The sequence below is a fragment of the Mchenga conophoros genome, linkage group LG7 (genome assembly GCF_057382185.1).
Source record: "Mchenga conophoros isolate Kocher_MC1m ecotype Shallow Benthic linkage group LG7, M_conophoros_male_GT1.1, whole genome shotgun sequence".
NCBI lineage: Eukaryota > Metazoa > Chordata > Actinopteri > Cichliformes > Cichlidae > Mchenga > Mchenga conophoros.
Window position 1 is genome coordinate 53,093,751 of NC_140532.1, and position 144,179 is coordinate 53,237,929.

General features: G+C 39.9%; 5 protein-coding genes, 1 long non-coding RNA gene and 2 pseudogenes across 7 annotated transcripts in view; 4 read left to right on the forward strand and 4 right to left on the reverse strand.

Annotated features, from left to right (window-relative positions):
• The window catches only part of LOC146571115 (uncharacterized), an 879-nt gene extending 13 nt beyond the window's left edge, over positions 1-866 (forward strand). Inside the window, exons 1-3 of the long non-coding RNA XR_014893226.1 lie at positions 1-119; positions 249-414; positions 565-866. The exon at positions 1-119 is cut by the window's left edge and continues 13 nt beyond it. This is a non-coding gene — a long non-coding RNA (uncharacterized LOC146571115). The remainder of the gene's footprint in view (positions 120-248; positions 415-564) is intronic.
• Positions 867-6,373: 5,507 nt separating this feature from the next.
• LOC146571116 (uncharacterized) lies at positions 6,374-7,642 on the reverse strand (annotated as a pseudogene).
• A 3,021-nt stretch (positions 7,643-10,663) lies between these two features.
• LOC146571117 (uncharacterized) lies at positions 10,664-15,706 on the reverse strand (annotated as a pseudogene).
• A 3,957-nt stretch (positions 15,707-19,663) lies between these two features.
• Positions 19,664-21,793, forward strand: LOC146571118 (uncharacterized). Its single transcript, XM_085279561.1, has 4 exons — positions 19,664-19,755; positions 20,102-20,162; positions 20,273-20,370; positions 20,815-21,793. Exons 1-4 carry the CDS (start codon positions 19,664-19,666, stop codon positions 21,791-21,793), a joined length of 1,230 nt encoding a protein of 409 aa, XP_085135687.1.
• Positions 21,794-37,517: 15,724 nt separating this feature from the next.
• arhgef28a (Rho guanine nucleotide exchange factor (GEF) 28a) lies at positions 37,518-89,269 on the reverse strand. The gene is made up of 36 exons (XM_085280116.1): positions 88,923-89,269; positions 86,478-86,532; positions 79,004-79,148; positions 78,550-78,915; positions 74,802-74,991; positions 74,313-74,502; positions 72,368-72,437; positions 70,055-70,101; positions 69,851-69,923; positions 63,601-63,707; positions 63,217-63,488; positions 62,958-63,141; positions 62,747-62,855; positions 61,706-61,792; positions 59,565-59,607; positions 58,537-58,638; positions 57,002-57,125; positions 56,165-56,300; positions 56,022-56,077; positions 55,880-55,940; positions 55,624-55,753; positions 55,415-55,530; positions 52,615-52,755; positions 52,178-52,428; positions 51,968-52,093; positions 51,745-51,862; positions 51,339-51,593; positions 51,176-51,252; positions 50,896-51,074; positions 50,494-50,585; positions 49,629-49,814; positions 47,274-47,509; positions 46,594-46,641; positions 45,460-45,978; positions 43,438-43,702; positions 37,518-37,922 (listed from the first exon to the last, which is right to left on the reverse strand). Exons 2-36 carry the CDS (start codon positions 86,508-86,510, stop codon positions 37,771-37,773), a joined length of 5,286 nt encoding a protein of 1,761 aa, XP_085136242.1. The 5' UTR covers positions 86,511-86,532; positions 88,923-89,269; the 3' UTR covers positions 37,518-37,770.
• Positions 89,270-94,967: 5,698 nt separating this feature from the next.
• Positions 94,968-100,485, forward strand: ankra2 (ankyrin repeat, family A (RFXANK-like), 2). Its single transcript, XM_085280119.1, has 8 exons — positions 94,968-95,731; positions 95,826-95,984; positions 96,086-96,151; positions 97,231-97,328; positions 97,439-97,564; positions 97,656-97,722; positions 97,856-97,936; positions 98,875-100,485. The coding sequence occupies exons 1-8, from the start codon at positions 95,431-95,433 to the stop codon at positions 98,928-98,930; spliced, it is 954 nt and encodes a 317-aa protein (XP_085136245.1). The 5' UTR covers positions 94,968-95,430; the 3' UTR covers positions 98,931-100,485.
• A 1,555-nt stretch (positions 100,486-102,040) lies between these two features.
• btf3 (basic transcription factor 3) lies at positions 102,041-107,614 on the reverse strand. 2 transcript variants are annotated; one of them, XM_085280120.1, is made up of 6 exons: positions 107,530-107,614; positions 105,810-105,878; positions 105,362-105,475; positions 105,045-105,246; positions 103,471-103,524; positions 102,041-102,556 (listed from the first exon to the last, which is right to left on the reverse strand). In XM_085280120.1, the coding sequence occupies exons 2-6, from the start codon at positions 105,876-105,878 to the stop codon at positions 102,510-102,512; spliced, it is 486 nt and encodes a 161-aa protein (XP_085136246.1). In that variant the 5' UTR covers positions 107,530-107,614; the 3' UTR covers positions 102,041-102,509. The 2 variants fall into 2 exon arrangements, with proteins under 2 accessions (XP_085136246.1, XP_085136247.1); XM_085280121.1 differs by having other exon boundaries at positions 107,467-107,553.
• An 8,087-nt stretch (positions 107,615-115,701) lies between these two features.
• foxd1 (forkhead box D1) lies at positions 115,702-117,676 on the forward strand. Its single transcript, XM_085280122.1, has one exon. It carries the CDS (start codon positions 115,969-115,971, stop codon positions 117,022-117,024), a length of 1,056 nt encoding a protein of 351 aa, XP_085136248.1. The 5' UTR covers positions 115,702-115,968; the 3' UTR covers positions 117,025-117,676.
• Positions 117,677-144,179: the final 26,503 nt, after the last annotated feature.

The window sequence follows — 144,179 nt, forward strand, 5'->3', positions numbered from 1 at the left end:
TATGAGCCTGAGCAGATGCATGACTTTGCCAGCACCCTTGCTGTCTTCTTTGCGTCATACTACGTTTTCAACCTTGAGTATCAGGAGTCAGCGTCCATCACACTGGAGATGATACAGAGGTAAATACTTTACACCATTTAAGAATGAAATATATGTGATAGCTTGACTACAGTTGCAGAAACATATAGGTGATTGCTGTAACGTATGTTTTAATTTTGAAATTAAAGCAGCCTTTTTTCCGTTAAAAGGTTCTTTGTGAGGATCAATCCAGACATGGGAACAAAATGCCCTGCAAAACTTGGTACAAGCCGCAAGACAGGTCGTGTCGTAAAGAGGAAGGTTACAAGCATCAGCCCTCGGATCACCACCTTCCTCCAGCGGCTCTCTGAGTTTGAATGGAGGACTTCCAACTAGGTAAGAACAGAGATGATAATATCTTTTACATAGCTGATAATTATATACATACTGTACACACATCCATACAACAGTATGAATGATCTCAGACAGATGTGAACAAGTGAATAACCTGAGCAAACATGAATATTGATGATGTGTCTTTGACAGGTGGTGATGAAGACTACGCTGAACCCGACCATCCTGGTAACGGAAATCTAAATCCCATGTCACATTCTATTTCCTGGGACCCACTGATAATTATTACATTTTGTAAATGATTTTTGTTTTACAATTGTAATAGTTTATTTAATGTTCATGCTGGTGGGTTTGTCCTGTTTTTAGTGGAATGAAAAACTGTTTTCCTTAAAAAAATCAGACAGAAAGGTGAAGGACTGTGTAGTTTTCATGTACGCTTCTATTTATTTTGGTTATTGGCATTGTTTTTATTCAGTTGAAAAATGTTTTTCTTGTTAAAAAAATATCAACAATAAATGTTGGTTTAATTCACTATTCTGAGACTACTTTATTGAATTATATTGTTTTTTGTAAATGTTCTAATATTGAATATGAATGTTAATATTATTTTATATGCTGTAAAACACAATTACAGTCTAAACAAATTATACTGTACACAATTACAGTGTTATACCATAAACCACATTTGCAGTACAGTGATACTATAAAACTTAATCACGGTAAGTCTTTCTAACTGTAAACCACGTTTACAGTAAAGCTGTTATACTGTAATATATGTTTACAGTAAAGTGGTTGAACTGTAAAACATCACAACAGTAAAGATACTGTAGATCAGTAATTACAGTAACTTACTGGCAATAGTGTTGCCAGTAAGTTAATGTAAAAATACAATAAAATGTCTAACAGTGTAGCCATACCATTAATATGTGAGTTGGACAGTCCAGTATTTCAGTCTGTATTAAATATTTCAAATAGTATTGAACAGCCTGCCACAAAACTTTCCTCCAGCACCACTTTGAGGTTGACATGTGGTTCAGAGTACAAAATACTTAAAAGTTTGAAATAGTTTAAATCATGAGGTGTATTTAAAACTATTTTTACATAACTAAACCTCTCAACGTCCTTTAGAATACCACAAAGTTGTGTTTAAATACTCATTTATCCAAGAGTTGTGTGACCTCCATAAATTCATCATCTTGTTTTAATGAAATATCTTGCTGAATCGTACAGATAGTGTCAAATCAGACTCCTACATGCAATAACAAGTTCTTATAAGTTATCATTCAGTCTTCAAGCATTCCTTCACAATCATATGATCTGTGAATGAGTATTTCATGGGAGAGTGAGAGAGAGGTGAGATAAAATGCCATTTCCTAAGAGAATAACATAATAACATATTCCAATTGCTCTGTAACACAAACAATATGCAAGCTGTGTACCATTGTAATTAAGAATATAGCTTTTAATTCAACTAGGATTGTTTTGAATACCATTTTTTGGGCTCCAGAGATTCACTGGTAATTAGCAGCGAATGTTCAAATGTTCATCCAGCAGAGCCAATGGGGTTTGTTCATGTTAATGGAGAGTCCTCTTCACGCACTAAGGTTAATTATGGAGTTCCACAGGATTCCCTGCTAGGACCAATTCTGTTTACATTATGGATGCTTTACCTTGGCAGTATAATTAAAAGCATAGCATGCAGTTTCTCTGCTAAGCAGATTATGCCCAACTTTATCTATCCATCAAGATAGATTACACACACCAATTAGTTAAACTGCAGGAATGTCTTAAAGATATAAAAATGTGGATGACCTCTAATGACCTCCTGCTTCTACATATTACAGTGAATATGTAGATCTGCTACCCTCCATTTGCGCAATATCTCTAAAATGAGAAACATCCTGTCTCAGAGTGATGCTGAAAACTAGTTCATTAGTTTACCTTACAATATAAAGCACCTTGAGGCAACTGTTGTATGATTTGGCGCTATATAAATAAAAATCAATTGAAATGAATTAAATTAAAAATTGAAACAATCAGTTTGCAAAATTTGTACCCATGTTAATGACCACAAAATCACTTCAATTTTTAATTTTACAATTAGTTAAAACAACAAAATGGACCTTTCAGCTTTTCATATACTTTGAAAGTGTTTTTTTTGGAGACCCTTTGAATGTGCCTGTCTCTAAATCACTTTGGGTCAACTTTTTTTTTTTTTTTTCATTTTTAATGTGCTATAGCTATAAAATGAAGACGTTATAGTCAACGCCAGGAGGTTCAGACATTTTTTATAGATTATGTTTGAGCTATATTTTTTTTTATTTCCCAAAAAATAAATTCTTTGTGATGACCGACAGCCACCAGTGATGGATGACCCAAACATTTGACCAACAAATTCAGCCTTCTCTCAGGCAGCTGTGTCTGCAACTAGTGGTAAATGACCCCTCATAGCTATAATTGCCAGTTCCCCATAGTGAACAGGCAGATGGAAGTGACTGACCTTTTTTTCACCTAGTTTAATGACCAAGGAGGGCCAACTCACTATCTGTTACCTGCTGCCTCTGCTAATGCCAAGGAGAATGTTATCAAAGGAATGAGCCTGTCAGACTGTGGCAGGAAGTTCATGGTCCAGTGGAAAAAAGGGATAGATGAAACTGAAAATATGCATGTGAATTCAAATTAACCATGTTAAAGGATAGAAGATGGAGAACCAGCTTCAACAAAACAACGTTGGTGAAGTCTGGAGAGGCCTCAGAACCATCTCGGGCCACAAACAGCAGAACTCTCTGCCTGGGAGGGATGTGAGATGGGCAAATGAACTGAATCATTTCTTCAACAGATTTGACTCAGCCATGAGGCAGTCTGCAACATCGGCTGCAGACTCACCCACCCCCACTGCTGCTGTTCCACCTCAGACACTTCACACCTCCTCTATTCACCCTGCTCACTCCTCACCACCCCCAACAACAGCATCCAATACACACTCAACACAAGGCTCCAGCCTGTCTCTCTCAACCACCCAGGTTAGGAGGGAACTGAGGAGGATTAATGGCAAGAAGGCAGCGGGTCCAGATGGCATCAGCTCGAGGGTCGTCAGGTCCTGCGCGGACCAACTGTGTGGGGTGATGGAGCACCTCTTCAACCTGAGCCTGAGGTTGGGAAGAGTCCCACAGCTCTGGAAAACCTCCTGTGTTGTACCAGTGCCAAAGACTTCACGCCCCAAGGACCTCAACAGCTACAGGCCGGTGGCTCTGACATCCCACCTGATGAAGACCCTGGAGCGGTTGGTCCTGGCTCAGCTTCGGCGCCTAATAAGCTCATCACTGGACCCACTTCAGTTTGCCTACCAGCCTGGCATTGGAGCGGATGATGCCGTCATTCACCTCCTACATCGTTCCCTCGCTCACCTGGAGACCGCTGGAAGCACTGTGAGAATCATGTTCTTTGATTTCTCCAGTGCCTTCAACACCATTCTTCCCTCGGTTCTAAAGGACAAGCTGGTGAACTCTGGAGTGGACCATCACCTCACTACCTGGATCCTGGACTACCTCACCGACCGACCACAGTATGTGAGGACTCAGGGCTGTGTGTCGGACAGGGTCGTCTGCAGTACGGGGGCCCCACAGGGAACGGTTCTGGCTCCGTTCCTCTTCACCATCTACACTGCAGACTTCTCCCACAATTCCACCCAGTGCTTCCTGCAGAAGTTCTCTGATGACTCTGCAATAGTCGGCCTCATCACTGATGGGGACGACAAGGAGTACAGAGGTCTGACCCAAGACTTTGTGGACTGGTGCCAGCTGAACTACCTCCAGATCAACGCCAGTAAAACCAAGGAACTGGTGGTAGACTTCCGCAGGCACAAGCATTCTCCACTGCAACCACTGAACATCCAGGGTATGGACATTGAGGCTGTGGACAGCTACAGGTACCTTGGTGTTCATCTGAACAATAGACTGGACTGGACTCATAACTCAGACGCCCTCTACAGGAAAGGGCAGAGCAGGCTGTACCTGCTGCGGAGACTCAGGTCGTTTGGAGTGGAGGGCCCACTCCTGAAGAAATTCTATGACTCTGTTGTGGCTTCTGCTATCTTTTATGGCGTGGTCTGCTGGGGCGGCAGCATCTCTGCTGGGGACAGGAAGAGACTGAACAGGGTGATCCGAAGGGCCAGCTCTGTTCTAGGATGCCCTCTGGACCCAGTGGAGGTGGTGAGTGACAGGAGAACGGCGGCTAAGCTGTCATCCCTGTTGGACAACGTCTCCCACCCCATGCAGCAGACTGTGACAGCACTGAGCAGCTCCTTCAGTGGGAGACTGCGGCACCCACGGTGTGGGACGGAGAGATTTCGCAGGTCTTTCCTCCCCACTGCTGTCAGACTCCATAATAAAGACTTTAACTGATCAAGCACACACATCCATACATATGCAATATACTAAGTGCAATAATCCTTTCTGTCATCGTTGTATTTTTACTCAGTTGTATATAGTATTTGTATTTGTATTCTATTTTTATCTTATTGTATATTTATTTTATTTTATTCTACTGTATATAGTATTTTATTTTATTCTATTCTGTACAGTTGTGTACTGTATTTATTCTTATTGTATTCTAATTTTTGCCTCATAACTTTTGCACTGTCCACTTCCTGCTGTGACAAAACAAATTTCCCACGTGTGGGACTAATAAAGGTTATCTTATCTTATCTTATCTTATTTCCAGTTAGTTTTAACTTGGGTCTAATTTTGTCATTTGGCTATCATTCTTCCTACTTATAAAGATGTTGCACCAGTATGGTTGATCGCATTTGCAAATGATTAAAACAAGATTCCCCATTTGGTTTTATAATATTTTTCCTGTAAGACTACAGCAAACCAATAGCACCCGTATGCCATCGTGAAATTGTTATTTAACAGTATACTGATGGTAAATTTCATACTATGAGAACTTTTGCCATAATGTGCTGTACAGAATATAAACATGACACTGTTATAGACTGGTTCTTGTATTTTCTACTGTACTTAAGCACTCAAAGTACTTCATACCACATGTCTCATTCATACAAAAATTCATACAGCTATTTTTTCCTACTAATATTCTAGCTAATATTCACATGATTGACACATTGGGAGCAGCTTTTGCCCTTATCTGATTGCCATTACATCATTATTTTAGTTTTTCTATTGTAATGTCTTTGAAGCATTTATCAGTGTCAAATATATTAAAGTGTTCTAGAGTTATAGCAATAAAATGATTTATACTGCTCAGTTCTCAACTTGCATATCCTCTTTCATATAACTCAAATTGATGTTCTGTTATGTTTTGTTCTTTTCTGGACTATGGAAAGATATCAATCAGTTGCCCCCTACAAAAAAGCACTAGGCATCAGTGGGAAGAAAAAAACTCCCCTTTAACAGGAAGAAACATACTTATTATCTGCTACTACTACTGTAATATGAAAATGTTTGCTTGCTGTTAATATTTGGTCCTTAAGGACATCAGCATATAGTAAGCAATATTCCAGGGGGTCTTATCTTTAGCTGGGATAGGCTCCAACCACTGGATGGATGGATGACAACTTGTTATGTTTTTATGTTTCTGTTAAGTCAACACTTTATAATAACTGCACACTATCAAGCATTAGTTAATCATCTGTTAAGCATTAGTTAATGGTTACTTAATTATCTCTACAGCATCTACAAAGTATTTCACATCATCAATTAATAGTTTACAATCACTGCTTTAAACTCTTTGTTCATGATGAATAAGCTAATGTATAACACTTTTTATTAATCATGTTGTCATGTTTTAATGTCATGATTAATCATTTATAAACACTACTCTGCATCAGTTACAAACCAGTCATTTCAGGATGTTCAGTGGTATACAAAATCATTGGTAAAAGGTAAGTAGATGGTTAACATACCCTATATAATACTATAAACTCTGCATGTACTACACATACTAGTTTCATACGTTTTATAAACACTGAATATCAGGGTTACACGAGCCACTCAATAACTATAAGGTGTTCTGACAGTAGTATATCATTTCTGTTACCCCCGAGTCTCCAGATTTGCTCCTTGTAAGACCTCCAGGCTCTCTCCAGATGTTGGGTATGGGCACCTGTATGAGGGTCAACATACCACCTGGTGTGGTTAACAGTATGGTGTTCATACCCTAAATTTGGGAGTACACGATAGGCCCGCCATTCATCACTTATCACTGAGGAACCAATCCAGACATGAAGGGTAATCACAGGAACAAGATGTCTTCGAGATCTTTTCTCCACAAGTCGCAAGATAGGCCTTGTGTCTGACGGAGGTTTGTTTGACTTGTCCACCATGTGCTGCTCCACGACAGATCCTATTTTCAAAATAGTAACATGAAACATGTATGTTTAAATATATGTAATAAGTATTTGTTTAAACTAAACTTAATGTGCACTTGCATACAAATTTTGTCATTCCTTGTTTTGTTATAAATTTATCCTTCAATTTACCATTGAGTCTTTTTATCAAATAAGAAAATATTTGTTATGTTAGATAATAAGAAAATAAGAAATATAAAAATAATAGGAAAATGTGATAAAAGGGACTCTGTGTAGTTGTAATGTTAATGACAAGTCTTTAAGGTGATAATCTAACTGACTTCACTTACTTTAATTTGCCAGACAATTACATGTTATGTTAATTGACTTTAATATACTTAAAATGGGCTACTGATTTTTCTTTATTTTATGACAGAAGTATGTATGTACAAGTCATTGTAAATGAGACCACACACAGGGGCTTAGTGCCCTGTTACTGCTGCTTTTATCCCCCTTGTCCAAGGTGCTCCATGCACCTCTGCATGGACAGAGGAGCGAAGACACGCACTAACATGACAGGAGGGTAAGGTCAGGTTTAGCAGGGATAGAACATGTTAAAGAGGTTCCCTGTTAGCTCGTTTTAAGGAGAATTTTTGTGTGAAAACAAATAATAATAATAATAATAATAATAATAATGAATTTTACACGAAGTGTGTCACTTTGTATGGAGTTGAGTCTAAAAACATAATATGAAAATTAAAATAGATATCTTACCAAGCATATTGGTCTCCGTTGTTCATCCTTTTCTTCAGTTCCATTCCATCCAGTCTGCTAGCAGACTTTGCATTTTATTTTTCTTTTAAGTAGCTTTTTTCTTTGAAGATATTTTATAAGATTCAGTGCGCCTCTTTTCGACATCTCCTCGTTAATTAGATTTTTCAGTTGCGTGAGATTTCGTATTTTTTAGCCAGTTTGTTGTTAAGCCCACAGAGGAAGCCGCGCTTTTGCTACTTCCTGCTTCCTACATGACCAATAGGAGACCGCGATGCTGTGCCCTCTCACCTCTAGGTCATAATCAAGCTGGATTAATGGCTTCTCTATGAATACGAAAGCCCAAACCGATCCGGCATGCAAACCTGGGCAAAAAGGGGGAATAGGGCTTTGGAGCGTGATGTCACGGGAGCTGGGCCACGCCCCCTCCCGCCATGACAGTAGGCCAAAGAAAGTACACGGAAGCGTCAGCTATGGTTCGTACATGCTGTGTTGTCGGTTGCAACGTTAGATCACACGATAGGGAAGGCAAGAAGCTGGAAAATGGGCTCACTTTTAATCGTTTCCCCTCCTGGAGGCAACGGGAGGGATTTCATGTATCCGATATGAGCGGATATCGAGTTCTCTGCCATCCCCAATTTTTTGTTGGTTTGTTCGCAGCATTTTCTTTCCAGTGAGTTCTAAATAAATTCATATCTCTCTTAATAGGCTTTTAGTGTATTTCGAATGCGCTGAGGTCATAGATAATTAGATAAAACATCGTAATGTGTGATGCTATAGAATCACGTCATGTTGACTGAGTAGCTTATTATTTGGCATTATTGCAGGCAAACCAGCATATGAAATATGAAACAGAAAAGAAAAGTATGGGTTTTTTTTTATTCAAGATCTGTTCACCTGTACTTAGCAAGTACATACACATGAAATGCAAACTATTTACATGGCAACGCACAGCTGGCAACCTGTCTGTATCTTGGTCATATGGTCAACGTACTCAAAACGTGGAGGCTTAAAAACGGCCAAATCTTGTACCCAACCGTTTGTGAACTAGATGTGTGTCTCCAGGAATTTATAATTCCGAAAATGATTCGCCGTGTATGCGCTGACTCCACAGACAGGGTAAGCGAAGATATCGGGATAGGACAACGGCGGTAGGCTGTCTGGGTTTCCACTCCACTGCCTTATTTCATACGGGTCCACATTACCGATGCATGCTATTTTTTCCAAGTACCATCTCTTGGCGTCTGGGTGCAATCGGTCGCGATACAGCCCTTTGTCTTTTGCGTTGATTTTAAGCAAGGTTCTGGCAGTCTCGCTTCCAACACAGTGTGTTTGTTTTGATTTGTGGCCTTCTGACATGGCGCCGCGATCCCACAATGCACTGCGGCGTGACGTCAACTCCAAAGCCCTATAATAACGTGGACAAGATGGATGTTGGTGTTACCAGTGGTGAGTATTTTTTTTACCTCATTGTATTAGCTTATTTCATTGCTAACACCCACCGCCTATTAGCAGGTAGCTTTTCGCTAGCTGCTATTAGGCAATTAGCTTAGCTTAGAGCTACATTTAAGCTTTAGATATCGGCAAAAACACTGTTCTGTCACGGTTTGCCGGGGCAAGCCGTGTGGAATTATTTAGGACCAGGACGCGGCAGCTCTGGTGCAGGTGAGTATTTATTAACGAAGGAAATACAAACAACAAAGGCACTGGGAACATGAACTGGAACCTAAACTGGGTAAAACTAACAAAACAAACCAGAAACGAAGATGCAGGGAGGTCCGGGGAAATACGCATGGAGAGATGCAGGGAGACCGAGGGGAAACAACACAGACGAACCAGCAACTACTAGGACAGAAGACACAACTTAAATACACTCAGAGAACACAGGGAGATTACACACAGGTGGGGAACACAGCTGGGAGTGATTAACGTGACGAGACTAGGGAGGCAAACTGAAAACACATAAGACGCAGACCTTCACAATAAAACAGGAACTCACACATGAAAGGACACAAACTAAGAAACGCGGACTAGATACAGGAACACACGAGCAGAACAGAGTAAACACTAAACAGAAGAACAGAACCAAAATCGCAAGAAGAGAAAACACAAAACGCTGGGTCAAAAGGACCCAGGATCATGACACTGTTCAGTTTATTTTATTAGTCGTTTCTTGTGGCTTGGCTCAAGGATTAAATGAGGATTATCGCCTTTGGTGTTACTCTGGGCTGTAACTTATAATTGTGCTTTTTGTAATTTAGTTTGTCAGTCCTTCTCTAGCTATTTTGCTGCATGCAATATGAATTCACAATAAATGCTCTACATTGTACAATTCTAATGCACTATGTTTGAAATACGTTAATATATAATTATAGTCAAATTGGCCAGTTTTTAAATACATAACTAAATATAGTTTGTAATGTTACCATTGTAGGCTATTTATCAATCACTGTAATGCTTTTACTGTTATTTAAAGTCTACAAAGTGTACATTATTATTATTATTATTATTGTATTTGTTTTATTAATTTTATTTGTAGCCAAGTCTCATTTTGTTTTTAATTTTCTCTAGGTGTGACTGTTGCCCCAACTGCACAGCTAGCAGACAGAAGAAAATCACAAGAGTTGTCTGTGTTGTCTTTTTAACTGTTATACTAGCTCTCTCAAAGGAACCCACAAGTTCTGTCCAGGATTCCAGTAAGGTATTGAGCATATCTTCACTTTCCTCTGATGGGTCTTTTAGTGAGAGTTCTGACTCCTCCATGAGCACAACTTTATCACACTGAAAAAAAATTGGAGTGACATTTACTTAAAAAAAGCTAGGCAACTTTTTCCACACAGAAAGTGCTTGTAATCTTTACTCGGGCTATTTCTAAGTAATATTTACTTACTAGAACCATCTATTTTTTATGTGAAATACACAAGTAAATTGCACTGGCAATACTCATCTACAGGTTGTAACTTTTACTCAGAATACCATTGCATCCAATTACAAAACCCAAGTGAACATTGCTGATATTTCTTTGTGTTTCTTACTCATCTTTTCTTTGTTATATTCTATGTAATTATTAAGTAATATTTATTATGAATGTACTAGTTAATATTAATCAAATTGAATAAATATTATTCTATTAAATAATAAATCAATATTTTCTAAAACAAATATTTGCAGCTTAAGAGACACTTTTATTTCACAGTTGAAATGGCATAGATATATTTAAAATATCTACATAACATTATAACCACAAAAAACATGGCCATAGAACTTCTTGATCGCAAATTTCAAAACAGAGCATATACACATATACAAAAAAACAACAACATGCTATTCAAAAACTCAGTGTGCACTGTCCCCTTTCTTCTAATCAACTTTCAGAACACATACATCAACTCTGTCCATTAACAGTTGCAATCACTACCTTTGCAGACATTCTCAGAACGTTCAGGACAGAAAGAACTTGTATAAAACTGAGCAACATTTGAAATTACTGTCAGAAAACAGACAAAATGCAAACAAATTAATTGTGCTGGACAAAAGCACAAATAACACTGGAACACTCACACTAAAAGTTTCTTGTGGAGAGACTGGACCTTTGGTGACATTTTAAGGATGTCAAGCTCAAGAAACAGCTTCTGAAATACCTCAAACGTATATTTCAGTTTCAGTGGGTAACTTAAGTTGACAGCATAGATGACACCCATGAGCAGGAGGCAATCGTTTGTCACACTTCCGCAGTCCTCCAGAATTTCTGTCCCCTCAATGATGACCGACACGTTCACAGGATCTTGGTTTTCCTGTGCCACATTGGGATGGATTACGATGATCTTCATCATGTGATTACTGCAGTCCTCTTTCAATGCTTCTTGGCTGACGTCCTCCTGTGAAAACAAACAAACCACAATTAGAAATAACTAGAATAGATTCCAAGTAAAAGAAAAGGTTAAGAGAAAAAAAAATGTAAAAATAAAAAAGAGGTATACCCAATTTAGTATACTCAAATCAAACAATATTCATATGGCACTTTTCATACGTAAAGTTACAGAACGTGCTTCACAGAGGCTGACCCTGAGACAAAGAAAATCACTTTTGGGGGCCATCCAGCCTGGAGCTGTCCATGGGAAAACCCATGCATGTTGGTAGACCAGAACCATTAAATCATTCAAATAGGTTATAAAGGTATAATCAAATTAAATACTCTTTTGCTCATAAAATAAAGTTAATAAGTGATCGTTAAATAGTCAGAAAAAAACCAGACAAAAGGCAAGTTAAAGTTTAAGGCAGATAAGATAAAGATTAAATATGATTTAAAAAATAAAGGGTAAGAGCATAAAGATTTAAGAAATTAGTTAAAAGCCTGATTGAAAATATTAATCTTGAGTCTTTTTTAAAAAACATCACGAGTGTAGAGAATCTTTGACCTTCAATATATCATCACAAGTGAAGACCAGATTATAAGGTTAGACAATTTTAATACAGTCATTATGATCATCAGATACCTGATGGTCTTTGATCAGCTCCTCTCCACTCTCTCCAAGATACTCAACTAAGCAACGAATGATAATGTCCCTTCTGCCATCGACATGATGCTATTAAACCCAAAAAGAAAATTTATTGCAGAAAATACACAACATAACATATGTAACATACATACATAACAGCACATACAGATGTAAACAGAAAGTTACCCATGGAGAATGTAAGCCTGCAGCTACATTCTAACGTTGTGAAGTGTACAACTTAACATGAATTTCTCAATGATGTGTGTTAAGACAAGAGTCCAGTGCATGTCATAATCTGTGGGTCCAGAAACTGTCTCTGCCCAGTGAGGAAAGTTTTCTGCCTCATCACTGGACATGCAAATGAATTTTTTGCAACATATCAGTACCTCATATCACAATATTAACCAGTCAAGGACAGGAATTCCCACACACAAGAGTAATATTTTGGGAAATAAATATATTGGAGTCTATGGGCAGCAGGAAGGGATCTCGCTGCACTCAGAGGGTCACTTTGAAAATTCTGTAAATTTCTCTGCTTTTGAGTGCATATTAAGGGAGAGATGACAGGTTTGTATACACTTGTAGAGACAATCATGTGCATAAACTGTTAATTGTGGCCACAGTGTCAGGATCAGGAGAACAGTTTCAGCCAACACAGACACTGATCAGATTAAAGGACAAGTTCAGTATTTTACACTTAAAGCCCTGTTTTCAGTTTATGATGAAATCGAACGATTTTGATTGAAATTTGGACACATGCTGCTGGCCCGAGCTTTTTTGGTTTCTGTGGTAGCACACCCCCACCTCCACAATGGCTTCATAGGTGCACTGGAACAATCCTTCCTAAAACGCATAAAACTGTCGTTTACAAAGACGTGAAACTCACCGAGTGGTCAGAAGTGTTCACTGATATGTTCACACAAAAATCGCTGCAAAAGATACTTTCCAACTGGTTTTTATTGTAGTTTTTGTCCAACTCCATTGACTTGTATTAGATGTGCTGTGATGTACGGTATTAGTCCGCCGCTATTCTATTCTATTATTCAAGCTCTCGGCGGAAGAATGTACAGGTGTAAGGCGTTTGAAAAAATAGGTCCAGTTTTACAACAAATGGTAAAACACCTGTTGGAAAGCATTTTTGCAACGATTTGTGTGTGAACATATCAGTGAACACCCCTGACCACTCGGTGAGTTTCACGTCTTTGTATGAAGCCATTGTGGAGGTGGGGGTGTGCTACCACCAGTGTTGGGTAAGTTACTTTAAAATAGTAACTTAGTTACATTACTAGTTACTTCTCTCAAAAGTAACTCAGTTACTTCAAGTTACTCGTTACTTTCAAAGTAACTAGTTACTAGGGAAAGTAACTTTGGTTTTACTCAGAATTCTCTTGTTAATGTGTTGCTTCCATAACTTTGCCAGTCTTCTAGCTTGTTTACTTGCCACAAGTGCACTGTGCCACCTACCAATAGACAAGAAAAGATAATGTGCATATTTCCACGAGAGAAATCCCACGCCTGGACCGTCATTGACTGCTGCCATGATTCTAGCCTACGTCACAGCGTCATGTGCGCCTTTTACATCCAACACAAAAACTGCAGTCGTGGTGCTTTCGATTGTACTCAGAACTCGGAAATTCTGCCTTCTGAATAGGAAGATGTAGGCAACACCAGACTGCAGATGAGCTGCATACAGGGCTGGACTGGGACAGAAAATTGGCCCGGACATTTTGACTAGGAAAAATTATAGGAAAAATTATAAAGCATTTGAATGAAAACAAACGCTGTTGTGACAGTGATGTACACTGTTTTGATGGTATATATGCATCAATCTATCAATCGTTTGTTGTAAGATTCAGATAATTATTTTTTAAAAGCTAGACATTTTAAATGAGAATAAGATAGAAAAGTATTTCTTTGTGCCCACCTCTCCCTGTTAATGCCCTACATGGCCCCCTGGCAACACTTTGCTAGATCCGCACCTGCACAGTTACCAGCTGTCAGCTACCTAAAAAAGGATCCTGGTGTTATTTGTCTCTCAGAAACAGTTCATAACTTCCCTTCAACTCATTCATGTCACCTAAAAGGTAAACCTGTTTCTCCATCACCTGTTCAGCTCTGATGATTCAGTAAGGACATCTCCTGGTTTCATCTTCATGTTTCCCTCTCACCAGATAACCAAACCATATCATGACCAGCAGCTTTTTTGCAGCTGTGGCTCCAGCAAACATCAGCTGATACTAGAAATTAATATTAAATTCTAACAACAGCTGATCAAGCTTAAATGTGCTGCTGTTGTTTAGCGCGACATCCGCTGGTTTCCTCTTTCGGCGCAAAGTGGGCGATAAACAAACAAGAGAGCCGATCAGCTGATCACTGATCAGTTTTCATGATTGAAGTAGAAACGGGAGAGGGAGGGGGGAGAATGAGAGAAGAAGAGGCAGCTGTGCAGCAAAGACACAGAATAACTCCAGCTTTGTGTCTTTTTCATTGTACATGAATTACGGGACAAACTGTTCCTTTTCACCTCAATAAGAAACGCGTAATATTTTCTCTGAATACCAGACGGGACGGTTGACAACTCTAATAACTTATGAACAAAATAAAGTTCAACATCATTAACTTCATAGCACCCACCCAGCTGTATAGAAACTGCGTCATGCTAGCTAGCACGCAGTACGGAAAAAGTCAGCACAACGAAAATAAACTCCACCTAAACTTGGTTTATATCTGACCCAGAGAGACTGCAGGTCATAACTTCTTACCTGAAGTTCAGTTCACACTTGGACCGGTGGCCGCCTCGGGTCTCTTTTCCTTCTGCGTCCTCTTTCTCCAGCCCGAGAACGTGTTGCTTTCTCTCATCCACCTGCTGGCCTCCACCACTTGCTAATGTTACTGAATCTGTGGAAGCTCCGCGATAGCCACCACACCAAGTAACGAGTAACGACCCTATCTAAATCCCAGTAACGACTATCGCGTTCCTGATTTTGGCATAATAACTAGTTACCGTGCTCGTTACCAAAATAATAACGTAGTTACTGTAACGCGTTACTTAATAACGCGTTAGTCCCAACACTGGCTACCACAGAAACCAAAAAAGCTTGGGCCAGCAGCATGTGTCCAAATTTCAATCAAAATCGTTCGATTTCATCATAAACAATCTGAAAACAAAGCTTTAAGTTTAAAATAACAAACTTGTCCTTTAAATAAGAGTGATACATTCTCAGTGTGTATGACCTCATCTTTTCCATCAGATTATGTAATTAAAATAATTTAAAATTTTACCTTATTCAGTGAGTCCAACATTGGTTTTATTTTGGTCCCTGCAGTCCCGCCCTTCCTTCGAAATATCTCCAGGAGTTTGGTGGTGTACCCGTCCAATCTGGACAAAAACGTTCGCTCCAGATGAATTGTGGTTATTCACTTAAACTCCTCTTTGATCTGAAATGAGAGATAAAACACAAAATCATGTCAAAGATGACTCATGAGATCTCACATACACTTAGTTGCTGCATGAACAAGAACTGGATTTACCTGATTTTCACAGAACAGAGAAGGCCACCTCTCTAAGAGGTCTTGGATTGCGGGGCAATCCTTGACAACCTCTTTTCTTCTCATAGCGAAAGACTTCTCCATTTTCTCATTAATTGCCCTCTCATTGTTCTTCTTCTTCATTTCCTTCAGCAAATCTAGTCTCTCCATCTCTAAGGTTTCCTCAGTCTCACCGAATGGCAGTGGTGGCAGATAGTTGACTTCAGCTTTTTTGGCCCTTTTAAAGCCTTTAAGTGAACCCTCTTCACTGGAGCATCGTCTCTTCAGTGTGTTCACCTTGAGCTCTGGAATGGCTAATTGGCGACCTCTTAACTTTGCCCTGTAGTTGCCCATTTTATACTTTATCCTCTGTTGCCAACCATATAGGCCATTAAAAGACCCTGGCTATTTTGAGGCATGGGTATTTTGCTACCAAGGCTTCAGCAACAGCTAAAATCTGGACACCAGTTGGATATGCTGTGAAGCCAAATATAGTCTCTGCAAGCTTCTCAAGAATGCTACTAGTTACGCTTGGGTTGTTCAAAAGTGTGCCATCATTTTCATAAGCTTGCTTTCCTGCTTCCAGTGCAAGGTCTGTATCATAAGAGAAGTCTGGTATTTCAAACTTAAATGGCCATGGCTTAGACCTGTAGGATGGTCCACTCTCATCTGGGGAGGACAACAGGATTGTGTCGCATACAGATGAGCAGGAGCTTGCTTCTGTAGATAGTGGAACTGGAGATTCGACTTCTGACATGTCCACAGTAGTGAGACTTAAGATTACTGGTTCAGTTTTTACTACTTTGAGGTTAGCTTTATCTTGTACTTCCTCAATCGAGGTCAAAGTGAAGAACTGACCATCGAAATCCATGTCCTGGTACATAACAGTGAATGGTCCTGTAATATCAAATGTCTCTCGAAGAACATCATTGAGGTCCTGAAGTGTGCTTGGGATGCCTGCAGGTAAAAGTAGTTTGTGGACATCATCCTCCCCAAAAATTATCCGCAGTTTCGCTAAGGGTGCCATATCTGCAACAACAGAAGAGAAATACAGACATTTATTCACAAGCTTCTCTCCTCACATTTCAAAAGGATTGGCAAATGTGGTGCTTTAAAGTTGTCAGGCGTCTTCCTGCAAGGGTGTATGAAGCCAAAGGATAAAAATCTTTAAGCTCTCTTTGCTCAAGTAACTGCACACTCCCTGTGTTCTCCAGCTCATAACTCCTCAGATGTTCATTGTACCATGTATTTTGTTGTCTCACGAAAAAAGTCAGTTTGTTACAAATCACCATTATCTGTAACACTTTAGAAAAGTCAGGCAGTCCTGCAGTGGAACCACAACACAACAACATTCCCATTGCATAGTTGGTGCCTAAACTGCACACATTATTGGCAACATGCACAGCTGTAACAGCAGGGAATCTGCATTTCACCAGGTCTTTTAGATCATCCTTAAGCACATCTAAAGAGACCTCTGTTGTTTTTGTGACTGCAAGTGATGGTTTGACAGAATGTGATTGATGATATGGAACCATGAACTGGTGCTTATTTGCAAGAGACAGCAAAATATTCCTGAAACAACCAGTGTGTCTTACCACCTTCTTGAAAAAGCTGTGTTTGGCCTCGAATCTCATTGTCCAGAGGGCAGCTAGGGGGCCAAATTCCCGAATGAGCTGAGGATAGTGCTCAAGGAAATGGTGCTTGGGAATGAGCTTATGTTGGGGGAAAACATCAAGGAATCTGCTTCGGTGTTCTGAAATGATGCTGTCAAGATAGCAAATGCTTTCTTCAGTATGGGCTCGAGACATGACAAGGTCCACAATGTCTTTCAGTGTCATCAGCATCTGCCATACAGGCTCTTGTTGGGGTACTTTTAAACCTATAATCAGAGGCAAAAGACGTAATAAGCACCAATTTTCATGTGCGTTGCCCCCTACTGATTTTCGAGTTGAAAAGTTAGCAGGAATGAGATTAGGGCGATTTGTTTTATCACTCCACTTGTATGGGAAATTGGAAATGGCATCATTCAGTTCCATGAGAGAAAAATATTTTTTCTTGATCAAGTTATCAAATGCCAAAGCCAGTTCCACTGGAACAATGCCCTCCAGCAGATCATGTAAAACATCTGGAGGGTAACCAGATGTAACATGAAAATGCTCAAGTTTTTCTGACAATGCACACTGTTTTTTTACACCATAACAATGAGGGTGATCTGGACTAGACACAGCTGTCTGTACATGCAGTGTATGTTGATCTTTGGTTCTTTGATGAAAAGACCCAAATCTCACTTCATTGGACTGAAACTTGGATCGCTCCCCAACACAAAACCGGCAGATGTATGACCCTGCAAAGCTTTTGACAAATCCTGCCACAGAGTGCGCCCCCAAATTATCTGCCACCACACTGACCACAGTCCCTTTAATGGCTTTCCCTAACGCTGGAACAAAAAGACCATCTTTCTCCAAGCTTTGGATATCTGTTAACAGTGGCTCTAAAACTCGCTGGAATCCAAACTGCTTGGTGTCTTCAGCCTTACACAGAATTGCAAGGTAGATTAATGTCAATGTGGAACGTAACTGCACCGGAATGTTTCCCAACACCCAATAGACAGCTGTGACTTTGTGCTTTTTTCGAGATGTCCCAAGAGGATTACATACCTCAAAGTCATCAACGTACAGGATGAGACTCACTCTGTTCTCCTCTACAGAGAAAAACTTGTTGTTTTGATAGTGAGATCCATCACGAAATGTCTGGTACTTAAAGTCATTTTCAGTTTTTTTTTCACCTTCAAATGTGTTTTCTTGAAAAGACTTACTTAGGAGGGCAATCAGTGTGAAGACAAGGGACTGACTGGCTGCGACCACCATTTCCATGCTTTAGTCTGTAGTGTTTTAACAATCCCAACCTCTTCTCTGACTCAAAGCTACATATCTTACACATCCATCTCATGTTGTGGCACCTTAAACAGACAAATTATGTGACAAGTTAAACCTAATCGTTACTAATTTGATCTTACCTTGTGGAGTTCAAATTAGCAGTCAGAAGGTCCTATGTTCTGTAAAAAAAAAGAAAGAAAAAAAAAGAAAATAGGTTATCTATATGCTTTTCAACTAATTTCTACTAACTCAAGGATGCACACTGATATTAATTTTTTTTTTTTATTATTATTATTTTTTACATATGTTAGTTCGGTGGCAAATTTAAAACAGGTCAATATGAAGACTTGAGTGAAATCGAGTGCGTATATCGTTTTTTGTTTTGTTATTTTTCAAAATACACCTCATGGCAGCTGTGCAGCAATTATTTTAAACTGGACCGTGGTCGTTTTATTCACAAAGACATTAGTTAAGGCAGCAGGCGTGTGTTGTTTAGGTGGCCATCTAAGCTGTAAAGTGCTGTGGGAAATTCTGGACATACCTCCTGCCAGGAAAGTTAGTCAGCAAGTCTAGCAGGAAAATACACTATTTGCTAGCGCAGCTTCTTTCAGTGCGGAGAAACTGACTTAAGTAGGTGAGCCAACAGGAACGTACAAAGTTTGTTCCGCTTAAAACTTACATTCATGGTTCTACTTCTTCCCGTTTCCGTCAAGTCTGCCAACCGTCGAAATGTGGACCATGGTATGTCTGAAGAAAGACCGCTCAAATGTGGGGAGGGGCTTTGACGTCATGCTCCGAATGCAGAGAAGGTGGCCATATTCACTGATGTCACTCCATTACATTTTACTTGGAAATATCAACTAATTAAGCCAATGAATTGGTTTAGTGAATATTACTTGGATCGAATGATTCAATTTACATACAAAACTGAGGACACATAATTACAAACAATCCTCAAGTAATGCACTACAAGAAAAACTGCTATTTTAAAGTAATAGCACTGAATTTGTAATTTTTTGTAAAATTTATATAGCTAATTGAAATAATAATTACAGGGCCAAAAAAACATTTTTTTCAGTGCAGATAAAGACAGGAAGAAGAGGAAGAAGGGCAAAGAAACATGACCAAAAACAAAGAACAAGAGGTAAAGTGATTAACTCAACAGTTTGATTTTTCATGCGGTGTGGTACGTTACTACACTATTACATTACATTAATGATTATGTTCTCTCAATTGCAGTCCACAATCCTAAGCAAGTGGTCACCCAGTATAACAAGATTTTGAGGCTGTTCAAACAAGGAGGCACCATGTCTGCTGCCTTTAAACATCCGGGAGTGGACTGGAACACGATTGTGGCAACTGCTCCAATTGCTGAGCTATTCTTTGTTGCACCTGAGAGGTATAAAGAAACAGAAAAAAACAAGCAGGGACAGAAACTTTCATTGTTTGCTACACAGTGTGCTACAGCAATCAGTGCAGATCCAGAAATAGGGGAAAAATTCAAAGCGTATAAAATATTAAAACAAAGAAGGATTAGATTTTTGGGGGGTTTTTTTACATGGTGAAATGTGGTGAGAGTCCACCATTGTTAACAGCTTAAAAAAACTTTTAAAAAAAAGTTATATATTCCAGTTGATTGGTCAGTTGTTTGTAAAAAAAAAAAAAAAAATGACACACTTGATTTTTGGTTTGTATGTTTTTTATTATTATTTTACTGTTATAAATTCTGTAGTTTTATTTTGAAGGCTATGGGAGTTTGAATTAGAGGAATCTGAAGAAGAGGAAGCCAAACCTCTTCTAAGGCTGGTAAGACTAGAAAACTCACAAGACTTGTATTCATTTGGAAATTTCTTTTTTTCATTATGTTCACATAACCTTTAAACATAACTGCACTGTAAATGTGTTTTCTGTTTCAGGTATGGGCGGTGAACGTCATCAATAAAATGAGGGACGTTGAATTTCAAGCTAGAATGCTTCTTCAGTTCCCAGAGGCCATAAATTTCAGTAATATACAGTTATTAACCCATCAAAAAAATAACCAGAAAATTCTGATTTTTTGGAACTGAGATGTTTATTAACCCTTTAAACAAAATCCACAAATTTGTTTTTTTGCTATGTCATGTTGTGTATGATATACTTTTATTATGTATTTATTATATTTTTTTATATAGCATTTGATACATTGGGTGTTTTTGGCAACTTCCTGTTAACAACAATGTTAACTTTAGACAAAAAAAAGAGTTTTGTCCCTAACATTTTGAAATTATGGCAAGTATTGATCATGTTGATGAGATTGAGGTCTCAGAAACTCATGTATATATGATACAAAGTATGATACAAGTGATGTAAGTATGATACAAAGGGCATTATAGGGTTAACAGTCCAGCTACAGTGTTTCAATATTTAAGTGATGCTTTGAATATGTTTAAAAGATCATTCTTATAATGTTTTTCTACAGAACACCTAAACTCCTCAGCATGGTGAAGGACTACATTAAAGTCCTGAAAAAGACGCAGCAAGAACAGCGTAACACCAAAATGCTCACCGTGCAGGAGGTAGTGATCGAGGTAGTTCTCCAGGGCTTCTGGGAGCTTCCTCCTCGTCCGCTCCTAAACATGGCCTCCCAGACTCTAAGCATCCTATCCACAAGTGTCATCAAGGCCACTTTGGATCATGTCTCCAAGAGCCTCACGGCGATTGAAACACAGGCCATCTTCACCCGCTCCATCCGAGACAATATGGTCGACAGCATCCTGACGGAGATCAGACACAAATTTCCTCAAGAAATTCTGTCGATCAAAATTGCAAACTTTGCACCAGTGTTGCTTAAGACCATTGCTGATGTAGCAATGATCCGGATATCTGAAATGTTTGAGCCCCCTTCAACTCTTCCTGATGTGAAGAACACAAATGAAGAACGCTCCTCTGACGGTCTTTCAATGGCAGATGTTCCACTAGCCGAAGGATCTTTTTCAGAAAGTGTTCCAGCGCCTGACGTTCTCTGTGAGGAAGTTCTTGCTGAAAGGGCATCCAGTCGGAGTTATCAAGACCTTAAGAGCGAAGGACCTCTTTCAGAAAGTGTGCCAGAGCCTGATGTTCCCGGTAAGGAACTTCTTGCTGAAAGTTTATCTAGTCTGAGGGCTGAAGACCTTACGATCAAAGGGCCTATTTCAGAAAGTGTTGCAGTGGCTGACGTTCCCTGTGAGGAACCCTTTGCAGAGTCCAAATCCAGTCTTAACGGCGAAGATCTTGAGATCAAAGGATCTCTTTCGGAAATTGGGTCAGTTCCTGATGTTCCCTGTGAGGAACCTTTTCCTGAACCCAGTATGAAGTCCAAAGACCTTCAGCTCAATAAGAAGAAGAAAAATGGCTTCTTCAAAAGACTTAAAACTCTGTTCTGCTGTTGTTGCAGACCAAAAGACACTGACTTACACTGAAACTGTCACTGTACTGGGTCTGCGACCCAGTATTGGTGTTCCAGTAACTGTAAATATGTAAATATAAATGGTAAATGGCCTGTATTTGTATAGCGCTTTACTAGTCCCTAAGGACCCCAAAGCGCTTTACACATCCAGTCATCCACCCATTCACACACACATTCACACACAGGTGATGGCAAGCTACATTGTAGCCACAGCCACCCTGGGGCGCACTGACAGAGGCGAGGCTGCCGGACACTGGCACTAGGGCTGGGTATCGTCACTGATTTCTAGAATCGATTCAATTCCGATTCGATTTAATTCGATTCTATTCAATTTGAATCTGGGAAATTTTGACAGAAATATTATAATTCAGATCAGTACATTTACATATTTTTGTATCTATAAAAAGGAAGCTGACACACGCAAGACTTATCAAAGGTGTGAGCATCACAGCAGATGCCTTTGTGTCAAAGTAGCTGAAGATAAAACACAGAAAAACATGAAGGTGATTTTCCTGGCCTGGGATTTTATAAAAATATTCTGCAGTACATCAAAAACGAAAGAAAACCATTAATCAACACACGATTGTAATCTGAAGTTACAGCGGTTTTATTAGAGACACAGCTAAGCATTTTGCATAATTTTAAAAAGTTTAAATTTGGTCAGTATTGAACGGCAGAAATTAGGTTTTCTTTTCGGAAGTATATAAAACGAAAAGAAAAAAAAAAAAGTCGGCCGACAGCGCTGTAAACAACGGTAGACTTGTGCATAACAAGTAAGCGAATAATGAAGAAAACAGATTTTTAGACGGGAAACTGTTCTTGAAGTACAGAGAGAGAGAGAGAGAGAGAGAGCTGTGCATCGTGGTCGAAGCAAAACAGTAAAAGTCAGAGTGAATACATGACAATGTTTATGTGAAGCAGTTTGGATCTTCTTTTGCTGCTGGTTCGGTCAATATTGTTTGGAGAGACATCAAACTAACAGCTTTAGAATCAGCGCATAAAGGGCGTAAACACAAAGCGCGGACCCGCCGACAGATCAGAATCAGCAAGCTGTCGGCTTTCAGCCCCGACCGTGAGAAAGCCGACAGCTAACTGATTCTAATCCGCGGGTCGCACTGTGTGTTTAAGTCTTTGTGCAGAATCCGTGTTCCTGCTCTCATTTACTGTCTTAGCTGTTTGGTGGTGGTTGAAATTTTGTGAGATTTCACCTGAGATTCTGGCATTTCGGGCAAAATAAATTTATATTAAAAAATCAATTCAGGATTTTAATGAATCGATTTTACGTTATCCAAGCCAGAATTGATTTTAATCGATAAATCGATTATAAAAACCCACCCCTAACTGGCACCACCGGGCCCTCTGGCCACCACCAGTAGGCAACGGGTGAAGTATCTTGTCCAAGGACACAACAACCGAGACTGTCCAAATATGTTGCTTGATGATTGTTGTTCATGTTTTTAGGGTTTCTTTAGTTTTCAGTGGGCTGGGTGTGTTTTTTTCCCCTTAGTGTTCTTTACTTAATTCTTGTTCATAGTTCCTGATTTGTTTTCCTAGTTCTTGTTTCTTAGTTTTTAGTTTCTTGAGTCTTGAGGTTTTGGTTTGTTTTTTGTGACGTTTATCTCTAATGAAAATGTTTTCCAGCAATAAAAGCTGCCGATTTAAGTTTCATTCCACGTAAGAGTCCTGTGTTTGGGTCCTACAACCTGCCTGTCACAGCACACCATGACAGAAATCAAATTTTATAAACTCATTCATATTTCTACACGAGTCTCCCATCTATATTAAATAATTTTTTTTCTTTCAAACATTTGTAAGAGTCTTATGGTTCTCAAAATGCTTCCACAAGTCCAGTAAGTGTAGTGCAGTAACATAACATATTGATTGTATTATTTTTTAATACAGTTTGAACTTATTCTGTTAACATATGAACAACAGTAACTGAAACTGGTATATAAAATGCATTTCCTGTAGAAAATGCAGTGTGAAAGCTAATAGCTGAATAGTTTGAGTTGAATTTTTATAATTGCTGAAATCTCTGGTGAAAAACATGTTTAATGGGCTGAAATACAACGAAATATTCACCTGACAGCCAATGCGCAGAACTGAAATTCACACAGAAGAACTTGGAAACTAGCTGAACAGCTTGAAAATGTACATAAGAAAAAGTGTCTAATGGCAAAAGAAAATTTAGAGCTAAAACACATCTGAATGAATATTAGTAGCTCATATTCTTTAAACCACTGGGAGAGAGGAATTATGTATTTTAAATGTCTAAACTCAAGAATCTCAAATGAAAAAAAATGGAACATTTTCTTAATATCTGCTGTTTTTTGCCTTACCCTTGTGCAGTGGTTCCCAAACTTTTTTTGCTAGGCCCCCCTTTGTTTTACAAGAAAAATGTTCGCGCCCCCCCTTCTCACGCATGCACGTTCAAAACAACACTAAAAGCCTATTAAGAGAGATATGAATTTATTTAGAACTCACCGGAAAGAAAATGCCGCGAGCAAACCAACAAAAAATTGGGGATGGCAGGGAACTTGATATCCGCTCATCTGACCGCTGCAATCCAAGGTCTTCGTTTAGTAATATCGGATACATGAGATCCCTCCCGTTGCCTCCAGGAGGGGAAACAATGAAAAGAGAGCCCATTTTCCAGCTTCTTGCCTTCTCTATCGTGTGATCTAACGTTGCAACCGACGTACAACCATAGCTGATGCTTCTGCGTGCTTTGTTTGGCCTACTGTCATGGTGGGAGGTGTCGTGCCCCTCCAAAGCCCTATATGTGGAGGGATAGTAATTGTGCGTGTATATGTAAGCATTTAAACACTGCAGAGAGTAGTAACCGTATTTTGTCCCCCATTGCAGAAATCCATTTCACCGAAACAATAATGTGGCGCACAGTGTGACGTCAAAAAAGGCGCACACCTTTCACGCTGCGTTTTCCCCGTTTTCCTCGTCCACACGTAAATGCAAAAACGGAGTTTTTGAAAATATCCACCCTGGCAGGCGTTTTTAAAAATCAATTCAGTGACCGAAAACGTTGTTTATGTGTGGACGAAAGGTGCAAACATATAGAAAAATCTCATTTTTCAAAAATACCGGGGTACGTGTGGATGTAGCCTTTGTCTGTGTGAGTGTAACGGCTGCCGCAGGTGCAGCTGTTTGGGCGGGAAAAAGTACACAGCCTCTCTGATTGGTGGATTCAAATTGAGTTCAGACTCACTGACTGGCATAGATCCACACAGGCCCCTCCGTGCTCCATGTCTGTGTGTTTGTGTGAGTCTCTGTGTGCATGTGTGTGTTCATATGTGTCCATATTTGTAATTTTGTGTATCTGCTGGCTGTTCTTCCTTTTCTAAGGTTTCTGCCAATTTTTCACAGTTGAAAAGCAAGTAGTTTTGAGAAAACTTCAGCTTTTTTCAGATGGCCATTTTGCTTTTCCAATATTCTGCTTAAGTTATTACTTTTCTACTAAATTATACTATTTCTGCTACTATTATACTACTGTATATTAAGTTATACTGTTACACCACTTCTTTCAAACTGTTATGTTTGTGCTAAATATTAACATTTATGCTGAATTACAATACTTATGCTGTGTTTTACCATTTCTGCCAAGTTATTACATTTTTGCCAAGTTGAGCAAAATGATTACAAGTTCAACTACTTTTAAAATACTGACTTCAGCTTCTTCAGCTATTTTCAGCAGACAGCTTCAGCTTTACAGCATTCACACAGCATTTTTGCAGGAAATGCTAATTTTTCTAGTATTATGTTAATAACAGATTTGAGAAAAATCATATCTACATTATATCTTACTGTTATTATATTATTATGATCTGCTGCAAGCTGGTTAGAATCATATATGAAAACTAAAAAAAAGTAATTCCAAAATTTTGTCCTAACATTCAAACATTGAAACTACAAAAAGTGATGGCAAGAAGAAGAAGGTAATGTGATATCAATATAGTACCTGATAAAAGAAAAAAAAATGTTCTTTTCTGATTTGTTCATTGTAAGTTTGATCATATATCACTCGTACATCAGTTTTACAATTCCAAAAGAAAAATAAAGGTCAGACGATACAAAGTTGGGAATGCTTTGTGGTAAATGCTTTAGGATTACACTACATCTGTTAGCATTCCGTGACAGTAACCTATTCTATAGGTTGCACAACACCCTAGTAATACATTATTATCTAGTAATTACGCCACCTCTTGTTAAACGTCATGACACATGGCTACCTGACAGTCCTCTATAATTTAAAAGGACAAAGAAGCAAAATGAGGGTCCCATTGAAAACCTGGTGGTTGGGTTGATCAAATGAGTGAACCTATTGTGAGGGATTACCTCAGTGTCACGGTGCAGGATCACAGTGAACAGCTCATCCACACGGTCTCACGAACAGCATCACATGAGTGTCCGACACTCCTCAAGTGCTGACAGATATGAACCTTTGATGTGTATTAGTATGCCTAAGAGATGATTCACCTCCACCCTGTGCATAAACACCAAGACTGCAATTAAAAGGATCACTAACAATATGGGCCGTAGATCGCCGACGACCGCAGCGCGTACACATCCAGTTAAAACGATTTTCATCCCTTGCATACAAACACATGCGTGCATGCACACGCCTTACTAATACTGTTGTGCCAACAATATTGCAGGAACGACTGATGACACTGATGACAGAAAGATGAGAGCGCTGACAGGGCGACAGGCGGTGAATACACTTTCATGGAAATAGCTCACGATGAAAAATGATACACTATTCATAGCAGAAAAGTACCCAATTGGTGGCAGATGTTAGATGCAGTATTTTTATGTTATTCCTCTCCTCTCGATTTGAAAAAAGCAATATACAGTATAGCTGGAAACTATTATACAAGTGGACATTTTACCAAATCAATGTAGAAAAAAACTGCCATGAAATGCACATAGACGCACGTAGATCATACTTGTATTGATTTGTGCTCGCCCTCTGGCAGTGTGAGGTATTTGAACACTACTAGAAGGCCATGGTTATCAATTCAGATGCTTTTTTGATACATGATAGCCATTAATAGAAAGTATTTCTTTGCCTTTAGCAAATAAGAAAATCATTTAGTCGTGCCTTTTCTGCTATGAGGACATATGAGTTTCTGTTTTGTCCCTCTCCTCTGTTTTAATTTATTTTAACTTTATCTGTTGTGATGCCTTCAACCATAAGTCTGGGAAACTAGATTCAGATGTACTGTACAGGGATGGGCTTGGATAGACACGAAAAAGAATAGAAACTGATTTTAAAAAATAATAAAAAACAAAAGAGGTTTCAGTTACCCTTATTGAATTCCCTTCCTGTCCTCTCCCAATATTCTGATAAAATATAAATGTCTTTTAAAACAGTTTTTGTCGCCCAGAATGCAGGAATGAGCACAGACTTCTGTCAAATGAGGTAACGCGTGCTCATTTTCTCTACTGTGCACAGCATTTATGTTTCCAGCTGCGCATATTCGACCCCCCCAAAGGCCTTTTCCGAGCCAGGAAAAACTCTGATGTAGGCCCCAAAGCACTTTGCAAAGCAGTCCCGTGATAACAGTCCTGGAGAGCCTGTTAATGCTGCATTTACGTCAAAGGGAAACAACATATTTGTATTTTTTCCAGCTTATAAAACAAACATAGAAGTCCTGGAAGGTAACTCTTACGAGCTGTTTGATGTTTTTTTCCCCCCTAAACCTCTGATTTATCCACCTGTGTTTCACACAAAATTGTAAGGACTGAAAAGCAGCTCAATGCAGTCATGCACATATCCCTACTTAAGTTCAAACTGAGCATCAAAATGGGGAAGAAAGGTGATGTACGTGACTTTGAATATGAAATGGTTGCTCATGCCAGAAGGGTATGGCGTTATTTTTGTGCCACTATTCTGAGCGCACGTTAAAAAAAATTTGCTCTCAAGGTTCTTTCTGTGAAGTTCTAGCTGTTTAGCAGTGAACAGGACTCCTGCATGACTAAGAAGTCCTTCACAAGCTCCAGATGCAGGAAGAGCTGTACTGATTTTGATCGACAGCTTCCTGATGTGAGAAACGCTATGCAATGGTAAGTTTTCTCTAAATCTCTTTTTAGTTGTAATGGGATTTCCAGCTCTTTTTAGAGAACCGGCTCTTTCGGTTCAGCTCACTAAAAAGAGCTGGCTCTTTCGGCTCCGAACTGGCTCTTCAGGTTGTTTTGTTGCTTTAATTAATTTATTATTAACAATAATACAAAATTATGCACAAAAGGAATTACTAATGTAAAAAAAAGTGGTTTTATTTATATATTTATATATGTTTATATATGTTTATATATAAATATATGCGGTGGCCCCTAGAGACATGTGTTGCTTGGGATGAATTGGTTTCTTCTAAACCCAATTCATCCCTCCCACCTACTTCCCTCTCAAACTGTCTTATTGAGATTAGATCCTGGTTCTCCTCCAATTTTCTCAAACTTAACAAAGTTTTACTTGTTGGTACACCATCTATCTTAACCAAATCCCACAGTTTTTCCATTAACATTGAAAATTCTCCCACCCTTCCCTCCCCTCAGGTTAAGAGTTTGGGTGTCATGTTGGATAATACTCTTTCATTCCAGTCTCACATTAATTACATAACCCGGTCTGCTTACTTCCACTTACGTAATATTAACCGACTCTGTCCCTTCCTTACCCCCCATGCTGCTGCCATCTTTGTCCATAGTCTTATTACTGCAATTCCCTCCTATTTGGTCTCCCTAAAAGGTCCCTTCATAAACTCCAACTTCTTCAAAATTCTGCAGCTCGGGTCATAACTTGCACTCCGTCAAGAGCTCATATTACCCCAGTTCTTCAGCAGCTTCACTGGTTGCCCGTAGAAGACAGGATAAATTTTAAAATCGTACTTCTTACATACAAGTGTATCCATAAATCTGCTCCTTCATATTTGTGTGACCTGCTCCATATCACCACTGTTTCCTGCCTTTTCAGATCATCATCTGCTATTCATCTTACTGTTCCATCCTCACACCTTATCACTATGGGGAACAGAGCTTTCAGTCGCTCTGCTCCTCGGCTCTGGAACTCTCTTCCTCCTGCACTAAGAAATATTGACTCCCTTTCCGTATTTAAGACACAGCTCAAAACACATCTGTTTAAACTGGCTTATTCGCTTTAATGCCGATTTTATCTGTTGTCAAGCTCTGTTTTGTAATTTTAACTTATTTTATGTATTTTATGACTACTGTTTCTTTTATTAATTAAATTTTTTGTAAGGTGACCTTGGGTTTCTGAAAGGCACTCTCAAATAAAATGCATTATTATTATTATTATTATTCATTATTATTATTATTTCCTCAGGCTGAGTTTTTTCACGCTGAAAAGTTGATTTGTTTTGGGTCACACTGAAGACACCGACGCTGAAGACATAGCTGTTCTTTTGTACTGCTTTTAAGCGAAACATTCTTTGTATATGAGGCCAAGGGTGTTCATCCTCTTCAGCTCTAGCGTAGACAATTGGCTCTGCCATGTTTTCATGTGTTTCTTCTTTCCGTGTGTCCGCCACTTTGAAATGCTTGGGCGGCTCTGCCCGCCACAGTTTCAGACTGGTCATGTGACTGCATGGTCACATCTGATTGCTAAAAAAGTTACCGGAAACCCCACTGGCGGCATGTTATCTAATGTGTTAAACTAATTATTTTTTTAAAAAAGTAACGAGTAGAATTTTGCAAATGTAACGGAGTAAAAGTACCGTTTCTTCTTCACAAATGTACTCAAGTAAAAGTAAAAAGTACATTTTTTTCAAAAACGTACTTAAATAAATGTAACGGAGTAAATGTAACTTGTTACTACCCACCTCTGTTATCCACACACACACACAATAGCAGCCCCTCCTGCTCAGTTTTTGCATTTGCGCTCGCTCGCAATGTGTTGCTCGTGCTCTCAACATTTCTGCCCGTGCGTGTTCAACTCTTTCTGTACACCGTTATATTTGTACCTCAAAATCACACATTGCGAGCGAGCACAAATGCAAAAACTGAGCGAGAGGGGCTATTGTGTGTGTGTGTGGATAATAGCAAACACTGAAATACATTTTTTGCACGCAGCAATGAATTTTGTTCACTCAAATTGAGCTTTTCTTCGCTCAAAATAAATTTTTCCTCAAAATGCAACACTTGCACCTGCAAACCTTTTTTACGTGCGCTCAGAATAGTGGCACAAAAATATCGCCATAGAAGGGCTGGTCTGAGTATTTAAGAAACTGTTGATCTGCTAGGATTTTGCCACACAATCATCCCCACAGTTTACAGAACATGTCCAGTGAGCATCAGTTCTCTCTCGCTTTGCTGATGTCAAAGGTCAGATGATAATGGACAGACTAACAACGAAAGATTAACAGGCATTTAAGTAATCACTTGTTATAACTGAGGTATCCTGAAGAGCGCAAATCACTGAACACCGAACCGAGTGCCACTCCTGTCAGCTAAGAACAGAAAACGGTGGTTAAAACTTGCACAGGCTTATCAAAGTTGGTCAACCGAAAACTGGAAAAACATCTGGCCTGATGACTCTCGATCGCTGCTACAGCATTCAAATGGTAGGGTCAGAATTGGTGTAAACATGAAAGCATGGATCCTTCCTGCCTGGTATCAATGGTTCACGCTTGTGTTACCGATGTAATATTGCAGAGAATCATTTCTTAGCATGAAATGAGCATCTTTTAACTGCCGCAGCCTACCTGAATACTGACGCTGACCATGTCTATCTTTTTATGGCCACGGTGTGCCCATCTGCTGATGGCTGCCTCCATGAGGATAGTGCTCTATTTTACAAAGCTTAGATCATCTCACATTGGTTTCTTTAACATTACAATGAGTTCACCTTACTCCATATGATTGTGCAGCTGACAAATCTGCAGCAACTGTGTGATCATGTCTGTATGAACCAAACTCTCTGAGGAATGTTTCTGGCAGGCTTTTGAAAACATGTCAAAAAGAATTAAGTTAAAGAGTGGTTCAACCCAGCACTAGAAAGTGTCTGATAATTGTACTGTATGTTATTAACAGTGATAATCTTAGCTAGAAAAGAACATTTTGTAAAAGAGTGCCGTACCTGACCTGCCTTTGCTTTGAAGCTCAGACCCGTGGCAATGACACTGAAGCTGCACAGTGTGTAAGTGTTGTAATTAGCACTTATTTTGGATTAAACAGCATCACACTTGGCTTTGACACAGCTGGAGGAGATGATCATGATTTTAAAGGGACGTGATGAGTGAGACCAATTAAAACGGGGGTCAGACATAAAGATCAGAGGATGTGTCAGTTAAAAATGTCTCTTCAAAAGAAGCAACTTTTTGCAAATGCTGCAAAGGTGTGTCATAAGCAAATCTGAATGGAAATGTTTGCTTGCACCAAATACAGTAAAAAAGAGAGAGCAGAAAACACTGAAAAGTACTGAAAGTCAAACAAACATGAATCACGTTGTTATGGTCATTATAGCTGTAGATTTCCCTCTCTGGGTATGGTTTTGAACAGTCTGTATATATACTGAGTCTATCCTGTAACTATAATTCACCCCTAAGAGAAATCTAATAACCTGTATATGTGTTGTATATTGTGCAGGTTTCTCATAAAAGCATCACTCACTGGGATAAGCTTTAATAGCTGTTATTTATATTTGGACTGAGCAGGTTTATTCTGTGTGCCTACAGAAATCATTACACCTCCTCTTGGGAGAGCCTGTAGCAACGTGTGGTTCGACCTGCCAGATGACTCAGCGATAATATGTTTCCCCTTTATCGGTTTTTCCGTCGGTGTTATTGGTCACCTTCCACAGAGGTCATTAAAAAACAACTAGGGAAGAAGGGACAGAAGCCTCGTGCCGTAATAAGGAACAAGCTTTAATTATTGATCCCAGACAAAGAAAAGCTAAACGGATGAAATGCTAAAGAGCTATTACTTTCAGCTGGAGTGTGTTTATGCTTTAAATTATGACACTTTTTGCTCCACTCCTCAGGTAGCCGCAAATGAAAAGTGTTTGTGATGATATCGGGGAACTTTCAGCTGAACTGGAAAAATCTAGATGGTTGATTGACATCCTACTGCTATAGCTCGAGTTAGAGCGTATTTCTCTGTCAAGCGCCTCCCGATTCCGCAGTTCCAAACATGCACCACACCGTAGATCCTCTGCATGGCCACATCACAGCAAGAACATTCCAGTTTTTGACCTCGCTGAGCCGGGAATTTCTGTGGCAAGTTTAAGGGCGAAAACACAACTTTACACTCAGTTACTTTTCTAATAGTTCAGAACCGTTTAACTCTTTGTGATGTACATTGAACAACGTGCTGGAAACATTCCGAATTCCTGATCCATGTTGAAATCTACAACAGTGCAGATGATTTCAGTGTATTCATAGTTTTCACAGGACTTCAAATCATTATGGAAAGGACCACCTGAAGAGCTTGACAATTATTTATAAGCATGTAAAAAATTGGGCAGTCTGCCTCACACCTTAGTGGAGCTTAGAAGAAGATAAATGATACCACCCTTCACTTGCATCTAGTTTAAAGGAGCCAAAAGTTCAAACGGAACAGAAGAAAAATAAAGCAGAAGAGCAGGAGGAAAATTAACATCAAGAAGAATGAAAGAGAAGAGGTAAAACAATAAAAAGGTGGAGTTCACACAAGGCGTTAACGGGAAGAAATGAAGGAGAATATGAGTTAGCTCCACAAGGCCATCATTTCTCTTAAAACTTACAACGCCACCCCCGAACTTATTCACTGCCTCTTACTTCAAACCTTTACACCAACACACCCCCTAACTCATGCACCTGCCTATTTAACCCTTATAACATACACATTTACCCCAACCCATGTTTCCCAAAAGGAGATAGACAGATATAGCCCAATAAAATCAAAGGAAATAGCTCAGAACAACAGCACAAAAATTGCTCAGAATGTGTAACAAAGAACAAAGACGACCAACAAACCAGGTCTGTTGAAGTGAACTGACCCTGTCTGTAAGGTCCTTTTTAACTAAAGCTCTTAAGCACTGTATTCTAGTGCTTGTTTATATAACAGTAAAAACACATGTGGCTGTGCGAACAATGACACCTGTCACATATACACGCACACACACAGGCACCTCTATGACATGCATACAAAAGCTTGCAATATCATAAAAGGCTGTTTCTTTCTCTTCCCACACCTTTGTCCTAGACAAAAACACAAAAGATTCCTTTTCAAACAGCTGTTTGGTTTTCCTTCAAAACTGATGAGGTAAGGTACACCCTATTCCACTGAAAGCTCCAGAAGGCCTGAGGGAAATGGGCGTAATCTCAATTTTAAAGCAAAGGTAATACATACAATGGATCCTTGATAAGGTCTGACTAAAATGAATTCTTTTTAAATGATTTTTAAAAAAATGCTAATAGTGTTTTACCCAAAAGGCACAAAGTTATCGTACAGTCTCAGTGTCAAAGTAGCCCCTAATTTAATAAAGCAGTGGTAAATAGAAAACCATCAATTTTGCAGCAGTTAACATTTGAAAAAGCTCAGATCTCTCAGCAGCTTGTTTCAGATCTGTACCACAGAGAAGCTAAAGGCGTCATCACTATATTTTATTTCAAAAGTTGAAGGAGAAGCAGTTCCCAGATGACCTGAAAGGCCTCGAGGGTTTATAAGAGCGCAGATCAGAGTATTCAGAATGTCAGAACTGTTTTGGTCTTAAAACATTTAGTGTTTTATAGGACTGAAGTATATATATATTCACACACAAAGGAAAAAATAAACAATCAAGCTCTATGATCAATGACATTACTAGCAGAAAAATTACTTTCTGCTAAATATACTTAAATATATATATATATAGACTCTATATATCATTGCCATAATGATTGTGAAGTATGTGCAGTATGCATGTTTGCTCCTTAACTCCTTTCTGTGCATTTACACATAAAAACTGCACGATCGAGGAAAGGGTCATGAATGTACGCCATATTTATGCACATAAATCCAACGTCACATTTGCACATTCATATACACGCATTTATATTTAACACTCACTGCAGGGGTTCAATTTTAAGAATTTTAATAATGGTTCTACACCATTAATAGAGGGTTAAAGATAATCATAGAAGATGGCAGACAGAGGGGAATCTTTGCTAGCTATGTCCAAAACACCATGATCAGCGTACAGGCCACAGGTAATGGCTGTTTATTCCTTTAAGGTCAAGTACTGATTTCCAAATTTCTACATTTCCAATTAAAAGCTCTTATTATTAATATAATGTGACAGCTAAAGTGTCTGTCCTGCAGCAATATGTTGAAAAGGTGACACTTTATAATACTTTTATGCTATTAAGCATTAATAAAGTATTAGTGGGCGCTTAATTCATCATTTGTATATCATTACTCCTCCTTTGTCATTTTTAAATACAGATATTTTTATACAGCTGTTACTTTTTACACCATGTACAGCTACCACTGTGCAGTCACAGCTATCACTGCTAATACAGCACTGCTAGTAATAATCATAATAGTTGTAAAAATCTTAATAATATTAATCATAATATTAATAATTCTTTTACTAAGCCCAGTTTGATCACCTAGGCTACCACATGCAACCCTAACTCTGAGTCCAAAAAGTGATGAATTACACTGCAGGTCTTTAAACAAACAAACAAAAAATCATACTTATTAAATGCAAAATGTACTAAGCCAGAAAAAAGACCGGGGCGTGCAGCTGACATGGAATGAAGTGGGCGTTTACAAAATATGCAATAGTCTGTGAAATAATAAGATGCAAATTGGGGGCAGAGCTGGGACCCTGTTGCTATCACAGACATCTGCTCTTCTTAAACCGCGACAGACGCAGAGACACAGGTGGAGCACATGAAATACATTACTTTTATTGTCAGGAAAAAAACCTGGAAGCTCTGTTTTTGTTTTTGGCCTCTCGTGAAAAGATCGATTTTGGTTCGCAGGAATCCGTATTTGAAAATAGCAAATAATGAAATGCCCAAGAAACGTATGGTTTGTTGCAAAACAACATATTGCATTCATCTGATACTGGAGCGGATTTTATGATTGCAATTCAGCAGTGCGCTCACATAGGAAATCATTGACTTTCACGCACCTGGTCTGCCACCTGTCACTGCTGGCAGCTGAACGGGAAGCTCAATCACACATCTGTTTACACTGTTGGAGACACTGCACAAGGAGACCAAGGACATAAAAACTGAAGTGTTATTGTCACCTATGCTGAGCTCTCTGTTTATGATTCAGCTATTTTGCTGTTTCAGTGTAATAAACCCCATCATGTAGCCCCATCAAACAAACCTCAAGAAAAACAAAGCACCGCGGGAAATTCTTTTTAAATGCAATTTTATCAGTAAAGTCAAGAATGTACAAAACATGAGCTCAAAACAAGAAAATAGACCTGGTTACACACGTTCACGTCTTTGTGCAATAGAACCCTTCACACCGCACAGTAAAACATGACTTTTTTTTAATAAATAAATAAAAGCACATAAGTTATGTACATGGTATTAAGTCAAAACTTCAAAATACTCCACTGCCTTGTGGTCTGATTACACTACAACAGAAACCAAACAAGATTCATGTTATAGTGCCTGTACAAACACTAGGAGACACCTAAAGCATTGGCACATTTGATACAAAAAAAAATAAAAAATCGTCAGGAGAAGCAATATGTAAATGCTAGCTGCATTGTAATAGTTCAGCACAGAGCACAAGAGCATCAATAAGGCAACTTCTTATTGTTCTGGGCACTTGGGAGGATATTTATATTAGGACATTTTTCACCCTATGAAGCAAGCAAAGAAAGACAGCTAAACTGAGCAAACATATTTATGATGCTGAGCTTTAAGCACTGTAGTTCAATGGTTCCTCAGTCTTAGTTTAGGGTCTTAGCACACTAATATTACTAAATCAGCACTAAGTACAAAGAGAGACCCGTTAGGTCATTTTGTTTACAGGAACTGTTCAAAACTGTAGCATTTGCAAAATTAAAGGGACATTTGGTTTTATGAAAGAAGCACATTGTAATGGCTATGAAATGACAGTGTTTAGGCTTGCTGCCAAAAAATATCACTGTAACTATGCAGTTCTTCCTGCTACTGGTACTAAATCTGGACTAAAAAGCAGTAAGCACTTTCCCCATTACAATGCACTAATCAGGCAAGGAATAACTGTGGTCGGACATAGTTGCATGACTGAAATTATTCGAATATGTGCAATGAACATTAGCTACTTACATTCAGAGTGCAGCCATAGATTTAAAACAGGAATGTAGTAGTTACTACATGACAGCAATTTCACTGAAAAGGACACAGGCACTTAAAATCAACCTTGCTTTTATGTAGACGAATAACTAGACTACAACCAGTTGGCAACCAGTTCGAGTACATATTGCAAAAGACAAGACGAATTTCACTTATTGGCACAGACTGACTCGGACTGATTCCAATTTGTTGGCAACTTGTCTGTGTTTATAAATTAGGTGCCAGTTATTTGCAACCCTTGACAAATGTGTCTGAGTGATTTCAATCCAAGCTTGTGACTGTTTGGAGACAGGTATGCCTTACCAGGTGACCTGTGCAATCTTCTTGCAATAAAAAGTCGTCACCCAGAGGTTGAAGGTGTTGCACCAGTTGGTCAAGCTAACTACTTCCAATTAGTCGCTGAATGCACACAAAAAAAAGGAAAGAAATCAATCCAATTATCACTTTAGTCACAAGTAGGATGCAATTTTATTTTTACTAGAGCAGTTTCTTTACTCTAGTGTGACTGAGCCATTAGTGAGTGGTTCCTCTCCCCAGTTAGATGATGTGATGGGTGTGACAGCGGGTGCTGAAGTCTGTTGCCACTTTTAAATGTTTGACCTGAACATGACACTAGACGAAATGCTAAAGGCTCAATTACGGTGACATTTTTTCCTGTGGAGATCATTAACGTTTGTACCAAAGGTCATGACAATCCCATCAATATATGTCAAGACGTTCCAGCCAAGTGTCAAGCAGGATCACAAATGTCTTTAGAAAATGTTATGGAAATATATCCAACAGCTTTTAGGACATTTCATTTCATTTCTGATGGACAGTTGGACAATCCAAAGAGCCAGGCTAAATTTTGACTTCAGGACTTAAGGCGGTTTGAGCGAGTGTGCTTTTGTGTATTGCAGGAAATAATACTCAAGTGCTCGAAAGCTTATTTCTCATTTCTACTCCCTGATAAAACTGACAGATTAGCCCAGCTGCAACATCCCCACTAAGACCATAACTGGGCTTATTTTTTAAACAAGAAAAACATGCTTCAGATAAAAGGAAATAAATGAGACGGCAAGACTGCAAAACGTGGGACTGATGTTGTCGGCTCTCATCGCTCATTTCTAATGATCTGTGCTCCCCATTGCTCTTTAGCTGGTAAATAAACAGGACCTGTCTGATGAATGAAACAGGGACAGTTTACTCCAAGGGAAAACAATCGCCCACCTGAGAGATCCAGGCTGATGTTTCACTGATATGGAGTATATGCTTTTCTCTCACTCAATGGGAACAATAATAAATATAGCGCTGGAGGGGTGAGATATGCAGGACCTGAGAAAAGGGAGAGACGGTAAAAAGCAGAGAAGGGGAAAAAGGCTGCAGGGGATTTGACAGTCAATATATGGCCAGATATATACACAGACACACAGACACAGAAGAAGAAGACAGAAAACAAGGAACACTGAACACTCAGTGGTGTTTTGAGCTAAGGTGCATGACAAGTGAGACAGAGTCTGTTTCTCTCTCAATGTTGCCAGAAACTGTTTACAAAAAAAGACCAAAATAACCTTTCAATGGTAGAAAACAAGCATGCCGAAAAACAAATGTAAAAAAACAGAAATGCTTTCTTAAGGCGGCACAGTCCAGTACTGATGCTGATCGTGAATGTCTTTCACCGGGTGTTTTTTTAGAGTTTGAAATGCACCAACGTTCATAGGTACACAATAGTTTCCTCCCTGCCCTCCTCCCCTCCACTGTCGGTCTCCAGGGAAACCAGCTGAGGGTCACCGGGATGCCGGCGCACCGGATACGGGTCAGTTCCACTTGCTGTTAGTGACCAGGTCTCCCCATTGTAGCTGTGATCTGAGTGGGCACAAAAAAACACACCATTTGTAGGAGAAATACAATTACTGAAATTGAACAATGAGACATTATTTATTCACCACTGATCAAGTATCCGACAGTATGGGACACGTAGCCACGTGTTTAATGAGCTCGGTCTAATTGCTTAGCCCCCTTATGTAATCACTAACAGCATACAGACTAGGCGCTGCTGAACCTGCTGCTCCCTCCTGCACCGTGTCTGAAAATGGGGAAAGAAGAGAATTTCAAGCTATGCATCACACCCCCTCAGCTCAGGCGTGTCACTTTTATCAGCAGCTTTCTCAACACGATCAATTGTCAGGCTTCGATGACATCAGCCTCCTCGCAAGCGATGGCGGACAAAAAGAGAGGAGGAGACAAGGGACCAGAAATGACAAATGAAACTGCTAACACCTACGAGTTGGCAAGCATATGGTTATGCTGAAGTACTCTCACAGCAAAATACTATAACCCTGACCAGCCTGTAGTTGCTGTTCTCATAATCTTTTTCAAGGATTAGTATCATTATTATTCAGATGCAATTAGCTCTTAAAGAGGCTATGCTTTTGTAGGTGGTAACTATCACTTGTCTCTGCTACGCTTGCATTCTTTTTTCCCTCCATGTGCTGTCTAGCATTAGGGCAGGTGTGCTGTCATGGTAACAGATGGCGTGAACTATAAATTGCCTCATTGTGTCCCTGTAGGAAAGTGTCTGTTTGATTAATTATATAAGAGTCTGTCAGAGTAGCTCTGTTAGCCAACACACAGGCCAGGCCTCCACTAGATGAGATGTAAAGATAAAAATACCAAATCTCTTTCTTTGAGTTTCATCCATGAAATATTAAGATTGAGTGATAATGTGACATGCATGCTGTTAAATATTTAAATTGCAATAAACACAAGGCTGTTAAAGCGTGGCACAGGGTTGTTTTATTTTCTGTCTACAGCAGTGAAAGGTAAATACTACACTACTGCTGTGTGTCATACTTAAACTCACTATTTTGAGTGCAGAAGTGTGTTCACATTATCAACTATGGATACATGAAGTACTTTAAGAGTTGGTGTACTCGTAATGGTCAGAAAGCCCAAAATTCCTGATGTTTGACTCGTCAAAAATCAAACACTACAGAAACAAGTGCTCGCTCTGCAGAAAGTAGTGTACAAAAGAGAAGTATCCACTTTAACAACTTAGCATCGCATTTTAGTTCACAGCATGAAATAAAATGCAGCACAACAAGAGATGAATCTATTTTTGAAGTGTATGTATTTTTTTGATTTGCATACATAAACCAAATGCAAAATTGGTGCTGACAGTTTAACCAGATGATTTACAATCAGGGAAGAGCTCGCACTCTCCCAAGTTCCTGATCAAATTCAAATCAGCAATGATTTTCTAACACCAGCCACCCGGTGATTGTCACCGTTTTATTTTTAATTTAACGATGCTCCCAATGTCTGGCATAATTATTGTTTGGAAGCAGCCACGACCAAGAGAGTATGTGCTGTAATAAATCCTTTATTGACCAATTATGGCTCAGTCACACTAGAGTAAAAACAGCACGCTGACCTCCTTGTGTCTACGAAAAGTCGATGGTTGACTGAGAATTGCAACGAACTTTGTTGCTTTCAGAAACTGATTGCGGGTACTTGCATCCCAAACAATCACCATCCAACTCAGACTGACTGCAGACAGGTTGCTGAAGGTTGCCGTTCAAATCATAAATGCAGGCAGACTGCCAACACAATAGTGGACTTGACTTGATTACTAACAGGTTGTATTCTGGTTACATTCGTATATAAAATCAAGTATGTCTGATTTTACAGTTTAATCAATGTCCTGCAGCAAATACGTCGTTATTGGTGGAGGCAATTCTGAATTCCTGATTGAAATCTACGAGGTTCTGGTTGGACTCTGAATTTTGCTGAATGCTTTTCGGTTGTCTGTTGTATTAAGAGTGTGCATGTGAGGATGGATGACTGACGTCTGCAGATCAAATCTACCTACAAATACAAATAAAGTAACCTCAAAGTGACCAGTTGTTAATATGATTTTTTGTGCAGAAGACAACAGATAAACTGCAGTTTTCAAGAAATTGTTCACACATAATCGACATATTATCACAAAGAGATTTCATTTAATTGCCAACCTGACCCAATTCGGTTGCACACTCATAGCAGACTAACTGCAGACTGACTCCATCAAGCATAGCTTGTTGTTCTATTGCCGTATTGTTGCAGTTGCTTTAAATATATGTCTCCAACTACTGTTTTCCCCGTGTGACTGAAGCATTTACAGATTTCTAGCTTTCTGTAGGGGATATCATGTTCTATGTATAAAAAACGAGCAAAAAAACAAAAACAATAGAATGTTACTTTTTCATTTAAATTCTGACAATAAATAAAAGCAAACTTAAAGAGAATTAGGGCTCAGATTAACTTTAGCTGGCCTCAGCACAATGAAATAAAAGGAAGTGAACGGGCTCTCTGTAGATGGGCTCGATGGGTTTGATTGAAGAAGTGGCTGCGTTAAGCTAGTTAAATCTAACCAGCCTGGAGCTGCTGGCCTTAAGCAGAGACAACTCAATTCATTCTTTTTATTTCAGTCTTTTAGTTTTGTGAGCACTTGGACTGACAACAACACGCTGGTGTCAAAAAAACGATACCGTTTATTAGGGAACTAATGATGAATGAATAATGTGCCGTGATCGTTGTGTTATATAGGCTCACAGTGTACAAAGAAGCTTTTTTATTGAATGCCAAGGAATTTTTAATGATACACAACACTTGGACACCTTTCCACAAATAAATTGTACACAACCAGTGTTATAAAGGAAGCAGTAAAATGTCTTGATGAAGGGAGGTTTTATTAAGTTTGCACCTTTGCAAGAAAAAAAAACATTCCTAAGTTATGTGTTGCATTATTATTTGTATTGTGTTATGTCCACTGTTTTCTAAGTGTGTGGCAGATTCACAGAAAAATGATCTATTCAAAAGCTACTGTCCACTGCGATGCTTGAGCACAAAGTCACAAAGCAGGTTTTTTGCCTCCTGCAGCACTTTGCGCAGGGTTTGAATTCGTCAGCGTGCCGTAAAGTGAAGCGGCTTCACCTTTCTTTTCTTCCTCAACCTCCTCACAGAGCTCTCGTCTTTTGTGTAAAAAGGTGAACAACAAAAACCTGATACGACTCATCAGATGAAGCGTCAGCGTAAAAAATTCCATCCAACTGGTTCTCCAAGATTACACTGAACCAGAACGAATTATTGAAATCCACTGAATTAAAAAAGGTGTGTGTGTGTGTGTGTGTGTGTGTGTGTGTGTGTGTGTGTGTGTGTGTGTGTGTGTCGTATGCACAAGAAGAAATAGTCACATGCACAGGTGAGGATGAGAAGAGAGATCATATTTTGATCCCTGTGACTGACAGCACAATGGATCATTTGCATCTGAAAGAGATTCCTTTTCTTTTCACACGAAAAAAAGAAGAATGGAGATACCAGGTTCCTCCACATACCAGGCAGCTTGTGACCCAGAATGAGATCGCACGAGAGCTCTTAAAATATAAGACTGCACCTAAGACACAAAAACATGTGTGGCGATTTGGTCTTTTATTAACTGTTGAGAAGACCCTCAAGGGACCCACTGAAGAGCCTTGTGGTTACACATCAGCTGGAGCACACCCTGCACTGTAGACTGCAGGCAGACATCCACCCCGGGCTTGTTAACAAGTGACTCAGGTTTCACTGGGGCATTGCGTGTGCTCAATAATGAGGAAAGGTTAATAAGCTGATCAATGGCAAAGAGATTGTGCTGCCTGCTGTAAGCTGGTAAACAATAGCGGGAACACCACATTAGGCTGCGCTGACCCGGTTTTTACGAGGGCTCAGGGAGACAGGCCGAATGTAAACTGTAATTTTCCCCGCCTGCTGAGAGCATCGGGGCGAGCACGCTGATGAATGGATTAGAAATGGAGACGGGCAAACATGGGATTGTAGCCGACACCTCCAGAGCGCAACCTGATTAATCTGTGACTGCATCTCTCATTCCTCCCCACCCCCCGCACGCTCACGCCGCCCCCTTTTCACCTGATGCGATGACAAGCCATGCTGTAATGAGTTTTGCAAAGATTTCTTTCAGATCGATGCCCCAATCAGTCAGCCATCGCCTGCAGACTGTGATTCACACGCTGTTGTCTCCCCGGCCACTCGATAGATAGAGAAAGCATTGATTTTCTTTTTCCTTTGGCAGGCTCGAGCATTGTGGGGTGGGGTGGAGTTTGGGGGACTCAATACTGCTGCAGGTGGAGGTGGTGGGAGGACAGGCAAGGCCTCACCGTGGATACGGCCTTGAGAGCGCGGCGTGTTTGTGTGTACAGTAGGCTCTCGCATGCATGGGTGAAACCAGTGCAAGCAGAAGGTTTGTTGACATTCTCACAGGGCGCAGATTTCTAATTTATGTTGACAGGGTGATAACACAGTACGCTACTGTTCAAATACATGAGGTAAATGCAATGTGTAGCACTGTGCTAAAATGCATGTTCTTATTACATGTAGTAGAAATGGAAATAAGAAATTGAGCTATTTGGTGCTATAAAAAATACGATCCTCTTTTGAGAGAATTGTCAAAATATATCCCAGCCTCAACTTTGAGAGGTCTGTTTGAGCAAAACAAAAGCTCTGAAACCAGCACTGTTACAAGTGTACCAGAGACTCAGATGGAGGCCAGCTGAGGGCTCAGTATCATTAGGTCTTCCTCAAAGAGGAAGGTCCCATCTTATCTTAAAGGCTTCATAGTACCATATCCCCTTTGCTCTCAGACTAAAGGCTTACTTGTGGTTCCTAGGATATTTAAGAAGTAGAATGGGAGGGAGAGCCTTCAGCTTTCAGGCCCTTTTTCTGTGGAAGCAGCTCCCAGTTTGGATTCAGGTGATAGGCAACCTGTCTAATTTTAAGACAAGCCTTTAAACTTTCCTTTCTAAAAAGCTTATAGCTAAGGTTGGTTGACCCTGCACTTTCCATTTGTTGTGCTGCAATAGGTCTAGGCTGCTGGGGGCTTCCTGTGAGGCACCGAGTGTTTTTCCTTCCCACTGTTGCAAACTATTTGCTCATAGAAGGTTGTCTGAATCGTGTGGTTTTCTCCCCACTATTGTAGTATCTTTAGCTTTGAATATAACAGTGACTGTTGTGATTTTTTTTGCTAAATAAATGAAATTGAATTGAACGGACAGAGGAGAGTAAGTACACCAGTGTACAGAAAAGAGACGCAATCCCATGAAACTAAAACCAAATCGAGACCATCAGTATATCTCAATTAGAACCACTGAAAGCCAAAATGTGAATGCAAATAACATTCAGTGTATCATACAGTCCAATTACTTCATTAGTTTTTGATCTGTTTGGAAATTAATATAGTAGCAAGTAAGTGACTGGAAAAGTTTAAAAAACATATGAGGCCCAAGCTGGATTTGCATTTGTGTCTTCTCTTTCTAACTTTGAAACTGAACTTTGTGGTAATTCCTACCATGCCTTCCTGCAGGGCTGTAGAGGTATCCAGTCCCCATCATCCATCCCTGGGAGTCTGAGTGTTGGCCGTGGGGAGTCTTAGCTCCAGAAGGCTGTCTGCCGTTGGATTGGGCCAGCAAGGAGTTGAGACAATTGTGTGTGCTAGCATCATTTCTTCTGTGGTGCACATGGCGGTTGTTGACGCTGGTACTGGCTAACGCGGCCTCGTTCACAAACACAGAGCCATTACCGGTATGGGCTCTGGACGGACTTGATGCCGAGTCCTGAGGGAGAGGGAGGAAATGTCAGGGCTCGATCCAGACTAGCAAGATCATCTTCGAGAACCGTGAGAACAGAAAGAGGAAACCCATTTTCGTTCCAGGATAAGGTCATTAACAAATCATGAATGCTGACAGCTGGATGGCATTCACACCTGTGAAATCTGTCAACAATCCACCTTTGAAATACACTCACGCATTTACATAAAAAGACCAGGAAACACATTTGACATACCTGCCAACAACTAGAAAAGCCTCCATTTCAAGATCTCTACTTTCCTCAAGCTTTAATTACAAAAAGACAAAAAGTGAGTCACTCGAAATGACATTTTCTCACTTCATGCAATAAACGGATCTCTTTCTCTGTCTCTCTCTCCAATACAAAGAAAGCGAATGAAATTTTATTTTTTGATGCTCGCAGTACTGAAACATTTCTTTCTGTGGATAATATAAAGACTTCACTGTGAAGTTTCTGCAGAGGCAATTTCTTCCAGAGAAAGCCATTTCCAAGAAAAGTGCTCACAGTATGTTCTGTGGATTTATGTGAATAATGGAGAAGCTGTTTCTGGAAAGACACTCTCGCTGACATTTTTTTCTCCCTCACAAATGATTCACTTATTGTTGCAAAGGCAAAAACTCTTAAGAGAAAATGAAAATAAAAGTATATCAACTAAAGGTAAGTGAGGGAACATGTTGTCATTTGGGTGAAGCGACCCTTTAATGTTTGGCTAAGGGCAGATTAGGACTCATCTTCACATAAACATGGCCTTTCCCTCTGCTGAGTGCAGGCAGCACAGCTAATTAGATGCAACCAGAGAGTCAAAGTGTGTGTGTGTGTCATTTGATCTGTCTCTGACCCTATGAACCATTGCCTCTGGCTGAAGCATTAGTGTGTGTGGGGGGGAAACATTAGGACCTGCACTGTCTCGGCACGCTTTTGTTGGACCGACTAAAATAGATGAATGGAAATAAATAAAGACTGCAAAAAGCCAGGAGAGCCTCATCACGTCTAGCCTGGAAAAGACCAAGGTGGGGGTGGCGGTTGTGTGTAAATTAATGAGGGACAGAGGGAATATCGAAACCCGAGCCTGCTCATTTGTCCGTCCATTCTGTGCTCTCTGTGTGTCTTCTGAACAAGTCACACCTGCTGCCGAACAGAGCGACACAAGCCCCATAAGCCAGCGGAGGTTCAGATAGATGTATGTGCTAAATTAGTTTCACCACTGCTGCAGTTCCACGTGAGGTATATTGGGACTTAAAGGGCAGGGGGAACAGCACACCCTTTATCCTCCATGCCTTCCAGCTGTGTGGGACATTTTGCTGGAGTGCTTTTCAAACAAAGTGTCGATAATCTAAGCCCCTTTGGGTCACAATTGATTGGTTTCTTAGGCCGTGTGCCTTTGGTTTTAATTATTTTTGTCAGAGCTTTTATTTGCAGTGGTTTAATTATCATCAATCATTAAGATGTTTACTGGTGAGCAGAGCTGCCGGAGCACTAAGACAAATGGTGCTGAAATTGCTCTCATTATCGCGGGTCATATGTCAAGAGGGGATTGGACTGCTAGGTGTGAATGTGTGAGCCAGCGTAACCCTGGCTGATGGCTGTATGAGAAAAGCTTCTTATTAATGATTTTAGCACAAGAAATACTCCATAGATGCTGTATATCTGCTCCCACTGAGGTCACGAGCATCAGTGAGGGGCATTACTGGCTCATAGATTCACTGGTAAAAGAAAGGGCTATCACTTCTGGTTCCCCCAATACCTGCTGTCCATCAAGAGGGATGAACATGTGAGGATTCGCAGTTGGAGGGCTGTCCTGCGGCCCGTGCTTCCAGCACTGCAGCAGCTTTTGCTGCTCATCCAGGCGCTCTCGTTCCCTCTCCACGCTCCTCTGGCCCTCCCTGAGTCTCTCCAGGTTCTGCTGGTACTCCTCGAGCTGCTCGTCCAGCTCTACACGTTCACGTCTCAACCTCTCCGCTGCCACCTGGCACTGCCTCTCCCTCTCTTCCAGCATGCTCTCCTGCGCCCCCTGCTGACTCTTCCTAGCCTGGCACTCTCGCTCCCAGCGTTCCTTCTCCTGGCGCAGGCGGTCATGGAGCCGCTGGGCCACCGCCGCCTCCTCCTTCTGCTTCTCCAGGTTACGTTGCTTCTCCTGATCCTGGAGGGCGCTGCCCCGGACACTTGGGAGATGCAGCCGTTGGGCACGAGGGGAAGGGCGGCCGCTCTCTTGGAGAAGGAGCCTCTGGACCTCATAGCAGCTGTCCTGGATGGTCACCGCAGCCTAGCACAGAGAGGGGAAAGTCAAAAGCGACATGGTTCATCAAAATGCAAATGATCAACTGCCATTTTTACCACCGTGTTGCCTCCTCGCAACGTATTTGAATGGCAAAATGTGACGGAGATCATGATCAAGGCTAAAGTGATGACTTTGAATTTTTATGCATTAAGGTCACAGCAACTAGTGACAGGAAGCCACAGCTGCTCATACCCAAAATGAAACTTTGTATATGGAAATCACATCGTGATCAAATCCTCGAGCCTAAGTAGATAGGCAAGAGCGCGCAAACACGTCATTTGCAAATACACCCACATTCTCGTCCTCACACAAATTTTAATTTTACACCAAAGAAGGAGCGTGTGTACAGTGAAACAAAAGATCCTGCTACGTCTCCTGACTGAAAAAACAAAACAAAAAACAGATCAGTGAGATGAGCTCCTGGAGCTCCAGCAGAGTGATGCTTCTGTTTAAAGTGCGCAGGCGAATGAGAGCCTGCTTATGATACAGAACGTATCTGTTCATACTGAGATCACAGGAGGTGTGTTTCTTTTTCTTTTAATTTCTTTGTTGGCCTAATATAGATGAGGGCTGTGAGGAGGGTAAATAAAAATAGCTCACCTGCAGACTGTACAGCAACTGAGTCAGGTTTTGGACACTCTGAGCCACCTGTTAATAGACAGAGTCAGATACAAAATGCAGATTAATGGGTCTTCCGCAGTTTTCATGTGTGAACATCAAGATTTCACTTCCTATTAGTTAGCTACACAAGTAACTACAAGCTGCATTCCTCTTTAAGCTTGAAGTTGCATTGACAGAACACCTGTGCCCCCTGGAGGCCACGCGTGAAATGTCACCACATTGTTTAGGGTTAAATTATCACTCTCTCTTATCAGAGTAATTTACCTCACAGGCCACAGAAAGCTGCAAAGAGCAGCAAGGCTGTTGCATGGTTTTTGGAATAAGTCCCTATATCAATATTTAATGCTGCAATACCTCAGGAAACTAAATGGACTTCCTTTATTATGAACTTATCAATGATTCATTAGATTAAGGCCAAAATGTAATTCTAATAGACTGCACTGAATTATTAAAGCAACAATCTTGAGCCACACATCTGTAAAGACGTCGAAAGAAGCCGTGCTCAGATGCAGGGAACACGTTACCTCTGCAGTACAGCAGCGAGGGAGGCATTGCCTCCTGATATCTGCATCAATATTTAACTCAAAAAGCAATTTAATTTATCTTCTCTGTTTATATGGTGAAGTCACAGCACACATTTTAAACAGCAGGTTGCGTACCTTCAAGTCAACGTCGCCTCGATTGTCTTTTTGAAAGTCAGTTGTGGACTGAAATACAAAGGTCTCAGGCCAGCTCCCCTCGCTGCCCCGAGGGTCTTCAGGCGAGACCTCCAAAGAGTCTGAGGGCTCGACGGGTACGGCAGGGCTGACAGGAAACACGGAGTCTGTGTCAGAGTTCTGGCTGTGACTCGACGGTGAACGAGCCTTGGACGATAACATGGCCTTTAGGTTCTCAGCTGGAAAAAAAACAGACGGGACAAGTGTAAAACTCAAACTAGTAAGATCAGTAACAACATTACTGAATCAACTGAAGCCATCAACAGTTCAATTTTGTTGTAAGAACATAATCCAAGTTTTCTCGCCGGAGCCATTGGCCTTTTAAAAATCATGTAACTCTGTTAAATTAAAGCGCCAGCATCTCATACTTTATGAATTTTCCTAAAATGGTGTTACGTTTCGGTGTTGTCAGTGTTTTGTTTTTGCGTGACTGTCATGTGTTTCCTGTTTTACTTTGAAGGTCTGTTGTTATCTTAGTGTGTTCAGTTTACGTTTCCTTGTCTCGTCAGGTCTAATTTGCCCCAGCTGTGTTTCCCTCCTGTGGTCTATTCCCTGATTGCTCCTTCTATGTATTTAAGCCCTGTGTGTCAGTTGGTCATGGTCGCGATCTCCCCCGTGTTGTAAATAGTTTGGTGTTTTGTTGTAAATAAATAGTTTGTTGTAAATAGATTTGTCGATACTTTCGTTTCGGGATTTTGGTGGTGAGCTTTAGTGGGGGGTTTTTGTGTGTTTTTTTTTTTTTTTTTCCTTTATTTTTACTTTTTTCGTGTTGCACTCCGGTTGCCTAGGCCGGGGTGTCCTGCTGGAGGAATTCAAAACGTGTCTTCCAGAGAATGTTGTTGTATATATCAATGAGCAAAAGGTGGATTCGTTGTCTAAAGCTGCTGTTCTCGCAGATGAGTTTGTGTTGACCCATCGCGTTGCGTTTTCAGCTGTGCGCCGTGAATGTGCCCCGTTGTCGAAACCTGCGAGAGATCCCGGACGAGCCCCCATATGTTACACCCCGGCCTAGGCAACCGGCGTGCAACGTATGAAAATAAAAATAAGAAAAAAAAACACACGAGAAACAAACTAAAGCTCTCCACCAAAATCCCAAAACGAAGGTGTCTCAAACGAAAATATTAACAAACCCATTCACAGCTATTTACAACAGACTATTTATTTACATCAAAACACCAAACTATTTACAACACGGGGGAGATCGCGACCATGACCAACTGACACACAGGGCTTAAATACATAGAAGGAGCAATCAGGGAATGGACCACAGGAGGGAAACACAGCTGGGGCAAATTAGACCTGACGAGACAAGGAAACGTAAACTGAACACACTAAGATAACAACAGACCTTCAAAGTAAAACAGGAAACACATGACAGTCACGCAAAAACAAAACACTGACAACACCGAAACGTAACAAATGGGTTTATTCATCATGTAGTGCAGCGGTCCCCAACCTTTTTTGCACCATGGCCCGACAATATTTTCATGGACTGGCCTTTAAGGTGTCGCGGATCAATACAACAAAATAAAACTAGCACCGGTACTGAAAAAAAGAAGATTTATTCATAACACACGTGAAAAGACCCAGGAAAACCGAGTTAACGATAAAAACGATAACAAAATAACGCTGAAAACCGATAAAAACCCTGAAAACCATACATTTCACACCTGAGCCTCAACTCCCGCGGCCTGGTACCAAATGACTCACGGCCCGGTACCGGTCTGAGGCCCGGGGGTTGGGGACCGCTGATGTAGTGGATTACAGGGTGTGTGGAACAAAAAGAAAAAAAATCCCTTTCAACCTAGCACCAAAGACGTTACTTTGATCCCATGGAAATTAAGCTAAAACAACAGATGCTGCCTGCCATGCTGTTTAGCATCATGCATTTTTTGCACCCCTTTAAATATATATACCAAGAGCTAGAGCTAGCTTGCTAAGATTATTTATATCTCTTACTTATATTTGTGATTTTTTGATTTATTCTTACAGTGTAAATATGTTTCTTCTTTTTGCATGTATTGCTCTTTATGTTTATAAAACACAAAAATAAAGGAATTAGGAACATATGTTTTTGGATATTTTTCCTCTGTACTGTATTGCTACAGTAGATTTTTTAATTAAATGATCAAGATATGATCAAGTGCAAACTCTCAGCTTCAATTTAAGGGGTTTTACAAAAGCTTTTCAATAACTGTTTAGGATTTTTACAAGTATTATAAGGAGTACTGTAAGTTGAGAACACTGTGGATATGAAAATATGTTTGCTGAAGTGTGCAGTGCATGTGAAGGTTTCACCTTCTTGCAGCGCAGCGGTCAGCAGCGCAGCAGCCTGGAGAAGCTCCTCTGAGTGTGGCTGCACCAGCAGTCGCGGTTCAGCTAGCGAAGCCTCCATCCTCCCACTCAGAACAGAGAGCTGTGTGTAGATCTGCAGCTTCTCCGCCAGGCTAGAGCAGATCTGCTGGTCCTGGCTCGTCAGGCTCTCTGGTACAAGAGTTCATGTAGTTCAAAGAGCGGAAAATGTTAACAGCTACTATGTTTACAGTTTTTCTCAGTTGCTTTGGCTCATTTCTTAAATGAAAGCTGAACGTAGCCAAATCATGTGTGAAACTCTTCAGAACAGTCTGTTACTTTAGCACTTCAGAACAAGCTTTAATTGTTATTAGTGTTTGCAAATATTTTAGAACATTTAGGCAAGAGACGACACTCAGTGTGGTGTAATTGAAACCATTCAGAGATGCTTCAGTCTTTAATAATGCTTCTATACGCTCAATATTTTTACTCTTGATAATATGTGAGCATCAGTTCATTTGCAGCTCAATGAACAGTGAATAGTCCATCTAACAGTCACAAATATGCTGAGCCAACATGTGCAAGTCATCAGACTCTAAAGCATCTTTTAGAGCTTCAGTGCAACAAAGTTACAACAATGTAACATTTTTCCATTACAATAGATGCAAAACATCATTTTGACAAATGCATAAAAGCGGGCAAGTTAAGAACCTTTGGCAGTTCATCTGCAGTGTTTTAACATTTTAAGAGAAATGCATCTGCAGAGCCAAAACAACAGCACTGAAAAAAAAACCCAACCCTGTAATAAATCTACATTTAAAATAATTACGGTCAATAGGAAAAACACCCCAAACAAAATGGTTAAAAATACCTTGTAGCTTTTGGATCTTCTGAAAACGAGCCTCGGCAGCTCGCTTCTCCTCGTCTGATTCACTTGTGTATTCCTCTTCGTCCTCCGGACAGCTGAACAGAAGCGACAGTTAAATCAGGTCAGGCAGGCAAATGTGTACACATCATAAAATCTGTGTATTCAGTTCTCAAAATCCTCCTTTTCCCCACAATTTAAACTGTAATTTAATTCAGTTTAGTTTTATTTATATAGCACCAAATTACAACAACAGACACCTCAAGGTGCTTTATATTGTAAGGTAGAGACCCTACAATAATACAGAGAAAACCCCAACAATCAAACAAACCCGAATGAGCAAGAATCTGGTGACGGTGGGAAGGAAAAACTGGCAGAACCAGGTTCAGGCAAGGGCCTCATACACACCTCTCTACGGCCTCTCTAATGAGCCTCATCCATGTGTTTCGCTCCTCTTTGGACGACGTGTGGACCTCATACATTTCTGGTCCAGCCGCTGAGGCGCTGATCAGAAACATCCCTCTCTCTTCGTTCGCTACTTCCCGAACTATTAACTTCTGTAGTGGAATCACTGGAGGCTTCTGGTCCTTTAACACATTTAAAGCATGGAGAAAAAAAAACAAAACAAAACATCAATCATCCTTACACGGTGCAGTGTTTATTACTGATTTCTTTACTGAATGCGTACCACAGTTGCAAATGTGTACTTCTGGTCTTTTTCTTGGAGGAAGATGAGGGTGTCTGTGAGTAGCAGCGCCAGGACGTCTGGGCAAAATAACGACGGGTGGAAAAACAGTTAGATCAGATAGGATGCAAAAATGACACATGAACTTCTGAGTATCATGTATCACCTTTGAGTCGCCCGGTGGCAGTCTTCCACAGGAGCACCCCCTGGTGTTTGAGCACTTGTCCGGGCCCCATCATATCCTGCTTGCGGAAGGTGTGTCCGCTCTTCAGCTTAGCTGCGCTGCGGTTCTCCATGCGATTAAAGACTTCCTGTAACCTCTGGTGCCGTTCGTATTCGCTGACCCTCATGTCCACGGCTGCTATCGCCTCTCGAATGTGAGCCAGGGCTTTCGAAAGGTCTGCGTGCTCCTCTGTTTCCTCTGATGGTCAGAGCAAAGGAAAAACAAAAAGAAAAAAAGAGGGTTTTCTTGTTTTTTTTAACTAAAGTAAGGTTTTATTTTTTGTCCCCCCAACACGTAGGTTTAGCAATCATAAGAGCCTGTAGCCAGCAGAGGGCAGTAGATGACTGACCTTGAGTATAGCGTAGGATCCTCTCTAGCAGCACTGGGTACTTTGTAATCCTTTGGGTTACCAGCAAGATGCACTCTGGGATTTCCCTCCGTCGCACCAAAGAATTATTCCCTTGTTGCTTTAAAAATGAAGTATAGCAATTATGAAAGATCTAGTGAGGTGAAAGGGAGTGAGTCTATTTTAATTTAATGATTTTTGAAAGCATGACACAAACGTTAAATACCCTGATGAAGGTCTGAAATCTTTTGTTATGTTGTTGGAGCTCTTTGAAAAAGCTGACAGCTTCATTATGGCGGCTGCAGAATTCCCCGTATACCTGCTTCATCTTCTCCCCGTTCTCATCCGTGAACTGCAAAAAGTAGAACCAGGCGACTCAAACATGACCGGTCTAACCACACCTGAGACAAAGGTATACCCATGAACACCAGCTAACCTGCTGGAGCAAGATGTCTCCTATTCTCTGGATGAGGTAGTTCCTGTGGCCCTGAGGCTGGGTCGAGCTGTGTCGCCGTTCCTTCATGGCGGCAAAGAAGGCGTGGTGAAAGAGGAGCAGCTGGTCCAGACAGGGGAAGACTCGCTCCACCGCTTCGGTGTCCAGCTGCACTTCTTGTCTCATGCCTCGCCGGAAAATCTCGGCCATGATGTGCAGAGTTTGCAGGTGATGAAGCTCGGTCTGCATCAACTCTGGATCAGGGTGGGGGAGGTGTTAGATTTGGGACATGTGCTAAATTATGCCAATAAAAAGCTGAATCTCTTACTCAGTCTTAAAACGGTTTTCTGTGGTTTGACACTTTTACATATGAAATCCTGACACATGCAGAAAGTAAAGCATTCCAGGAGACGCCTTTCACAACAGCAACATCTGCTTACCATAGATTACATCCTGCCTCTTGACAGCTCGTTTGTCTTGCTTCTTGCAGAACTTGTGCTCAACCGTCAGGCTCCATGATTCAGCTTCATATTCCACAGAATCAGCTGATATGTCACTGTGGATGTATGAGTCTGTGCAGTCTGCAGATGGAAAGAGGCATACGAATCACTTTAATTTCTTTCAGTCAGTTTTGTTTATTTTCTGTAACATTTTATTTAGTAAAAAGAGACTCCCTAGCTTCTTTCCCCACAAGTTTGACAAAATGACACCTGCAAGCTCTAACAAGGTGTTCAACTTTTTAACTGTTCAGCATTTTAATTGAGTGATAAAAGAAAGTTTGGACGCTTCTTATCTCACATAATGTTTCTGTACGATTTAATAGCGTAACCTTGAACTACAAAATGTTATGAGAATGTCAACAAAGTGCAGGTTATAATGTTCTCACTACAAGATGATAACAGTGAAAAAAAGCTTCACAGTACAGTGTTCTGAAACCACTTGCAGGATATCAGTGAGGCCTGAGATTTAGAGGGAATCACAGAGAAGTTGTTGGAGACAGATTATACAACAATCCACACTTAAAGTCTTCACATGCGAAAGTCTGGGATCACATTTTTGATCTTCAGTTGATCCTAGCAGCACTGGGTACCTCGTGATCCTTCGTGTAAACGATCCTTAGATGCCATCAGACCAAAACAAGTCAAGTTTAGTGACTATATGTTACTTTCGGCTGCTCTGGACACACACACACACACACACACACACTGATACACACTCATCCCCCCTCCCTTTCCAAACGCCTTCGATGCTTGTCCCCTCCCGGGGAAGATGGCGGTCGACTGGACCAGCGCAGACATGCTGCAGGACCAGATGCGCTGTCTACACCGGCTCTCTCTCACCCTTTTACCCGCTCCTGTTGCTTGTCTTGTGTTTCTGTGGTGTATTGATAGTCATGTGCTTTTTGTGCCGGGGTGTTTTTTTCTGTTATCAAACTGTTCTCCCATTAGGAGCTCAGTCTGAGTGGAGGTTTTTTTCCTCCTCTCACTTCATGTTATGTATTTTTGTTGTCTTTTCCTGTCAGCCTACCTCTCTGACATGTCTTCCCAATGTGTTGTTTGTGTAAAGTTTGGTCAGAAGGTTCCTTTATAAGTGCGCATGCGCCATTAGCGTGCTGCCTGCTGTAACCCATAATTTCCTTCGGGATTAATATTAGTATTAGTATTCTGATTCTGATTCTAACTTGTTACAAAGGATCAGCAGGTACTTAAATGTTTAAGCAAGAAAAATCCTCTAAAGTCAGATGTTGGAACTCTGAGCTTAGTGCATTTCATTAGCAAAGACAGAAAATTAAGGGCTGCTCGCTCTAACTTTACAAATCCAAGTTGAGGGGGGCATTACAGATTAAAATCCTCACTTAAATATTAGTTTAACTGGTGTGCATAAATTGGCTAGCTGTCTGTCCCTCTGTGTTAGCCCTTTGATGGACTGGCACACCCTCCAGGGTGTCACTAGTCCCTCTGTGACCCTGCACTAGTTAAGTGGTTAAAAAAAAGGATAGATGCATTTCAAATACTGGACAAATTGCTATGATATTCTGCAAAACAGAAAAAATAGTGCAACCACCATTTCCACTAATGGTTTGGCTGAAAGTTGGAATGCACAAAAGATTTTACAAATGCTTCGATAAACACTGAACGTTAAACATAAATAACACAAAAAAATCTGGCACAAAATCTTGCCCCTATCATATAGTCTCCATGAAATAATAATTCAAAAGATTAAAACTAACACTGAAACTAATAGAAACGAAATTAAAACTCAACATTTTTAAACAATAAAGACTGAAATTTAACAAGAAATTCCATTCTGGACTAAAGTGGATTCAAAACAAAAAGTCAAAATGGAAAAAAAACATCAACTAATACAAAACTATAATACTTCTGGTTAGGCAATAACATTTTAAAATATTATTTGTATTGTTACAAGGTTATAAAAAACTAGGAATAGTTTTGGAGAATGTTTTCCCAAGTTTAAGAAGAAAGTTTTGGGAAAAAATTAAACGCGCCACTCAAATCATAATCATTGGGGGTCCTACGCTATAAGTGTGTCTCAGAGTTGGTAAGGATAACTGCCCTGTGAATATAAAAGTCTAAAAACAGTGGAAGACCCCTGATTTATTTACAGACTGTGGAATGCATGTTAATGGTTCACTAAAGCTGTGTAAATCTGAGACTTGTCTGACACACGCTACATTTCAGTACATTTTCTTCCCCAAAGCATCTTCTCTCGGATGGTTTAAAAAAAAAACCCTTAAAAAACCTTAAAGTTAGTATTTAAATATGCATTTCACTGTTACATACAATTTTTTTGTATTTGGGGATCCTGAACGCGCCTTTATCACACCTTTCCTACAACTATTCTATTTGAATAGAATTTCTATTCATTGTTTCTATTTAAAAGTCAAATATAATGATCAAAAATGGGTGGAAAGCTACTTTTTACAGTAATATTATAATATAATACTTTAGAAAATAGGAATGTTTTGCAATTATTCTTTGAACACCCATCTGCTTCCAAACATTTCCTGTTTTAATCTACAGTAATGGGAGGAACTGTGATGCCTACTTATATGCCTTTGTCCCCCATAAAAAAAATACTTTCAGTTTCTGAAAAATATTCTTACAGTTTGACCTTTTAAACTGCACTGATCAGCTTTTTCTTGCAGCAGCAAACAATGAAACAGAAACTGATCTGTTTCTTTTTGGGTCTTTTAAACAACAAGCCCTATTCATACCTTACCCTCTCCAAAGGACGACTCGGTGGAGGTGGAAGACACTGGAGTTGGCAGGAGCTCTTCGGATTGGCTGCTCAGCTTCAGGGTATCCGACTCTGTCTCTGAACTCTCAATGAGTTGGCTGTACCAAGAGGAAAAACACAAACAATCGCTACTTCTCGCTATTTATTTCTTTTTAACACAACAAATTGTGTAAACGATAAAGATTAATAACCTTTCCACGTTGGGGAAACTTCGTGAGAGAGACTGCGACACGGCGTCCTTCTTCTCCTTGGGAGTCATGACGGGTAGAGAGGTAGAAGTGGGGATCACTGAGTGAGGAGGGCTGTCTCTCACTGTGAAGTCTGAGGGGGGTGACGGGATAGCAAAGCAAATTAGCCTAGATAACAATAATCATCCCAAGTTTTATAAACAGGAAACTCTTGCATGACATGGTTAAAATCACTGGCGACCAAGTGTTGTAAACTCACTCTGTGGAAGGGATGCTGTCCTGTTCTTCACCATGGACACGGCATATTTTTCCTGATGTTTCTAAGTAATACAAATGAGGGAGTCTGCTTACAGCACATAAACAACCGACAAAGGGACGATCTGCTTTAGGCTAAGACTCACCTTTAAACACGGGGGGACAGATTCCTTACAGCCCTTATGGACAATCGCAGTGCAAGCTGTGATGGAAAAAAACACAATTTTAACGTTTTTATACATGAAGAGAAATTAATATAAATGCTGGTTGGAATTTAAGTTTTACCAACTTGAGCAATGTAGTAGGTCCTTTCCAGAAGCTGGTTTGTCACACACCACACACACCGTGGGGCCTAAACAGGACCCTGTCGCAAAGCGATGTCCATTCGGCTGCCTGTCCTTGCCTTCTCTGTCCTTCCCTTTCCCCTTTGAAAGCCACGCCAGAGACATTGGAGTCAACAAAGAGGCCATACATACGCGAGGCGAAACGTGACTGACTGTTACACCTATAAACTCAAGCCCATGCAGGACTTAATACAAAAGACGATAAACATCTTTGTGAAAGTTTCTATTTGCAGGGTAAACTCTCCAGCATGCGAGCGGATAAACGAGGCCACCAGGAGGACCCGCCTTTTTCCAAACCGTAAGAAAGTCCACTGACACGGAAACGAAGCGTGGTGTAAACAACAGACACAAGCAGGGAGGGCTTCCACTCTCTGTGCTGACTCAACAACAGGGGATTAATCATTAAAAAGGAAAGAAGCTGGACATGTTTGGTCTGTCCCTCTGACCTTGAGTGCTTCCCAGAAACATTTCCTGGTTCGTGTCTCTCAGAAAGCAAAGACTTGAGTCTAGACGTGGGAATCACCCAATGACAGAAATAGGCTCACAAGAACAAAACACGAATGATCCTTTAATCTACGGATTTCATCACACCAAGGTCTACAGAGCAAACACCTGAAAATACTGCATGCCCTTTTAAGGTATTAGACTGAGAGTTTCATGTTGTAGCTAAAGCCAGCTTTAATCTACAACAAGGTGAAGTTATGCGAGTTATTCTTTACATTGTTGTTGTAAGTAAAACGTTTATAGGTGTAACAGCAGGACTCTTTGTGGCTGGGGTTTACCTTGCTTTTGTTACGTGTACTGGACATCCTGCTCTTGAGAAAACTGAATGTGCGGATGACTTTGTACTTCTCCGACTCCGTTTTGGCTGGAATGTTGTATTTATCCAACTCCTCCTCTTCAATTCTGTAGACAGGTTGATGTAAGTAATGCAGTTATTATTATTTTTTTGTGTGTGTTTGTGTGTGTGTTCTGCTTACTAACTGGATTGAAGACATAAATTAGTCACCGTGATCTGATTTCCTTATTCCTGAGTCAACAAAAGTAAACCAAGCATGACAGGTTTGTTGAGGTGCACACACTCTTACATGCAAAAAGTCTGCAAACCTAACGGATACATGACGTGACAAAATAGCGTTTCAGCTGATACTGTGCAGCATGTTGTTTCTGTTAGGGACAGGAACTGAAATAAAAGGCTGTACAAACATTTCTGTTATCTACAGTGGGGGAAATAATTATTTGATCCCTTGTTGAATTTGTCAAATAAACATTCTCTAACTTTTACGGTGGTTTCCTTTTAAAGCAAAGAGACAGAATATTGAACACAAATTTAGGAAATATGTCAAGAGTTATACACTGATCTGGATGTTATTGGGTGAAATAAGTATTTGATCTCCCTATAGCCAGAATTCTCTCTGTGAATTACAATCACTCAGTCAATTACACATTTTTTTTGTTGTCAACCAGTTTTTTCATTCTAACTTCTCCACCACCATGGGCCTGGCCAGTGAGCTGTCAAAGGACGTCATGGAGAAGATTGTAGACCTGCACAAGACTGAAATGGGTCATCAAGAACACCACACACTACAATGCAATGACTGCAACGATCTCCTGCTTAAAAAGTCACATTTAAAACCCTCTCCTAAGTTTGCCAATGACCTTATAAATGAAGGCTTGGTAGAAAGTGCTGTGATCAGATGAAACTAAAATCGAGCTCCTTGGCATCAGCTTGACAGAGAAATGCTGGGTATGATCCAAGTAACACCATCTCCACAGTAAAGCATGGAGGTGGAAACATTATGCTTTGGGGCTATTTTTCTGCTAAGGTTACAGGACACAAGTGCACTAAGAAACCAATGAATGAATCTATATTGTACCAAGCCATGTTTTGCTTGGGGATCAAATACTTATGACAAGCAAATCATTTTTTTGGTTGATATTCAAAAAAATGATTGAGACTGTTGCCAGTTAGAAAACTTCAAATTCAGTAAGAGATTAAATAATTACTTCCCCCACTCTACAAGCACAGACCAAATAACAAGTTCTCCATTTCTGCAACACTTTGCTGTGAAAGCAGGTAAAAAAAAAAACAACTAAGAACTGTTAGAAGTTAGAGACATGCATGACAAAGAAAGACATTCGGTGCATATTGTTAAAAGATCCTAATTCTGTTCCTGTTCTGCTGTTAGAGGAAATGTGGTTTGTTGACAGGAGGTACACGTGCTGTAGGTTTTGTTACGTTTTTTAACGGTTAGTCTTTTATGTCAGATGGTTAATGACGCGGAACCAGGCAAACAGAGGTGGATCCCCCACATACTCTTTGAGAAACTCAGACAGGGTGAGATGTTGTAGGGACTCTGCCAGCTCCATGCTGCCTTCATCATCAGCAGACTGGGCACGCTTACGAAACTTGATCTCCCTGTAAAGAACAGCGCCATAACACACCATGTTTATAAATTCTCTGCCACTAGAGTAGCTTTGTATGAGTCACAGTTCAAAATAATCCTTATTTATCCAACACCGGGCTTTGGTAAAACAAAAAAACAAAAAAACCCAAGAGTTTTCTTCTGTAAACAGGAGAGCTGAACATCAGATTGGCCCTCTCTGCTCCTGAGATGATCACATTAAGGATATCTACTCTCTTTGACATCATAGAGATCCTAGAGTAAGGAAAGCTGTGCGAGTGAGTGTTTAGGGCAGTCAGAATCCCAGGAATTTGTCTCACAGGGATTACTTTTGCATAGTTTGTCATCATTATACAAAACTATGAGCATCTGCCATTGTTATAAAACATCCACATAACCAGAAAGTTGAAGCGCAAAGTAGGTCCACTTAAAAGTGATTGATAAGTAATATCAATTGGCTTTTCTTCTTTAATGGAAGAACTGGAAACTGTGCTTTCATATTTAAATCATAAACATTTCAACTCAGTGATGAAAAACACAGAGCAGCCTTGTGACACTGACAAAAAAATCAGGTTGGGTGTAGAGCAGGGTCACATTGATATCTCTGCGTCACTACCGCTTTTGTCCCTAGAAAAAAAAATAGATCAAACACCAGTAATGCCAAAGAAAAGGCTCTGAGTCATCAGGACAAAAGAGCTTCACAAAAACCAGCAGCCAAGTTCACAGAGCGCCTGCTGTCACCAAGCAACCTGGTCATGATAGTTACCTACATATGCTGCGCTTGGGATTGCAAATTTATTGACGCATACGGCACTTTCAATTAAGAGCTCCAAAAGGTCACATCAGTTAGTGCTAGGAATCAAAAGGAGACAGAAAAGAGACCCTGGAACACAAAATGATCCTAATAACGTTGAGTAAATTAAATGCAAAGTATAAATACCTTTTCTCATGAGACTGATCTGATATACTGGAGGCTCTTGGCTCTGTGAACACAAAAAAGGGGAAGATGTTACTAAAGTTGAAAACAATAAAAAATAGATTATTGATAACCCAAAGAAAAACAGCAGGTAAAGTAATATTTAGACTAGGCAACAAGTTTTGTTGTCAGATTTATCAGATTTTATTTCCATTCTAGAGAAGCTGTTCAGTTTCATATGACAACATTTGAATACAGACACAATTGTTATGCAAAGCAACAAAGATGGTCCTCAGGTATCAAATCAGGACAGGATGATAATATGAAAAGCAGTAGCACAGACAGACAATCACAAGTGCTGACCCGCCAGAGACCCACAAGCAGTCATCGCTGCTGCGAAGCGAAGCTGTGTCGTGATTACGAAAGCCATACACAGACACAAAGACAAGCCAAGGTTATTACAGTTTGGTGATTCTAATTGAATTCTCTTTTTTAACTTTCTTTCTAATTTCTTGTTTCATGTGTTTTGATTGAAGAGCATTCGAGTATATTTTTACATTTTGCTGGTTTTTTAGGTTAATATGTGTTTTTTCTAAAGTCCGTATAAAACAAGAATAAATGTTTTCTGAATTTGTCACATCGCATAAAGTTGTGTTATTAAGTGTTTAATGTATATGATTAAAATATGATGAACAAATGAAGAAACTCAAGCGTTGAGGGCATTTGCAAAGACGACAAAACTACGCCCATCTGTGGGAAAGGTGCAGCCTCTCAAAAGTTGAAATACCAGTTGTGATTTGGTGAATGCATAACAGAAAATAAATGCATCCTAGCGGCAGTTTTAGAGTTTAAGCCAAAAAAGAAATTCCAGGCAACAATGCCCTACCCAAGAATCAACTTTTCCAGCAGACTGGTGTGTGGCCAAGTAGAGTAAGGCTGTCAGTAACAAAGACCCAAACATTATTTGGTAGTATTTCTTTGTCTCTCTAGAGTTAGATTAAATTGACAGATATGCTCCAAGCCATCTAAGTTGAAGTGGCAGTCATTGTGTAAACTATTCTCAAATTTCAGGTTCATGTTTCTTTTGTAGTAGTTTATATTTGCACACGAATAAAGACTGTACTTTTGTGCTTCGTGGGGGAAAAAAGAATTTAAATATGATACGCATCCAGCAGGCAATGTAATATTACTATAGGTTACTGTTACTAATTGGTTTTCCCTCATTGACAATTTGCATTTTTTGCTCAATATCAGCCCTAATTACCCCATTATATAGATTTTAGGCTAACATTGAACCTTAGTTGATAGTAAATAGCAAGCTATCATAGTACCGTATCATCCCAATGGAGCACTTTGCTCCCAGACTTCTAGTGTACTTGTGGTAGAATGGGAGGCAGAGCCTTCAGCTTTCAGGCCCCTCTTCTGAGCTCCCAGTTGAATTTAAGAGACAGACACCCGCTTTACTTCAAGATTAGGATTAAAAGTTAAGAGCTGGGTCAGGTGTCCCTGAATCCTTGCTTAGTTACGCTGCAATAGGCCAGGCTGCTGGGGGCTTCCAGTGATGTATTGAGTGTTTTTCCTTCACACTTGTTTTTATACACCAATCTGAATTTAATCATTAATTATTATGGACCTCTTTCACAGTGTGTCTTTTGTGCTGTCTCCCTCCACTCACAGGCTCAGAGAGGGGCAGCCGTCTGCTGCCATCTGGTTCCACAGGAAGTTTCTTCCATGCAAATGGGACTATTTCCCTTCCCACTGTCGCAAAGTGCTTACGGATAGTGGGTCAACCGATTGTTGGGGTTGTCTCTGTATTATTGTAGGGTCTTTACCTTACAATATAAAGTGACTTGAAGCAACTATTGTTGTGATTTGGCTCTATATAAATAAAATTGAATTTAAAATTAAATTGAATTATATGACTATTACTGCTTTTTCTCCACATTATTACCAAACTATTACCATGTTGTCATCAAGTTTCAATATAAAATTCTATCAAATTATGACTCAAGCCATTTTTCTTTTTTTTTTAAGAGTTGAATCAGTTTACAATAATAACCTTGACTCGCCCCTCCCACACATATGCAAGCATTAACAGTGACAGTGGCATGCAGGCTTTGCTGGGCCTTAGCACAATGTGACGGCTGCAGGTGTCCAGTACTTACTACCAGGGTGGAGCAAAGACAGAGATTTAGACAGAGAGAGGGCCTGAAGAAGAGATCGGCTGTGGCTGACACTGTGGTGCACGGCATCTACAGGGCACAGTGGATAGAGGAGTGCTCATAGATCAACTAAAGACACTTGAGACTATCAGCATGTACAGTCAACTCTAAGCTAAAAGCTGTTAAACAGTACTTAAACTTTAATTTCATTCAGTTTCGTAAACTTGTTTTGAATAAAAACTACTAATAACAACTATGTAAAGAAAAACCTTAAACTTTGATTGACATTTGGGGAAAAAAGTGTTTGCTTGTTTTTGTTTTTTAAATGGTTGCCACTGTTATGTCTACGCATTTCATATGAAGCTGGAGGCAGTAGCCAGTTACCAGCTGGCTCACCATTTTAACAGGAAACAGCTAGCCTGGCTCTGCTGGAAGCTAGCAAAATCCATCTAATTTGTTTAGTCCGCACAAAGAACACTGTTTAAAAATGATAAATTGTGTTTTTCCAGGAGAAGTTTTCTGCCAGACTATTTCTTGTCTAGGTCTGGTACACTCATTGTGATGTCAGGACTCCAGAAATAACTGACTCCAGCCAAGAATTTGTCTGTCACATATAAGCACCCCTTTTATTAAATGCATAACGTACTAATTTGTGAACTATAACTGTTGCAGGTAGATTAGCTTACACCCGCTGTTTCCACCTTTAGATAAAGATAGATATTTTTTCTCTGTACATTTATTTACTATACAGACAAGAGGCTGAATGTTCTCAAATGCAGGAACGTGAACAAGCATATTTCCCATTCAAACCACTAATTTACTTAGAGTTGACTGTACATTATATTAGTTGTAAGGCTATCTAGTTCAGCTGATCTGTCACTTGAAAGCTAATTTAAAATTAGCTAAATAGAATTCTCACCAACCAACGATGTGAGACTACCCCATCAGTGACAGACAAAAAAAGCAAAATAAAAAGGTTAATTGGAAATGTTATTAGTCATGTGTTAAACTTTTATCATGCTCAACGATCTGAGCGTTACTAACCGGGGCTGATATCTGAGGCTTGGTTATCTCGAGTAAAACGAGCCGGACGTAAGCTGATTTTGGAGGAGTAGGAATATGATCGCAATCGAAGGCCCTCGTCAACCAGTTCCTACATGAGAAACAAGTAATGTTTGAAAGCATGAGTATAAAACTTGTAGAGCACTTCATGTACGGATAAGCCGAAGTACTTAATGAGAGGATGGTATATTACTTGTGAAGTGGGTTCATATGCTGATGCAGACTGGCTGCGGGTGCAAGTGAGATCAGGAGAGGGAAGAGGGAAAGTTTCCTCTTTGTCTTCACTTCTCTCCACATCGGATGAGAGTGGGGAAAGCGGAGACTTTGGCCCGACGCTTTCTTCTTCACTGTCCACTTCCAGAGCCACCAGACTGGGACTGGAGTTATAAATGACAAATTAGTTAGACACTATCGGTACACACAACGCACCGGAGAAGACATCTGATTAATACCTGAGGTCACAGGTCTCCATTGGTGGACTGCCTCTCTGATCGGCCTGCTCGGAGGAGGCGGGACGGATCAGCCTTGTGAGGGCCAGATCGACAGGTGAAAGCAGGGGAGAGCCGGATGCAGAGGATGGGTAGAAGTCTTCTGAAAAGGGCGGAGGGGTATCGGTGGCTAAAAGAATTTCCTCCGAGTTGATGGTATCCCATGAACTGCCATCTGTCCCTGTACTGTACCTCGTCACTCCACTGACATTGTATTTAATGTCAACATCATTCGCCTGAGGTGAAAACATAAGGCGGGACAGGAAAGAGCAAAAAGAAAGAAATTTATTAAGCAGCAAAGCAAAAACTGAAATTTTATAACTAAAAAGAAAGAGAATGACGTATGACCTGTGCGATGGTGTGGCCGCTGCTGTGGATCGCAGAGAGCAGAGGGTGGGCAGCTTCCTGAGTGAACTGGCTCTGTACTTCACTGGACGGCATGCGATCTCCATTTACTATGACAAGCATAAGAGATTCACTTTGGTTTAGAATAATTCAAACAGACTACTTCTTCTTGTCACACACACACACACCACTTTCTTAGTAAAGATCAACTACTGCACACTCTTGATTACAATAATTCCTCCCAGCATCAGCCCCATCAGCCAGAAACTAGAGAGAGACGGCTCTCAAGGGCAGGATAAAATAATCAGGCGACTTATCCACACAAACAAATCAAGGAAACTTCACCATGACGTGGTCAAAAAAGCATGTCATCAAAATAGACCTTTGAATCATTTTTGCTTCTCTCTCCTGCTTTTTTCTGTTATTTGAAGTCTTTTTTAAACCATAATTCAGTCATCCTATTGCTTAAATGTCATGGCTTAACACGCATAAAGCAAAAACGTGATGACCTTTAAGGGGTTGTTTTTATAGAAACTTCCACATATGATCCTTTCAGGCAGCCTGTTTGTTTTCTGAGGGGGGAAAAAAAGCAGATTACTGATTTGCACTGAGTCATGCTCACTATCACTCTCTCTCTCTTTCCTTCAAGTGCTAGGTCAACACAGTGTTTATGAACACTCATTCTTAGCAATATTCAGAAATACAGGCAGTGACCTTGGTTAGATTTTAGATTTGAGCTCATAAAAATCCAATGATGAAAAATAAAAGAAACAATGTTGCCAAAGTTTTATATCCATGTGCATGGGGGTTTTTTCCCCAAAATTGAAGAGGTCATAAATACTTGAAATCAGAGTTGAAGTTGTTAGACTTGCTTGGCACTGAAGAGAGGCACGCATCTCTGTCTTAATCTCACCTTTCAAATCTGATCTGTTTTCCTTTTAAGATAAGAGAGATAAGATAGAACTTTATTAATCCCTCGGGTGGGTTCCTCTGGGAAATTCGATTTCCAAAAAAGCACAGCACCGACAGAAGTTACAGAGTTATACACACACACATATATATAAATACAGAGACAATATAAATAAAATATACGAAGGGGATAAATAGAATAAATAGGAATAAAAATAAAAATACAAGTGAATTGCACATTTCAAGTATTGAGTCTATTGCACCGTTGACTATTTACAAAAGTATTGCACAAAAGGTATTGCACAGTGAGGTGAAGAGGCACTACAGCTTAGTTGTTCCCTCCTTTGTCCTCCTGTTTCCCCTCCCTCTCCCCTCCAGAGAGGAGTTAAACAGTTTGATGGCGTGTGGGACAAAGGAGTTTTTAAGTCTGTTAGTTCTTGTCTTTGGGAGAAGCAACCTGTCACTGAACAGACTCTTCTGGTTGTTAATGGCCGTGTGCAGAGGATGCCCAGCATTGTCCATAATGTCCATCAGTTTCTTTAATGTCCTTTTCTCTGCCACTGTCACCAGAGTGTCCAGCTTCATGCCGACCACAGAGCTAGCCCTCCTGATCAGTTTCTCCAGCCTGGATGAGTCCTTCTTTGCTGTGCTGCTCCCCCAGCACACCACAGCATAGAAAAGTACTCCAGCAACCACCGACTGGTAAAACATTTTGTCGCCATATTAATATTTTGTGACATTTTCTGGTCACTGAGCCTATTATACATGGTTAGGATCTGTTTGCGTGTGCTGCCTCTGGCATTCGGGAGTTATTTTGCCAATTAATAATCTCTTTTTAGGGCGACATAACATTAATATCTACTTTGTCTTAAAGTTTCTAAACACTACATACTTTGGTATTTAGACAGAAGTGAGGTTTTAGGACTGGTCAGAGTTTGTGTAGAAAGGAACAGTTAGTTCCAGGAGGCTGACGCAGGGAACTGGCAGTTACATCAAGGTTCCGATCTTGGAGTTAATGACCAGCAGGGGACGACACCTTTTCCTGCATACAGACTTTTGCTTGTATAGAAGTCTACGGCAGTGTTTCCCAACTACAGTGCCGTGGCACATAGGTGTGCCATGAGAAATGGTTAGGTGTGTCATGGAAGATTATCTGGTTCCACCTGATTTGTACTCTAAGCGATCGGCGTAACGGGCAGAACAATTACATTCTCTTCCACTAGAGGGCAGTACAACCAGTACTACAACTACAACTGCTCTAATTAAATGGGTTGATAACTGCCAATAAAACAGAAGAAGACAAAGAAGAAATTATATAATAGTCATGCTGTGAGTGAGAAAACACAGCGCGTAATAGCAATAGATAAATATTTGAAAAGAAAAAGTAGTCAATCTGACCTGGGTCCTGGGAAAAATTCCAACCCAGATGAAGTCCCTAGCATGAGTAGTGGCCAGAAGAAAGCAAAAACGGTATAATGGGGACAAACGGAGCCAATTCTGCTTTACCTGGTGCGCAGGGGGAAATGATCAATATGCTTTTTGTGACATTTTTGTTTGGTGGTGTGCCGTGTGATTTTTCTAATGTGAAATATGTGCAGTGGCTCCAAAAGGTTGGGAAACACTGGTCTACGGTCCTGTGCTCCCTCACTACGTGACCTCAATCGACATTTTTGTGATGACTCCCAGAGGACAATCACTAGTTTCAGACTATAGTGACTAAAACATGAATTTTATAATGTGAATCAGTCATTAACCGATGAGCATGCGGTGCTCTTTCACAGTCAGAATCATACCATATTCATCAGCTTGGGTTTCAAAACACTAAAATCACAAAAAAAGCTCAGTTTAAGTCTTCATAACAAGATGAACCAGTGGGTAACATACCATTAGGTACTTTTTTATAGTGTCTATGGTCCCAGCAGCTCCCTTATTTTGCAAGGGGTCGCCTTAGATACATTCAGTGACTCCCTGAAGAGTTTGTGGGTGATAACAAGCTATTATACTGACCAGAGGTCTGAGGTAATGAAGTACAAATACTTGGTTACTGTACTTAAGCAGAACAGCACAATTCACCATTACTCCACACTTCAAAATATTAAACCAATATGAGTCTAGATGGAGGTAACAATAGCTCATGAAAAACTGTCTCATTGGTGTATCCATTACAAGGGCTTTCTGCCTACACAGAGATGAAAAAGGCAAATATCTAAAAAATTTATGCATCGTTTATATCACTATGCTCAAGTTAAAATGGGTCGGAATGATCTGGAATGGCGTTTTTAGTCCAGATGTACATAAGTTGCGGTCACTGTACTTCAGCGTTTAGCTAGCACTACAATAGGAGGAGCAAGCATTTTAAGCATTTTAAGTAATTTAAAATGCAGTGTCACTAACAGTTCAACACACATCAGCAAACACACAAACTGTTTGTGTGCAGTTTGTCACACAGTGTGTTGCTAGCTAAAGGTGCAGCTGTTGCATTTCACAGGAAGAAAAGATAACTTCACTCAGACATGGAGAAAGATGTAAGAAAGAAAAAGATGTAGAAAGACGGGCCGGACAAAGGATGTAATGTCCTCATTTTTAAAAATATGACACTGGATCCGTATATGATGTGAATACAGTAAAGCACTGTACTGGGCTGGTGCACAGCCGGTGACGTGTTCCTGGTCAGAGTTGGTTTACATAAAGGGTAGCAGAGATTAAATTGAATTTAAGATGATGATGCTTTGGTTCATTCAACTTTTATAATACTGTCTAGTATAATGATAGTATAAACAGTACACTGCCAGTGTAGGGAACGGAAATCAGAGAAGCTAGCTCATGAAAAATTTGCTTACAGCTTGTTCAATTCAGTTGTGTAAATCCACAAAGACCAGCAGCAACATAGGTCAGCTGATCACAGCATGTACACAAAGAACACAGCTCACAATAATAAACAGGAGTAGAGCTCAGAATAGAAATGACTGAGTTCCCTCCAGTGAAATCCCACTTTAATGTTGGACTGTACTCATTTCCCTGTTCAAAAAAAGTTTGTATTCTCATGTGTTAATATCATTTAATTATTTAATTACTTTATTAATATAGCACAAGGTTCAGTTTACTTTTTTACAAAAATAGCTGCCCTCCAAAAAGCTACTTTTAACTTTTTTAATCTGAGCACATCCAGAGCTTGTAATTTTTCACTTTTACTTGGGTAAAGAATTTGAATCAGTGCTTTGACTTTTACCAAAGTAATTTCAACACAAGTATGTGTACTAGTAAAAAATGCTTTTACTTTTGACACCCCTGTCTATGACACTGTCAGATATTTTAATCTATATTTTATTGGTGTTCAGATATTTTTTTCTCTTGCTTTTTTCTGAATCTTATTTTTTCTTTTTTTCTAATCTGCATTAGTGGTTTCCAGTTAACTTCAGATGAATCTTGTCTTTAGTGCCTATTAGAAAATGTGAGCGTTTGGTTTAGATTAAAGGTAAGGCAGATTAAGCTTCTTTGTATAACTCTGCATGTATTTATACAAAAATACACACTATAATGCCTGCCACATGATCTGTATATTGTGCAGAACAAAAAAAACACAACAGTAATGTGACCGTTGACTATGAAATGTAGTAATTTAAAGTAGCCTGAACAATGTCTCAAAGTAAAGTCCTGTTGAACGTGTACAGTGTACATAATTACTTGGGCAACTGTGAGGGAGTGGTGGTTGGCATTTTTATTTTAAACACGTGGAAAATTGCCTTCCTTGATGAGTGCACTTTCCACCCAGACTTTGATGTCTGGACCTGCCATGGCTGCACTAATGTAAAGGAAATCCTGGGCATCACAGAGGCATTTCCTCTTTGCTGCTCTCACACAGTGAAGACATACAAGTAGCGCACATGGAGCTCAAATATACAAGGCAGACTTCTCATATAGTTCCATGACTTTTATCTTGTTTTTATGTATCTGCTGTGACCTTTAAGTAGAACCTTTCACACAGGCAAAAACAAAGAACCACGATTCCAGTACTGGATCTAATGGTGACAGACACAAGCAGCACAAGTCTCGGCTGGTAGACTAATCGTAACACAAGCTAGCTCCAACAATAACTGCCACCGCTGAGTTATGTCAGTGAAACATGAGAAACTGTTATGATCATTTCAACAGATCTGGAAAAAACAATAACTCCAAATGACACTTTTTCACCACAGTAGCCCCAAGACACTGTCATCCCATCTAAAGCACTCAGGCCAAAAGAGAGTTTAAGAACTTGAGGAATATAAGGAGAAATCTGCAATCTGTGGAAAACAATGGGATCGATGCCTCGTGTTTTTCACGCGACACTACTTGACGCTGACACTTTATCGTAAACGCACACACATAATTTCATTTATACAGCATTTACAAGCGCCATTGAGTAGCACCAGAGCCTCTCCAAAGTTTACAACAAACTCTTCATTCTTCCACAGCATCACACAGGAAAATTAGCATTCGCAGTAACCGTGGTGACACCCGAAACACTTTAGCATCCTTTTCAACTTTTTTTTACTAGCCAATGAGCTTCAGCTTATATAGTCTTGAGTAGATGTTGGATTTAAAAGGGAATCAGTGTAAATGCATGTGTCTTATCTGAAATGTCAGCTTTTGTAAGCCGAGGACACTTTAGCTTGTTAACATTCCACCTCTTGCTTCGAGTACACAGCTCTACTGTCTGATCCAGGAGAGAATCGGGGGAGGGGATGGCAGGGCGACAAACCAGAGGGGGGGGGGGGGCATCTCATAGCTCAGACAAAGTCTGAGTGGGACAAGCCTGACCCCATTCCTGTCTTTGTCCCACTGACAGGGCAGATTCCTGGACCCCTGGATTGAGTCATTATGGAGCCAGTGCGGGTAAAGACACAACCAGCATCATCCAAAGACTCCCGGAGGACAATATGTCCATTTAATAAACGAATACCACCTCTGTGCCTAATACAGAAGCCCATCCCTGTCTGTGCCTGTGAAGCAGCAACCGCATCGATTTCCAATGATGTGATTCAAAACAGAGCTTCGCATATTGTGCTAAGACCACGAGAGAAACAGTTCCTCCCCAGGCTTCTGTACTAGCTTAATATGTTCTGTTCCCACACCCCGCTGTTCAGTGCAGCCACAAATATGTTGTTGTATTTTTTATGGATTACCCATTCATCATTTAATCCAGATGCTGAAGAGTTACTGCCGTAATATTAAAACGGAAAATAAAAAGTTGTGATTGCTGGGCCAAAACGTTGGACCAGTGAATAAATCATCTGAAAATACTTGAAGCAGAGGTCGAAGAGAAGAGAAGAGAAGAGAAGAGAAGAGAAGAGAAGAGAGTTACCAGATAATGAGGATGAGTACTCTTCTTCATCATCATCGTCATCTAAAGACAGGACGAGCTGCTCTTCAAAAACCTTTAAGCAAACACAAAAAGCATGCACACCATTTCACTAAATTTACATATAGTTTACTTGAAAAAGTCATAAATGCATATGGCTGCATTCAAAAATCTGCAAACATCTACAACGTATGTATGTATACTCACACTGTCCACGAGCACATGCTCTTTCACATGTTGTTCCTTGTTGATGCCTGTGCAAAAGAAAAACACTTAACCAAAAGCTGAAGCCTGACACACAAACACCCTCATCTTCCTCCTCCTCCTCCTCTTGCTGCTGCTGCTACTCTAAAAAAGAGAGTTATGTGGAAGGCACAACATCAGGTTCTCTGGATGTGACTCTGCTATCCAGGAATGGAAAACTAACCAATCAGACTTTGCGCTCGTCCAAACCAGCAGGTCCAGAGAAAGAGCACAAGCTCCCTACTGTGGAGCTGTTATTTCAAGAGGATTAATGGACGGCTGCTAGAGTCGCGACGGGGTTAAGGTCAATACCGTGGTACACTTCCTGCTTCCCTTTATGAGTCGATGCTGCCACCTGCCATCTCTATGGTTACCAAAAAGAGTAGCCACAGGTTGAAGAAACACAAAATGTGTGTGTGCATCGAAGATTAGCAAAGATTACTCTCTGCATGTCTGCATGCCAGCCTGAACATGTCACCGCAGGGAAAGAGAAACAATGTGCTTCTTCGGTTTTCTCTGAAGGCTCAGATGTGCTGTGGCTGTGCCTTTTATGGTGTCTGTTGAAAGTGTTTTTCTAGTCTCTTTAGGTCCTAAGTGATGGATGTCTGATCATACCACTGTTTGCTCAAGTGAATCTGTGGCTGTTCATTTTTCCACTGCTCCAGAGTAAAGTCTCCAAACTTGCATGCCACCGCAGGCAGACAACACGCATGAGCTGTTTGCGCACGTGCAGATCAGTGTGATGACAATAGCAGGGTTGTAAGTAATTATTATTTTCATTATTGCAAAATCCTTTGATTGTTATTTTTGACAAATCAAACACTTTGTTTCGGCTACAAAGCATCAGAAAGCAGTTTAGAAATGACCGCTACAGGTTCTCAGAGCCTGGGATGAAGTCTTTATACTGCTAGACTGAGGGCCTTCAACATCTGCCAGAAAATGCTGAGGATTTTCTATGAGTCTGTTGTGGCCAGTGCGATCCTCTATGCTGTTGCATGCTGGGGGAGCAGGCTGAGGGTCGCAGATGCCAACAGACTTAATAAACTGATCCGTAAGGCCAGCAATGTTGTGGGGATGGAGCTGGACTCCCTCAAGGTGGTGTCGGAGAGGCGGATGCTGTCCAAGATAAAGACAATGTTGGATAACACCTCCCACCCACTCCATGACATGCTGGTCAGTCACAGGAGCACGTTCAGTGAGAGACTGAGATTACCGAAAAGCACCACTGAACGACACAGGAAATCATTCCTGCCTGTGGCCATCTCCCTGTACAACGCATCCACTTAACACACTGTTTGCTGCTACAGCTACACATGTTTCTTTTCCAACTATTTATTTATAAGTGACTTATGTATGTATGTATGTATATATATGTATATATTGTACTATTCTTAGTTAGTGTATTGTCTGTCTTGTCTTAATGTTGGTTTAAAATGGAGCACTGTAACAAAAAATAATTTCCCCCAGGGATCAATAAAGTATTCTGATTCTGATTCTGATTCTGATTTTGTCTGACTAAACAGTCCAAAGTCCAAATATGAGAGTAAGTGATCTGAAATATTGAAAAATGCAATGATCAGTTTATTATCTGTCAATCAAGAATTTGGATCATGACTAAGTTCATGGAAGAAACAGTACTGACATGTGTGTTTATGAACCTTTGTGTGTGTGTGTGTGTGTGTGTGTGTGGGGGGGGGGGGGGGGGGGGGGTGTTATACAGCCGGAAAGTCCATGTAATATGGGACAAGACACTGCTTTGGTGTGGACTGAGCTCAACCACTGCTTCTGTAGTAATAACATGGGTAAGAACAAACTTGATTAAAGCTATTGCTTATATTTACTGTCAATTAGTACGGTCGAAGACCATTCTTTATTCTAAAATCCATGATTCTAATCCAACATTTTTGGTGAAGACTTCCATTAAAGGTACAATCAGCTGCATTTTGAGGTTATTTAATAGAAGAAATACTGCTGTGCTCATAAATATAGACTGATTAGTGTGTAATTACATCTTCTAACGTACAAATTTGGAATTAATCCATAAAAATACACAGGAACAGACACCGGTTTGTGGATGCTGCCATGTTATCCCACCATCTTGGATACAGTGATAAATTGGACATGTGGTTAGAGACCGGCCCCATACAAAGTACACGAAAGGCTGGATAAACATTGGCCTAATATTTTTCAGATAAAAGCCTGAAAGTAATCAATTTCTCTGATATTATGAACACAAATTGACCACAATGCTACACATTAGTTTAATTCAGAACTTACCTTTGTTAGTCTGAACACCTTCATCTGTATCCCTCTTGCCCACCACAGTATCAGCTCTGAGCACATTGATCTTGGACAGAAACAGATGTTTGAGTAAATTAAAACTGCCATGAACTATACAAAGAAACATGACATTATGATAAAGTACAATTATTTAGTCACTACTGCAGTCTTACTATAATATGTGTATATACAAACTATGTATGGATGTATGTCCATATGTACTCACATACAGATGGGCCAATCTGAACCAAACTTTGCATGAACAACATCACACATCCATTATTAACATCACTATGTTTTTTATTTGCGTATTCATCATCCAGGAATGTCAAATGTCTCTGTTTGCGTTTGCTTCAGATGTGAAGTTCAGTGTAGGTCGGCCTTTGCTTTGTTTTTGCTAGTATATCAATATCAATGTCAATTTTGTTTATAGAGCGCATTTCATTGCATTTAAACTCAATGTGCTTAACACTATGGGTGGGTTTTGATTATCGATTTATCAATTAAAATCGATTCTAGCTTAGATAACGTGTTATCGATCCTGAATTGATTTTTTAACATAAATTTATTTTGCCCGAAACGCCAGAATCTCAGGTGAAACCTCACAAAATTTCAACAACCACCAAACAGCTAAAACAGTAAAAGAGAGCAGGAACACGGATTCTGCACAAAGACGTAAACACAACGCGCGGACCTGCCGACGGATCAGAATCAGTGAGATGTGGCTTTCTCACCCGACGGCACGGACTCTAAACAAACCTCTGTAACTTTGCTCTGCTTCACTTCAGCAGCATCAGGTAATGTTCATATGTTGTTTGATGACTTTCTTTCGTTTTTGATCTACTGCAGAATATTTTTAAGGTTATCTGCTATAAAATCCCAGGCAAGGAAAGTCGCCTTCATGTTTTTCTGTGTTTTATCCTCAGCTACTTTGACACAAAGGCATCTGCTGTGATGCTCACACTTTTGATAAAGTCTCAAGTGTCGGCTTTGTTTTTATAGCTATAAAAATATGGAAATGTACTGATACGTGATGAGAATTATAATATTTCTGACTGAGTCAAAATTTCCCAGATTCAAATCAAATCGAATCGAATCGATTCGGGACCTTGTGAATCAGAATCGAAACGATTCTAGAAATCAGTGACGACACCCAGTCCTACTTAACACACAGACACACACGTCCACACATAGATATTAATTATAAGCCTGTGAGAACAGAAACTCAAAATCTTTCTATTGGTTTTTCTGAGTGTAGACCCATTTGTAACTGACCTCAGGTCAGCAGGCATTATGTTCCAAAGAACAGGACCACATTGACTGAAAGCTCCCTCAGCTCACTTAGATCTAATTCTGGGAATAGTTAAGAGCTGCACCTGATGACCTGAGTGGTCTGATTGGGTTATCAACAGGAAGCAGGTCACAGAGTTATTGGAGAGGTCGAACCATTGTTTGCTTTATTAGCTCACAAAAGGATTTTCAAGCATGTCCAAACATTAAAGGTGGACTCATTATATTGATTTTTAACTCCATATTTAAACTCGTGGACACTGCTATTGTAGTTTCACATGATCCACAGTTCAAAATAATCCTTACTTGATGCGACCCCTCAGCTTATCCTCTGCCTGAAACAATTTGCTTTGGCTTCTCGCTCTTTAAGGTAATCCCCTTAAGCCTGTTATCATCAGCTAACGTCATCCATTTTCTTCCCTCGTGCCCTTCGTTTTACTGTACTGCAGAGGTAATGTATTTACTGCTTCACTCTTATCAAAACCTATGATTGTTAAAGAGCATGAGTGTTTACACAAGGGTTTACTAAACTTATGATATGGCCTTAACTTAACAACATAACTTTACATCAAGCACAGACAGGCATTGGAACAGTCTTTTGCATTTTCTTCCCTAAATTTTTTAACAGACATCCCCTGTGGTTTATTCTCACCATTTTAGAAACACTGAAGTCTTCTAGTCTTTCTCGCAGGACCATGATGCTATCCTGAGGGGAGCTTCCCGGGGTATGCCTCACAGAGAGGGCTAGAGAGTCGGTCCCAGGACAGAACCTCAGCATGTAAGAACTGTTGGACCACAAGCACCACACACCAGGAAGAGGGCTGACTGCAGGACCTGGAGAGCTGATGAGGAAAAGATTTACTACAATAATCCCCAATATATCAGCTATTGTACATACTTCTCAAGCTCAGTCTTTACAATGTTATTACTGCATGTGGAAATGTTAGAGGTTTATCATATTTAAAATAAATTTTATGCATGTGCATTTTGTGTATATTTCCATCTTAATTTCTTTCATCATTACTCATCATTTACTTCATAAAGCAATTATTTACGATATTACAGTAATACCTTCAAAAGGAAAATACTACTACCTTTCAATAGTCGAAAAGAGACAACAGTAAAATAATAAGAGTCTTACTCTGCTAGCAGCATGAACATGGCATGCTGTCCAGACTTTTGAGCTAATTGGAGGGGTGTGTCTCCATCCTGATTGGGTAAGGTCAATGCCCTTTGACCTCTTGGTTGGTGAATTAAGAATCGGGCAAGGTGAACCAAACCCAAACGCACCGCAACGTGGAGAAGGGTTTCTCTGGGATGATGTTTGACAGCTGGAGAAAAAGAAAAGAAAAGAAAGAATTATCTGGAGGGAGAAAGATGCTGAATAATCTTTCAATCGAGGAGATGTTTAAAAAGCGCTGACACATGTAAAACAGCCTTCTTAGCATGTGTCTTCTGAGTAATCAATGTCAGAATTGGTTGTGTGATTTGTTCATGTAAACAAAAATGACTTTTAGTCAATATGAATGTATTTGGAAATCCCAAATATCAAAAGCGGTATTAGCTTCAAGAATCCAGAACTTTTCCTGCTATTTCAAATAGACTTCCAGTGCATCAACACAGCAGCAGGGCACTGTGCATATAAGGAATGAGTGACTCTGCGTTCTGCCTGTATGCACTGTATGAATATTATCATTGCCAACTAAAACCAAATGCTTTCCTAAGCAAACACCTGCTGTGACACAGTTGCTAGATCTAGCCTCCTGCTCACTGGAGTATAAGGGAACATAAACAATGAGTATGAGGACATGTCAGCAGTCGTTATTCCCTATGACTGACTGATCTTTTAACAGTCTGTAGTCTAATGTAGGGCAGCAGGAAAGAGCAAGCGAAAAACCACCAGTAAAATCCTTCTCTCTACATCGTTGTCGTCTTGTAAGCTCAGGAAGAAACTTTAAAAAAGACTTTATCTTCTGGGTCTTCCCCCCGTCTGTGGGTGAGAGTTACCATGGTACCATCTTTCCAGTGCAGAAACAATGTGCAGAACAATTCAACTATTTCTCTTCTCCTTTCCAATTCTTGTTGAAACCCCAAAATGAACTGAAATGTCCTGCCGCCTCAACAATGGTGCCATTAAATTGTGACCCAGTTTGGAGAGGGCTGCGAATGCTGCACATGCTCTTTATGCAAAGTTCAACAAACAAGCACGTCATTGTCAAATTGTTGCCATTGCAAATAGTGCACCGCATGGCTATGGGGGCCAAGAGCTACTTTGAATTTGCACCACACCCAAGCTTTGCATCAGCATTTGCTTTTTTTTTTTTAAGCAAACCATGACCATACATGCATTGTCAAATACAAGGACACACACACACACACACAGTCTGAATGCAGCCTTTAGCACTACATGTGAATATGCTGCTTTAGGCTGCCTATAGTCTCATTTGCTTTTTCTGCTTATGATGAATACAAACAGTCTGGAATTGTAAAGGCATAATGAAACAGCTGGACCAGTATATGTAATTCCTAATTTCTTATTTTCATTAAAATTTTGTTATACTGTTGAGCATTTTAATCCTTTTCATTACAAAGGATAGCACAAAACATAATAAATAACTCAATCTAAGGCTAGATGCCAGAAACTCTAGCAATGGGAGTGTAGTGCAAAGGGTTGTGGAAGTTGATTTAGCAGCCACGGAGGTCTGCAGGACAACTCTAATCTGACCAAGAAAGAATAATGGCAATAATTACTTTGTCTTTGGAGCAAACCAGCCTCTGCCCGACTGGCTGCCTGGTCCTCTGAATCATGTGATGACTGAGGTGAGCCGCACAGTCAGATCTCATTGGGTTTGAAACCACTGAACACCAGAGCACCGGACCAATAATGACCTGAAGGATTAATACATTCCTTTCCTCAAAACTACAAAAAAAATGTTGTCCAAATGATTCAATAACTTTACTTTTGTGATATCAACGTGTGAAGATAGTAGGCACCTTGTGTGCTCCTTTCTAGCACAATGTTTTATTTATTGTTTTATATTATCTAATACCAGACCTTGCTGCAACCACTCAGTTTCATCTCTGTCTGAAACCAACAGTTTCCCCATATTTCCCTTTAAGGTCAACCTTTCTGATTGGCTGCCCCTTTTTAACAGTGTTGACTGGCAAGTAGGTGGGGTTTCTCTACTCACAGCCAGAGCTGTGTGGCTGAAGTCATGATATTAGGCATATCCACTCTCAGTGGCATCGTTAGACAGCCAAGAGACTCTCCTTATTATATTAAACTTGACCAAGTTTCCATACACTCATCATGCTAATTTGCAGCTTTTAATAATTTTTTTGAAAATTTCTTTTTCCAGGGTGGAATATTTTTACAGCATAGATCTTACTTTTTTTTTAAAAAAATCTATGCACAAGTTTACATTTATTTTGGATTTTCTCTAAAGCACAAAGGCACAACAGTATTTGGTTAAATTTCCCGATAACAATTGCACATTGACCAGACACTTTAACTAGCTTGTAGCATAATTTTGGATGGATATTTGACCACTCTTCTTAGCAGTATTGGTAAAAGCCTTTCTGATGTGTATTTGGGATTGTGTATCACTCTCCTGTTGTAACACTCAGTTAGTATCAGTACCACAGCAGCAAAACAGCCCCAAAGCATGATGCTGCCACCACTGTGCTTAACAGTTAGTGCAGTCTTCTTGGGTTTAAAAACATTACCTTTACCTTACCTGCCTCCAAACAAACTCTTGTCAATGTGACAAAAGAGCTCAATCTTTCTGTCTTATGCCCATAAAACTTTTCTCCAGAAGCGATTTGACTTGTCCATGTGGGCAGCTGCAAATTTTAGTTGATTTCCTTTATCAGCGCCCTCTCATTTGTTCATCCATCCATCCATTCGCTTCCGCTTATCCTTTTCAGGGTCGCGGGGGGCGCTGGAGCCTATCCCAGCTGTCATAGGGCGAAAGGTGGGGTACACCCTGGACAGGTCGCCAGTCTGTCGCAGGGCTAACACATAGGGACAGACAACCATTCACACTCACATTCACTCGCACATTCACACCTAGTGGCAATTTGGATTAACCAATTAACCTATCCCCACAAGCTGCATGTCTTTGGACGGTGGGAGGAAGCCTCTCATTTGTTGATGACGCAAAACACGTTCCACTGAGAACAGCGACTGGTATTCCTGCAGTTTACAGGTCATGTCAGGCTTGAGTTGGTGGTTCCTGGGTTGTTCTTGAACATTCTAACCAAGTTCCTCTCATCTGAGGCTGGCAGGTTGGGTTTTCTTCCAGACCTTGGCAAGTGCCAACATATCCAAAAAACTTGTGATTGCTTACAGTTGTTTGATCTAATGATCTTGCAATCTCTGATTATTTAGAAATGGCTTCAAGAGACCTCAACTTGTGTAAATCTACCGTTATTACTTGGACATTCCCATTTTTCAGAGTACTGGTCAATCTAATGAGTGCTGTTAAAAAATTTGTTTTATTGCTGGCAAAAAAAACAGTTAATCATGATTGAATCATGATTGAATCATGATTATTAACGAGATGTTAATAGGCCTTCACCTTGTCACATTAAAAGACATAAAAGAATCTTCAGCACCACGTAAAAGTTTAAAGTCAAAGCATGTATATATTTGAGCCTGTGTGGATGAAAGCTTCAAAATAAATTCAAAGTTGTGTACCCACAATTGTACTTTTTAAAGTCATTAAAGATGTGTGGTGTACAATTATTCTACCATGGAAAAAGAACATGAAGCAAAAATAATACGAAAACACATTTGGGCTTTAGAGATAGAAACCTGAGATGCAAGTGGTTACTGAAGTCTCCAGAAACTAACCTCCGACTTAAAGTTGGACGTTTCATTTCATTACCTTCTTTAGGTTGGCCATCTGTTTTCCACTGCTGAGGGTAATCCATGTTAGCCAAAGCATGTGTGATCTTCTCATCCAGCAGCCGAAGATCAGCTGAACTTTTATTGATCTCCACCTCCTGCTCAAGGTGAGCTAACTGTTCAGCAAAGAGCTCATCATCCTCTCCCTGTGCGCAACAAGGAAACTTCTTCAGGATCTCTAAGAAGCTCTGGGGGTCAAGCTGGTCTCTGTTTTCACTTAGGTATTCTGCTACTTCCTGGGCATCATCCCTGACGTACTTAAAGGACGCTTCCCCCTCACAAGGTTTGACTTTGTTCTCAATGTGAAAGTAGGATGTGACAAAAACAACTTCCTCAAGGTTGTGGCCTGTGGAATATAGAGAAAATCATTTTAAAAAATCAAAGCAGGAAGTGATGACAACGTGAGAGCCAAAGTGGTTGACTAAAGGACATACCTGGAACTGTGAAGCAGAGACTCAAGCCATCATTGGCTCTTTTTGCTCTAATCACGTGTGCAAGTCTAGAGCCTTGTACAACAATGTAGAAATCTGCATGTTCAGAAACTCTGGTTTGCAGCCTTACATGAGCCTCCACTTGTCCCTGGTTTGAGAAACAGAAAGTCAGGCAATATTATCACCCTTGAGCATGATTTCTAGTAGAACTGAAGAATATTCTATCACTTTGGCTAGAAATCACCAACTTATGCGATTGAGTCCAATGATGATGTTTCAAAGATGTGTACCAAGTTTGCAAGAACTTGCAATCAGTTGCAATTCAGAGCAACTTTTGTGCATCAAGACAGTGATAAAACAGTAATAAGACAGAGCCACTCTGCTGTCAGTGTGCAAGAGAATGTGATAACAAAGCAATTAACTCTGATACATCGATGATAATCATGAACTTATTGCGAATCTATTGCCATCAACATGCACAGAATTTCTCACTAAACATTAATTTGCATTAACTACTTACATTCAGAGTCCAGCCAGAACCTCATGTATTTGAAATATATATTCAGAAATTCCTTCACAAAATTAGAGACAAAATGGCACAGATGCTCAGCAACCTTGATTGTATAGTCAGTTGGCAACCGGTTGAATCAAGCCCACATATGCAAAGAAACTTGTCCCAGGTGACTTGTGCTCATCTTGACAATCCATCTGCGTTTTTAAGTCAGACAGCAATTATCTGCAAATCTTTACCAATCTGTCACAGTGTGGTTGTAGTCAGTCCAAGTCAGACTGTGACTGTTTGGAGACAAGTTGCCTCCCACCAGGCAACCTGTGGCTTATCATTCAACTTCTTGGTGACCAAATGATCACTGCAACTACTTACAATCTGTCAATTCAATTCAATTTTATTTATATAGCGCCAAATCACAACAACAGTCGCCTCAAGCCGCTTCATATTGTAAGGCAGACCCTACAATAATACCACCAAACATAAAAAAAGTTTATGCAATTACTGGGAAACCACCAGTTGTTCCTAGGATGCAAAATGTAAAAACAGGCCATCCTATTTTAAATCTAGTGTGACCGAGCCACTAAGTGTGACCTATACTGTAAGAAACCCGAACTTAAAAAGGCAAAAAATGGGCGATTTAGTTTCACAACTTTTACTGCACTCCTTGTACTTAACCCTCCTGTTGTGTTTTCCCAGGAAGAAAACAGGGGCTCTTATGTTCTCACAATCTATCCTATGAAGAGATTCTACTTTTTAACCCACTCTAGCCTTTTTTCCTGCATTATCCGACTATACGACTGTCATAACTTTACCATCTTTTATGGATATCAGCAGGAAACATGACGGCACTGACTTATTCTGTTTGTACACAAACACCAGCAAAAACCACCAAGGTTTTCTTGCATTCCAGCTCATACATTGCAAAGAAAACACAATGACATCGAATCAGGAATATGCTGGAAGGACAACTGTCCTCTGTAAACACTGTCCTCGTGCCAGTATAGATAGCTCAACACTGGAATTCATCTACTTGGTATTATGTTCATCCATAAGAGAGTCGGCAAACAGTTTGTCCGGACTCTGACGTTCCAGATACATTGTGTGCAATACTCTTATCTAAAACATGTCACTTTCTAATGGATTGGAAGTGCCTGCAGTGATTTCACTTTCAAGGAATTTTTTTCTCAGGACAACTTATGTCTTCAAACATGTTTTGACCTATATTATACATGCGAGTATAGGTCAATCTTTCCCATGGAAACAAAAACAAAACAAAACAAAAAGTCTATAATCATTTCAACTGCACTTAAAATCTGGTTCCAGTCAAATTTCTAACCTTTACCCCTGTTCTTTGGAAACCCTTGGGGGTTTCAAGAGTTGCTATCTTCCTGTTGTTTGCGAGGCTGCTATTTGAAAGTGATAAACAGGTCTGACTCAAGCTGCAGTTTCTCCGTTTTCAGCGGTTAGCTGCAGTACCACTTAGTGCACACTTATCTCTGATTGTTTTTCCGCATAACAGAAGATAAGATTTCATCCTGCTGCTTGTGTAGCCTTCGTTATTTCCTGTAAGTCTAACTCCACATGAAGAGTCATTCATAAAAGTACATTTACAAAAAAATTAATAGAATTTATTTAGATATTAATGCTATGTGCAGTTTTCTGTATTTTTTATACTGTATTCCTTTGTAAATGTCTATAAAAGACACATCACACAATATTGTTTGATTGCATTTTGAATCCTGCACAGAGGATATAGTTTCCACTCAATTGTCTCAACATTGTCCCATAGCCTCAGACAATATTACTTTAAGAGGGGCAAAATTTGATCAGACAAATCTGTACCTCCTGAGTCTTGGAGATTAGAACAGAGGTTGGCTGGGGTTGCGATATGACAACACACCGATGTGATCTATGGCCTTTTTTCCAGGGCACCGTCATGACACAACCTGATCCAGTAACAATGAAATATTCAACACCTTGTGGTTTTTTACTTCATGCCTTCCACGTGGCAAGGTTGAAGGTCGGGGAGTATATTTAGTTATGAATACAAGGTTTTTCATATATGCCTGCTATGAATCCACAAGGTGCTTTTGCTGTTGTGTGACATAACAACTGGGCTGCTTTGTTTTTAATGTTTATTTTTATTAAAACACTAACACTAAACACAAATTAAAACACTAAATGATACACCAGAGAGATGGTCTTCTAACCTCCGCATGTTATTGTCCATTCAGTGTGGGGGGTGGGAGGAAAAACAACATCAAATCTGCTGCCCGGTCTCCAGGAAACCTGTAGTTGTCAGCTCTACAGCTCTTTGCCATGATCTCCTGAGTGTATCACACGGGTGACGTCAGGGGAGTAAGATCAGTGCCACCGCAAAAACAAAAACAGCTCCAATAACAGTTAGCTCCCCTCAGTGCAAAGACCTACTGATGTCAGCTCTCAAGCATAGTTATTTCAGTTTAATAACCAATACAAATAACATTTGGTATCATTAAGAAAAACTGCACTGTGCAATGGAGTCTGCTATAATCATAGAGTCACTATAAACCCTCATAGCCTATTTAATTTGATCAAAGAACAACAGAGGCCACCGTTCCACTTACTTCCACATGCTCTAAGATGATATGCTCATGAACGTTCACACACAAAGGCATTACATTAAGCAAAACAATTGTCCAACCACAAGTATGTGACAGTACGTCACACACTACCATAGCGACACTATGGGCTGTTCACATCTGAACTAACATAAACTCCAGAGTCTTGAGAGTGACAACCAGCTAGTGCTGAAGGCCTTTTCTCATGCTCAGCTGAGACACATACCTCTGATTTAATCTGCTGTGCAAATGGGATACTAATAACTAGTCTACATGTCAAAAGGGGCTGGTGCAGTGCCACAACCATTCATCTCAAAGAAAAGTCCTGTCGGTAGACTAGCTGTTACATAATATTCTCAAGAAGTACTGAAATGAATAATTACGACATCTGAGAAAGCAGCTGTAATAGGAGAGCGTGTCTATTTGGTGAAGTAATGTTGTTTTATCCTTTATGGACAACTTTCTTGTTCCGCATCAATAAATATTTGGAAACGTGAGTCTTTCTGTTGGTTTGACATGTGAAAAGCAAACACAATCATCACAGCACTTAAAGGGGAAAAAAACCCATAAACCATTACACACACACATACCTGCTATAGTTTAAAGGAAACCACCATTACACTACACAAACCACACTCGCAATCTAACAAACATTGTAATAAGGGGACACCCAATCTATCTTCATTTGTCAAAATGTGGCAGTACTGCGCTGAGATAAAAGCTGCTGTTAAGGGGAAAAAAAGAGCCTTGCAAGCAGATGTGTACTGGTTTAAGTGGAGCCCAACAATGCATTCACCAGCCACTTTACTTAGTACACCTTCCTATTAAGTTGGACCCCTTTTGCCTTCAGAAAAGCTTTAATTCTTCATGTTGTAGGTTAAACTAGCGGTCCCCAACCTTTTTTGGGCCACGGACCGTTTTTTTGTCCGACAATATTTTCACAGACCGCCCTTTAAGGTGTCGCGAATAAAAACAACAAAATAAAATCAGTACCCGTACCAAAAAAGGAGGATGTATTCATAACACACGGGGAAAGACCCAGGGAACGATAAAAACGATTAAAAAAAATAACGATAAAAACTGAAAAAAAACCCTGAAAACCATAAGTTTAACAACCGAGCCTTAACTCTCGTGGCCCGGGGGTTGGGGGCCGCTGGGTTACAACCAAACAACCAGTCTGATCACCTGCCTCCCCAGTTCTGATGCTCAAACCGAGCAGGTCATCTTAACCATGTTTACATGTCCTGAGTTGCTTTTTGGATTAATGAGCAGTTGACCAAGTGTACCTAGCGTACTGTAGCCCCAGTGACCTAATCCCTAAATTAGGGATTGTGAGTCCCAAGCAGAGTGGCTCAGTAGAAGTGTTCTGGGCCCATAACCCAAAGGTCGATGGCTCAAAACCATCCTCTGCTCGAAAAATATTTAACCACAATTTTGTTGTACAATGACAAAAGGCTATTCTAATAAAGTGTATGTGCGAGCATATGCTGATATTAACAACTGATACTGGCCTATAACAGATGTATCGTCCTGCCAGGTATGTTGACATGTGCCAATACAAAAGCGTTTTCACAGAAAATAATCCAGATTACAAAAATGGAGCCAATTTTAAAGAATTGTTTTTCAACAAAATGTACCATAATTGTATCAGGATCAACCTGGGTTATTCTTATTATCATCTGTCAATATTAGCTATTTGCCAATCAATTGGTATCTGCATTTATAATAGCCAGTAAATTCAAGTTTAAAATACAAAGGGAACCAGGTGAAAACACCCTTCAGCTATGTTATGAATGTTAACATTGCATAGTTTGTCCAGCAGAGGCACTTTGCAACTTCCTTGTTGGAACCACATATGTTTGGAAGACCACAAACATAACAACCACGTGATCCAAGCAGAGTCAGACACAGCATAAATGTGTAAATAAATAACTTCACATAATAAATGTTAGGGAAATTTATTTATGTTTCATTTCTGAAAGCCAAAAACTATTGGCCGGCATATTGAGTTGGCCGGAATATTGAATATTTATGCTGACTTGCTCACAACAGCACTGCTAACATCCTGATGTTAAGCAGTTGTTATGGTTACCCTATTTACCACCTTATTTGGCAATCCACAGATTTAGATCAACTAAAATGACCTGAAAAATATAAAATAATGTACAAAAAATGTTAAAATTACTATTTACCCCTCCAGAACACAAATATGTCAGGCAGATTTCTATATAATAGCAGTAACAGCAGAATTTTGGGGTTTTTTTTAAATCTGCTGTCTAGTTTATCACATTTAAGCCTCATTAATAGTTTCAGATCCTTAAGCATGAATGAATGTGGTGGCAAACCAAGAAAGAAGCAAGCTGCTGGTGTTGCTACAACTGGAAATGCAGTTAGTTCAGCCTCTGTTGTGGTAAAATTGCACTTTCCATTTCACCAACATGGCCACACATTCTTCTTTCAGGGGCATAAGTTTGATTCAATCATGCACCTGGACAAACAAAATGACTTTCGCATGAACCTGAAGCTAAACTACAGCTCAATAAAATCTCCTTCCACACAGGAACTCCCAACGCTTTTTCCATCCAACTCATGGCAGCCACTTCTCCATTGATCTCGTTCATCAGTATTTGCTATGGGCATGACACTGTGTTGCGTGCGTGGAGGTGCGCCATAAAACTTTACTAGGCATGCTACAATAGTAGTCTTTATATCACAGCAGTGTGCCACAGCTTGTCTACACAAAGCCCAGCATTGAAATCTGGATCTCATTCAGTCCTGAGAGTTGCTCCTGTTCAGCTGTGTCCTCTGAGGGTGGAGACACCACTTCCTCTTAGTATGTGTAAGTTCTAGCGCCCATAATGATTCACATGTCTGGGCCTCGAGACCGGCCCTCCATCAGATTCTGTGAGCGAATGGAGGCAACGATTTCGAAGCGACCCCCACCCCCATCACCATCCCTCTCTCAAACTGGTGACACAGCAAAACAAGCAGACACTCCGCTTACCAGAAATCTGGCAACGCTTCAGTGACTGGCCCACCCAGGCTTCCACATTTACAGGAGAATAGGCAGAGAGAGAGTGAAAGAGGAAAAGAGAGAAAGAGATGGCGAAACAAAACTAAAACGTCCAAAAGTTAAAACAAAAAAAGTTGAAAAGACAACAATTTGACAATTTTAGAAAAGAAAATCCACTTTTCTTTTTTTTTTAAACTTGTGTAACCAGTAGTTTTTAAAGAGCCAAGAATACTCTATTATTCTTAGTCCCATGTTCACTATGGGAGCCATGCTTTCAGAAGCCCTTGTCATGTGGTGGGCGGCATAGAGCCTGGCTTCCCCAGGGACTGAAACCCTGCTGGGTTGGGTTTCACCTGCGACACAAGGCTCACTAGTCAACCAGTGCACACAGAGAGAGTCAGGACTGAGAGAGGAGGAGGATAGCTGGAGGGAAACACTTCTGCTGAGGTAAAAAAAAAAATCATGCCTGAAACATAAGGCTTTGGGGTCAGTATCAGCCTGGCAAAGACCTCAATCTGGGCCACTTGATGGCTTTGGAGTATATGAAAGAGGGCATAGATTTTGCACTTTCAACTGTGTTTTCTTAAGGTTCACAGCTTTTCTTACTGATAAAGATACCCCCCCCCCCCACCCACCCACCCCACATTGCCATTGTTGTTCATATTACACCAGAGTAATTAATAGATAAACTTGAACAGAAAATCTTCTGTTTTTAATTTTTACTATCGCCTGTAGAAATTTCTGTTTTTACAATGGGTCCACAGAAAAATAAATAAAACCTTTTCTGTATATTAATGAAGACTTTCAGTTTTGCAGTTGCAAGAGAGTCTGGGCAATGACCAATGACAATTTCTTTGATTTACTACAGCATGTCTGTGAAGGTTCTCAGTCATCCAGGTCATCGTAGTCAAAGGAGCTTGCAAAGAAAAGCATCTGGACTTCTTTAAGTTACTTGAAGACGTTTCACCTCTCATCCGAGAAGCTTCTTCAGTTCTAAGGTCAAATGGTGGAGAGTCCCAGATATAAACCTAGTGGGAGTGACCCCCCACAGAGGGACAAAATGACCCCCTGATGATCCTCTAATCGCCTGAGCCAAGGTGTGAAACTGGGTGTGGGTCCCAATCAGCCAGAGTTTCTACAGCAACTTTTCCATATAGAATAGAATTCAGAATAAGCATGTAAAAAATAAACACCTGCTGTTCAAATTGCACTTCTTGTTCTTCTTCTATGAATTGGAATTAAATGTGTCTTTGACAGTAATGGAAACTGTGGACCATCATGCAGAATAAGTTTGACAACCCTGCATTATGCAAACACCTCAGACACACACAAGCTAAGGAGGTAGTCACTTACAAATAAAGGCAGCTCCCTCTGGTTCACGTCCATTTTCTCTCCATCCACCAAAGACCTGGAGACAAAACAGAGGTGTTACTATGACATCGGGTTAATAACAGCACCGCCTAATGTAACCTATAGCCATGCTACAACTGAAGCATTGAATGTTGCACCAAATTTATTGCACTTATGTTATTGTTTGGCGTGAAACTTTAACCTCCAAGATCTGACCCTCCTCTTAGCCCCACTGTCTCCCAAAGTCAGGACCAAGAGATCGCTTGCTATTTTTGTGTGCCACGTTTCAAAACATTTCCTGAGGTGAGTAAGATGAAGACTCTTATAGGGCTTAGTTCGCTGCCTGCATGAATGGAAAAACAATAGCCTTCAGACAGGATACAGCAGTGGTAGAAAGGGTAACTGTATCATCAGCACACACCTGATCCACTGTGACTTCAGTCTCAGCTGTGAATAGTGCATGACTTCAAAGCTGCACAGCAGGTCTGCAGGCTGCTCTTTGTCTAGACACTCATCTGCATCAGCTGGGGCACATCCAGCAGGCCTTGTGGCTCTGCAGACTTTTTGCATGTCCCAAACAGGCAAAAGTTCCATTAAATGAGCCAAATGTTAATGTAATCCTAACCCATAAATGGCTCCCTTGCATGAATAAACTGTAGCCATGATTTTATTTTAGGAAAATTTTCATTTAATTGTAGAAAGTAAGCCACGTGAATGTCCTGGCTAAAATATCGAGGATTTTTTTTTATGGTAACCATAATGAAAAAACAGCTATAGTTTTGGGTAGATTAAGTACTTCCTGCTTTTAAAAGATGAACCTTTAAAAAAAAATCTACCAGTATGCAAGTTTTCACACTTTTGAAGAAATTATGGTTAAAATTGTGTTGTTGGTTTTTTTTAACCAACCAAAATCAGGAATCATGCTTTCATGTTTATTAATTTATTAACTGAATACTCTTCTCGGCTTTGATTTCAATACACATATTTTAATGGTTGTTGAATATTTTTTGATTATGCCACTTCTTCCATATAAAAGTACGTAAAGGAAAGGTGGGCAGGTCAATTCATTTACAGTGGTGGAAATGATTATTTTAATTTCTAGCTAAATTTTTAAGAATAGAGCAGGATCTAATTCTGATGGTAGTTTAAATTTAATGGAGAAAGACAGGATATCAAAAAGAAAAAAAGACTACATAGAAATTATAAATCGATTTGCACATCAATGGGTGAAATAAGTTTTTTTACTTATATCTATAGGATTACACTACTGTGATGTACAACTAATGATGGTTAATCTATCCTATTACAGATTTTTTTTAAAATGCCCACAAATGCGATTGTTCTGCTCATCTTCCCTTTATAGAAAGTTCAAAACAAGATTCACGTCCAAACACAGAAGGAAGACCTCACCTGAGCTTCACGAGCTCAAAAACAACTTTTGAATAGACTGCAGGTGAAAACAAAGATTGGATGACCAGGAAACCAAAGTAAGGCACACCACCATCTACGGATTAACTTTAAACCCAACGTTTATTGTCTATTTTTTTCTAATACTATGCAAAGCATTAGTGTCATTCATTGTCCTCAGTCTGACTATTCAGTATGAAGGAGAAACCTGATATGAGTCGTGGCCAGGCACGCCAGAACAGAGCGTGAGAAAACAGAAAAAAGATTACACATAACCGCACGCTGTCAAAAAGCATTTGGAAAGCATTTTGACATACATAGATGGGAGTATGTAAACCCTGTCTTCATCAGCCCTTTTTCAGATGACGCACGGTTAAACTATTTAATTTCCGTTCACATGGCAAGCTGCAAAAACAGGCTGTCGAAAGCATTTTTATGCACACAGTGAATGACAACTGCATAACTCCACAATTTTCAACATGACGTATTTAAACTTAATAAAAGAGCTCACAAATTCATGAATGATGTATGGCGACTTATGAGCGTCTCCGTAAATTAGAGTTATCGGACTCAGAATGTAAGGTATTACTTAGAGGAAAACCACCTCGCTTTCACACTAATGCATGGAGCAGCCACACAAAGAAGTGAAAACGGGGGACCGCACACATTGTGAGCACTCCTATGAACAATAAATGATCTCCACTGCTACTGTCAGTAGGAAGCGAAACCCCTGCACTTAACAGTCAAATACAGTCAGTAAACGAATCATTTATCTCTCTCCGTGATCACAACAGCGGGTTTGAATAGACGACATAGACAGGGGAAAACGCGCGTTTTGCCTTTTACCTGTGAACGCACCAGCATTTCACTCCATCCACGCCTCACGTGAACAATTAACAAGTAAAAAATATATATATACAAAAATTAAAAAGTACATGAAAACAGTTTCGCTGTCTGCACACTGCTCCTTCCTTTAAGTTTTAATGAAAATCTGCGTGAAACGGAACTTTTCCGAGTGAGGATGAATCAGCTTCCCATTACCTGCTGCGCTTTCCTCCCTCCCTCCGCTTTCTCGCTCCGGGAGTCTATTTGGAAAGTGTTTGAGCCGCTCGCTTCTGCTCCGCGTAGTAGTTGTGACGAATAAACATACTTTATTAATGCACCTTTTATTCCGAATGAGTTGTTTCTTTCCGCTTCTTTCAGGTTTCCATGTTTTTGCTTTGAGAGAGAGCAGGTTAGGAGTCTGCAGGTGTCGCCAATGTTTTTCCTTTTCCTTTGCTGCCTGTCCTTTTTTTTTTTTTTTTTTTTTGGTCCACCCCTTCAAGGACCGGGCAGCATGAGTGAAACCTCTCCGGGAGGCAGGGCCAAACGTGGCGACATGTGCTTAATTCCGTCTCTATAAATGTAACGTCCCCAGCATAGGGAACTCATAATGACATTTAATGCTTCATTTGACATTTCCTTTAACTGAGCTCCTGTGTTTAGTGTTCATCATTTTAATTTTCTCCAATCAGAGATCAGCCTGAGTGATGTCACTGTGATCGAGTACAAAGAAACCACAGCAGCAGCGGTGAAAAGACTATAAGTACAAAGTCAATTCAATTCACTTCAGTTCAGTTACATTTTCTCACACAATAGTCGCCTCAAGGGACTTTATATTGTAAGGTAAAGACCCTACAGTAATACAAAGCCCCAACCATCAGATGACCTTGTTCAAGCAAGCACTTGGCAACAGTGAGAAGGAAAAACTCCCTTTTAATTGGAAGAAACCTCATCCAGAATTAGGCTCAGGGAAGGACAGCCATCTGCTGCTACCTGCTGGGGGTAAGGGGAGGGAGACAGATGGAAGAGAGCTAGAGATTAATAATAACTGGAAAGAATGCAAAGTGATTAAAGCACATTTTTATTCTACTACACTTCTTCCACACTTTAATTATTATTAACCTTAGAAAAAAATTGCTCCACTTTATCAGCCCCAATGTTAAAATGCACCTTACACATTAATACAACATCAACATGCCACATCACTATTCTTTGAACTTCTTCTTGAGTTGGATAGTTGTAGAGTGTACGTCCTTGGTAGGGATAATGGATCTTTTAAATACCAGGCAGGCTGTTACAGTAAAGTCCAGAAATTTACTGACAACTGTTTTGGATACATTAACTACATTTTTTTGTTGTACTTTTACTTTGTATTTGTAATACAGTCTCTCACTGAGTATTTTAGCACTTTGGTGTGTGGCTACTTTTGGCATTAGCTAACATGGTAATAAATATAGTATAAATACACACACGATGAGTGTGTTTCACAGAATTCTAATGTATTATTAATATTATAAGCTAGACTGCATGTATGAATGGTCATGACCTTACACTGATAAATTCCATGTTGTTGCCAATAGCCAACTTCAGACAACATGGCCAATATCAGCTGAAACAAATCTTATATACTGATGTATCCTCATCAATCAAGGCTAGCTTTCAGTTCAGTTCAGTTTAATTTCATTTATGTAGTGCCAAATCACAACCACAAACCCCATTTATATTGTAAGGTAAAGATCCTACAATAATAGAGAGGAAACTTCAGCAATCAGATGACCTCCTATAAGTAAGCACTTGGCAACAATGGGAAGGAAAACCTCCTTTCCACTGTTGCCAAGGAAGAAACCAGGAAGAAAACTCGAGCAAAACTAGGCTCAATGCAAAGTGATGTATAAACATACTGACAGTGAAAAAAGGTGAATAAAGAAGAAATACGTGGGAAACCCAAGTAAGCTAGATCTATTGCAGCATTACTAAGGGAGGGTTTAGGGTCACCTGATCCGGCCCTAACTATATGCTTTATCAAAAAGGAAAGTTTTATGCCAAATCTTAAAAGTAGAGATGTGCCTGTCTCCCAAATCCAAACTGGGAGCTGGTTCCACAGAAGAGGGGCCTGAAAGCTGAAGGCTCTGCCTCCCATTCTTCTTTTAAATACTCTAAAACCACAAGTAAGCTCACAGGCTGAGTGCTCTACAGAGGTGATGTGCTACTTTGAGGTCTTTACGATAACATGAGGCCTGATTATTCAAGACTTTTTACATCGGCAGGTGCATGAGGGAAAAGTACAAATGAAAGGGCCTTTCTGGACTTTGAGATGATTCTTCTTCTTTTTAGTATTTTAGCATGAACTATTGACTCAATAAACGTGGCTGTACAGCTGTTTTATGTAGTGACATCAGGTGTATCAAGCATAACTCACATTTAATATGTAAGCTGATTGGTGATTTTTGCACAATCTACTTTAGGAGTTATTTTTTCTTTTTTATGAAAATGAACTCAAGTGGAGTTAATTGCACACTGATAGCAGAAGGACAGAGCTGTCTCAAAATAGTGCTTAATTTGTGTGGGACTCTATACTTACTTTTTAACTGGCTCGGGGGAAAAAAAGACCTCTTTCATTTTCAGCTGGATTCTCATCTTAGTTGCACACAGAGGAGGGCAATTTATCCTGACATTTTACATTAATAAGAAACACAAAAAGAAGACAACTTTCCCACAATTCCTGCTCCCTGGTCACTCATAAACCCTGTTCCCCCACTAACTAATAATGAGCAGCAGATGAACTAAAACGATGGTCCAGCTTTCACACAGTTGGCAATATCAGTTAATTTCACCCTGTCCACCAAAAAGTGCTGTCTTGCTTAATTGGGTGATCAAAGGATTATAGAAAGCTTGAAAGAAGAACAAAGCCTCCCTCAAGTTCAAGCTCCGATTTCAGAATTCATAAGACTATGGTGCCATCTGCTGGTGTAACCAAGAAGTGACTAAAATAAACAACACTTGTGCAGGAGGCTTTTCCATACCACATTCCACTTGCATCCTCGGTAATGTCATACACTAAATTCCAAAGTAGTTAAGGTGCAGTAATCTGCTGTATTTTCTGCATGCAATTCCTGTTTCCTGTAGATGGCGAGAGCGGTACACAAAAAGACACACTGAGGTTCACTGAGTCACATTTAACAAGGCACAGCTTCCTCAGTGCAACTGACCTGGAAGGGGTTTTTTTTTCCATCAAGACCCCCTGGTGTTGTTGGAGCAGCTTCATGGACATCCCAGGACCCTTGACCTCCTCATTAGAAGCTTGAAAAAACAAAAACAACAGAACAAAAAGGCCTCGGGAGAAGCATCGCCATCACTTTTTTACTTCAAAACAACAGGAAACAAAGGCGCTAATATTTGAGATACAAAAGCACTTTCCTAAAACAATTAAAACAACAAAACAAGAAGAGTTTCTGTCCCAGCGCAGCTGCCATCGCACTGTTTCAATGAAGCCTTTTTTTCCCCAGCTGAAAAGACATTTCAGTTACAGTCCAATAAAAACAGATTTTGAATCATAACTTCAATCTCCAAATCCTCCTCTGATTTCTTAAATATGTAAAGCATTTCAAAAAATCATCCAGGGGTTTCAAAGGCAATAATTCAAATAACTGTATTTGTTTTCTCTCACAGAATTTGTAACGTCTGTGTCTTTGCAGTTTAACACGGTGATAGATTACCAAGTTTAACTCAAACACTGCATAATCATGAGTGAGGAATTAGCCATCAACCAGCAGTAAACATTGCTCACAGAAGCATTAGAGGAAGCCTGCTGGCATGGATACCAGGCAGTTAGTCTGATTTTTTTTAAAGAAATTATACAGTAAAAACACTATTAAACCTTCTATTTAGGACTGCAGGGATAAATACTGCAGGGACTTAAATACTGTTTATCCTCCAAAGCCTAATCACACCATTAAGAAATCTCTACTTTGCAAAACAAACAGAGAAAGTCAAAGAACACAAACGCTTTCAGAACATCGACAGCAAGCAGGGAAGCGAGATATGGAAATACACAGATTGTGAAACAAACAACATAACACGAGAAAGGGGGGACGGGGGGGGAAGGATCATTCCACATTTATTTCTGAATAAAAGGATTTCACTGAGGAAATAGTTGTCACGGCCTTTAAATCTGATTATTGTGTTGTAAGGTTGACCTTGCCATGAAAATAACCACAATTGGCAGGACGTTTGAATTCCCTGTCATTAGTGTGGCAAACTGTTTAAAAGGAATAAGTAAACAAGCTCAAATTCTTCAGCTTTTGTAGCTTTTCTCACATAAGCCCCTACTTAATTATATAATTTGAATATTATTTAGAACACGCGTCCACACAAGGTGGGATTCATTTCTCTCAGACTTTAGCTTGAACCAAAGACATATGCAAACTAAGCATTTTATTAGGTGCACCTTGCTAGTACTGGGTTGGATCCCCTTCTGCCTTTAGAACTGATTTAATTTTCATGGCATAGAGTCAAAAAAGTGCTGGAACCATTCCTCAGAGAATTTGGTCCATATTAACATGACATCAGCACACATGTTGCTGCAGATTTGTGGGCTGCACATCCACGACACCAATCTTCCATTTCAACACATCCCAAAGGTGCTGTACTGTGTGCTAAGAGGTGCTGACTGTGGAAGCCGTCTGAGTACAGTGAACTCAGTGGTGTATTTAAAGACCAAATTTGAGATGATCTGAGTTTTGGGATTTTGCGTGTTATTCTGATGGCAGCAGGCATCAGCAGATGGGTTACACTGTCTTTATAAATGGGCTGAGATGTTCAGCAACAATACTCAGGTAGGCTGTGGTGTTTAAATGATGCTCAAGTGTGCCAAGAAAATATCCCCCGACACCATTACTCCATCACCATCAGCAGCCTGAACCGTTGCTCCAAGGCAGGATGAATGCGATCCATACTCTTTTATGCCAAATTCTGACCCTACCCTCCAAAATTCACAGAATGACATCGAGACTCATCAGATGAGGCAGCACTTTTTCAATTTTCTGTTGTTCAATTTTGATGAGCCTGTGCAAATTGTTGTCATGGTATTGGGGGATTTGACCCAGTGGTTCAGAGTTTTTGGACTTTCTAGTGTTTATTTGAATATTCTGTTCTGATTCCTGGTTTGTTTAATGTTTATATTTCAGGTATTCATGTATGTTTCATGTATTCTTGGTGTACTTGCTCTAGCTTGCACCTCCTAGTGACTTTAAAGTGTAAAGTAGCTGTCTCCGCTTCCCTTAACTGCCCTTCTGCACATATACAGTGAGTGCCCCCCATTGTCCTGTGTCAGACCATGTGTTTCTGTTCCTGTCTCTCTTGCCCCTAGTGGTTTTCAGCATGAGTGTGTTTCCTAGTGGTTATACTGTAGTTTTCAGTTTCCCCTTTTTGGATTTATGTTTCACTTTTTGGATTATGGCCACTTTGCTCTTTTGTGAACAGAAAAGGGGCTCACTTTTTGTTTTATTCTGGCTACCTCCACACGAGTGCATGTGGGTCCTTTTCTCTACGTCCAGTCTCTATAATCCACAGGCTGTGACAACTGCAGCCTTTGATTCCTGGTCTTAGCTGATAGGAGCAGTGCCAATTGTGGTCTTGTGACCATCTGCTTCAGTGTTTGTGTTCAATGTATGTTTTTCTGCATACATTTGTTCTAACAAGTGGTTGTTTGAGTGGCTGTTGTCTACAGCTCAAAGCAATCTGGCCATTCTCCTCTGACCTCTAGGATCAAGATGGCATTTCTGCCCAGAAACCTGCTGTACACTGGATATTTTGTTTGAGTGAACAGGATAGACGGTGAATATATTTGAAGCATTAGATAAATAACCTTTTTTTTTCAGACTTCACTAAATGATTTTGTGAACTTGGAAAACCAAATAAAACCAAATAAAACAAAAATATAGAGGAAATATCCTCACTTTTAATATATGATAGTTTGTTAAATAAACTCAAACATTCAACATAAATTCAAACATTAAAAAGGAAAATAAGAAAATTCACTCTGTAAACTAACTAAAACTAAACTGAGTTAAAAAAAAATTTTTAAATGAAATAAAAAGAAAAAATAAATAGAAGATACAAAACTATGGTAACTTTGCTTCAAACTGTAACAGACCGTCGATTAAATGGCCTACCATTAAATAACAGCTTTGGTATTTTGTTTGTGTGATGTAGTTTCCGGTCGGAACTTACTAGGGGGAGTTTAAAAGATGATGCACCGACATTTAAAAGACGTCCAATTGCGCATGTGCAAATCTATCAAAACACCGACAAAAGAGCGACGCTTGCATGGAATTTATCTAGAAAAAATGTCTAAAAATGCTTATGGACTTAGATTAATTGATTTTATAAAATAAATATTTCTTTCTTGATAGTTACGGTTAATTTGTATGAAGGTTAGCAATCCGTTCTCCATACACAGCGTACCGGGCCGAAGGTTACATTAACAGTAGCTAGCATGCTAAGTACTGGTTAACCACCATCTGTTGTTTGCTAGTTAATATGTTTCACACGCTGTTGTTTGCAAGGCTTTTCTGTGTCCCTTTAGTACGCAGGCGAGGATAAATGAAAATGACTCTGACGCAGAGTGCTGATTTCCATCGATTTTTAGCATAAATTTCCTCCGTGTTTCAAGCGTGCATAGTACACCGTTTAACCTCAGTGTGAAAGCTCAGTGAGTGATCCGGGGATGGACAACGTTACGGTGTCAGCGTCAGATGGGACCGCAGAGTGCCCTCTGGTCTCCGAGGACATGGAGGGGATCTGTGTAATGCCTGACTTGAGTGCCATAAAGACTGAGCAGTCGGTGGGTGCAAGCCCAGACGACACAAACACCCAAAATGTCGCTATGGGCATCAAATTCATCTTACCCAACCGCTTCGACATGAATGTTTGCTCAAGATTTGTAAAGTCGCTCAATGAGGAGGACAGTAAGAACATCCAGGATCAGGTGAACTCTGATCTGGAGGTGGCTTCCGTTTTGTTTAAAGGTAAGAAAAAAGCAAAACCCTGTTTCTTCGTCTTAGATTAACTTGTGATTGTGTCGAATACACGATACTAATAAACGTGTTTTACTTCTGTCAGCCGAGTGCAACATCCAAACCTCACCTTCCCCGGGTATACAAGTGCGTCATGTTTACACACCATCCACCACCAAACATTTCTCGCCGATCAAACAGTCCACCACTCTCACCAATAAACATCGAGGCAATGAGGTGTCTTCCACACCTCTTTTGGTGCACTGTAAGTACCATCATTTCTTTCAACTTCAGTTTCTTTCGTTGTTTTTATGTGAGCGGAATTGTTAAAATGTAATTGTTACACATGCATTTGTTTCCTTTCAGCTTTATCTATTCATCAGCTGGCAGCCCAAGGGGAGATGGTGTTTTTGGCCAGCAGGATTGAACAAGGTAGGCTGTCAAAGGATTACAGTTTTTGTTGTCATGGAGTGCAAGCCATCCAAAATTAGTTAAATGAAAAATTGCACCACGGTAACAACCAAAAACATCACTGTCATACATGCACCGTTAAGCATGCATAAATTATATACCAATGAAGTTCAACACTTTAAAATAGAAACATAAATTAATATAAATGATTCCACATTTTTACAGACTAGGTCTACTTTCAATCTTCTATAATGTTTAGTTCGCAGAGGTGTGAACTGTATATGAACCAACCATATGAACAAACTTCTTCCATTTTCCTTTAACAATGTTATTCTTTCCAGACTGATACATTCTGAAAGTTCCTTTATCCCATGTTTCATAGAAGGAGCATCCATACTCTTCCAGCATAGTGCTTTTGTGTTTGTCAGAAGCCCACTGGGTAAATTCCCAGCAGGCACAGTTTAACATTTAGAGGGATGTAGAAGTTGAACACCTCTGACAGACAGTTGATGACATCTTTCCAGATTTTATGAATGTTTGGGTATTCCCATGAAAAGTGAAGAATGATTCCTTTTTCATTTAAACATGTTTAGGTTTAACAGAAGTTATAAGTCCACATCAGCTACTTGTATTGAAGATGCTTTATTTATATTTATGCCTTTAGACAAGCCTCATTCCAGTTTGTTTCATATATGTCCTGTTATCTGCTGCTTCTCGGGGCATTTAACTTGTTCGCTGCTGAGACTTTAAAAGTAGATATTAGTAGGTTATAGCAAATAGAAACTCGACCTTTTTCTTCCAAATCTCCAAAAGAGACTAATTCTATTTTTCATTGCTGTTGGATAAGCGTGTATTTTTTTTTTTAACTGTAAATGTTTAAAGATTCTGCTTTTTTAGAATTTTTAAATCCTTCTTTCTCAGACATTGAATTCACCTTCACATAAAAGAGAAAAACAACAGTTCTTCATCAGTTTACCAGCAGATATTGAATCTTAATAATTACTTGTGTATGCAAAATATAAAGTTTAAAAATGTAATTAGAACAGTAGATGGAGATTAAATACAGTGTTGTGTTTTATTTTCCATATTTATTTTAACAGAGACTGTAATCAATCTCCAAGATGAGGAGGGCTTCACCCCGCTGATGTGGGCAGCTGCACACGGACAAATCGCTGTGGTGGAGTTTCTGCTCCAAAATGTACGGAATATTCATTGAAAACTTTTTATTCTGTTTATATGTTTATTATATCCGAGCAAGACTTCTTCACTTACTGTCTGTTTGTCATCCTGTGACACTTTTCGCTGTAGGGTGCTGACCCTAACCTCCTAGCCAAAGGGAGAGAGAGTGCATTGTCCTTGGCTTGCAGTAAGGGATACACAGATATTGTGAAGATGCTCATTGACTGTGGAGTCGATGTCAATGAATATGACTGGGTATGTTATTATAAAAAAGTTAGTTTAAAGTAGCGCCTCCGCTCAGTTTGTGATCTTGGTATTAAATGTTATTATCTCTGTGGGTTTTTAGAATGGAGGAGCCCCTCTGCTGTACGCTGTCCATGGCAACCATGTGCGCTGTGTTGAAATCTTGTTAGGTGAGCAGAAATCTTTGACTTGCAGGAACATCTGTGTTCATATTTGTTAAAGGGTAAGCAAAGCAGTTGTGTTGAGTTCTAACAGAAAATGATGTACAGTGATTGAAATTTTGTATGTTTGCATGTCTTTCAGAGAGCGGTGCTGATCCTACCATAGAGTCAGATTCGGGTTTCAATGCAATGGACATGGCTGTAGCCATGGGCCACCGAAATGGTATGTGAGGAAAAAGAGCAAAACACAGCTGAGAAACATGCTGGAACAGTCTCAGTAATCAAGTTGTCTCTGGAGTAACCCTGACTGTATTCTAATATGTATTAACTTTAGAGTTTGCTGCACAAACCCCAGAACTATACTTTTATTTATAAAAAATGAGAGAGAGAGTGTGTGTTTCTTTAAAGGAATAAACAACCAGACACTGTTATGACTTCATTTCATTTTACCTGTTCAGCTAATATCTTTAGAGAGAGTAGGGTTTGGACATGCAGAGGGGAGGTAGTGGATCAATTGAACAAAGGATGTTTAATATAGAGCAGCCAGGCAGGAGGAAAAGAGGAAGACCACAGAGAAGATTCATGGATGTAGTGGAGGAGGCCATCTTCCATTCACCGCATGTGCTGGAACTGGTCAGCACAGCGCTGTTGTTCCATATCTGCCACATAGTTTGTGGTGGATTTTTTCTGAGGGGGATGCTTGAAATATATACAGGCATATTCCCTCTGTAAAAATCTGACACCTTATGGGTTGAGGACAGCGAAATTAGATTTGAGATTTCTTTTTTTTCCTATAATGAATCATTCGGTCATGGCATGAACTTACCAAAAAAAAAATTAGATTTTGTCCTGCTGCCAAAGCCTAAAATTAGTAATTGTCCTGGCGTTTGTCCTGTAAAACTTGATTTGAGTCGATAAGAATTTGTTGACAGTGCTGCTGTTTCCAAAAAAGTAAAAGTCTGCTAAGATAAACACAAAGTCGCCTTTTCCTGCCAGATCCACACTTTCTCCTTTCTCAGAGTGAAGAATGGTCACATGGAAATGTGAATATTGTTCTTAATTTTCACTTTTAATGCTTATAAACTATCGCAGTAATCAGGATTTGTTTCCACAAAGCCCACAGTTCAGTTAAATGACCTCAGTGTATGTTTCTCTGTTTAGTTCAACAGGTGATGGAGGCACACTTGCTAAAGTTATTGATGGGGATCAGAGAGTGAACTGCTGCACTTGAGGGAGAACAAATACTGAAGAGATGCTGCTGTGCACTGGATAATCATGTAGCATGGCCAGTCTGTCAGCCTGCAGGAGTATTTTGTTCCCTTAAGAGATATTTCATAAGCTTCATATTATTCATGATGCAAGTGAAGGTTTGTGGTGTGTGAAACATCAGTTTTAACCCTCTTAAAAGCTGTTAAGCTCTGCACTTTCTTCCTTTTTTCAACATTGACTGTGGAGTTGCATATCCAATCACTATACACTGACTGGTTGTCAAAGAGCATGCTGAGTTCTTCAGTACAGCCCACCACGCACTCCCCTCCACCTGTAGTATGTTGCCAAATGAGCAGTGCAGACTGGAATTGACTTTGCTCTAAAGTTGCAAAGAGCTTACTTTTTACGTTGTTGTAATTTAATACCTTTTGCCCATCTTTGTGTTCTAAGACTAACCTATTATCTTCTATTACATTATTTTATTGTAATATTTTCACGTTCGCACTCTCTGAACTCGGGATATTTCTGAGGCACGAGATTTTATGACTCTGTCAAGCTGTTTGTGGTCCGTTTACTGAAGATCTTTGTGTTTCATGTATTGAATTTATTTATTTTAATAATTTAAACTGTTATGTCAGTTTGTTTCTTTGTGTAGTGATACAAAATGTTCAGATGTGTTGTGAATTTTAAAAGACCTCACACAAAAATGCTGTGGTGCTGTTTGTATGAAAATAGTAATACTGTTTATTATAGATATTTATCTGATGTGCAAGAGTCAATGAAGTTAAGCAGTTTAACTTAAATGTCAAACTTTTGAAAGTACAACCAACAGCATCACATTCTGTGATTCTGTGAAGCTTTTCTTTTTATATTGTTCATAAGATGGGAAGAAAAGCCTGTGTTGAACAATTTTACCCTGAAAAGCACTAGAAAATTTGAGTTTCATGCTTCAGTGGCCATAATGCTCTGAAAAAAAACAAGCAAATAAAATGTAATGGGGGGAAAAATAAAAACATACTCATTACAAATGAAAGGTACAGTCGTGAAAATAGGTTTTAACAGGACTTTGTGGAGTCTTGTGAAAAACAGAACACCCCATGTTCAGAAGCTTGTAGATCCACTGTTTGCAACAATAACGTGAGGTGCTTGTTTTCTGTATCACTGTATTCTTACATCACTGTGGAGGAATTTTGGCCCACTCTTCTTTTAGTAGTTCTCTTTTACTTCAGTTATTGGGATTTGCAGGCATTCGTTTATGAATGGTTCTTTTAAGCTCCTGCCACAGCGTTTCAGTCAGATTGAGGTCTGGATGTGACTGAGCCATTGTAACCGGAGGGGGGGGGATTTGCTGGGATGCCCCCTCCCTGGATCATTTTAACGCACACCTTAATGGCTGGTAAAATTGTTATTTTGCCAAGTTTAATTAATTTGACACATTGTTTCATTTAGCTGCTGTTTCTTTGTATCCAAAATGCTGTATTTCCAAAATTGCTCATGCAGATTGCAGCATCAGCTACTCACAAAACTGGAAAATGGCTTTTTAAAAATAAAATTGTGAAATCAGCATTGCCTCTCTGACCTAAGTTTTAGCTAAAAGAGTCCTTGAAGCAAATCTTGACTCTTCAGCAGCCATCTTCAAAGGCCGTCGGTCTTTTATTTAAAGCATTGTCTAAATTATCTTTAACCATCTTTGTTGTTGTGGCATTTCAAAACAGTTTTCTATTCAACATGCTTTGTGCTTAGCCTGAACTCTCTTAGGGGAGCTTCTGTTTTTTTAAGTAATCTTCAGAAATAGTTCTCCAGCTTCTTGAAAGGCACCCAAAGCTCCTTGGATGTTTTGCTGATGATCCCAGACTGCTGACCCCTGTTGCGGTCTGGACTTTGGGGAGGCCTATCCATGATTATGACCGTGTTTCCAGATGTGTTCTTTATGGTGAAATCAAAATCCCAATCTCCTCCGTATATAGTGATCATGTTTAAGTATGGCTTGTCAAGTCAACCTTCCATACTGACCATGTCTGATGAGGCATCAGTGAAAAGTAGATGGATGACACAAAGGACCAGATGCATATCTCTGATCTTGTATTGGGACTGGATACTGCTCATGTGTTAAGCATGCCATTTCTTTTGTCCTCCACTTGTCCAGATTCCCTGATTCCTTTAGGGGCACACTACACTTCATCCAAGGTCTCTGGGAATCATAGTGATGCTGGAAAAATACAATTTTCTGTCTGTTAAATTGTTATTTTTGGCATTTTCCATAGAGACAACTAAACAAATGGAGGGGGAAAAGTGTTTGCAACAGGCTGCTAGTAAAGTACTTAAAAACAGTGCGCTACACTGTTTTGTCACTCAACCAAAATTAAAGTATGGTTCCTTAGAAGCAAAATATAATGATTCAAGACTTTTTCATATTTTTGTCATCATAGATAATTCTGTAGTTGTTATAACTGTATTCTAATATACACTTACGGTCACACTCACCCTCTCCATTTTCTTGACCATAAAGTAAAACTGAGGGATTGACAGCCATGGTTACTCGCCCAGCAAAAACATGCCTCTTACCCTCATTTTCATAAGTGTAAATTGTGGAACATACTAAAGTTTACTGAATACTTTACCTCCCTGTTACTATCTGCAGACAAAGAATGTCTGCAACTGCCCTGACCTTACAGGAACTAAACGATGTTACAAGTTCAACCTGCAGTTCATGGTTTCTCACCAAATCTACAGAAGAGCATCTTCTTGATGCATTCTCAATCATCCAGGTAAGTAAATCTCCAAAAGTTGAATCTGTTCATCTGGACGTAGCGTTTTGTGGGAGAAATGTTTCGTCACTCATCCAAGTGACTTCTTCAGTCTCAGCTGACTGCAGGTTTCCCCAATCTTATAAACAGTACATTTGCATAATGACTGAAACCAGCCCAGTGAAGGAACAATGGGCTGGGAGGTCAGTTCCTTAATCATAATTATGCAAATTCTCATGACCATTGATCAACAACCACTGATCAAAGACCACGAGTACCATTCACAGAGAGTTTGGGAATGGCTACAGAAGAGCAGTTGCAGTGTTTCAATTGTAGAACTGTACTTGACCAAGAACACAAAAAACAAAAACTGAATTTTTAGCTATTTATTGACAGTAGCAAAGGTTTATTCCAGATATGGTGTTTTTAGGGAGGCCACAGATTCAGGGGGTCAGTAACATGGAGGAAACAGAAGGACAACGTGAGCCTTTAACACCACATTTTTACAAACACTCTCTCACTCTGACCACACAGCACAAGCATTAAGGAAGTCTGGTGGCAAAGAGGAGGTGACACACGGAAATACTGCTACTCGAGATTTAATACAGAGTACTATTCTAAAAAAAAGTTACTCAAAAATAATTCACTTAAGAGTATGCAAGTACTTTCAGGTGTTGCACATGTTACAGAATGCTCACAAGCCAAAAAGAATTTGACGTGTTTTTCCATCTTGTCAGGTACTTTAACTGTTACATTTTCCACCCCTTGAAAAAGGACATTACAACATCTTGTGCCCCACATGGTCCTGTCAAGTTTCAACACTCTGGAGTCCCAGCCCCTCTAGTTGGCCTCATCTTTGGATGCTTCATCGAAATTCTCCACCAGATCTGAAACAAAAGATTAGACATTAAATTGATTGATTGGGGAAGAAAGTAAATGCGTATCCCATCTGCACAAGTGACTCAAAGGTGCTGGAGAACAATTCAGGAAGTGTGTGTTTATGTGAAACAGGATACTTGGTGTAATGCAATTCTTTGCTCATCTCTCCCACTCCTACACACAGACGGCAATGTGCTCGACATATGAGGCCCTTATAACTACTGAAAGCAGCTGTAAAAATGACAGCAAAGGGCATCAAAAAGTTGGCTCCAATTACCCCGTGAAATGTGAGAAACCCACCTATCCAACTCAAAGCTCAGAGGGTCGGGGGTTCAAATGGAAACAATTCAAAAGGTCTGAGCAAACATGTTCCTTCAGTGAGAGAACAAAAAGAAATCCTTAACTCCAAAAACAATGTGATGGCAATGGATGTTAACCCCTGAGCCATCGGGCTTCAACTGCTGAGTACATATGTAATCGTTTGTTACGTTAGTGAGAGAAAAAAAAAAAAGCTGAGATTATTGTAATGGCAACCTCATGTGCTCGGTCCATTTTCTTCACAAAGAAAAGCAAACTGAATCTTACAATCCTATAAACAAAGAACATGAGATTCAAACAAAACCCAGCACTGCACCATTGTCAAAAGTAACTGATGAGTCCCCTTCACATGACCCCTTTTTATGAGCCAGAAAGAAAAGCAAACCCACCATGATTTTTTTCTTTTTTTAGCTAACAGAAAAAAGAAGAAAAATCCCGCAGCAATAAATGACAAGTGTAAAGCAGGATTTCCAAACAGAACCGCAAAAAAATCTGTAATGTGAGGCAAACAGATTTTTCTCGAGAAATGTCGGGATGGTCTTTGATTCTGAGTGGTGGAGCAAACTGCTCAGACACTTTGATTCAACATATGAAAATTGCTCACCTGGAACATCATCTTCTTCTTCTACTGCAGCAATTGGCGCTTTTCCATCTGCAGCTGTAAGAAGAGAACAGATCTGTGAGAAGCCTTAGAGTAGCCACAAACTAAACCAAAGCCTTTTTCAGACACAGCTGGCTTCATCACTCCATCACACTGATGGCATTCTTCATGGCTTCACTGAGACTTTACCAGGACACGGACCAAACTATCCACCGTGCTAGTTCAATATGGTACAAGCAAAATATAACGCATGAGGCCGTGGGTTTTCTCTCTTGCAGATTACATTTTAAAAGTTACTTAAACAGAGCACTGCTGCTTCACAGCAAGAAGGTTCTAAATTTGAATCCACCATCTGGCCGGGGTTGTTCTATGTGGAGCTCTGTGTGTTCTCTCCAGGTACTCTGGCTTCCTCCCACAGTCCAAAGACATGAAATTATTTGGGTTAGATTATTGGATGAGTTTAATTTGCCCATAGGTGTGAATTTGAATGAGAACAGTTGTCTGTCTCTCCGTTAGCCCTGTGATAAGAGTATCAACCCGCCTAGGGTCTTCCCTGCCTCTCGCCCTATAACAGCTGGGATGGCCTCCAGCCCCCCGCGTAACCCTGATAAGGATAAGCGGAAGAGAATGGATGGATGAATTTAATTAGATGCAGTGAATCAATCCCACAGCTGTAACAGCTCATCAGTCTGAAGTACACATGTACTTGTAGTTGCATGTAGTTACCCTGATCTATCCTGTCTTCATGTTCTATGATATTACAAATAAATTAAATTACTGTTGTTGTGCAATATGTAAATATAAGGAAATCTCAATTGACTAATGGATGGATTGCGTTGCCGTCTGCTGCAGCAGGTTTAAAAAAAAAAAAAAAAAAAAAAAAAAAAAATCATACAGGACTTCTAGGAGCAGCTAGCAGCAACAAAAAAAGCTTCGCCTGCTGTGGAAACTCTGTCAAAACACAGATTAAAAACATTCACAGCTAGTCTTCTTATTCTGTTGTCACTGATGTGGTCTTCACTGCAGTCAGATTTTAGAACTATTGCATTTTCACTCTGCAACAGACCTGAAACTGCAGTACAAGCTGCAGGAGAGACGTGAACCTGTAATCTCAGATATGCATTCAGACTTTAGTTTGCTAAGTATTGTTGTATTTAATTTGATGGGAGGTATGTTTTATTTGGTATACTGGTGTCACCAGATGTAAGTGGTGGTGTTAAAAACTGTAAATTATTGTTCTGGGGTTAAAGTACAGTACCATCAGATCTAACCACACTGTATGATTGACAGCTTACAAGCAGTCAGACGTTGACGACTGACTCAGCGTCTGACTGCTAGTAAGGATTCTTCCTCTATTTCTTTGATTTACTGTAGGTTGGCTGACAGTTTCTATGCATTAGAAACGTTGACTCTTACAAAAAAATAGCTGTGCAAGCAGACATGAAGCTGATACCATAAAATGTGTCAGATTAACAGAAACAAGTGGATATCTGAAAACCGCTAAAAGTCTGACTAAACATGCTCAGAGTATAAAGTGTGGTCAACCACACGCTACATTATAACTTGAGGCTACCGACCTTGCTTGGGCAGAGCCTCGGCGAGTCTCCTGAGGCTCGTCAAGCTGTCTGCTCCCAGCTGGTTCAAGATGCCTGGCAGCATCTCAGTCAGCTGTTTGGTCTCAGCGTGGCCGGTGATGGTGAAGGTGTTGGCTGCGAGGGAGGCCTGCACTTTGGGATTGTTGAAATGGATGACTGTTCCTTGATTTGTAAACATGTTGACCTGGAACCGATCAAAACAGATTTCCCATTCTTAGTGATAAAAATGACAATCTGTACTGGTGCATGTAAGAAAAATCACAAGCAAAGGAATAACTCAAGAGTGATTTATGCCCCACCTCCTCAATGCCGGAGATGTTGTTCACACCGAGTTTCTTTAAGGAGAACTGTAGCTTCTTGTCATCTGCGGTTGCTGTTCTGTGGACCACCTTCTTCTTTCTGCGAGCTGTTCCCTGAATGTGGGCATTCGCACAAACATGTTTCTTAGTCAACATAACCTGAGTGATGTTTTATGCTCAAATGAGGGAGGATGTTTTTATTCTATTTATATACTGTACGCAACGCTGCCTAAAATTACTGCTGCCATGCAACAAAACTATAGATCAAACTGTTGGTTGTCATAGAAACTAACTATAGAAAATTCAGCTGCTTGAGCTCAGGTTTCATGTCCCTAGATTCACATTTAAAGGGAAAAAAAGACAGCAGCAGATTTACACTCAGAAAATGCTTTGCAATAAAAAATCTACCCATTTTCATGTAATGCCAGATTCACTTTGCGTGCATTACCTTTCCACCGATGCGGACTTGTGCTTGTAACTTTGCAAGTTTTTCTTGATTCATTATTGCTTCTTTCATCTGAAAGGCAGGAAAGTTGCATATTATTATGTCAGTATGTAAATGTAATTATCTGAAAACTAAGTAAGCAAAACAAGTTAATCCACCCCAAAGGAGGCACCAAAATAAAGTGCAACATGCAGATAAGAAAGCAGCACCCTGAGTCAGCAGTGCAGTTAAAATGACACCTTTATACTCATCTACACCAGTAAAAAGATTAATAATGGTTTGCCCCATTATTAAGGCAGAGCGTTATCTGGCTGGACACCGACTTGAAACATTTTTGTCTTAACATTTGACCAGATTTAATAAAAGCCAGCTGGCAAAATACAGTCACTTCCCAGTCTGCTGTTTAGAAATTAACTCTAGCTAGTGCAGTCACTGACTGGCTCACACAGACTGTATTTTTGGTCCTTCCATGTGTTGATCAGAGGCCGTCTTACCTACATGACAAAAGCTAACCAAGCACTTACAACAGGGGTGTGGAACTCCAGGCCTTGAGGGCCGGTGTCCTGGAGGTTTTAGATGCGTCCATGATCCAAAACAGCTGATCTAAACGGCCAAATTACCTCCTCAACATGTCTTAAGGTTCTACACAGGCCTGGTAATGAACTAATTCAGGTGTGTTGACCCAGAGTGATATATAAAACCTCCAGGACAGCGAGGCCTGGAGTTTGACAACCCTGACTTACAAACTCCTGTGTATGTGACCACGTGAATTACAGGAGGTCAAACACACACACAGTGGTGTTATTCTAAATAATCTACAAAACAAAATATTTGGTTTGTATTTGTTCTTATTTTTCATTTAATAAGGCCACTCTGGCATTTCCAGCTATTTTCTCTGTTTTGTTTGTTTTTTGTATGCCTTTGTAAACTTAAATGTTTAATAAACCGAGCTGCGTACACGCATCCATTTGTGTTTAAAAAGCACAAATTTGCGTATTAAGAAACTGTCATATTAAATACGGGTTCTGTTGATTACGTTCACACCTGCTGATGGCCTCTAATTAACCACGTGACCATAACTTCGTTTTTTTCCCCCCCACTATACAATTTGGCTAATGACTCACAAAAAAAAAAAAAAACATACTGTGCCGCGAAAATTCACAACAACAATGCTGGGCAAGATATCCCTGTGAGGAAATTAGATGAAAACAAACAAACAAACAAAAGTAAGGCGGGTGTGGCTGTGGTAATGGGCGGTAAAATAAGATATTAAAAACAGCAAGCAGACATTTTAAAAAGCCAGAAAGGAGCCGTGAGCGTCACAGCAAGCGCTGCTCGCTTCACAGGTTAATTAGCAAACGCCTTTTCCCTGTAGTGTGAACTACCGAAGGTAGACCAATATTAAGTTATTGTTGCTCAAATAAATTGAGGCGAAAGCACCACCGCTAACAGCAGGTCTGGTTTAGCTGATGAACACTGAACCGAAATGAGGTGTGGTTTAGCTTTTGTGCCAGAACTTGCAGGCTAACTTCTGCTAGCTTCTAAGCTAACTGGGGAAATTATCGGCCTGTCAGTCACAGCCTCTCACAACCCCGTCAGTACGGTTAGCTTCACACCGCGGCAGATTTCAGCCATCTAGTCAGAAAAGGCTTTCGTTTACCTCTTGCCGTCAGATCAGTGGAAAAAAGAGGAGAGAAGAAGGTATTTAAAGCTCCTGACTGACCTGTAAACTAACAGCAAACACATGCGGGGAGCAAGATGGAAGCGAGAGAGGAGGGAGGAAGTGACGTAGTAGAAGAAGAGCGAACTAGCTCGAGTTGGGTTTCCTGCCCTGAGGTTTGCTTTCCAGGCAACACTTTCGAGATTCTTGCAGATTGCCAACCATGCCTGAAAGTTCTTTATTAGGGTAAATTTAGGGATTTGTTATTTATGAGAGTTTAAGGCCTAAAGCCTCTTAGACAATACAGAATCATTTTGTAACTACACAGGCTATTTTATGCCATAGAAAAGTGGGATAATTTTGATATAATTCCAGGTTTGCAACAAACAAGTCTTCTGGAATAAGGTCCTTTAAAGAGATGCAGCCACACAACACAACATATCAGCACAAACACATTATACAAACTGTCGAGCATGATGGTGGAGGGGTGACTATTTGTTTTTGGGTTTTTTTCCAACTACAGGGCTTGGGCACCTTGCAGCAAAGCACACCAGCAAATCTACAGCAGAATGGCTGAGAAAGAAAAGAATTAAGGTGTTGCTATGCTTGAGCCGAAGTCCAAACCCTAACCCAATTGAAATGCTTGTAGGAGGAACCTTAAGAGAGCTGTGCATAAATGAATGCCTGCAAACTTCAATGAACTGAAGCAACGCTGTAATGGAGAGGGGGGCAAAATTCCTTCACAATGATTTGAAAGACTGAGAGTCATTCAGAAAGCAATTACTTCACGTTATTGCTGCTAAAGGTGGTTCTACAAGCTACTGAATAATAGGGTGTGCTTTTATGGGACTCTTTTTCACAGAGTCCCATGAAAACTTTGTTTCATTATCTGCATGTTTAAGAATGACTCTAATTTGAGAAAGATTGAGAGCTCCTTCTATCAACACACATGTCAGTTTTGCTTGCTCTTTCTGCTTATATCTTATTTTTATACCTGCGGATTATATGCAATTATATTTGGTGATCATCACACCATACTGTTTATTTATTGTTGGAAACTTTGGCTAGCTTTTGTTATGGATTTCCTGATGTCTGTCTCTATGCTAGATTACTAATGAATGAAAGTTTATTATTTATTCTGTCATCTCTTAAGTAGTTGCTATGGTAGTTGAACAACTGTATGCACTTGGATTGCAATGAAAATGAGATATCTCAAAGGGGTTTGTACTAATAGATACATTTTTAAACATGACCACAATGTGGCAATGCTTAAAACAAATGAATAGTCCGATTAGACTAACACTATCAGGTAACAAGCATGCCATCCCAACTCAGCTAACTGTGTGAAAGTAATCGGGACTGATTGCTGATTTATAGAGATAGACAGATTATTACACTCTTAAATCTAAACCGACAGTCAGCTTAAATCACCAATTTATTTACCAAGCACTCCAAGGATGTCTTTTAATTGTGCGATGATACACAAAGGCAGAAGCAGAATATGCAAACAGCACAAGGAAAGTCCCCAGCTAACCAGGCAGTTCAAACCCAGCACCTTCTTGCTTTGAGGTGACAGTGCTAACCACTGCACCCCAACCCTGAACAATGTGAAATGGGATAGCCTGTAAAGTGAGCTGATTGCTTGCTGAAGTATGTCTTATAATTAGGTTATTTTCTGTTTTCAGGTCTTTGTAATGAACCGAAAAAGATGAGGGATTATATCCAAATCCTACTTAGAGCCACAAGATTATAATTGGTTTGGGATTAGCTACAACCTCGAAGGTGAAATTCCTCAAAGTGGCTGATGTTTATAAAAGTAACCAAGCCTCAATAGATCTATTCTTAATTATTTAAGTTTAGTTTTTTAATGTTGCAAAAATTTTGGAAAAGTGGTGTATCCTATCCAGCTCATATTCACTTTAATGTATTATAATAGAATATGTGATATATCAGTCAGGCTTTAGAACACAGAAACTATTCAAACTATTTAGTCCTCAGGTTAACCACTGATGTCCTTTTAGCAGATGATAGGGAAAAGGGTGTAATTTTGATTCTTTAAGGCATAAATGCAGCCTTTGACATGGTAGATAAGTCATTCTGAATACCAGGTTGGCATTGAGGATACTGGAGTTAGTTGGTTTATAGAAACAAACTGCTGGCTCACCTTAGGACAACTATTCACCAGCAGCAGCTTACCTGTGGTGTCCCACAAAGTTAATTTCTAGGTCCCCCTCTACAGTGGGGCAAAAAAGTATTTAGTCAGCCACCGATTGTGCAAGTTCCCCCACTTAAAATGATGACAGACGTCAGTAATTTGCACCAGAGGTACACTTCAACTGTGAGAGACAGAATGTGAAAAAAAAATCCATGAATTCACATGGTAGGATTTGTAAAGAATTTATTTGTAAATTAGGGTGGAAAATAAGTATTTGGTCACCTCAAACATGGAAAATCTCTGGCTCTCACAGACCTGTAACGTCTTCTGTAAGAAGCTTTTCTGTCCCCCACTCGTTACCTGTATGAATGGCACCTGTTTGAACTCATCATCTGTATAAAAGACACCTGTCCACAGCCTCAAACAGTCAGACGCCAAACGCCGCCATGGCCAAGACCAAAGAGCTTTCGAAGGACACCAGGAAAAGTATTGTAGACCTGCACCAGACTGGGAAGAGTGAATCTACAAGAGGCAAGCAGCTTGGTGTGAAAAAATCAACTGTGGGAGCAATCATCAGAAAATGGAAGACATACAAGACTCCCTCGATCTGGGGCTCCACGCAAGATCTCATCCCGTGGGGTCAAAATGATCATGAGAACGGTGAGCAAAGATCCCAGAACCACACGGGGGGACCTGGTGAATGACCTGCAGAGAGCTGGGACCAAAGTAACAAAGGTCACCATCAGTAACACACTACAACGGCAGGGAATCAAATCCCGCAGTGCCAGACGTGTTCCGCTGCTGAAGCCAGTGCATGTCCAGGCCCGTCTGAAGTTTGCCAGAGAGCACATGGATGATACAGCAGAGGATTGGGAGAATGTCATGTGGTCAGATGAAACCAAAGTAGAACTTTTTGGTATAAACTCAACTCGTCGTGTTTGGAGGAAGAAGAATACTGAGTTGCATCCCAAGAACACCATACCTACTGTGAAGCATGGGGGTGGAAACATCATGCTATGGGGCTGTTTTTCTGCCAAGGGGACAGGACGACTGATCCGTGTTAAGGACAGAATGAATGGGGCCATGTATGGTGAGATTTTGAGCCAAAACCTCCTTCCATCAGTGAGAACTTTGAAGATGAAACGAGGCTGGGTCTTCCAACATGACAATGATCCAAAACACACCGCCCGGGCAACAAAGGAGTGGCTCCGTAAGAAGCATTTGAAAGTCCTGGAGTGGCCTAGCCAGTCTCCAGACCTCAACCCCATAGAAAATCTGTGGCGGGAGTTGAAAGTCCGTGTTGCTCGGCGACAGCCCCAAAACATCACTGCTCTCGAGAAGATCTGCATGGAGGAATGGGCCAAAATACCAGCTACTGTGTGTGCAAACCTGGTAAAGACCTATAGTAAACGTTTGACCTCTGTTATTGCCAACAAAGGTTATGTTACAAAGTATTGAGTTGTATTTTTGTTATTGACCAAATACTTATTTTCCACCCTGATTTACGAATAAATTCTTTACAAATCCTACCATGTGGATTCATGGATTTTTTTTCACATTCTGTCTCTCACAGTTGAAGTGTACCTCTGGTGCAAATTACTGACCTCTGTCATCATTTTAAGTGGGGGAACTTGCACAATCGGTGGCTGACTAAATACTTTTTTGCCCCACTGTATGTATATGTTTCCACTGGGCAAATTAGACAAAGTCACAACATCTCTTTTCATTGCTGTACAGATGACAGCAGGTGAGTGAAAAGGGCTCGCTGATGTAAGCTGTTGGATGGCACAAATGTTTCTTAACTCAATTTATTTTAACAAAAACACTTAAAGCACATTTGAATGAGTCTCCAAGCTTCATAGCCAAAATGTTGACCCCCCATATGAACCCTTTCACAGTCCAACTGTGAAGCGTAAATCTAAGTCCTGTTTTTGCCAACATGAAGCCTTAGCTCTGCCCAATAAGACAAGGCTCACAGAATCGGTGACTTTATTAAAATCCCTTCCAAAAACACATTCCTAACGACTTTCTTATATGTTTTTCATGTGATGTTGTCTCTTTCAGTCTTCTCGATGTCTGTCATCCTTTACTTGTCTTGCTTGTCATTTCTGTTATTGCTTCATATGCATGGTATTCATTCATATTCACAAATGTCTGCATCGCATTCTATTAATGGTGCTTAGATTGTGTGCCAAAGCTAGTTACTCTTGCTTTCAAAAGAGAACAGTAAGTCAAAGCAAGTCAAGTCAATTGCAAGGAAATATTTATTTGTTTCTGTTATTGTTTCATGCTTATGGTATTCATTAATATTTGTTATTGTTCTTTGTATTTTGTTCTAGTTTCAGCTCAGTTTTATGTCTTTTTTGTTTGGTCTTAATTTGGGGGTTTCTCTTTGAATATATTTATGCTTTCTGTTATTACAAATAGCAAACACTCAAACCAATCAGTTAAAGTTACATATAGTGTGCCACTGGGGAATGTGTCCATATTCATCTAAACATATTCTGCGAAAACAAAGAATGAACAAATTACATTATACACCTGTTTTAAGCCAATTATCGTTATTATTATTATAATACTTCGCACCTTGTTTTGTTTTGTATATTTGTATATCTACTACAACGATCACTGTGTAGTGATCATATACCACTGACGTTTATCATGTATTCTTCAGATGAGTCTACATCTGGTCATTTGTCCTCGTGTAACCATATAAAGTAAAAAGCGTGATTTTGTAACAAGAGTCGCGCTGAAGTGGTCCCAGGACCCGAGAGGGACAGAAAGAGCGAGAGAAAAACCCCACAAACTTGGGAAATTATGCGAACTTCCCGAGACTGAAGAAATCACTTGGATGAGTGATTGAAGGTTTCTCCCACTGAGAACTACGTCCAGATGAACAGAATCAACTTTTTGAGATTTCCTTACCCGGATGATAGGGCATGCATCAAGACATACGCACTGTAACGCTTCCAAAGCCTCAGACGTTGAGATCGATATTTTCCCACTAAGTCTTACAAATGAAGGCACTTAGTCGACTAATTTTCACTAAGTCGACACATTTGGTTTGATGACTGATCAGGAGGGAAAGTCGAACGATTTTGTGTCAGGACTCCACGGAAAGTGTGCGCAAAACCAAAAACATCAGCATAAAATGTCCGCAGTTAATCTTAAAATATGGCAAATGGACTCGACTAAGTATTCTATCAGGTGTCCTCTCAGGGCAAAAACTCTCTCTTGAATTCAATTTATTGAGTGTTTTTATTTTTATTTTTTTAGCTTATTAATTATTTGTCTATGACGGCTCTTAGACATACATTCCGGGCAACACATCATTGCCCTTTTCTGCATGTGATACACATTAATCACATGCTCCACTCAGACGGAGCGTTTTGGTGACATTAGGAGTTTTAATCAGAGCAAGATCGAGGCAGGCAGGGTTGCCTTGAAACAGCTACTGAAAGTGCTTTCTTGGTTGAACTTAAAGACACTTTAGAGGTGCTTTACCACCCATGCATTTTATTATAATAATAATAATAATAATAATAATAATAATAATAAATTATTTATTTATTTATTTATTTATTTATTTATTTATTTATTATTATTATTATTATTATTATTATTATTATTATTTATTATTATTATTTTTTTAATGATAGTGGATGGTTGGATACGACCATTAATGAATCCACTCTTCCGTCTTGACTCTGTTGGGTCACTTACATTCCGAGTACATTACAGAAAAAAGAGGACTCATAAACTCATCACACAAATTAACAACTCGTAGCGTCAAAGGAGTCCAGGAACTTTGCTAATAAAACGTCACATCTGATGTCAAGTTTCAGGATTTCCAAATGTCGGTGACTCGTGAGTCATCATCTTCTGCGCATATGGTTTCAAAACTGGGGGATAAGCTATGAAAGACTAAAATGCAAAGAGTAAAATGTAATTATTTAATGAACACAAATTCCTCTTCAGTTCATTGAAACTGATTGTGTTTGCTTGTTTGTTTTGAATTCTCTTATACGAAAGATTGGATGTTTCGAGTGTTACCTTATCATTCTTGATGAGAACAGAAATATGATCGTTACAGACCGATAATTGGTTATTAATGTAGGTAAACTGGGCATACATTTAAAACCTATAATCGTTTTAGAAGCATCAGTCTTAGCTGTTGCAGTAATTCCTCTCATAGGCCTATTTTGCACCGATAAATAGCACAGATGAATTTATTTGAAATCTCTAATTTTAAAAAGTTCATTTAATCATAGCGAACTTTATCTGTTGGTACAATAACAGTACACATCATTTCAAAGAGGAAAGTGGCAAAAGTGGTAAGCAGGACCACGATCACTGGCGTAAGCAGAGATATCAGAAATACAGTTTGATCCATCCATGACAGTAAATCATTATAAATAATGAATAATCTAAACGGGCTGGTTGGAACCTAAAGCTTTATGCGAGGATGCTAAACTGTTCAAAAATGTTGTTTCCCATATTTAAAAAATGCCACACGCCATATTTCTGTCTGTCTGCACAGTTAAAGGAGCTTGAATCCTTGGAGGAGGTAGACGGGTAGTGTTTTGTTAATTGTGAAACAAGTTCACCACTAGATGGCGTTAGACAAATGGGAACGTCTAAAAGGTTCGAGAGGTCCTACACAGGACCTAAGCATCTGTCAGACTTAATGAAGCACACGTTTATACCCCAAGTGGAAATTGCATTTAAAAGTCAGCTGCCTTTATTAAAACCTGAGTGATGACTTCCTTTTTTTAATTTAGAAAAATATTTAAAAATCAAATTAAATTAACTAAATAATTTAAAAGGCTGTTTTGTTAAATGTGCGCGCTTTGTTTTTAGTTATTTGTCACGTCTGCTGTTGTTTCCTATAAAAATGGGTAAGTGTGGCAGGGTGACAACTTGTAAACTGTCACATATGGCGGTAAAGTCGGGTAAAACACAGTCCTTCGATATTCATATTTTAATAAGCCAGACATATTCATCTTGACTTGGTTTACTGCAGCTCCCCCGAAGTAAGAAACAAATAATATAAACTAAACTATATGCTGGTAGAGTCAAACTGTATCTGCAAGGAGAACAATTAGGTTGGAAGTATAATATATATTACTGTTGGTTTTAATTGGCTTACACAAATTCTGCAGCTTCTGAAAATTTTAACTTTATTGACACCATTTTTATCACGTGTTTATACTGCTTCCTAAAACGCAGGCCGATTGATAATTTTGATCTAATAAAGAGTATAAAAAATAAATACATTAAAATAAATTTTGATTAAAAAAAAACACCTAATTGCCGCAATTCAGTGAAAATGTTGAAAATTCCAAATAATGTCCAAACACAGGCACAGATACACGTACACACACAGTGCAACGTGCTCCTGACGCACGGCACGGCCTTCTTTCTGTGCCTTGCATGCGTGACCCGTGACTGATTCGAGTTAACAGCTGACTCTTTTCCATTGCAAATGGCTCGCGGATAATCTAGATAACTACCGGATCACGCAAACCGAGCTGCCTGAATATGGTGCAGCAGACTCTGACAAAGGCTGTCTGATAAGAAATGTAAATATCGTGGGTGGGGGGCGTGTATTTCACGCCTTTATGATTTTATATATACATCGCTGCGTAGTTTGTTTGGAAATTAAAAATCCAAATGTTGCCTCCAATAATTTATGTCATTCGGTAACTTAACAAAGTTCAACAAAGAAAAAAAAATGCTTGTCAAAATATCCTCTCGGATCCTTCAACGACCACACCACCGATTAGACTTTTCTAAAGATTTTTTAAAAAAATGTTGAAAACATTGCGTGGAATAAAAGCTTTAGATTAGTTATGTGTGGAGTGTAGGCCACCGTGAATGGCCACTAAAAAGGATGCAGGCCACACCAAACTTTTTTTTTCCATAAAAACACTCATAGCTCATTTTCAGTCCCTTTTTTGTGATTGAATTTGTTCCTCTCTTTTCATTCGCCGTGCTGACGTTTCCTCGCCATGTGATCAGAGCAGTAGTATAAATACCGCGAGAAGGTCCGCCCCTTGTTTGATTCAGGTTTGGCCCTTTTGCAGGTTTCACAGCACAGTTTCTCAGCCTGCCATCGACGGGGGTCGCTCCTCATAGTTGTTGATTTTTTTTTTTGGAAAAAGGAAACAGCCTGTAAACATATGGAAATAGCGACAAAACGGAGGGACAATTCTCACCGGTGGCGAAGCGTGCTCCTCTCATCTCCCCCTCCTCATACGAGTTGCTGAAGAGGGAGGAAAGGGACAGCTTGTGCATCTCACGGTCTTCCTCATCTGGCGTCGGAGGGGCACGGCCGTGCGTGAGCCATGACTCTGAGCTCAGAGATGTCGGATGCCTCCATCCTTTCGGAAGAGACCGACATAGACGTGGTCGGAGAAGGCGAGGATGGAGACAGCCAGACGCGCTCCTACGTGGATGAAGTAGCGCAGATGCACGACGGTATCCTCCTGGCCGGCTCTCCACCTCCGTGCCTGGACAGCTCCACCTCTTCAAGGGATACCTACAAGCCGGCGGGCAAGAACACCCTGGTGAAGCCACCTTACTCCTACATCGCCTTAATCACCATGGCCATTCTTCAGAGTCCCAAAAAGAGGCTCACTCTCAGCGAGATCTGCGACTTCATCAGCAACCGCTTCCCGTACTACAGGGAGAAGTTCCCGGCCTGGCAGAACTCCATCAGGCACAACCTATCCCTCAATGACTGCTTCGTTAAGATACCGAGGGAGCCCGGGAACCCAGGGAAAGGCAACTACTGGACTTTGGACCCGGAGTCGGCTGATATGTTTGACAACGGAAGCTTTCTGAGGCGGAGGAAACGCTTCAAGCGGCAGCAGACTCAAGACCTGCTGCGCGAGCACAACACTTTTCTGCCCGCGGCCGCTGCCTATGGCTACGGACCGTACGGCTGCGGGGGATACGGCATCCAGCTCCAGTCCTACCACGCACACTCTGCGCTTTTTGCTTTCCAGCAGCAGCAGCAGCAGCAGCACCCGAGGCATTCACACTCACACTCGGGGACCATTATCCCTGCACCGTCCCTGATGCCCACCAGCACTACCACGGACTTAACCAGAAGTAGATTTTATCCCCAGCTCAGCTCCAGTCTGGGCTCAGCCGGCGTGCAGGCAACATCACCGGTCCAGAAATCGAGCTCCCCGGTGCAGCGGTCCCCCTTCTCCATAGAGAGCATCATCGGAGGGTCTCTTAGCCCCTCCAGGACTTCTCCTGTCGTTGTCCCAGTCTTACCGTCCTCTCTGGGGCCTGCACTGACCAGCCAGTCGCAGACCATACATCCTGGAGCTGTTTTACATCCGGTTGAAAACTTTCCGAGCAGAGTTGTCAGCGGCACTAGCGCCTGTTAAATGTCTTAACTCCAAACTTTTCAAGACACTTAAAAAAGAGACAGCAACCTAAACAAAAACGCCCCTCTTTGAAGGTAGGATTATTTTTGTATGTTTGTTTTGCTAGCACGCAGCTGAATGATGGACATGCAGAACACTATTTGTGCCTATATATTCATGCTGTTCATGAAGATATATTTATGTTCATTATTTTTGTTTGTTTATTTCGGTGTGAATCAGACTTTCGACCACGAATTTAACTTTCCAGCCTTTTTTTTTTCCCTACCATGAAGTGATTCGTTTTCAGTCACTGTATAAAGGCGTCTCAGGATAACGGACAGGTTACAAACGATCACGTGTCTGAAACAGGCTTATAATGTATTTGTGTCAAACACATCAATGTTTTCTATCAGCCAATCAAAGCGACCTTTTTTGAAGGTTTTGATTTGATGTTTGTATTAAAGAGAAACGCAGAGCAAAGTCATACATTTATAATAATATGCAGTGTTTATTTCAGTAATTAAACCTTGTACATTTTTGGCAAGTATTGTGTAATTCAAGTGTGATATTTTTACACAGTTTATTGTTTTGTTTTTTTCCAACAAGAATAAATTTCGTTTTGCAAAAAAAGAAGAAAAAAAGCAATTTGTTTGGAAATAAATTTATGAATTGATGTTGAGCTTTCTTGGCGGTTACTGTTGAAACAGACGTGTTGCTGATGTTGTTGTGTCTTTACACTGCGGATGTGTTAACTATAACTGTATGATCCAAATATAGTAACCACTGAATGGCTTTAAGAAACACACACAACTCTTTATAACACACACACACATGTGCGTGCCAGTCAGATAATATTTACAAATGCATTAAATCTGACTGCACTCTAAAGTCATTGCTGTGCCCTTCGGAACATGCGCACACAGGGCCTGCGTGTCCATCTGACCTCTTTCACACTCATCCTCGTAATTACAGTGAGCGGACAGGAGTGTGTCGTAGGGGTGAGACAGGGGCTGTATTTCTGCCTGCTTCAGCTCAGCGATTATCCCGGTGCTGGTGTCGACAGGCGGCCTGGGCTCTTGAGCAAACACTACTCATCCAGAATTTCATTATCTGCTCGTATTAGACCCGAGAGAAAAATGAAATGTTGCTCCTGAAGTCAACAGCGCTCACGATGTTTCGGAGGTTAGAATCACCTTTAATCCACTCACCGTTTTCAGTGTTTGACAGTCTTAATGCAACTTTATTTGCCCCACACGCAAGAACCCACTAACACATGGATCCAAGCAGACTGTGTTGTTTTTAAATACACAGGTAATTTAATTTGACACTTGAAAGAAAAGAAGAAAAAGCCTTCCCAAGCACCTGCGCTGTCGTGATGCTGTGTCTGTCGGAGCTGTGCTTTTTAAAATTTTTATAAGCTTTCATAATGTTGCCTGTACTGTACAGCCCTGCTGCTTCCGTGACTGTAAGTGCGTTTGCCTCCCTTTATTCAAAGCAACGTGTGTGTGCGTGTGTGTAGTAGAATGGCTAAATTGGTGCAGCGCTTAGAGCCAGTTCACTAGGCCACGAGAGAACAGCTATTGCGTGATGATGTAACACGCAATGAGAGAAAAAGGTACACGCACGCGCTTACACTCTGGAGAGTGAGAGTGACTATAGCAGGGAAGGAGGTCAATTGTACTGTGTGGGCTTGTTTACAAATACAGGAGGTTAAACAGCGAAAATGAAGAGATGAGCATGATGTAAAACATTATAATAACGCATGTACTCGAGATTGTGTCTGCTGAGCAGTGGCTTGTAATTAAGGCCTAGCCTACAGGGTTTAAATAGCATCTGTCTATACGGCCTGTAATATATATATAATATCCGGGTATTCAAAGCCGATTTTTACACCAAATGTGTGTTTGAGTTTCCTTCTCATGGGTCTGCACGCCGTGTTTGACATTAGACATCTCTATTCTACAGGATTTTATTTGAATAATACTAAACTCACTACAGTTAAGCTGCTGTTCTTTTTTAACATAGTTTCTCTGCACATTTGCTCTGCCGATTAACGTTAAGAGTTCTTCTTTTAGAGACTAAGAGTGAATCCAAACTATGCAACAGGGCTCCGTTATAATTTAGAAATTGCATTCATAGGAAGAATTTATCCTTGTATTCAGGGCACTATACTTGAAAAATGACACTGTTTTAATTACGATAATATTACAGATATACACACATATATATGGTAATATATACATGAGTATAATTTTGCCAGTTATGTCAAAAATACAGTGATTCTCAAGAGAAGCTGCTACATAAATACGCCAGATGGTAATTTATCTATTTATCTAATAGTAAAGTGTGCACTGATTTTCCTGGTTAAGGTAGTTCATGAAAAATTAATATCTACGCGTTAAATTGAAAATTAAATTTTACGATGTTAAGCAGAATAATGATTATTTTTTTTTAAAACACTAGAAACTTCTGTTGCTAACTCACTACTTTGGCTCCAGTGCCGCCATAATAATAAAAATGCCAAATAATATATAAAAGAAAGCGTAAGAGACTGATCAGAAAGTTTGCTGTCTATGTAAAATAAAAGAAAAAGAAAAAAGAAAAGTAATTGACAGTGATACTCTTCGGGAGAAAAAGAATAGTTGAATCGCTTAAGAGAGAGAGAGAGAGAAACGTTTTCTAAAGCTTATTTTGTGGATCAAGTAGCCGAACTCAGAAATGATCTCAATGAATGTTTTGCGATGATCTGCAACAGCAGCACACAGTCCTGCAGTTGTGTTAAAGAAGGGTCTTTTCACGAAATGTCACGGATCATGTGGTCATCAGCCTCCGTGAGCATGACTGAAGCTCAGTTTAGCAGCCGATACTTGGGGGTCACAGGTCATGAGGAGAGGGGATAAAGCAAAAACACTCAGCCCATAAAAGACACTAAAACTTTGGGAACATGCGTAAAAGCCATTCAGCGCAGTGATAATAATCTATAATTCAAAGGAAGTAAGGACACTTAACGACTTCTGTTTAAGATGACCAATAAGTTGTTTCGCTCACTCTCAACCTCGACATTTCAGACAGCAGACTAAGCACACACACACACACACACACACACACACACACACACACACACACACACACACACACACACACACACACACACACACACACAAGGGAGTGCAGCACAGCTACTCTGAAAGGTCATATCGGATTTGAGGTGAAAACCTGATGTAAAATAGGATTCATAGTCAGTTGTATTGGGATAAAATGTGTTTTGCAACCGTACAAAATAAAACAGACACGACAGAACAGTTGGAAAGATAAAAATATAAGCGTTTGATAATATTCAAGAGGCCTTTATTAATTATTATTGCTTATCTAAACGGAATGTAAGAAGCATTTTGTCCTTTGATTAAAAATAATAACAAAGTTTATATCAAAAAATAAAAAAATAAGTTCAAACTGTATACATATATATATATATATATATATATATATATATATATATATATATATATATATATATATATATATATATATGAGTCATGTTTTTCATGTTTTAATTTGTAAAATGTGAAATTATTTATATCCCATCTGCGTGAAGCCTTGCCAGAAGTCTTTTGTTGTCAATGAGGGAAAGAACGTTGTTAACGCGTGTATGTGTGTGTTTCCATATAGTAAAAATCACCTCTATCACTATTTTGTAATTATGTTTTTAAAAAAAAAAGTTTAAAAAAGACGTTGTTAACCTCTATAAGACAATATATTAGAAAGACTGTCTTCTACCAGTTTCTATTTATGTTAAATGCCAAAAAATAAAGAAAGAAATAAGGAAAATATGCTGATTAAAAGAATCATTAAAGATTCTGAATTAAAAGCACATAAAACATTTTTTTTAAGTTTTTCAGATATTAAATTAAGTATTTACAAGATTTCATTAGATTTTTATTTAGCATCTGATATAAATGAAGGAAAATGAACAAACCATTTATTAGAAAATGTGGAAAAAGGACACACTTTGTGATCAAAATCACAGTAAATGTGAAAGTGTGAAACTCAATTTCGACTCTTGATCGTTAAATTATGTTTTCGAAATTCTAAGAACAACTTGCCTGAAGCTTGTGGTATCTGCAGATGTGAAGACAGATGTGTATAAAAAAAAAACTAAGTAAAATACAAAAAAAAAATTTAAAAATAAGATTGCTTGGAAAAGTGGGGAGTTTAAGGAGCAATGTAAAAAAAAGTGAATACCTCCCAGGAGGTGCAGAATCTCTCCATCTGCTATTCAGTGTATGGCACAGTGGCTACACTTATCCACTCTCTCTAAAAGGAGCTCCGCTTTCCACCCCATTAAAAAGTTTGGGAACTAATGCCACCCCTGAATACTACCCTAATTAGAGGCTGCTCAGAATTGCAAGGACCTTCTACACAAGAGTGGCTTTGGGAGAAATTCTGCTTTTCCCCTTTTGTAATGACATCGTTTCTTTCTTTCTTTCTTTCTTTCTTTCTTTCTTTCTTTCTTTCTTTCTTTCTTTCTTTCTTTCTTTCTTTCTTTCTTTCTTTCTTTCTTTCTTTCTTTCTTTCTTTCTTTCTTTCTTTCAGCAGAACAAAGCTTTTTATAATTTTTTAAGCTCTTTTGATGCCATCCTACAGATCCAAATTGGTGGTGAAAATCCAGTGATGAGCACACACGATGAGACTTTCAGTTACAGTAACAGCTATAGAGATGCATGAGGTGCTGTTTGACAGAGGAATTAAAGACTCTGGCTCCAGGCCACGTCGCTCCAGACAGGCCAGGGAGGAACTCTGAGCTTTCACCACTTCATGAAGTGCAAGCTTACAAGTCCTTGCACATAATTTATTTAGCTGAAGACTTTTCAGGGGTGTTTTTATTTGTTCTACATCTTGCCTGTCTCACCTCAGTGTGAACCCACCGATCCGGGATCTGCTGCAGAATTATGTTGCCTGCCTCTCACCGCATTTTTCACTTTCTTTTCTTTTTTCTTTTTTAAGTACTGCACGTGTTTGCTTTGGCATGTTATCCACTCGTGCAAACAACTAGGATCCGTAGCTTATCCATCACGCTTGTGCAGAATGTGATGATAAAACAACAGGCGGCTTGAAACAAACCATTTGTTTCAGCAGGATTTATTATTCTGTCCACTTGAAATAAAGTACAGAGGTTACCTAGACTTCTCCTACTTAGGTTACAACAATAAATAGAACAAAAATTGGCTACCCCCAGCATCTCCGCCAAGTCTCCAATCTTGGTCATTCCAAATACCTCTGAGTCCAGCAGCTGTGTGATGTCACTGCAACATCCGCTGACGGTTTGCATCCTACACATCATTAAGCATCGTTGCATTGCCTTTCAAAGGGTACTTCCAAAGAAGCATTGCTCGCCTACCAGCGTCAGGCCTGATTAGTTACATGCAACAACGCCTTTTGGTCATAAACACTTCACCGAGCTCCAGAAGCCCGTTCATCATCATGACGCCCACAGGTAATCCACACCAATGGCTGCAGCTGACACAAGGCAGACCCCAAACATTTCCTCTGAGCAGAACCTGCCTCTAAACACAGTCTGCCGCTGCACACAGCAAAATATCCCAACATTTTTTGTTCATGTACATCCTGCACTTTTGTATATGCATGTGTGTAAATTGGTGGAAGGGGTAAATTTAGCAGGTGGGGTGTAATTCAAACTTTGAGTTTGAACTTTCAGTCCTCGTTTTCTGCATCATGTCATTGATTTTGCAGCTATGATGGCCTTGTCACTCAAAAGAAAGAAAGAAAAGAAAAGACACATTAAAACTGGAAGCCACACATGTAGGACCATTTGCTCCTTAGCTTCTTGTCTAAATCTCCTCCCCAGATCATTTTCCTCAGTTTCTACATATCTTTTCCTTCCATCCTCCTTTCTAGCTCTAGCTTCATTGACTCAACCACAAAGTGTCTATAAGGCAGATGCCTTAGATCTCTAAGAGGAACAGGGAGACGCTGGAGCTGAATATTTAAGTGGTTGATTCAAGTCACCGCACCCCTCTCTGTGTCGCCGTATCTTCTCAAGCTTTTGGAGGTCTGCCCAAATCTGCCTAAGCATTTGACAGACGTGCTATTCTCACACAGCAATGGATCAACCCCACAATTAGATCCAGAGATGTTAGGGTACAAACACACAAGCCCTGCAACTCATGGATACGGTCCTTGCTGAAATGTATGCCACATTAAACTATCATTCCCTGCAACATATTAAGAGTCTGAGCTCTGATTCCCCGATCACACACTTCATGGTTTTATGGTCGGAAGTTCCCTTAAAAAAGGCATATTCTTTATTTGTTAAAGGTCTTCAAAATCACAACTCGGTAAGAGCAAAAGATTGAGCATCAACACAGCTTATGCATGGGTGCGCAAACAGCTTTCAGGTGTCTCCTATCAATGAAATATAATCATCTTAGAGAACTTTTCCGAAATCTTTATGAAATTCAAGAAAAGTTTTAACCAAATCTTTTTCCTTTGCCTTCTTTTTCTTCCACAGGTTTGATTCTCTAAAACAGGGGAATGAAAGTGCATAAATGCCGTATTCGGTTCTGATCTTTGCGCCAGTGTTAAAACTCCCATGAATTTTTTTGAACGGCAAGATCACACCAAAGTAGAAAAAAAATTTCTGTTTTATTTGATATTTCCTCCCAAGGCAGCAGGAACTTCCTGTGCTCCGTCACAACATTTTCAGGAGCCTCTATCAAAGTATAGCTTCACCGTCGGGGGTGTCCAGCAACCCCTGTGCTTCAGGGTGGTCAATTCAACCATTTCTGGTGGCTCCACTGGCTGGTAACTGAATACATATTCAGAGCTCAGCAGACTTACTGACATCTAGACTACCGACATCTACTTCTTGTGTTAGTGCAGGCTAAATTTACCATCTGAATCCTAATGTAGTTTTGCCGCTAATGTAAGCTAAATACACTCGATCAGGGCAAAAAAATTAAATAAAAAATCTGCACTGCTACTCAATTCACACAAAGTGCAACAGTTCACAAAGCAGTGAGAGAGGTCCATCTTGTGTGTTTACTGAATTATCATAATCTCAACTTGCTTTCTGTATCCCATTTGAATCTACAGTTACTCTGGGGGAGGGAGGGGTCCACATGTTTTATCTCCAATGCTTAGAGTGCCTCACTTATGATTCCATTTTGCCCTCTCGTACATGGCTAAGCTGGAAAAGTGGCTTTTACACTCCCACATACCCTCTGTGCACACGCACTCCTAAATGCGAAAACCAAGACTAATTACCACCATCAAATAATGGTAATTCAGTGCGATCATTATACAAGCGGTCTTCTCCAAACAGCAAAATATCTCTTTTACCAGGAATCACTTAAGTTACTCTGTCAGTAACATGCTGATGGCATGGCCACTGGTCAAAGGCACTAATTACCAGCTACTAATTACTTTCATTTGTATGAATTTGTATTTCTAAGCTGTACACACAACAGGTTATAAACAATGACACAGAGGATATACAGTAATCATACACAATATTAAAACCACCTCATGTTGTGTTGGTCACCGGTTCTGACCTTTTGGGACATGGAAATTGGGTCACTGAGGTATTGTTTGGCATCGTGATGTTTGGAGCCGATCCTCTGGGTTCTGTAGGTCCCTCCCTGTAACTAGCTTGTTCGGGTACATCCCATGGATAGATAATTGGATTTGAATCCAAGGAGTTTGGAGGGCTTTTAAAGGGCTTGTGTGCGTCCTTGTGCTCCTTGAACTGTTTGTGAGTGTAGTTGGACACATTGTCCTGCTGGAGAAATCATTGCTAACATTTTGCCTGGTCTGGGAGTTATGTGGTGATTTCCAACAACATTCAGTTTGTTATATAGTAACATCCATGTGCACAGTATTACCAAAAGACCTTCCATTAGAATTAATCATAAGCACTTCAAGAAGGTGTCAGTGTTTTAAATGTGGCTGAGTAGTGTATTCTAGTGGCATTCAGAGCACTGAAGACACAGAGGTCATGCTCTTATCGTGTTTTGGAATTTGGTTGATTTAACACCCTGAAAGAGTTTACAAATTAATATTTGAACTCAAAATGTATTTTGAGGGAAATGGAAGAATGGATATCCATCCATGCATTGTTTTAACAGCTTGTCCAACCTGGACCACATACACTCGGAGCCCGACGCTGATATTATGGAGTAGGAGGCGGGGTGAACACCGGACAAGCCATCTGTCTCACAAAGAGACACATGCAGGTGCATATATGAATATTTCTAGAATATTTCTCATCTGAACTGTGGACTTCACTTGTGATATTATTGCTTGTCAAATATATGAAAACTACATATGAAAAAATACACTTTTAATTAACACATGGAATGTATAAGTTCAGTGAAAGATTTTTGTGTATTTTGTCAGGTATTCTTACATACTCGTATTATATGCAGCTCTCTGCATATGCCTCATTTCTTTTCTATTAAAAAAAAGAATTACTACAATCTATATCAGGGGTGTCAAACTCAAATACACAGTGGGCCAAAATTCAAAACTGGAACAAAGTCGCGGGCTAACGTTAATATTTATTGAAATATATTTATTCCTCCAGATATGAGAATGAATCTTTTCTTATGGACTCAAACACGTTTTGCTGAGAAACTGAATATGGAACAAGCAAAGCTTAATACTAAACAATATATATATTAGCTGTATAATACCAGTAGGCCAGCTCTGATAGTAATTTGGTATGGCTTCGCGGGCCAAATCTAAGTAGGCTGCGGGCCAAATTTGGCCCGCGGGCCAGAGTTTGACACCTATGATCTATATCTATGCATAATATAAACACTGTGACATGTCCTCATCTTCCTCTAATAATATTTCGGGTGGGCTTTGCTGAACATATGCAACGTTTCACTAATTATGGTCTATTGTATGTGAAGCCTAAGAAAACAACATCTGACGTCTGTATTTGTTTCTTTGGCCTGAGGCAGTTCCTCAAACGATGCCCTGGATGGTCTTCAGTGACTGTTTATTTTTTACTGATTCATGTACAGCTCTGCAGCTCGTGTAGCCAACTCAAACATCTAACAATAATATATGTGGAAACTTTAAACAAAACTGGATTACATGGTGAGCTCTTGCTGTAAAAGCAAAGAAACCAGGTGACAGATAAAAATAGTTTGGAAATGTGATTAAAAGTGAGACAGAAAAATGGCTTTAAAAAGAATAAAAGCATCTTATTTCATGTCCTGAAGGTCATCTGAAGGAACCCATGATGCATTAAGTAATAAAAAGTGCAGCTTTATTCTAGTTTTAAAGAGCCCAGAATGACACTGAAGCATACGGCATGGAGGCGAGATTCAGCAGTAGCAGCAGCTCTAACAGCTGTGGCCTCTCTTGCCGTTTTCACAGTAGCCTAATTGATTCATTGGCTGCTCCGGTCTCCTCTTTTTGATCTCTCCATCCTCTCTCGTCACTCTGCACTCAGGTGGAACAAGGCAGTAGGGGGTCCAGGACGGGGTCTCCACCCAGCACGAGCACATATGTTACACAGATCAGCATGCTTCCATTTCTCTGCCCGTCACCAGAAGGGATAGAGTTACTGTGTACTGATGAGAGGGGGTGAAATACAGCGCTGGTTGGATGGCAGTAGGACGTCACATAACAAGCATATATAAATCTTTGCATCTAAACGCTGGTCATTATTCAGCCGTGGGGCTCCTTCTCCTCAACATACTTCATCAGTTCTCTCACACCGTCTTTGGCCACCCTTAAACTGGGTAGTTTTAGACTGGAGTTTACATTTCAGGCTATTAAAATGCATAAATGGCTTTCTTATGCAGAAATCAGAAAGTTGTATTAACAATCAGCCATGAGGTAAAGATAGAGCTGGAACTGGTTCTTTAAAATATAGAAAAGGCCATTTCTCTGTTAAGTTAGTGAAATTTTGGGCAGTCTACTTGTTGTCAAAATGTGACATCATGCTCATCGTCACGTGTTAAGCAGCTGCAGCAAACTTTGTGCATCTATGACCTACAGTGCCACGAAAAAAGTATTTGCCCTCTTCTTGATTTTTTTAGTCTTTTTTATATTTGTCACACTTAAATGTTTAAGACCGTCAAGCAAATTTCAACATTAGGCAAAGATTACCAGAGTAAATACAAAATGCTGTATTTAAAAGGCAATTTTATTTATTAATGGAAAGTTTTCCCAACCGATCTGGGCAAATGTGAAAAAGTAATTGCTTGCTAAACTTAATAACTGGTTGTGTCACCCTTGGCAGCAAGAACTGCAATTGAACATTTGCGATAACTGGTAATGAGGCTTTCACATCACTGGGGAGGAATTTTGTTCCACTGTTCTTTGCAGAATTCAATTCAGTTGCATTGGAGGGTTTCAAATGGTTTTGAATGGCCTGTTTAAGGTTATGACAAAGCATCTTAACCTAACTGAAGTTTGGACTTGAGCAGGTCACTCCAAAACCTTAATTTTGTTTTTTGAATCCATTCAGAGGTGGATTTGTTGGTGTGTCTGGATCATTATCCTGCTGCATAAGCCAAGCGGCTTTGAGCTTGAAGGCACAAACCTATACCAGACATTCTCTTTCAGGATTTTTTTTAGAGAGCACAATTCATGGTTCCATCAATTACTGCAAATCGTCCAGGTCCTGAAACACCACTATCACCACTGTGTTTAACTGTTGGTATGATGTTCTTTTTATAGTTTTATGTCAGATATAACAGGACACAAACCTTCCCAAAAGTTCAACTTTTGTCTCATCAGTCCATAGAATACTTTCCTTAAAGTCTTGGGGATCATCAAGATGTTTTTTGGCAAATGTGAGACGAGCCTTTGTGTTCTTTTTGGTCAGCAGAGTTTTATTTCCTTGAACTCTCCTGATGGATGCCATTTTTGCCCAGTCTCTTTCCTATCGTTGAATCATGAACACTGACCATAACTGAGACAAGAGAAGCCTGAAGCTCTTTAGATGTTGTTTTGGGTTCTTTTGTGACCTCCTGAATGAATCACTAATGTGCTCTGGGAGGAGTTTTGGTAGGTCAGCCACTCCTGTGAAGTTTCACCACTGTTCCCTCTATTTGCAGATAATGTCTGCAAAAAAGACATTTTGCTGTCCACCGGGCTCTCAAAGCCTAGAGAAATGCCTTTCTAAACACATTTTCCATCCAAACAGGTTATCTTTGAATAATGTTATAATGATTTGAATATGCAAAATCAGCATCAGGAAGAGGGCAAATAGTTTTTCATGGCACCATACTAAAAATTCTAATAAAACATTTGGGCTTTTTAGTCATTACCCAAGTTGTGATGTTGCATTCAGTGGCCTATAAAACAGTGTTATATAGACTTTTAGAACATCTCAAATTATTATATAGTGTCTGGCTGTTTGAAGCTTTAACTGAATTTAACTTAATTCACATGAGACAGAAACTCTATGAGAAGCGGGGGAAACAGCTAGCCTAAAAAGAGAAATCCTGTCAGCACCTCTGGAGCTAATATAATTCTTTACACTCCCGTGTCCATACAGATTTGAGAGTGCACGGTATCAGTCAAGCAGCACAAAAACTTGAGCGGCAGTTCTGCCCAGGCTAAAACAGGAAGTATGGGAACGCAAACAAAATAAGCCTGAAGTTTCAGTTGTCAAACACATTCATCTTCTCCTGCCACATTACCTCCATGTTAGCAGCTGACTATAAACTGCACGTTTGTTCTTGATCTCGCTGAAGAAAGCAATTCATCATTTAATCACAATCCACTTTATTTAGCGACACATAGGAGAATCTTCATTGTTTTTAGCTCAGTTCTCTTTCAGTGTAGCACAAGCTGGCTGTTAAACAGCCTGACAGATTGATACTCTGTCGTTAATACTTAATGACTTTCCCAGTCTAAACAAATAATCAGTCTCTCAGTAGCAGAGCTGGGGGATTCGTATGGCTATCAATTCTCTCTTTAGGGATGCAGGAGGGAGGGCTGGAGGGAACCAGGCTTGATGGCATTGGAGGTGTTCACCAAAGAATTTATCCTCCTGGTTTTTGGCTTTCTGCGTGGTGGTGCTATGAGGGCGGTCAGTGTGGTGACCTCTCCCCAGTAGGAGGGGTCCTCTTGTGACCTCTATATTCCCCTGCATCTCCTTCCAGCCCTGGCTCAATGCAGGCCATTCATGAGTGTGTGTTTATCCTAGTGATGCTCCGCAGGGACAGACTGCTATCCACTGCCATTTTATGGAGCCTGAGGGGCAGGAGGAGCGAGAAAGCGAGAGCAATGGAAGCGTTTAACTGCTCCGCTCACACTCATACACAATAGCATTTCTATTCAACTCTTCTCTATGTGTTTGTTTTTCTTCTTCTTTCCCTAAAATGGTGTTACCATGCACCTGATTCTGGGTTTTCTTTCCTTCAACGAGAAACCTTTTGGCCGCATAAATGCAGAAGGATTGATATGCACTGAAGAATAACACAAACTTTCACTCTCTCACACTGCCTTAGAGAAACATACAGTTGAGGCGCACCCACAGAGAGCAAGAGGGAGAAAGCGAGGAAGTGCTGAAGTATGTCTTACGGCGCTTAACCAAGTGAACCTTGAAGTTATTTAGCTTCCTTGGAACCACGCATCTGGATCCCCCCCCACCCTAAAATCCCTGCAAACTCCCCCTCACCAAAACTGGCCTCCAGGGACCCGCTGTAGGACAGGGCAAGGAGGAGGAGATGCGTACGTGTTCTGTTTTTACAGCTGAGATCATTAAAGTTGTACGTGCAGGATTAGACAAAGAGAGGAACAAGGTGGGTGATGTCTTAAGGGAAAGAATCTTCAAATTCATGATGGTCTTTAGGCTGAAAATGTGGAAATATTGCAATAAACAATCGGATCATCCCCCTCTTCTGACCCACCTCTTTTTTTAGCCTGTGAGCTTCTGTCCACAATTTGCACTGTGTTTGTTTCTTGGTTCTTCAATATAATGTTGACTAGAGTTTTGCATAATTAATAGAAATACTTTGTGTAAGAAAGATGTGAGAAGGGGCATGTCCATGAGTAAATAATAGCAGCATATAAATGGTATGAGAGGTACAAACATTTACTGTAAGTTGTTTCAGTTCCTTTTTAACGTGGATGCTTTTAGGCAGCAAGATTGTTAGATTGAGGGGAAGAACATGGTTTGAGTTAAAATAGATCCTTTCACAACATTAAGCACATGTTACAATGCTCCATTTGACATTTCAATATATTTCCAAAGAGTAATGAGTCCCACCCATGGAACACAATGAGACAAAAAGTGTAGGGATCTCATAATTTTACAGCTTTATTGTAAAACAGACTTTATTGTATAAACTGAGGTCCTGAAGACCAAATGCTTTTGAAAACTTTAGTGTTTTAGTCTTGATTCAGCGGGACTTTGGTGACCCAGAGTGCAGTTTAATACTAGCACAAATACCCAGCATCACTGGGGGAATGGAGGGTGTACCTGTTTACAGGTCAACATGCTCACGCTCCTTTAAGAAAAAAGCTAGTCAAAAGTGATCACAAAGCTTGTGTAGTTTTTTCTCACAGTAGCAGACATAGTAAAAGGAAGTGGGTATTACTGAGGAGTTGCTGGTGGGTAATGTGTTGCCTGTAGTTCTTCATTTTACAGCTCAGTGTATCTGCTCCTTCTAAATCTAGAGCACAAGACCCAGACTTCTCCTACCAAGAAACGCTAATCTATGGAGAGGTAATTATATTACTAATGTAAATAAACAGAGTAAAAAAAAAGATTATGATCACTAATGGTATAAAAAAAATAGGATTTGACGTCATGAAAATTTAAGGGCTACTACTTATAAAGTAGGATGTCTAGTTATGTCGGTAGTTCACTGATGACTATAATATCATTTGCAAGAGCAGCACAGATGGACAAAGTGCAAAAGCTGTGGGTAGAAACAGAAAAGCCTGTCGTGAATGGTAACATCTTACTTTTTTTTCTCCAGTGCTGCACCTCACTGTGCTGCACTGACTGATTTAACTTCACTTTGACAAGAACACTTCTGCCCACACAGAGTAAACACACACTAATTAAAACATATCTACTTCAGCTGTAATGGCTGAAAAAAAAAAAAAGTAAAACTGAAAAACTGTGTTTTTCCATTTAGTGTCAAGCTCATATCAGGTATTGGTCATAGGTCCAGTACAGTGTAAGTGTAAAGGACATGCTGTAATGGATTTTGGGGGTGATCTCTGGGGGAGGTTGCTTGTCCGGTGTGTACTGAAGAGTGTAGCTGCCACTGAAGAGAAGTCTTCTAAAAACTACCAAAAGAGCACGCTCACATTAGTCAGCCTCATTGGCTTCCACTTTGGTTTAAAGTCAATTTTTAAATTATCTTACTTACAATTACCCGGCAAAGCCCCCAAGGACATTTTGTCTGTGGTCTACTGGCTGTTTCTCCAACTAAACTTGAAGTTAAAGAAGACAGATTTTGCAGTTGCCTCTTTAAACTTTCCATCTGCTTATTCGTGGCCTTTTCCCACGTACTTTATTGCACAGTACTGTATTTATTTCACCTGCTGTATGCATATATGCTAACATTTTACACACTAGGTGCATTTGTGCATGTTGCTGTGTTGTAGGCTTATTGCCAGGTTGTCAGAGCAATAAAACAATCTGACCACCCAACAACAAAGCTCTGCTAATCACATAGCAGAAGTTCCTACAATAAATAAAGCAATTAACCCATTGTCCATTGCTTTGTAGCAAAGAGTAGGTTGCATCAAGTTGTTGCCATGAATGTTGGGCTTAGTTTAACTCAGAGTTGTCTCAGGAACTTAATTATTCCGGATGTGCCCCCATTTGTCACAAATAGAATTTCGATGAATATATTAACTTAGGTAAAAGAGAAGTGAGGTGGCTGAAGTAAGACACAAAGTAAACACACTGGCCAGCTCGTATACACTGGGAGACCCAGGCAAGCTACCCTCTGCTACCCTCTCAGCAAATATTGTCAAGGTGTATGTTCAATCTAAAAATTCTGAAGAACTTTTCAGTCAATTAATTTGGAACAGTGGACACCATGCTTTGATATATGTTTTTTTCCTACTGACTAGGTGTGTCAGAACAAAATTCTGTTTATCTGTTAAGATTGCAGTCCTTAGGTAGCAAAAGTTCAGCTCAGCTCCTACAAGCTGTCTAATGAATTTGAGCATCCTGGATGAGCCCCCAGTTATCACAATTTCACAATTAGAATTCTGCTCAATACATGAAGTTAGACAGATTAGAAATTAAGGGGACTGAAGAAAGAGACCAGCTAAACACAATGGGCAGGTTTTATAGACTGGAATAACCAGGTAAGTTGAATTTGCTGTTATCATCTTAGCACGTGTAATCAAAGTGCATGTTCAACTTGAAAATGCTGAAGTTGGGTAAAAAGACAGAATCACATATTTACAACAAGTAAATTCAAACATAGCTTTCCTGTGAGAAACAGAAATAGATATTTCATTCACAGTTCAATGCTAAAGCCAGTGGAACAGCTATCCTCATTTAAATACATCTCAATCCAAGTAAAAGTGGTGGTTGCTGATACAAACAGGAGATTTGTCAATGTGTACACCAAAACTGATGACTGTAACTTTTTCAACAAGCTGTTTGACTCCCATCGATAATAGTTAAAACTTGATAATAGGTGGTGACTTTAACTGTGTGCTTAACATCATGCTAGAAGGATCATGGTGTAAACTTGAAGCCCTTATCCAATATGCTAGAATTATAAATATTTTCATTGCACATAATTGTACAAAAAGTCCAGTCTTCTCATTTATTCCTAAAATTTATAGCCAAACAGGCATTCCTCTCATAAACCCAGTGGAAATTAACAAAACTTTCAAACAATATTACAACACGTTATGCAGCTCTGAATCTGATGACTCTCTCTCAGCTGCACCATTCCTTTGATAACTTTAGCCTTCCTCGTCTTCCATCTGAATATAATAATCCATTGGGAGGTGAGATTTCTAACTCAGAGACTATTAAATCCCTAAAATGAAGCAAAACTCCTGGTCCAGACAGTTATACATCAGATTTCTTCAAGAAATTTGGATGAGAATTATGCCCACTGTTACAAGCCATGTTCAATGAATTTCTGTCATAAGGACATCTTCTCACCTACCTTACAACAGGCTGCTATTACACGCCTACCAAAAGCAGGTATAAAACCAGTCCAGTGTGCTTCCTATCAGCCAGTTTCACTACTGAACATAGATTATAAAATCTTATTCAAGATTTTGAAACAGGTTTTATTTTCAAATCTAGTTCAAATCTTAGAAATCTTTTTAATATTGTTTACTCATCTCCATCCTATTCCCCAGAAATAGTTATATTACTAGATGCTGAAAATGTGTTTCATCATGTCAAGTGGTAATATTTAATTTTTACCCTGAAAGTGTTGGGCTTTAAAGATTCTTTTAACTCCTGGATAAAGCTGCTCTATACCCAGCCTGTCGCCACAGTAATTATCAATGGGCAACAATCTAAATATTTCTCTTTACAAGAGGTGCATGTCAGGGGTTTAGCCTATCTCCTTTACTTTTTGAAAATGCCATCGAACCTTTTGCCACTGCCTTTCGACAATCAAAGGACTACCTGGGTATAGAATGTGGGGGCCTCTTGCATAAATTATCTCCTTAGGCAGATAAAATCATCTTAGATGTTGCAGACCCATTGAAGTCATACCCAGCAATTCTCAACACATTAGCCCAATTAAGGAAACTCTCTGGAGACAAAATAAATTTTGAGAAAAGTGAAATGTTCCCCCTCAATCAAAGCATGTCTCAAATTACTATTTCCGCTTTAGAACTGTTAGGAAGGGCTTCAGATATCTTGGAGTTGAGATCACACCTGGCTTCGCTTCCCTCTTCACAAAACAATTTGGCATCTTATTTGAAAAATGTAAAAAAGATATGAGTAGATGGGCCAAGCTTCCTCAATCCAAGGCCGAATTGATCTAATCGAAATGATAGTGTTACCAAAATTCATTTATTTATTTCAAAGCATCCCAACTCTGATATTATTAATATTATCGACCACACCCTCACACCCTCATATCACAAGGGTTTGATTTCCATTCTTTATAACAGTATATGCACTATCACTCATGATTCCTTACAGGATGTTAGGAGATTGTGGGAGATCAACGTCGGAAGGGAAATAACAGATGATATTTGGGAGACAGTAATAAAGTTAGTACGCTCATCATCCCTGTGCGCCAGGTTGATACAACTTAAAATTGTAATGAGACCACATTTAACCAATGCAGGTCTGGCAAAAATCTTTCTTTAGATGGGCTCTTCATGCCCTTGCTGCAAAGGCCAACCAGTAGACTATATACCAGACCCGTCAAACTCCAGCTCTCGAGGTCCGCCAGGTTTTACATATCACCCTGGGTCAACACACCTGAATCAAATGATTAGTTCATTACCAGGCCTGTGGAGAACCTTAAGACATGTTAAGGAGGTAATTTGGCCATTTAAATCAGCTGTTTTGGATCATGGGCACATCTAAAACCTGCAAGACACCGGCCGTCGAGGCCTGGAGTTTGTTTGTTTATTTATTTACTTATTTTTTTCTATTTGTTTAATTATTTTGTATTTCATTGATGTTCTTTTTTTCTTTCAACCCAAATGGACAGGAATAGGGTACCTCTGGGCTGGGCTAGAGTGGGTGGAGTAGATCGGTATGGTGGGCACGCCATTTCTTGTTTGTTTTTTGTGATTGACACTTTCACTGTCATGCTGGGCTTTTTTTGTTGGTTTTGTTGTTGTTGTTTTTCTTGTTCTTTTCCCCACCCCATACTGTTATTAAAGTGATCAATAAAAATGTTTTAAAAACATTTAAAAACATTTTTTTTAAATGCCAAAGAACCTGTTCATGAATTAATTTGCAACAATGGACTATAGGCTTTTATGTATACTTGTTCGATGTAATTAATAAATCTGTTAACATTGCAATGTTCAGGTAACAAAAGGCCTACCTGTTGTTGCTGTTTTAAATTTGAGTTGAATGTAGCCCTGGACTGCCTGAAAGAAAGCAGGAGCAGCGCCACACTTCAACATCCAACACTGGCTCTTAAAAGCCAGTGAAGGACTACATCATCCTCCAGAGAGCCTCCTGCATATGAAGGTGTTGTGGTGAGTGATGCCCCGGGATGTTTATTTTAAAATCCCCATAAGTGAGGCTGTTGGACAAAGGCAAACCACAAGCAAAGTAAAGGAACCTGCACTTAAATGCTTTTAAAACTCAGGCACAGCACAATGAAAAAACACAAGCCTTCCACCATCGTACGCTGCTTTTACACCAATGTGAGAACAGTGATGAATTTTCTTCTCCTCTTTCCTGCCTGCTGCCATCCTCACAATATACTGTTTATGCAAAACCACAATCATTTTGAAGATCACATAATTTAAGGGCCCGTGGCCATCACTGTAAAAACAATGTAACACATCTGATATTTTAGGCACCTATCTGTACAAACTTTAACTCATAAGGCCCTCTGCACGTATGCCTTTGTTGCGCGCAAGCTTTTATGTGTACTTTATGGCCCTGCTATCTTTAGTTCCTTGGGAATATCACAAGAATGCCTAAACTGGCTGCTTCCATAAAATTCCTGCTATAGTCCTCCCACTTTGAGGTTTCTGGCTTTAACATGCTTTGACATACTTCAGTAAATATAATTTTCTTTATTTTTTATGATTAGTTCTATACCAAACCATGCTCTTCAAAGGTTTTTTAAATCTTTTTTTTTTTGCTAACCCCCTTTTTTTCCTCAGTTGTTGAGTCCATTGCCAAGGAGCCATGACCTCATGCTGTAATTTTAGTCTAATTCAATTTGGACTAGGGGAACTCAACTGAACAGGCTTTTGATTTGAGACCAAAACGGTTAAGAAACTACCACTGGCTAATAGCAGAGGTGAGGACGCTTAAAAAAAAAAAAATAAAGATCACATTTTGACCTTCTTCACTTCCTCTTTCAATTGTAGCTCTCAATCATTTTGCCTCCAAAGGGCCACAGCGGCATATGTTTTCATCTATGAGACATTATTATGACGCAGATTTTGCTGTTGCTTCGCAGTCCGGTTAATTTTGTACATTGCATTGGTGCTTCCAGCAAGCATTCACTTTAATGTATTAAAATGTACTAACTGGGAAACATGAATATTTGGTTTCTTGCTGAGAACTGAATAAAACATCATGTTTCATCAACAGTAGACAGCAGTAGAAGCGAACACCTGCAGCTTTGGTTAGTACATCATTATCTCACCACAAGACTGGAGAAAAAGAGGGAAAGAGAAAAACCCAGTGTGTGCTGTGTTATTTCTTGGAGTGTCCACAGATTTAGGTCCTGTACAAAAAGTGCAGTAACCTATAACCCAAAACATACACTTTGATATATTTTTTTCAGCATCTGACATAACAGTGATATGTTGATGTCCCTTTTTTTAAGGTGGGTGAATGTGAACTTCTCAAATGACTGTTTAATAAAAGTGACTGACAAGAGCAAAAGCGGGTTAAGCATTTAGGTGTGTTTTTCCTGCATCTGGAGTCACAGGACTGTAAGCTGCCTGATTCATTTAAGCGAGATTTCCAGCCATCTTGGCACACAAAAAGGGGAGGTGTATGAATTGAGGTCTGGGTGTCAGTCTGCTGTAACTGATTCAGCGGTAATGAACCCGCGGCTTGGGAAAAATGCCAGTGAGCACACTGAGCCACCGGCAAATGATCCACTCTGAACTCTTGAGGTTTGCCAAATGTTGTGTTTCCTTATTTTTGACAGCTTTTTTCCCCCTAATACATGCTTAATGCTCTTGTTATTCCTCTCATCGGGACTCCATCAGTTATGTTGGTGTACATGCTGTCCTCTGAGCTTTGTTGCCGAGAAGTGTGCAACTCCTCTAGGACGCTCGCTTTGAGAGAGCTCACGAGTCAGCACCGTGCCCCCACCCCTTCTCACTCCAAGACAGACAGGTCTTCCAAGCTCCCATTAGCACAAAATCACATAATACCCATAATGTGTTTTGTCTATTTTCATCTCAAACACCCATACACACACACACCCCATCTCTGTGACACCACCCTACTCTTTTTGAGATAGCGGCTCCTCCTCTCCAAAACCCATTCATCTCAGTCTTTTGTCGCCACTGTTTCTCATGCAGTGTGTGTGCCCTCAGCTAACACACCAGGTGAGTAATTCCAGGGCTTTTATCATGACATGAATAAAGCACGGTACCTTCAGGCCCATTAGGAAGATGTGCAAATGTATCTGGATATCATGAAAGACGTGGCAGAGCTAATACTGAGATGTCAAGATGATAATGTAAAGATAACGTTTCTGGCGAAGGAGCGCAGCTAAGGTGCTGTGTAGACGTGTGTGTGTGTGTGTGTGTGTGTGTGTGTGTGTGTGTGTGTGTGTGTGTGTGTGTGTGTGTGTGTGTGTGCGTGTTATGTTTATTTGACTGTGTGGTTATATAGTGAGTCCCATATGAGACATCTCGTGCATTGAGCACACAGGGACACTGAAGCCACACAGAGCATTTGTGAGAGATTATTAGAGCGAAAGATATCGAGTCTGTTTCTCTGGGAGGAGGTTCCTCGAAAGATTGAACCAGAGGATGGAGATGGAGAGCATGCATGCAAACCATAGGGCGGAAGTGTTTTGGGGGAGGGGGCTTTAGAAAAAATATGACTGACATTTAGATGTATAACAGTAACACACACCGCTCTATTGTGACATTAGTGTGGCAGTGATAGATTCAGTGACATTAGGCTACATAAATATACAGATGATGCACTAATAAATCATTTGGGTGCAGAGCGGTGCCTGCTCAGCTTCATCCTTGAAAACCATGAGAGCACAGTATTGCAGCTGCGTCGCTCGATTCCAAACTTTAACATTATACTAAACAATAAGCACATTACCGGGAAACAAGAAGGCCTATGCACTTTGAAACAGTTTTATACAAATACAGACAAAAATATAACTTAGTGTTGTTTACAAATGGATGCTGTACGTGAGAGCTCAGATTTAATCTCTACAAGAGCACTTTGTGACGTCAACTAGCCTGAAAGCCATTTAAGTACCTTTCACTGAGCAAGTGCAACTTTTATCTGGTATTTATATTTTGAATGTTTTTAACAAATATATTCGTAGATTTTTCAAAATTTGTAGTATATAAAACCTTCCCCTTCCCCACATGTTGCGACAGAGAGTAACTTAAGCTTTCACTTCAGAGTCCTTGTTTCCTAGGTTGTTCAAGTCAGTGTTGTATAATCTAAAATGATCATACATATAAGTGTTAACTTTGATGACCATTTGGTGTTAATTTTAACTACTTCATAAAAAGGTAATGGTTTCCAACCTGGGGGTCAGAACTCTTAAATGAGTTGTAAAAAAAACCCCAATGGGAATCTTCTACAGATTACTGAGTAGTCAAGAAAAAAAAAATACTATTGCGCTTTAGCACTCTAAAAATCCTTCAAAAATAGCGATCTCACCAGAGAAAAAGCAAGGGCTATAATTCACAACGTTACATCATATTTTATGAGCTCATATTGTGTTTAATATATACAACCCTAATCTTTAAAACGCATTAGAAACTATAGATGTTAAATAATATGGAGTAGTGAAAAGCTGCCATGTTCACGTCTGAAACATGGAGGAATGTGATCGGTGGTGCAATAGTTTTGAAACTGGGTGAACTGGGTTTAAACACAGGGCAATTTTACAGTAAACGTACTCACATGCAGTGTTTTTTAATACCTGTGCGACTGCTGGTCGAGAAAAGAGCCACAGTCAGAGCTTTTAATAAAAAGTGGCTCTGCAGTTAGTTGTTACTCCAGCTGAGAGACTGAAAAAAGCAACACTGGCAAGACCGAGGGAAAAGTACATCAATAACACAGCTAAACATACAAGAAACAGCCCTGCTCTAACTCACCTTCCTTTTCTCTCTCTCTCTCTCTCTCTCTCACACACACTTATAAGATAGCACATGCACAGCAATAGTGCCTGTACTCTCCTACATCTCTTAGGTTTTAAAAAAAAGGAAACATCAGAGAGCAGAGTATGCTTAAGCTGGTGGAGAAAAGATGAAGGTGGAGGGTGCCGGGCTGCATGAATGAATGAAGGTAAACGACACTGGAAAACCCAGCCTGAGTCAAAGTGCCCCCGCTCTGAGAAGTTTGCGTGAGGCAGCTCAATGGAACGTCGGGTTGTTTTTCCGCTCCGCTGCTTTCTGGACTGAACCATAAACTAAAGACGACATCCTCTCATTAGTCTGCCCTCTGTAGCAAAGCCAGGCCATTTAGTGTACCCAAAATCCCATTGTTTAATTGTGCGGGTCAAGTCAAAGGTCTAGCAAAATATTGATGAACTTTTTTAAGGAAAAGGAGGAGGAGGACGGTGGGGAGGCGGGCGAGGGCAGAGGTGCGAGGGCCACAAACACAGCTGTACTGAAGCAAAACAGAGCCAGAAGACAGCACGGTCGCAGTTTGCGCAGTAAAATTACAATGCACGGGATTACCAGAGCAGCACAGATACAGTTCACTGGCTCCTCTGTGAAGAGAGAAAGCCCTCTCACTTACAGCAACGCAGTCATAACAGCAAGGGCAGGGGGGAGCATAACGCCAGTGAGACGGCATACAAACGGCTAAGTGTTGTGGATTACACTGTTTGCTCAAATCCATCTTAGGTGGATTACGCTCCTTCACTAAAGAGGGTTGTTTGGGGGTCAAAGGGCAGTGAGGCAAAGACTGCTAAGAAGGTCCTCCAAACACAGCTATCTCTCTAACCTGAGGGGATTCCTGCAGACACCAATCTTTAAATCCAAGTTTGTTCCAATATATTTAATCCTCATTCCTCAATCCTCACCTTGTATATAACAACTAGCTACCCATCCCGTAGTTATTCCATATTTTATACCAAAACATTAGAGCAAAGAAATAGCCTGAGCCCAGTTCCCTGTATGTGTGCACATGCTTTGGTCAATAAAGCTGATCTAAAACGGCCTAAAGAGGTTTCTGAATGCCTAACAAGAAATAATAATGATAATAACACTGTTGTGTTTATGCATATGGGTCTATCTCATTGCTTTCCACCTATCTGAGCTGTCAGCTTGTTGCATTATTACAGTATGTCTCTGATGAGGCAGTGAAGTGATTTTAAGCTGAATTTGTGTGGTTTTAATCAGGGCTGAGAGGAAAGGAAAAGGGTGACCCGTTTGGCCCTTTTGGGTCAAAGTTCAAAGAACTGAAATGCATCTTGACGCTATAACCTAAAAATAACATGAAAAAAAACCTGCCAAAACTGTGCCAAACTTCTAATAGCAATTCCCACCTTAATTCAGCCAGTTATTTATTAATGAAATGAGCTACTTTGAGCGCGCTCTGAGTCCCATCAGCCAGCGCAGGAAGCTTCGAGGAGGGATTTGAGCACACAAAACAAAAACAAAGTGGTCACTTTATGCCTCAGGCGCGTTTCTGGTGACATTTAACAGCAAGGAAAGCTATTTCCTTTACCATTCAAAGCCAAACGCCCTTAATTGCTCGAGAAGTCTGCTGCAGTTTGGGAAACACTTTGTGATATTTCTCCAGCTTGATCTTTGCGGTTCACTTGAGTCTGTGTTTATTCCCGTGTGGAGAAAATTGGTTTACTCGAGTTGTAATTTTGATATGACACTAAAATATGCCCTTGAAAGCGCACCATTTGGAAAACCTTTGTAGTCCTAATGGCCATTCATTATGGGGTTTCAAGATACGTTTATGTTGCCATTAAATCTGACTAAACACAGAAACAAACACGTCCCAAACGCACCTTATCTTTTTCAGCGGAGTGGCCCGGCTCGGCCTATCAGATCACTGCTGAAGTCATCTGTTAACCAGGACCGCATCGATGGGATCATTTCACCGATAACAATCTTGGGAACATTTCTACTCGCAAAAAAAACCCTCCAGCAGATCGCTTCTCTGTGAGCGGGCACCCGTGGACTCCCACAGGGAAAATGGAATTTCCTTCATGCTTTGTCACAGGCTTTAAAACTTAAAATCAGCATGCATCCACCGAGGGAAAGAGCAAAAAGGGGAAAAAAATCCTCCTCTCTGGACTTCTGTGGGTGTGCGCGCATCGAAAACGTTCACTTTACGAGTTATTTTAACCTCTCACCCACCTCTAAAACTTTATTTAAGACGAAGAGGGCAAATACACCGAGCGAAGGCTGTCGCTGTCACTTTATGTGTTTCAGAAATTGGAAACAAGTGTTTGACAAATCACTGAAAATCACGGCACATCACTGCCTTCTGTCAAGAGACACCTGGTGACACTGGTGATAAAAGTTTTTCTTTTTTCGTTTTTTTCCTTCTCCGCATTACAAACCGTATAATTACGGAACAATTTTAAGACTGTACTCTGAAATGAAAGCATTTAATTCTAAGGATGGTTTTTTTTCAAATGACACACTCTTAGTTTTAATGTAACGATTCAATGCCTTGATTAGAGTTATTTCAAAAAAAATTCAGTATTTACATAATTTAATTTCTATAAATCCAAATCCTACTATTAAAAGTGTGTAAGTTTTCTACGTAATTCAGTGATGTTTTTCTTAATTTGCTGAATTTACAGAGGTGAAGCGGTCACAGTGCTCTTTTAGTTCAACTGGGGTAAACCTGCTGACTGGAGCTCTTCCAGTTCAAACTCTGCAAACTGGCCTGATTAGAAGGAGTTTAGCAGTTCTTGCCGGACTGGAGCCAAGCTGTGATGCCTTTTCATGGATTATTTTCGTGGAATTAATCGTAAACGTAGGGTGTTGCCTGTCCTTGCAGGGCTGCAATGTTTTATATCCAAAGGGTCGCTTTAAGAAAGGCTGTGTGTACTTTTAGCATCACAATTGCTATTTAAAAAAAAAAAAGATTTTATTGTGAAAATTCATATCCTCCCTGTGGACAGTATATGGAAAGGTGAAAAGAGCAGCTGTACCCTGCTCGGGAAATGTTTGATTTGTTGTGTTCTTCAAACAAAAACTGTTTAAATAAAGTTTTAAATCGTCCAAAAATTTAGCAGTAATACTTTATTTTACATTATTTTAAAACAAGTGAACATATTTTCCTTGATTTGACCACACGACATCATACATGTCTCTGCTACTTTTCAAAGCGGAGAAAGTAGCTTTGAGTTTAGGCCCTACTTGTAACTTCACTCATTTGATTCTGGGGCACAATGAATGTAGCTGAATAGAATATTTTGATATATTGATAATGAGAAACTGTAGAATAACAGTACACAGCTATTTTAAGCACTTCTTTCTTTTGCCTTTTTACGTGAAACAACAAAATAATACAACAGGCTATCGCTATTATTTGATTGACACTGGGTTTTTTGTTTGTTTTTTGTTTTTCCTTTTTTTTTTTTTAAGTCATTGGCTTTCCCGGGCAAACACTCATCCCGGAAATGCAGCCAGCATCGCCCATGCGCGACCTGTATATTAATTATTAATCGCTTACAGCTGCTTACGGTTTACAGTTTGGCATGGGCACCAGCTCCTTAGCATACAGAAGACCTTTCCTGTGTCCCTTAATCAGGATTGTGTGTTTGTGCCCTAATTATTCATAATGGCCCGTGAGGGAGGAAAAAACAAAAAAGAAAAAACGAAAAAGAAAAAAAAAGAAGCAATGCTTTTAGGGCAAAGGGATTGGCAAAAAACAAAAAACAAAAAAAACAAAAAAACAAACACACCTTTGTAATTTAATAAATCGACGAAATTCATTTTTTTCTTCCCCCTCCATTCAGGCTCACGCGCCCAGAAGCAGCCATATGTGACTCATGGGTCTAAACTGTGTTGCTTGGCTTTATACCGTCACCAGTAAAATATTAATGCCGAACAGTCAAGCTGATGAAAAATCTGTTTAAAAATGGATGTTTTGTTTTGCCGTAGTCTGAAGTGAATATGTTTTGGGGGTGGTGGTTGGGTGGAGGTGTGTGTTGGGTGGAGGGCTTCATGTGGGGCTGAGTCGTGGTGGGAGGTAGGCTAATTGATGAAAGGGACGAGTGTGTTTTGCCCCAAAGCGAAGGAAGCAGTTCTCCTTTCCTTCACTGCCAAACACACTACATGCGACTCACATTTTCTCTCTCTCATCAGATCAAAGACTTGCAAAAGGTTCGAAAACAAACAGAAAAGTACGGCTCCAAGTCTGCCAGACTGAAGGAGCAGAAATGAGATTTTCGACAGAGGAACTTTTTTTTTTCCAGTGGAGTTTTATTGTTGTTGCTTTTGGTAACGTTAGAAAAATTATTGACTGATTGATGTTTTTTATTATTGTGCACGAGGTGAGATTTTGGATTTATTTGGGATTTAATCCAATAATCAAGTGTACACTTGCTACTTGGACTTGTATTTGTACTAAAAATAAACTGCAGGTCTTGTGTCCAGCGGAGAAACTTTTTCTTTTTTTTTTTTTACTTTTCTGCTAAACCTTTTTAAACATTATTACGTAATGATATTCTTCCAAATATGTTATTTTCATTTTGGGGTTGCGCGTGCAATAAAATCAAAAATATGTAGATATTTAGATATATCATTGAAATAATAATAATAATAATAATAATAATAATAATAATAATAATAATAATTTAAAATTAAAATGTGACAATAAAGTTAATAGTCACGGACTAATAAGACAGTCACGACATAGGTGGGCTCAGTCTGGTTGCAGGCTTTATCTCACGCATGCCTATTGGCTCAGAGCTGTCGCTGCACGCAATATTTGTGTATGGTTGCAGGTCGTTTTTTGCTCTGCCTCCTCACTGACTGGTCGTGTTCTTGTAGCTCGGTGTGAACTATGATGTGGAGACCATGAATATGGGCCACAGCTGCCCCGAGGGCCGAGAGGAGGATACCGAGAGGCAGAGCCACTTTTCCTGCTCTTCGTGGGGAAAAGCTGAGTCTCTGAAGCTTCTTAGATCGACACCCTTAAACCAGCGGGTGCATTATGATTAAAATTTCTTCTATCTTCTATCAACTCTGTATATTTTTGACTGACATTATTTTTTGAGAGATTTTTCATATTGATTTGCACAGTTCCCCAAAATTAGCTAAATCTCATTAAATCGGGCCATAAGACTGCTGATGCAAGAAAATGAATGAAAGGCCATTTTGAGAGC

Bases quoted from the DNA above. Each gene is read 5' to 3' on its own strand.
- LOC146571118 (XM_085279561.1), top strand. From the start codon at position 19,664: ATGTCTGCTGCCTTTAAACATCCGGGAGTGGACTGGAACACGATTGTG. The intron at 19,756-20,101 runs GTATAAAGAAAC...TTTATTTTGAAG, and splicing joins TTCTTTGTTGCACCTGAGAG to GCTATGGGAGTTTGAATTAG. The intron at 20,163-20,272 runs GTAAGACTAGAA...TTTCTGTTTCAG, and splicing joins CCAAACCTCTTCTAAGGCTG to GTATGGGCGGTGAACGTCAT.
- arhgef28a (XM_085280116.1), bottom strand. From the start codon at position 86,510: ATGGACGTGAACCAGAGGGAGCTGCCTTTATTT. The intron at 55,754-55,879 runs GTGAGTTTACAA...CACCCCCCTCAG, and splicing joins GACAGCATCCCTTCCACAGA to ACTTCACAGTGAGAGACAGC. The intron at 49,815-50,493 runs GTATTTTTAACC...CTCTTGTACCAG, and splicing joins GAAGATCCAAAAGCTACAAG to AGAGCCTGACGAGCCAGGAC.
- ankra2 (XM_085280119.1), top strand. From the start codon at position 95,431: ATGGACAACGTTACGGTGTCAGCGTCAGATGGGACCGCAGAGTGCCCT. The intron at 95,732-95,825 runs GTAAGAAAAAAG...TACTTCTGTCAG, and splicing joins GGCTTCCGTTTTGTTTAAAG to CCGAGTGCAACATCCAAACC. The intron at 97,937-98,874 runs GTATGTGAGGAA...TTCTCTGTTTAG, and splicing joins AGCCATGGGCCACCGAAATG to TTCAACAGGTGATGGAGGCA.
- btf3 (XM_085280120.1), bottom strand. From the start codon at position 105,878: ATGAAAGAAGCAATAATGAATCAAGAAAAACTTGCAAAGTTACAAGCA. The intron at 105,247-105,361 runs GTGGGGCATAAA...GATCGGTTCCAG, and splicing joins ACATCTCCGGCATTGAGGAG to GTCAACATGTTTACAAATCA. The intron at 103,525-105,044 runs GTCGGTAGCCTC...CTCTTCTTACAG, and splicing joins CGAGGCTCTGCCCAAGCAAG to CTGCAGATGGAAAAGCGCCA.
- foxd1 (XM_085280122.1), top strand. From the start codon at position 115,969: ATGACTCTGAGCTCAGAGATGTCGGATGCCTCCATCCTTTCGGAAGAG.